We start from the raw sequence: 133,421 nt of genomic DNA, 5'->3' as shown, positions 1-133,421 counted from the left end.
GTTTTCAAATCATTGTAGTGGAGAAAATAAGGTAGCCTACAATATTTGCCTCTGAGATGTAGTGGAGTAGAAGTAAGAGTACTGAAATTTGGAAATACTCCAGCCAAGTAAAAAATACCTCAAAATTGTACTTAAGTACAGTAGGCTACTTGGGTACATGTATAAGTTACTTTACACCACTGGGAGCAATTCATACAATTCTGTGGAATGCACCATCTGCTGGTGAGCACTGAAAACAGACAATTTCCTATGACATTTCACCTTTTTCTACACATAAACAATCAAGGTTAAAATATGATGTTTATATAGGCTACCAAATTCATCCTCATCGAAATAGTTTATAGCAGAATTTAGAGCATAAGAAATATTTTTGGCATTTGTAGAAGAGCAGGGCTAAATGCCATAAACTTTTTTCAGACAGTAGGCTAGCCTATCAGAATCAATATGTGTGTGTGTCATGTGTAGACAAGCTTCACCAAAGAAAGCAGATGGATAAAAACGGTAAAAAACGGCCAAGACATAGACAAAATAGGCAATGAGACGAAAAATCAATATGATTATAATAAATAAAACCTTCCCTACATAGTAAACAACAGTGGTGGAAAACGTACTCAAATGTTTTACTTAAGTAAAAGTATCAATAGGCCTACTGCAATGTAGAAAGTAAAAGTCTGGAATGAAAATTGTACTTGAGTAAATTTAAAATTTAAATTACAAAAGTATAAGAATTTACTTAAAGTACCAAAAGTATAAAGTACTCATTGTGCAGAACGTCCCGTTTCACAAGGTATCTTATAAATGTGTTAACATCTTTTGAAAATAGCAGATCTACAAGCTCACAATACTTGAGTAAATGTACTTAGTTACTTTTCACAACTGTAAACGACCCATATTCTGTTTGGCTTGTCAGCCCCCAAACATGACATGACGTGTGACGGTGTGTGATAATCATAAGGGCGGTGACGGTGACAGAGAAAGTTTTCACAGAATATTGCATCATTCATAATGAAGCCAACAATAACTTGTAAGTAACGGCCTGGTCTCTGCATATCTGCTGTTTTGAAGTTCGGTCCTCAGTGCAGGCCAACAGGTGAGTTCCCTATACTTTTATTTAATTGTGGGCTATAGACAGTGGTGGAAAAATTACTCAATTTATAATTGTAATGTAATTAGTCATAACTTTAAGGTTACAGCTAAAGGTGGGTCTGGTTTTAATTAGTCTACTTCACTGCTGGGTAGGTTATAACCTATAATAGTACATGATCATTCATCACTTTTGGAAAGTACTTTGGGTCAGCTGCTGTTGTTTTTAAATGTGCTATATGAATTAATTTGACTTGACTTGACTTGACTTAATGTAGCCTCTGTTTTGAATAAATGATCTGTAAAAATCTGTAAAGTAACTGGTAAAGCTGTCAAATCATTGTAGTAAAGTAAAAAGTACAATATTTGCCTCTGAGATGTATAGGCTAGTGCAGTAGAACCTAGGCTATAAAGTATCGAAACAGGCAAAAAAGTATCTACCTCGAAATTGTACTTGAGTAAAGTACTTGAGCCAATGTACCTAGTTACTTTCTAACATTAATTAATTATGAATTCATTTATTGTCGTTTATTTTTATTCTGTTAATGCAATAAACAACAGGAAATTATGTCGAATAGCCTGTAGGCTACTGTATGTTGTCCTATTTTATTTTAATTTAATGTAGGCCTATAGGTTATACAGTAATGTACATCTCATGAAGAGGACTATTCAAAATATTTACCCAAACAAACAAAAAACGTGTTTGACCTACTTTCAGTGTTAAAGACCTCTGGACAAGACTCTTGTCACAAGAGGATCTTGACATACCAACTTGTAGATATCCCAACCCACAAGAATAAACCACAGATCCTCACAATGGTCTTATCTGCTGACCGCAGAGCATCGTGAGAGAGGTCTGATATATTGTGTGGGCCTATGTTTACTCACACAAACTTTAAGTGCACATCAGGTCAACCAGTTTATTGTTTTGTCAGATCCTAGATCTGTAGGCTAGAACTCTGAAAAGTCTAGCTATAACTTTTAATGGTGCAGCCAATTAGGGGAGAGAAAATACTACTTTTGCGGTTTGCTAATCAAAAGAATGTGATGCGTTGTTCTTTAGAGCAGTATAGTTCCCAAACTTTTTAGACGTTTGCCCCGTACCCAAACTAGGGAAAATAGCATATAAGCTCACAATGCAATGCAGCACTGTGAGCTTGTAGATCGGTTATTTTCACTATGTTAAACATTGTTTTCTAATTTATAGAATTTCTTAGATTTGTTTTTATTTATTTTTGTATTTGTGAAATTCTTTTGAAAAATCGCTGAATTTTCTTTAAAATGTATTGTAATTTTTTTTTAATGTTTTGACATTTACTCGTGACGTGACCCATAAAAATTGGTCCGAGACCCAAAGATGGGTCCCGACACAATGTTTGGGAACAAGTGCTTTAGAGCTCTATTTGATAGACTGTGTAGAAAGCTGCTGCTTAATCAGCGTCATGACGTCTTCGTCGGAATCGCACTTCAGCACCTGCAGAGCATGGACAGCGTGCTGCCTGCAGCGTCAAGATTAGACGCAGCAACCTGCCGCGCCCATTAGGACACATCTTCTGCTGCTCTGTATTAAAACCAGTGGTGGAAGAAGTACTCACATTTTTTTACTTAAGTAAAATAAGTATCCATACTGCAATGTAGACATACACTGTTACAAGTAAAAGTCATAGGCTAATTCAAAATTGAATTGAGTAAAAGTACAAAAGTATTGGTATCAAAATGTAAAAGTGGCAAAAAAAATGTAACAAAAGTAGAAAGTAGCCTACTCATTATGCAGAAGGTCCCATTTCAAAAGTTTTCAATTTTGAAAATAGCAGATCTACAATCTCACAATGCATTGCGTGCTAGCTCAGGCATTGTGCGCTTGTAGATCGGCTATTTTCAAATGGCCGAAATGTACATAGGTTGAAGTGATTAATTTATGTTTTGTAATAATAATCAAAATCTACAAAGTAACTATACTAAATTGTCAAATAATTGTAGTGGAGTAAAAAGTACAATATTTGTCTCTGACATGTAGTGGAGTAGAAGTAAAAGTACTGAAAATTGGAAATACTCCAGTAAAGTAAAAACATACCTCAATATTGTGCTTAAGTACAGTACTTGAGTAAATGTACTTAGTTACTTTACAACACCGATTAAAACGTTTGCATTTAAGTTATAAGTAGCCTACCAAACGTTTACAAGAAACATGGTGTTATTATTTGTATTGATAATTAAAGACCATGTTGACCACTTAAACCCCCAGGGGTCTATAGGCCAACTTGGTCCCCTCCTTTTTCCTTCTACACCAAATCTTTTCACCAAAAATTGCCAATCTACAAACTCAATGCTTTGTGAGCTTGTAGTTCTGCTACTTTCCTCAAATGTTCCCCCCATAGGGACACTTCATGTGTTTGAATTATTCCGTTGAATGTCTGTGTTGTCCGAGAACTATTGTTTTTTTCTTGAAAATGCTTGAGGCAAACTGTACATCCCCAAATGTCTGTACTATGGCAGTGCTCTTTCTCATGTAAATATGCTGAAGACAGTCAGCAACACAACCTTTAAAGATTCATGAAAGCAACTTGATCTTCTTGCTCACTCAGAGTTGGAACAGCTGTCGCATTATGGCTGCGTTTCTACATCACTGCCCCTTCCTGAAGTCGGCCCCTAAGCCGGCGTTGAGGAAAACGGGGGCCGCCTTGCTCTCCTTCGCTGAGCGGTGCCCCCTCATCGCTCGGCAGATCACGGTCAGCAGCGCCCCTTCCATGGAGAATCGGAATGGCGTCTCGTCCCGCAGTCCTCGAAACCCCCTGCCCCCGGCGGTGGACCAAAAGAGGCAGTTTGCCCAGTCGGCGGCTCAGGTGGCCGTGTCCGTGTCAAAGGAATGTCCCTTTGTCTCCTCCCAGATTGGGTTGGTCCGGGCCAGTCCTGAAGTGCAGGAGGACTTGACAGGGGAGCCCAACACAGGTACACAACAACTCACAAAACAAACAAATCATCTCCGTAGCCTATACTGTACATCACTTCCACTGTGCTGCCTGCAGTCAGTGCTCAATCACACAATAAAATCCTCAGTGTTTATATAACTCAGAGAGTTAGTACATTTGTGCATTCTCTGAGTTAAATTAACACTAAGGATTTTACTGTGCACTTTTGCAGGTCAAACTGGTCGACTAGATCAGAAGGAGGCAACATGTCATTGACATGACCAAATAATTGTTACTACAAGCACAAATATACATTACAGACAAAATGACACAATTAGGACCTTTATTGGTCTTCTCTCCTCAATCACAGGTCTGATGAGCTCTCTGTTGAAGGAAATTAAGAGTTCCGTCCTCCCATCCTCATTAGCTGCAACCAACACTGTGACCCACCTACTCAAAGACAGCATGGGTGAGATGCTATTGGATGAAACCAGCAGATGCCCACTTCTCCTTTTGACCATAATTTACTCATTTGCTGAGCATGTACTATATGCTCTTCAGGAATGACACCCTGCTTCACATTCACTTACAGACACTTGTAGTTGAGTGCCTCTCAGTAAACCTCTGGCTGTGCCATTGAGCTGTGTCGTCAGAGCAATTAAACATGCCCTGCTTACGGTCATGTCGATGGTTGTGGTTGAAAGAGAGAACAAGTCTCATTCAGGATCCAAATCCTCCTAGTATGGATTAAACTTGTGATATAACTTGAATATCATGTTTCTGCCTCTACAGTGGGCCCCAGTTTTGACTACGACAATTTCTTTGACAAGAAAATCGTTGAGAAGAAGAGCGACCACACATATCGTATCTTCAAGACCGTGAACCGCAGTGCTGAGATCTTCCCATTCGCAGAGGATTACTCTTCCTCTGGGAGGCAGGGCACCCCGGTGTCTGTCTGGTGCAGCAATGATTATCTTGGGATGAGTCGGCATCCACAGGTCATCAAGGGAATAAGGTAGAAAATAACAGTTAAAAAAGACCAATAGCCTTAATTAATTTAGCCAATGAACTTGTTTGACTAGACTATGAGAAATGTATATAAACATAAAATCTATCTACTACACATTATGCCTAATTCTGTTACTTTCTATGTTGATATTATTTGTTCAAAGTAGCACATTTCTGAATAAGACAATTCAGTGGTGACCTTGTCCATTAGAAAAGTTAAAACATTATTTTAACTTTAAAAAAGTTAAAGCAGCACCCCTTCCATGGAGTACTTTTATGTTAAGTATGGAATCTGATTTACAGGAGTTTCAGAATGATTAAGGCTCGAGTCCTGTAAGGCTTCATGATTACTTATTAAATAATCAGTAATCTTCACTCGTAGTCAAGTGCCTCTCAGTACAACCCCTGGCTGTGCCATTGAGCTGTATCATCAGAACAATTTAACCCTGCTTAAGGTCATGGGACTAACAAGTGCAGATAAAAGTTTTATCTGCGCTTGTTAGTATTTCCTTTAACCTTTATCTTTCCCCCCCTTTTTTGTCTTGAATTTACTCGTTCAGAGATGCCCTGGAAAAACACGGTGCAGGGGCTGGTGGCACCAGGAACATCTCAGGCACCAGTAACTTCCATGTGGCCCTTGAGGAGGAATTGGCCCAGCTCCACCAGAAAGGTGCAGCCCTGGTCTTCTCCTCTTGCTTTGTGGCCAATGACTCCACTCTCTTCACTCTGGCCAAGATGCTCCCAGGTAAACGGTGACCTTTATATCTGAGTCTGAGACAGAGTTCATAAATATTAATATGTAAATTATTATAGTAGAAAGAAAAACATCCTTCAGGAGTTTGTCCCCATCCGACCTGAAAGCACCTCCATACGCCCACCCCATCCCCCATTCCACAACAATCGCCCAGCCCCCCTGACATGATTTTGTGAGTCATACTGCCATATGCTGCCCTTTCACGTGCTGTGCAGGCAGAGGTTAGGATTTTAGATTCATGAGGGAATATCTGAGACCGTGTTTGTGGGAATGAGACCTGCTCTATTGACCTGCTATGCTCACTGTGACATACAGGGTGTGAGATCTACTCGGATGCAGGGAACCACGCTTCAATGATTCAGGGCATCAGGAATAGTGGAGCCAAGCGTTTCATCTTTCGCCACAATGACAGCAGACACCTGGAGGAGCTGCTGAGACGCTCTGACCCCAAGACTCCCAAAATAGTTGCGTTTGAGACAGTACACTCCATGGATGGTTAGTATTATTATGAACCTGAAGGTATTTGTTAAGAATATAGTGCCAAAGCGCTTGAGTGGCGCAGTGGTAAAGTCCCTGCCCACCACCACAGAGGTTGTGGGTTTAAATCCACCGTGGTGCATCCGGCTTTGTTCGGCATCTATACTAACACAATTGGCCCGTGTTAGGGGGGAGGGAAGCTGGGCGGGGAAGGTGATATTGGTCATTGCATGTAATCCTACAGGCTGGGGTGGCACCTGTCAGTGGGGAGTGTTGGGTGGGGAGTAGGACGAAGGCTCTACGTCCTCCTGGTGGTTGCTCCTCGCTGGCTGGTGAGTCAGTAGGATACGACAGCAGTGCCAACACAGAATTGTGTGCGGGGAGGGATCAATTGGCATAACAACTACATTGGGGAGAAAAAGAGGGTAAAGATAATTGGCTACTTTAAATTTTAAAAAAATCATGCAGATGGAGTTGTGTAGGTGTGTATCTATGTACATACATGTACTGTATATAGGTGTAGTGTGTGTGTGTGTGTGTGTGTGTGTGTGTGTGTGTGTGTGTGTGTGTGTGTGTGTGTGTGTGTGTGTGTGTGTGTGTGTGTGTGTGTGTGTGTGTGTGTGTGTGTGCGTGCGCAAGCATATACATAGATATTTATTTATTACATGTTCTGCCTTTGTTCACTCCTGGTTAGTTAGTCAATTAAATTAATAGTTTAAAATACATAAAGGTGCGTAGACTGTTTGCCAGTAAACTGTAATGCTACTGCTGCCAGATGCTGCTACTGCATGTGTCATAATCTGTTTTGGAAAGTGGCATTCGATTGGATGTCCTCGGGTCTGTGGAGGATGCATCAAATCTCTGTGTGTTTGGGGGGGGGGGCACCCTGATTTGTCAAAACAACCCATCGGCTTTACTGATTAGCTGAGCTTTGCGTCACGTTTGTGCCACTTAGCCAATATGTGGCAGTATGTGCAATGGAACAAATAGTGCAAGACCTGTGCACATCATGGTTGAAGGAAGAGGCAGCGAGCGAAAGTGGCGGTGCAAAGCAAAACATGCTGACAAAGGGTACAACAAGTACATCAGATAACAGGAGTATTGCACAACCGGTGTCTGGTGGAGCGTGTATTTCCGACTTGCATCGTTCCCTACTTGCATCGTTCCCCCGAGTAGGCCTTAGGGGGTTTAAATGAATGACTATGTCTGGTGTTAGCCACGATGATATTATCAGGACAATGGTATGTTTTTAAGCTATTCCAGTATGTCAAGTTCATGTAAATGCAAACGTGTGTGTGTTTGTATGTGTGCGTGCGTGCGCTTGTCTCTATGCCCAAATATTGAGATGCCTCATGCCACAGTATTAATACATACATGATTGACGTCAAAGACTGGCCTCCAAGTAATCTGATAATGGGTACTGCACTTAGCTCTCTGATAACGTACTAAGTACTCTGACAACGTGCACTGTAGTCTTCCCAAATGCTAAAAGGACAGTTCAAACCATGACCAAATTGGGCTTCATTCTTTTCACATGCTGAAGCCCATGTGTCCTCTCCACCAACTTACTGACATTCGCAGCATCATTTACATTCTAATTTTACTTGCTGGGGCTTTCAGGTGCCATATGCCCTTTAGAGGAGCTGTGCGATGTGGCTCACCGTTACGGTGCCCTGACGTTTGTGGATGAGGTGCATGCTGTGGGGCTGTACGGCGCACACGGAGCTGGAGTGGGCGAGAGGGATGGCATCATGCACAAGATCGACATCGTCTCTGGGACCTTAGGTGAGTAATTTGTGAGGACCAGCATAAACCTGTTGTTTCATCTCATTCTTAACACCCACTCCTGCTCAACGTTGAGAGCTGGTTGACAGGATAGGGGGTTCTGTGATCCCAGAATTCCCTATTGAGATTTCACAGGCCTGTTTCAACCAACATTTCAATGGCAGTGCCCACGTGATAACCCCAATGATTTACCTATTCCCAATGATACCAGCATTGCACCAGAGATATGGTAATTGCATTAGAATTAGATTATGTGCATAACTAAATTGCCTGTCATCTCCTTGCTGAAAATAAATAGAACTGATTCCTGGGCAACATTCCATGGAAATCCCTTGCTAATAGAATGGCATTTCATTATTATTTGCCCTTTTGTTTCAATGGTACAAACATGCATATAGGCAGGGCGAGGCAAACGGCGTCATAGATTAACTCAAGCCAAGTTCTGCTCTCCTCTTTACCCAGTCTCAATTTAAAGCCAAATGACACTAACTGACGCTGTCATGTGGCCAACATCAGGGCAGTGTTAACTCTTACCATCAATGACGCTGCCATGATGTCAGCTCACCGAGGGTATGAGAGCAGCTAGCTCTTATCAGAGGAAACACAGCAGCTATCAGCTGCATGCCCCGCTCTACTCCCATGCTGGCTGTAGTGATAAAACATAGAGAGCCTCTACACTAGTGGTTCTCAACCTTTTCAGGCCGTGACCCCCGAAAATAATCATATTATGCGAACTGGGGAGTTGAGGCTCTACATGATTTAGTTTGACTCTGTTCCACAGATAAATATTGTGAAAATAGCTGATCTACAAGCTCACAACGCCTTGCGTTGCGAGGCGTTGTGAGCTTGTAGATTGGCTATTTTCTTCTATCTTCTATCTGTCTTTCTTATATTATTTGACAATCTGGCCAATGTTTGACCAGTTGAGTTTTTATAGTATAGTTTGTTGAATTTTTTAGCTATTAAAAAGGTCTTAAAAGTTCCCTAAATTGTCACTTCACTGTCATCTGGGGACCACCCCCCCAAAAAAATTATGTGGAGACCCGCCTGGGGGTCCCGACCCACAGGTTGAGAACCACTGCTCTACAATGTACATGGTTTCAAGTTAGCTGTGAGGTGCAGTCTCGACATCCCTGGTCAATTACGCTGCGAAGTGCGAAGAATCATTTAATATTGGATTGCAGCCATCAGGTTTGACGTACACAAGGTGCAAATAATAGGCCTAATAATAATTGAATGACCTTATTTTCCTCTTCTCTCTGCTCCAGGCAAAGCGTTTGGCTGTGTGGGAGGGTACGTTGCCAGCAGCGCAGCCCTGGTGGACACGGTGCGTTCCTACGCAGCCGGCTTCATCTTCACCACCTCTCTGCCCCCCATGGTCCTAGCCGGGGCTCTGGAGTCTGTCAGGGTCCTCAGGAGCCCGGAGGGCCAGGGGCTGCGCAGGTCCCATCAGAGGAATGTCAAATACATGAGACAGCTGTTAATGGACAAGGGACTGCCTGTGGTCAACTGTCCCAGCCACATCATACCTATACGGGTACGATATACTCTTTACAAAAATGTAATCATAGGAGAACCATTATTGGTGATCTTTAAAAGGTGCTATATAGCACCACAACCATCCCAAAGAACCACTGAAGAACCACTGGAGCACCAATTGTTTTTTGAGTGTATGCTAGCATTATTATGTCACTGAAAACTCTTTATCTTACTATGCCTGTCTTTTATAGGTCAGAGTAATAACATCCCTTGCCATAACCTGTGCAATGATTTAAAGGGCAAACTCAATATATCACATTTCAGTAGTGTCAGAAATGTACCACATTACACTCCCACCATTATCACATTACCATTTCTGAGCTGATACTATATGAGGGTATACATGGCAGTTAATCATCGTCACAAGTCACATTGCTACTTCATACATGGCTACGACTCGCTTTAATCTTAAAATGATCTCAGATTAAATATATAGCATTTGTGTATTATTCAATGGGTAGTGAACAGCAACAACACAAGATTAAATAACCAAATGTTACCGTTCAATGACCATTCTCTAGGTGGGCGATGCTGAGCTCAACTCCAAGGTGTGTGACATCCTCCTGGAAAGGCACAACATCTACGTCCAAGCCATCAATTATCCCACTGTGGCCCGCGGTGAGGAGCTGCTCCGCCTGGCCCCCTCCCCTCACCACAACCCAACCATGATGGAATACTTTGTGGGTGAGTGGGTGACCTCTGTCAAGGGATCTTTTCATAGAAATGAAATTAGGGTTGTTCTGGTAGAAATCCAATTAAGTTAAGTATAGGGGGACAGTGGCAGGTGCAAATGATTTATACCGCTCTGTTCTCTGTGCTATTGGCCCCATGGCATCCATTTGTCACCACGTACGGCGGGAACTATCTGTCTATCCACCCGTTCATCTATCTTTGATATATTGTATTCTATTATTCTTCATCACTAAAATATTCATTCTTGTTTTGGATTGTTATTTACAGACAAACTGGTGGAGGTGTGGCAGGAGGCGGGGCTCCCGCTCAACAACCCTGCCACGGCTTCCTGCACCTTCTGTGACCGCCCGCTGCACTTTGACCTCATGAGTGAATGGGAGAAGTCCTACTTTGGCAACATGGAGCCGCAATACATCACTATGTATGCATGAGACTATATTAAAACACCACATACACTAATTACATACTAACATATCTAATTACAACATTAACAAATGTTATTACACTCGATGTCATTATTGACTGTGAACAATATTCTTCAGGTACATTCACAAGTGCTAAAATGTGCATAAAAAAGCATTTGCGTGTTTCTATTATGTGTCAGCTTTCCCGGATATTATGCATTTTCGATTCCAGTATTATCTTGAGATATTATTTGTCTTTGAATAAGTAGTTGCCAAATCGTATTGTGTTTGCTGTAATAAATTTGATTAAATATGATTATTTTAGTCAAAAGTGTTCCTCCTCTATTTTAATGGCATAAAACCTGCACACGGGCACTTTTTTATTTCTATTGTATAAGGATGATAGTTTCTATTTTATTAAATCATGCTATTTATTGTCATGTGATACAACTGGACATCCATGTTGTATAACACAATGCTTGTCTCATTTTTGTAAAAATTTCATTCAAGCTCAATAAAAAAAAGATCTACTAACTGATCTTTGAATGGAGAATGAGTTATTGCAGCAAATAGTTTATTACCGTACATACGTTTTAATAAAAATAAAAATGAAATTAAGATGTTGGACATCTCTATCGATCAGAACACTACTACAATATTTATGCGACAGATCTGTGATAGACAATACTGTTAGTATTTGAACTTGGAAGACATAATATTAAGCGACATAGATCATAGGTATAGAGACCATCATAGGTTTAACCACTTTCAACCTGGTGTCTCTATTTTGGGTATGTTATAGGTGAACATTTTCAAAATACAAATTCAATATTTCTCTACTTTTTTCAAAATGTGTTATACGATGAAGTATTAAGGGCACAACTTATGACCTCTACTGTATGTAATTTCCTTGCTCTTCCTTTTGTGTCATTCGTTATTGTTCTGTTCGATAAAGAAACAAATCCACAAAAAGACATCTTAAAAAAAGAACCCTTAAAAATATGCTCTTTGAGACTTTGGGTAGATTTCTCCATCAGCTCCTCATCAACAGAGTGATATTTGTATAGGCACTGATATGGTTACTGTACATTAGGCAAGGCTGGAGATCTTTCTTTTGGATATCCGTAACACTAGTTCACATTGCAGGGGCTGGCAACTTCACGTTTGACCCTTGACCTGAGTCTGCGCAGCTCTGCGTTGTCGCTGTCCACCGCCAAGCCACTCTCAATCAGCGCCCAGGCTTTACTGAGCTGCTGCTCTCCATACTGCTGCAGGGCCCCTCTTAGGAAGCATTCAGCCAGGCGCAGCCGTCCTATACCAGCCTCCACACACTGGATGGCTTGGCCCCTGTGCAGATCCAGGGCCTTGGTAAAGTCCTCCAGAGCCGGGCCCTCTCTGGAGCACATCACCAGACTGCGGCCTCGCCGACACAGATCCTCAGTCCAGACCTGGGGGTCATCTGAGCAGCTGGAGTCAGAACCACCGTGGTTCTTCTGAATGACTCGGTCCAGGTCAGTGATGGCACGTTCATGTAAGCCCAGCTGGGCAAAGCAGGCAGCACGTTGGCGGAGGTATTGGAGTCTGTGGTTGCCCATGGCTTGCACTGCCACAGTCAGGAGGCTGACGGCCTGATCCCAATGACCATTTGATGACACAGTGCTGGCCTCTTGAGCTGCTGCCTATGATTACACGGTTAGATATGTATTGTATAATAAAGATTCAAGATATACAGTACAGTACCTATATATTTGGCATATAAATGATTGCGTCCACTTGGTTTAAAAATACTTGTGGTGTGGCGTAACAAATATAAGTGAGGTCTCTTCGCTACTCTTGTGCTGAATCTCAGCTTCATTATGTCTAACAGGTGTCAGAGAGACTTCCAGTTGAGCAAAAAATAAAATGGCTCACAAAGATGGAAACAGTGCAGTACTGTACTGTACATGTTTGTTTTTTTTTACCATGAAAAATATTAGCAGCCCGCCGGTTATTACCATTTTAATACATCATATTAGCTGTCCAATAATGTACCATGGCTCCACCCTACTTTTACTGTACCTGTGCCACTCGCTTCCGGTGACTGAGAGGGATCAGGGTCAGCAGGAAGTCCAAATTGGAAGGGTCTTTCTCAGCCAGTTTGCTGAGCTTGTGGGCCGCCCCACGGTAGTTCTGCTGCCAGGAGTCCACCACCCCCACCCTGGCCTGGGCCACCGCCTCCCTGGGCTCCTGGCCAAACACCTGACTGAGGTGAGCCCCTGCTGCCTTCACCTCACCTGGAGCAAATAGAAAGTATTAGCAGGAATCCATTATGAATTCAAACGTGGTGCGGCCGTCACGGGAAAACAAAACAAGGGGCTTATGATTCCATCTCACCAGTAATTAAACAAAATGGAAACAAAAAGACGTTACAATTACAGTAAATTCCAACAACAAGAACCCTCTAAAACAATTCTCCAAACACTTCTCCAAAGTACACAAAGGCTAAATAATAGATAAAGGATCTTGCTTAGAATACTAGGTACAATTTTTGGCACAGCTCCTCTTTCACCTTTGGCTAAGAGTGTGTCCACATAGAGGAGATGCCATCTGGGGTCTCTGCAGTCTGTCCTCATTAGGGCTCCGCCAATCAGGAAAGCGTCTCTGAGCTGCTCTTCCTGGCAGGGGACGGCCTTAGCGGCCAGTATCGCTGACAGGTTGCTCCGGCAGTGCTGCTGCAGCCAGTCACACACAAGTTTCCGTGCCTTATCCTTGAGTGACAGGATGTCTTTGATGACTACATCGGAGCTTATCTGAAGTGCCGCCAAGAGATCCTGAGTGCATTCCTGTGACAAACAGAGAAGTTTTTCACGATTTTCACGTTTCAATGTAACATGCACCAGCTGTCCAATCCGGTGCACCGTCTGCTTAAAACAACTTTATTGACACGGTCAACCAATTGGTGACAATGACACCAGGATCAATATCAATGGATGAGTAGAGAGACCACCTCCAACCATATTTTAAAATAAGTCCCAGCATGTAGTTTTAAGTCAAGATTGAAATTAAGATGTATTTACATCTAATTGTCTTCTTTACAAGATTTTAAATCTGTAAAGTCTTGCATGCAAAATACAGTATGTTTAAAATCAGAGCATTTAATTTCTTTCCCAAAAAATGTTTATCAAACAAATTGATGTATATCAATAAGGCAATTTTCAAGCGTAAGCGCAATTTCATAATGGCATAATATGCTACTGTGCCTTCTGTTGGTTCAGCATGAGATGTGTGAAGCCTCTCCCACAGAGAGCCTGTACATGGTTTGGGTTCTCCTTAAGAGCGGCACTGAAATCAAACATGGCTGTCTTTCGCTGACCCAGTAAGGCATAACACCTTGCTCTCTCCACCAAGCTGTCTGCTGCCCCACCACCTACAGTAAAACACAAAACAAATGATACTAATTATTTCTCCAACAAACAACCAATAAGTCTTAAGGCCCGTCCACATCAATGTAACTCCTTGCAACTCCTTGCAATTGCAACTAATTACAACCATTATCCCCAAATGGCAGTTGCAAGGAGTTGCATTGGTGTGGACCGGCCTTTACAAACTGTCATGAAAGAAAGAACACAACATTTTTGTAAAAAAAATAAGTGACAAGGAATGAATAACAAACATCAAGGTCTCATTAAGCAAAACAAAAATGTATTCACCAGATGCCATGATGGCGATAGAAAGATAGGCCACAGCCTCCCTGAGGTTGACCTCATCTTTCGTGGCCTCCAGGATGCGTTTGGAGGCAGAGTGGCAGTGGCCTTGCAGCAGTGCCCTGTCCTTCTGATGTGCCACTGCCAACAGGGGGCGCAAGCAGCTGGTGTCACCACACTGGATGAGCTTTTTAAGCAGCTGGGAGGAAACAGGAATTAAACCATGATGCCTTTGACTCTAAACACTGTTTGTTAAGAGGATGAACACATTTAATAAGCTGGCAATACAAAGATCTGTCACAAAGCATACGTTTAGGCTAAACAGACATTACTGTCTATAAGCTGAACGGTTTAGCTTATAGACAGTATATGTCCGCAGTGTTAACTTATCCATATATAAATCCAACTACAAATGTAAGGGTCCATTTCGTTATGTTCAGTACACAATTGAGTTAACCACGTAGAATCCTTATTCTGGGCATGTCATAGTAGACAAACAGCAAAAATAGACAAACATTTGGGGGACATAGCACATGTGCGACGTGTTGTGAGCTTGTACATCGACTATTTTCAGCGGAGAGATTTGGTGTAGAGTAGACTGTGTAGACTAGAGGATAAAAAGGAGGTGACAATGTATAGAGCCCGGTCAACAAAGTATATAGAGTTTAAGTGGTTAGCACCTATATTGACATGCCCAAAATAGGGACGCTAGGTTGAAAGTGTTTAGCACTCAGGATTTTAACTGCCATGCTTCTGTACAATCAAATAAATCCCTCCCGCACACCCACCTGATTAGCATCATAAAGGAATCCTCTGTGCAGTTGCAGCAAGGCGAGGCGTGCCAGTATTGGGGCCCTTGGGCTGGCAGATCCAAGGGCCAGGAGTAGCCTATAGGCCTCCTCCACACGGCTCAGCTGGTAAAGGGCATCAGCTGCCAGGATCTGAGGCCCATCAGCACTGGGCTGAAGCTCCATTAGCAGAACAGCGAGGGAGTGAACCCCACTGGGGGTCCTGATGTACACAGAGAGAGAGAAAAAACATCAAGGAACGTTGTTTCATTCATTATGGAATATTTGTTCCTTATTCACTTCCTAATCATTTTTTTGTTAAGTTAAAATTATGATTATAGCAGAATTTAGTTTGTGAAATGTAATTTAGACATCTTTAGGGTCTTTAATATGTTTATGTTTATGTTTATCACACACTATAAAATGTCATTTGTAAAAACACAACCTACAAAAAGTACAAACAATTCCGTAGATATTAAGTGAGGTCAATGACGTGATGAACTGAGAGTGAAAAAAAGCCAGAGACTAAAAACATGTGCTGTACCCTGCTCTGTGTTTGTCTCTTTTCATTGGAGCCTGTGGCTGATCTCTCTGCTGCTGCTCTTGGGATTGTTCACCAAGACTGGAGCTGGAACAGGAGCTCTTCTCTCCAGTCCCTTCCAGCATGACTCTGCCCTGCTCCTGCAGCACCGTAAGCAGCAGACCCCGGCAGTTCCAAGGCACCAGGCAGCGTACTGTGAGTGCAGTGTCCTGGGACTGCAGTCGGCTGGCTGTTATGTAGTCTAGAGCCGTGAGGTAGTGACGGCCTCCAAGCATGCGGATGAGCCCTCTGCCACAAAGCGCCCGCACGCAGCTGGAGGGATGTGGGGCGCTGTGCTCCATCACCGCCTGGAAGTCCTCCATAGCTCCATCATGGTTGTCGGAGAGAAGACGCGCGTAGCCACGAAGCACCTGCACATTTTGATAGATTTTTCATATTTTTGCAGATGCTCTGTTTCAGAGATGTAGAAAGACAGCAATATAGAAACCTCTTGAATTATGTGTGTGTGTGTGTGTGTGTGTGTGTGTGTGTGTGTGTGTGTGTGTGTGTGTGTGTGTGTGTGTGTGTGTGTGTGTGTGTGTGTGTGTGTGTGTGTGTGTGTGTGTGTGTGTGTGGTAATGCAATCCTACATTTATCATGTAAGAGACAAGGCAGGTAATAAATGGAGGGCCAGAAACATTTTCTCCTTAGACTAATGCATACATCAAGTCACCTGTACTGTGTTCTGGTAGCTCTGGTGCCCTGGGGCAGCAGCTAGCTGGCTACAGATGGACAGGGCCTCCCTGTGCTCCCCTCTGAGCAGGAGACAGTCAGCCAGGCGAACTCGCAGCTCTCTGCCTCCCCCATCGGGTTCCAAGTGACACAGCGTCCTCAACTGGGCGATCACAGGATCCAGGAGTTCCACTCCTTCAGTGGACCGGAGATCTGGACGAACCAACACCCTCTCCCTGTAGGCGGACAGGCCCCTCTCCGCCTGCTGGCGAAGGTGGCTACGGGCGGCTATCCCTGTGCCATGGTCCACGAAGAGCTTCTGGAAATACAGTCGTGCAGTGGCGGGGTGGATTTCAAACGCCTCTCCCAAATCCCTGCATGCCTCTGCGCCTCGCCCACCAGCTGAGAAATGGGCTGCAGCTCTGCTGGTCAAAAGACGTGCTCTGTTCTCTGGTGGCAACTCCTGGGCTGCCTTGTCTTTGCTTACACCTGTCTGCAGAGCATTGTATGCCTCTGCACTCTCCCCAAACCGGCCTGTCAAAAACAAATACGCCGCTGTAAGTTCTTGTACTTCTTTAGACCCAGGGGAGACAACTGACAGAAACTCAAGTAATTCCATTGAAGCTTCTGGGTCTAACTCATCCTCACATGTTCTAAACTCTGATTCCACATCAGATGTTAAAGCTGATGAACACTTTAGTGATATTTTATCTGAGAAGGCCCTCGCTATTTTGGGTAGGTGCTGAGCTTGTCTGTTCTTGACCAGTGTCACCGTTTCAGATTTGTTTTTCCGGTAAGCTTGGAGGTAAAGTCTCAGCCCCTTGTTGCTGTGTGGCTCAGAGAACAAGCAGGCCAGGGCACGGGTGAGCTCCAACACCAAACGCGTGGAACCGTCTGGATGAGGGCTCCTCTTCCCTTCAAGGAGAGCCGCACAGCGAGCGAAAATCTCCTCGCAGCCCTGACCACCACTCTGAAGGAGAGATTCCATCTTGAAAATGGTGGCCGATATGTTGTTGGGGCTGAGCGTGGATAGAAACACAGCCGCCAGGCCTTTATTAAGACCTTTCTCCAAGCCCTGGTCCTCCCCATTACCGTCAAGCCAGGACTCCAGAGTGGAGGTCACCCTGGCCAGGTCGCACTCCTCCAGGGCTCGCATGTGAGACACAGTGGAGGCGGCGTGAGTCCTGAAGGCAGAGGTGTAGAGGGATGTCGCCCTTCCCAGCTCTCCAGCATTAAGGCATTTGTCACCGTCCCTGCACAGCTCAGAAACCTTGGCCACAGGTCGACCTGTCATGTTCAGGCAGCTCTGTTCACCATGGGTTCATAATATGGGACCTATAAAAGAAGAAATAGAAGAAAAAAAGTTGAGATAAAAATATAGTATCCTTTTTATGCTTGATGGAAAACAGTAAATATAGTAGGGCCCTATTTGATTGTCTTGATAAGCACCTTGACCGCAATTGTGACTGACTGCACTTTTCTGCACCTTTTCTTTTTGATTAAAAAGAGCCTACCATGTGCAAATGTTATAGCGAAACCTGGCACTCTTTAAGTCTACTCCACAATAAGTTTGTCCTAGGCTATACAGCCAATACCAACGTCCATACCAATGGTGTAAAGTAACTAAGTACATTTACTCAAATAGTGTACTTAAGTACAATTTTGAGGGATTTTTACTTTACTGGAGTATTTCCTAATTTCAATACTTTTACTTCTACTCCACTGCATCTCAGAGGCAAATACTGTACTTTTGCTCCACTAAAATTATTTGAAAACTTTACTGGTAACTTTGCAGATGTCAATTATTATATTAGGCTATAAAACATACATTTTGTGCCTTTTATTTACACATAGACTAATTGAAAATAGCCAATATATAAGCTCACAACGCATTAGATCGAAACATTTTAATACTTAATTTACTTTGTCTCAAGTATATTTTGATGCCAATACTTTTGTACTTTTACTCAAGTAATATTTTGAACACAGGCCTTTTACTTGTAACAGAGTATTTTTTATTGTGGTGCTACTTTTACTTAAGTAAAATATCTAATCTGAGTAGGCCTACTTCTTCCACCACTGTCCACATCTCTGGACAGTGTATGTCATCCACTCACCTGCTCCAGTTTCTGTTGTGCATCCCGTTGCCAAGTAGAGCAGTTGTTGCCCGATAATAATTAAGTTGATAAAAAAAAGTTACATTTTGTAGCTTGGATTTCAGCCTCGAGACAATTAACCGTGACCAATGGCAGTTTTCCTAACGTATTCATCCTCTGCTATCGAAATTCCTGAGACAGACTCGGAACACAAAACCATGGTCCCATTTGTGTAACTCAATAGCCCTCCTCCTCAGCTTGGAGGAACAACGATCAACTCCGGTCACACAGACATACAGGCATATAACAAAACTATGCAAACGTTTAACAGATGGTGCAGAATAGCATGAAAACGCAACAAAACCTCACATTCCTGCGTTCTCTCTTTGTTTAAATAGTTGTAACGGACTTACTATGAGTGTGAGAACTGTGTTGTTCTCGGGCGCATGGGTCCCGTTGCCATGGGAAACCATTAAAGCTCGAGTCCGAGAGGAGCACTCTGAATCACTGTAGGCTACGCCAGTGGTTCTCAACCTGTGGGTCGGGACCCCCTCCGCATGATTATGATTTTAAATGGGGGGGGGGGGGGTCCTCATATTACAGTGCAGTGACAATTTAAGGACTTTTAAGGCCTTTTTAATACCTCAAAAAAGGAAAAGAAAAATACCTGCAAAATTACTGCATCAAATGAATCAACAAACTATACTATAAAAACTGGTAAAACATTGGCCAGATTGTAAAATAATATAGGAAAGACGGAAACATTTTGAAAATAGCCGATCTAAGCCCACAATGTCTCGCAATATTTTCACAATATGTAGGCCTATCTGTGGAACAGCTCTGGTCCATAGCCTTGAAGGAGAACTCTTTCAAGGCTATATGGACCAGAGCTAGAACCGAGACAAACTAAAATAAAAAAAAATGTAATGCATCAGCTCACAACTCCTACAATTCTAAGTCCTTGTCATGGTGGGGTCCCCAGTTCAAATATATTTTGGGGGTTGGTGGCCTGAAAAGGTTGAGAACCACTGGGCCACGCTAAGGTTCATAAGTGAGAGCTGTGGACAACGTTCTTAGTGACAAAGCAGAACATTTGCAATTCATGAGATCAGATCAGCCTAATCCGACTTGAGAGCGAAAACCAGCCAAACTCTATCATTTATCTGACCAATGTGTTTGGGAAGAGCTGCAATCTTTTTAGCCAACACTCCCATCTTGTGGTAGTGAGTTTTATCACTCATGATCATGACGATATGTCGTTAAATTACAGGATAGGCAGGGTTATCGTACCAAAACATAGAGGCATGTAGCACATTATTAACAAGAGAAGAAGACATGTCGGTTTCCACCTTTGTCTGGTATTATTTGTATAAAATGTTTATAAACGACATTGCATATATAAAAACATTTGAAATCATGTAAACATTTACTTACTATCAATATAAACCTCTCAAAGTGAGATACTCATAACATCACAACAGTGAATTACTAAAGTAATAAATACTGTACTGCAACCACCTCTTTGTGATCTACCAAGTGATCAGATTGGGCTATTGAGGTGATCAACTGAATTGATCAAAAAACAAGCATTATTAATCATCATTATTTCATGTGCAAAAACTCTCCCCTCAAAATCAGAATGTATCATACCTTACCTTATCTATTATTCATATTAAATGATTGACTCATTATTTGAGTTTTATTATTAAACTATTGACTGACTCTTAAGCTTGTATGATTCTAATCTAGCAGCCTAATACATTAAAAGACAGAAGGTTTTCACTGTCTCGCACTGGGTGATCCCTCCCTGCAGTACTAACAGAACCAGAGCTGAGTCAAATCCATATCTGTACATCACAATCATAGGGGAATACATGAGTTAATATGTGACATATACTGTACATACCACGTATATAACTACGTGAGTGGGTGACACATTCATCCTGTAGTGCAGTTTCTTGATGTCAGAAGAGATACAGGAAGTGGAAGACTGCAGTGATATTAGGTTGCTAAAACGTCAAGTACATTCAGAGGGCACTGGGTGAAAGGTTAACAAAATGCTATGGTTCCTGCGGTCCTCAAATATGTCATGACTTGTTAATTGTTTGATAAATATTTGGGACCCTGCAGTGTGATATGCTGTCCTGAGGCCCTGAATTCCACGCTGACCCCACGAGTGTATTGAAATGTGTTATCCATGCTACTTCAGGCTGACTTATGGAGACAAAGAAATATCTCTTATTCTAAATCAAATTACCCAGAGAAACTCTGATCGGCCTCCATACCGTTTACAGTAATTCAATGCCTCTTTTTCATAATACCATACTTTTGCCCATGGACGGTGTTGAGCAGACTTCAGTCTGTTTAGTCTGTCATACAAACACAGCTGATATTACCGACATATGAACTATGACTTTGATTTTACTATATGATGAACCATAGCATCTCTATGGGCATGTCATAATAGCCAAACGTGCGGCAAAAATAGCAGGTCTACAAGCTCACAATGCATCTCAATGCGCAGCGCTGTGAGCTTGTAAATTGTAGCTATTTTTGGCAAAGACATTTGGTATAGAGGGAAAAAGGAGGGGACCAATATAGACCTGAGTGGGGGACCCTGATCATTGAAGTATATAGGAGCTACATTTTCACCATGTGCCTTTGAGTAAGGCACATGGATGCATTTCAATCCATAGGACCACAATGGATGGATTTGTGTTATCCTTTTAGCATTATCGTAAAGTCGTACCGCTGTACTTTTTACAAACTGTTAATAAAGTATTCAATCAATCCATCCATTGTGAAACTGGTAATTTGGCATATTCACATAAGTTATTCACATATTAACAAAACAAAAGGCCACTACCACTTCCCCCCGACCACATTCATATTATATACTTTACTAGTGTCCAGTGTCCACCATAATATAGTCTAAGTCAATAGGTCTTGTATGTATGGCATCTCCATTAGTCAGTCACTGGTCATTTCTAGTGACACATTGTCACGGTCACTTCCAGGCAGTTGACAGTACTATCAGGGGCGTAGCACCAAATTCTGGGCCCTGGGGACAAAGATTCACTGTGGGCCCCCTTATGATTTTTTTTCTTTAAAAAATAAATAAAATACCTTTTTTAGGCCCCCCTCACCTGGGGCCCTAGTAACTCAGTCCCACGTATACCCCCCCCCCCCATGTGATGCCCCTGGCCCCTGAGTACTATTATGGTTCTACAGAACTGAACAGTAATTGAAAGTGAAACCTCAAGTCCTACACAGACCTGTTAATACAGCTAAAGGTGTCAAACCATGGACTGGTCTGCAGTTGAACCATGACATCAGTGTTTGATGGATCCAAGATGATCCATTCAGACTTGGTTCACTGCAGTGCTGCCCTGTTCTGCCAAACATCCACAAGCTTCAGCCTGCTGTTAGTCTCCCATTGTAGGTTCTCCAGGCTCTCCTGCAGTTGTTGAGCACAGCCGGCTAGGTCCATGTAGTGCAGGGCAGAGTAGACATCATCCAGAATTGCAGAAGGGCTGTGGCTCCATAGTGTCAGCATCTGGTACTGCTTCTCGAGGGAGCCCATGCAGTGGCTAACCTCAAGTTCCACTCTCTCCAGCTGCCGGTCTGCCACCGAGAGGAGCCGCAAGAACTCCTTCCATCTACGTAAGGGAACCACCTTTATGATGGCATAGAGTACTGCTGCAGGCCAGCAGGCCGCCTGCCTGTCCTGTCTAGGGGCTAAGAGCACAGAATAACAAACAGTGATGAAAGAGTTTAGAGTGTTAAAAATGTAGGATAAAACATACTGTAGTTGTGGTTGAACAGAAAGTTAAGAAAGTTAAGAAAATCTGCATATGTGACAGGGCAGACAACCATTTTCCACAAAGAAAAATATTACCAGTTCTGTGGTTTCTTTGCCTACTAGACAACTGACAACTAGATTTTTTGGGTGAGATGTTTATGCCCACTGCATTTTTCCCCTTCTACTTACGTCAGTAAGTGTGAAAGTTCCCCCATTTCTTTTTACATAAACTTCAAGCCCCACCAAGTGGTGGTGGCCCTTTAAATGTTCTACTATCACAGGGATTATTGTTTTGCACAGTGAGTAGTCTTTTGTTTTTAAGGACACAGGGTGGTGATGCTAGTAATAATACAATCACAAATCTGTATTCCAATATCCAAAAGTTGGAATGGGAAGCACAGCCCAAGGTTCAACTGCTCTTGTCGCTTTGGCAGTTAGAATTATTGTATCAGTCTCTTACTCCGACTGGGAGGGATTCTTGCTCACTCATCAGTACAGAACTCCTTCAGTTATGTGATATTTGAGGGCTTTCTTGCATTTTCTGCACACAGTATTAAGATCTAGGCTTTGACTTGGTCGTTCTATAAGCCTGCATTCCTTCTTTTCGTTCTTTTTCAGCCATTCGTTTGTGGATTTGCTTGTATGATTTTAGTCATTGTCATGTTGAAAGGTCCACTTATGATTCAGCTTAAGCTTTTTGACAAATGGCCCCACATTGTCCTCAAAGAATTAATGGATTACTCTTGGCAAGCTGTCCAGATCCTGAAGTAGTACAAACTCATAATGCTCCCACCATGTTTTACAGTTGGTTTACAGTTTTGTTCAGACATTTTAAGACTTTTGTCAAACTTGATACCTGCTGGCATTGACCAAATACCTCAATCTTTAATCAGTGCACACCCTGTCCTCCTAGGTGCTGCTGTTATTCACCTGACCCAAGTGTTTTCTGCATTTGTATTCACACTGATGAAGGCCGGATGGCCTAAAAGGTTTTGTTGTCTGTAACGGCATATGTTACAAACAGTTGCAAACGGATTCTTTCTGAGTGCAACCCTCTTTTTTCATTAATGTTAACAGTTTACTAGGTCTAGGACAACACTCCAGACGGTCAGAGCGCAGTGGATTACAAACACATTACATACACTTTGACATTGACTGAGGCCAGAGTTGCCTGTAGATTCCTTGATAATACTCTGTTGTTCTTAGAGAATTCTCGACTAAGCATCTTCCGTCAACTTTTGGGCTGAACTTGGGCGGCCTGGCAAGATTTTCAGTGGTCTTATTGCGACCGTAGGTCGCACTTACTACAGAAAGCTGCTCCAGGTGTCCGTCCGTCACTCCGTCACTCCGTCACACACGTCACACTTTTGCCCTGCTCATATCTCCGCACCCATTGCCCCGATCCATGCCACATTTTGCACACACACTCCTTACCTGCCAAACTACACCCTCCAAGGACCCCCGGAGCTCCAGGGACCCCCAGCTGCCTCGGGGACCCCCAAGTGTAAAAAATGAGCACATGTGGACAAATTACCAAATGACCACCCCAACGGGGCTGCTCACGGGGCATTCCCGGGGACCACCCACTCCTGGTGCTCCAGAACGGATGCAAAAGTGGTGGCGCCCCCAGTGGAGGACCCCCTGCCACTGCAGCTCACATAAAATCAATCTCCCACTGTGCTCCCCACAACAAAATCTGTGCCAGTCGTATTTCTCAGCATTCACTCTGTTACCCATTTGCAACAGCTACACATTACACGTTTTCTGCCCACATAAACGCCACCATGTCACAGCTAACCCCACATTTAGACCACCAAACAAAACTATCCATTGCCCACACAACTAGGAACCAATCGCCGTTACAGCCCTCTTCTGTATACATGTGACCCGTCCCGATTAGGGAGTCTTACTGGTAATAAAAGATGTTGTGGACAGTGGGTTACAAATTGAAGATGACTTTAAACGCCCTCCCAGACACATACTGTAGGCATCAACCATCTTTCTTCTAAGGGACACTGCAAGCGCATTTTGCGCACTTTGGTGCATAATGTTACAGGTCAACAGCAACTAAACCAGATTTATATGAGGCAGGAAGTCCATATTACATTCTCTAATGATGCTCTAATCATTTGCACCTGTTTGGTGCACCTGCTTTCACTTGTGATAGGATTGATAGGATGAAGGTGTTCAGAATGTATATCCTCTTTCTACATATGGGAAATATATTTTTCTCTTCATTATTGTTGGATAAGTCGGATTTTCCACTGTCATTTTTTTTATTATAAAATCTTTAACAGTCAATTATTTTTGAAATGAGGTTATAACTTATGGAAAGTTTTCAAGAGCTGTACTTACTTTTTCCACAGACCTGCATATAAGATGCAGTAGATAGAGCCAGATCTAAATCTGCATGTTTTCACCATGAACTGTGCACACTTTGACTAAAAATTGATCTTATCTGACACTGATGACAATGTCTATGGAATTCAACCAGAAAGATGCAGCCCTGTGCAGGGTTACAGGGCCCCACAAACAGACAAAGACACTTGCTCATCACTATCTGATCTGCCATTTCCTCTGAATCTCAGCAGCAGGCAGATGCTCATGAGTGAAGGCATCCAGTTTCCCTGTTTCCACCTCCACACAAGACATGAAGCATGCTGACTGAGCTGACCTGAAAAGGGCCTTGATTCTGGAAAAACACAGGAGCATGCAATAGGATGCTCTACTGCAACAAATAAATGTTCAAGGGCTGCTGTGACACTTTGAAGCATATTCATTTAACCTTAAACAGGCATTGAAGCACTGTTAGCATTTCTTTTTGGGGAGCAGTTATTCCTTTATTTAGATGGGATAGAGTAGAAAGTCAGGAGGCTGAGGGTACATGGCTTCACCCACCAGAGCACCCCGGTATTGTTAGTATTTGTTATGAAAATAATGGGTACGAGTAGCCAACAGCAAATACCTAGCTTACTTGCTTTTAGTGCCCATTGTTTTGAAAGAGAAAGCCGAGTGCAAGCTTGCTAATTAAACTCATTTTTTATCAGGAAATATAATGGAAGTTCTTAAAGCTACCTAAACTGTAAGCAGGGCTGTAGGGCCTGTCAGATTTGATGCACTATGTGATGTATCATGCAATATTGTGCAGATGCTGTTTTACATTGCTGGTTATAAAATCATAATAGCTAAAAGCTCAAATGCTAAACTTCCACTAAACACAACTGCTCGATTACAGGCATTATGGTGTAAAATCATACATCCATCCATTACACCCAGTCAGCCATAAACTAGTGGCAAAGTTGTAGTAACACATCATATAATAAAACTCACCTCTGCACTGTGGGTCTGGCAGTAGAGCACTAGTAAGAGGATTCTCAGGTTTATCATCATGACAGATTATCATCGAAGGTCCATCCCATATCTTAAGTGTCTTTTAATGGAGATGAGAAAAATACAACAGCAAAGTTGTCAGACGTCTTAATTGCCAACGCAAATCACCACTAAATTGTTGTGATCCTCTGTTGTAGTTAACATTACATTTACTGTACATTGCACAGGTGTGATTTAGGCACATCTCCACTGCTCTTTTACCATAAGCCTGATTTATACATAGTTGCGCAACGTCAATGTCTCCCACCAAAGACGCGTTGCAGCACGACAGAGCTTGTAGATCTGCTATATTCGGTGCAAGATACGATGCACAACCAAGTATAAATCAGGCTTTAGTTAGTTAAGTTAGTTTGCCTGCTTTCTCATATCAATACTTATCTTGAGTGGACCCGTAGAAGAGAGGGCAGATTACAAACCTGTGTGTCCTGGCTGCTGGACAGCTGCTGCTGCTGCTGTTCTGTTAGAATGAATTAACAAGCAAATGTTCTAAAAAGCATCCTGCTTGAAATTGTTAACCACTTAAATCCATTTTGACCTGAGTTCCCCAGGGGTCTATTCTAGGCCCACTCCTGTTTTCGCTTTACACTAAATATCTTTGCAGAGAATAGCCAAAAATAGCCAATCTACTAGCTCACACCACGTCACACGTACGGTAGATCTACTATCTTCGCTGGAATGTTCACCCCAGGATAGGGACCTTAGGATTCATCTGGTTACAGCCAGCCCGGAGAGCATGGACACGCTGTGAGCTTGTGTATCAGCTATTTTGGAATAGCCAATGCTTAAAATGAAAATCTAAAATGACACAGATGCTAACACTTTAATGGGTTAATTGTCAAAGTTAAACTTCAAAATCCTCATTATTTATGGTTACATTTGAAAATCAATAGTACCTGCTGTGACCTTTACAATTTGGCTGCTTGAGCTACAGTAGGCTACATAAATATGTGGTAAGTGTACAGCATAATAAACTGGATATTGGGTCATTGGCTTGACATTGCATTTGAATCTCTCGAGAACGCACTGAATCGCTGAGTGTCTACAAAATATATTAATAGTTTTACTCCAGAGTTAAATAATATCTACCATTTGAAACAAACTGGCACCGCAAACAATGATGGTGGCATGATAGTGTAATTAATGGCACTAAAGTTATCATGAAACATTTGCTCATCAATCAGTTTCAAGGATGGAAACAACTGCCTTTTCCATTTTTGACCTACCTGTCACTGAAACAGTGACAGGTAGATTTCAGGTAGCAACAAAATGCATGTTTTATGATATGTAACCTTTATCTCTCTGTTACCATTGATTTTGGGATCCTTGATGGGAAACTCCAATGCCTTTTCAGGGCTGTAGTAGAATCGGCGTCTGATGACGAAACTGAAGCTGACCAGCAACAGAACAGCCACCAAAACCACTGAGATGAAGGACACTAACACTTGAGGGTCTACTGTGAAGGACATGAGGAGAGGAAAGCAGCATCACCAGCAATGTTCATCACCACAGAATAAATAAGACCATAATGACACTTCAAATACCAAACGACTCATCTTGACAATGAAGATAAATTGTTAAATGAACTCAATAGGAACTGACAGGTAGACGCTGGGGCCAGTGGTGACACTTTGGGATTTGACGTACTCGTCTTCAACGTGGTCAGAGGTGAAGTCATTGTAGTTGTAGTAGTAGTAGTAGTAGTAGTTGACGGACAAGTCTTGGGACATCTTTTCGGTTTTTGACAGGGATCTGTGTAACTGAAAACCAACCATGTAAAGATTAACATAATAATAGAATTTCCAGATATATTCCTACCGTTATATGTTGCCAATGTCGCTAGCTTAGAAGTTTCAGCAAAACTCCTGTGATTCTTCATGGTAAACAACAGGCTAGTGTCTTATGTTTGGTTGCACACTGGGACTCTGCATTGACAGATAAGGGCCCGAAATATAAAATAACACCATAGTGCTCTAATGCACTGGTTCTCAACCTTTTAGGGCAGCGACCCCCCAAAATAATCATATTTGAACTGGGGACCCTCCCACCCTGACAAGCACTTGGAATCGTAGGAATTGAGGCATTCAATTTTGTTTGACTTGGTTCCACAGATAAGTACTGTGAAAATAGCCATTGAATGCGAGGCGTTGTGAGCTTGTAGATCGGCAATTTTATTATATTTTTTGCCTCTTTCTTATATTATTTGACAATTTGACCAATGTTTCACCAGTTTTTATAGTTTTTTGATTGCTTTTGATGCAACAATGGTACAAAATAATTTATAAAATTGTCACTTCATGGTCATCTGGAGACCCCCCCCCCCCCAAAAAAAAAAGAAAAGTCATGTGGTGACCCCCCTGGGGATCCTGACCCACAGGTTGAGAACCACTGCTCTCATGAACTTGGTCTTTGTCTGCCACTGGCTGGGAAATACTGCTTTACGTGTTAAAGCACGTGCGTCGTGCTATGGTGTGTGGGTAGAGGTGAGCTTTGAAGAAACCACAAAATCTGAGAATCTAAGACACGCATGACAGGAAGTTTGGAAGGCAGCAACACATATCTGAGAACTCTCCTCCACTCTTGACAGGAAAACAACAACCTCTGACCTCATTGCATGCTAATAAGGTGCCTGTTGGCCAGCCAATAACTGGAACTTCCTTAGAATACCTCCTCAACATCAGAAAAGGTGCATTTTGAACAACATGTTGAGTCATTTAAGAGACACCAAGTGAAACTTGAGAATCAAAGTTTTGAGGATCAAAAGAGTTGCGTTTTTTTACGTTTAACTTTTAAACCATTCAATGCAACCAACTGTTGCTTAATCTAAAGTCCATTGACATTCATGGTGTGTGGTCTTGGATTATTAGGCGTCTCAAAATGGTTTGATTCTTGGCTGTATCTCATGGAATCACATACCTTTTGCAGGACCGATCGAATTTGCAAAACAGATCATGTTTTGTTTCAGAGGAAAGGACATATCCCTCATCGGCATTGCAGGCACATACTGTGTTGTTTTTGTAGGAACAGGCCTCTAGCGTCTTTTGCCCACCTGTGGACAAACCAAAAACAGTTCGTTTGGCATTATTAATATCATAAAGCTACTGCCTCAAAAACTATATTTGACATTTGAGCAAGAAAGTGATACTTACCCCTTACAGAACATATGGTACATTTCTCACATTTGTCATGCGTGTTAGCTCGGTCTGTGAATGTGGAACCATTAGCACATATTTGGCATCTGTACATGTCAGTACCTTTACAGTTTCCTGCATTGTAATAACCTGGAAAACAGTGGAAACATGATTAAATCTAGAAGCTGATCTAGAATGCAATGGTTCAGAATTACACACCTGTCGATTCCCAGCAACGTTTTCTATAGAGTTGTCTTGGGCAGAACAGTTATTGACAGCAAGAAGAACTGGAAGAGCAGTCCAGATTCAATAACGCATGCATACAGACAGACCGGTTGCATAAACTACCTTAAAAGGTTATAAACTCTATGTTCTGAAAATAATCATTGATATATAAGAGTTTGATACAAGATAAACAAGCAAAATTGGAGGTAATGACATAAACACATGAGCAGACAAAATTGAAACTGGAACACTACAAATTGAAGCTGATAACTGGGTTCCCTCTCCTGAATGGATGAAATTGCTGCCCTGAAAACGTATTTTCTGTTTACTAAAGAACCAGAGAGACGCACGAGGAGACCTCTGTTACTGAAAAAAGAAAGAAAAGTGCTTTAACTTTTTAAGAAAATACATATTCAGCACCATTCTCCTTTTATTCACTACATCTGTTATTTTCTAACATGTTTGATATGTATCTGGATGAAGTCATTGTAGTTGTAGTAGTAGTAGTAGTAGTAGTTGACGGACAAGTCTTGGGACATCTTTTCGGTTTTTGACAGGGATCTGTGTAACTGAAAACCAACCATGTAAAGATTAACATAATAATAGAATTTCCAGATATATTCCTACCGTTATATGTTGCCAATGTCGCTAGCTTAGAAGTTTCAGCAAAACTCCTGTGATTCTTCATGGTAAACAACAGGCTAGTGTCTTATGTTTGGTTGCACACTGGGACTCTGCATTGACAGATAAGGGCCCGAAATATAAAATAACACCATAGTGCTCTAATGCACTGGTTCTCAACCTTTTAGGGCAGCGACCCCCCAAAATAATCATATTTGAACTGGGGACCCTCCCACCCTGACAAGCACTTGGAATCGTAGGAATTGAGGCATTCAATTTTGTTTGACTTGGTTCCACAGATAAGTACTGTGAAAATAGCCATTGAATGCGAGGCGTTGTGACCGGTTGCATAAACTACCTTAAAAGGTTATAAACTCTATGTTCTGAAAATAATCATTGATATATAAGAGTTTGATACAAGATAAACAAGCAAAATTGGAGGTAATGACATAAACACATGAGCAGACAAAATTGAAACTGGAACACTACAAATTGAAGCTGATAACTGGGTTCCCTCTCCTGAATGGATGAAATTGCTGCCCTGAAAACGTATTTTCTGTTTACTAAAGAACCAGAGAGACGCACGAGGAGACCTCTGTTACTGAAAAAAAGAAAGAAAAGTGCTTTAACTTTTTAAGAAAATACATATTCAGCACCATTCTCCTTTTATTCACTACATCTGTTTGATATGTATCTGGATGATCACTACTGTCTGAGTGAGATGGCACAGCGGGATTTGCTCTGCGACCGAGAGAAAGAGAGTCTACAAGGAGTGTCATAGTGTCCAGTCGGGTTTCACTATCCCAAAAATGCATCTTGGTATCTCTTCCTCCTCTTCAATCACTCTAGATTAATCCATTGTCTTATGTTTCACACATTATTTCATTTCTAAGAGACTGGTATAGGACCCTTAAAAGGTTCTGAGGAACATAATTACTAAGGGAATCATTAACAGTGCCTCTAAGTGATATCTTTTCGTTAAAACAAAACGTTTATTGTTAAAGCACCAGTTTGACCATTTTCAACCTATCTTCATCTATTAGGTCCTCACTAATGCTCAAGTTCGTACCACCGTGCCTACCAGTGACATCCTCGGTAGGCAGGTTTGGTCATTTCAAACACAAGATTTCAAACGTTTTTCAATGGCTTCTATTTCAGCATGGTAACATTCCAAGAAGAGAAAGCCTGTAGTTTTTATTAGCTTGGACTCCCCATCGATGATGTCATTTTGGTATAATTGGTACCAAGTATATGATGATACAGTGCTCATTTAAGAAGTTAAAGCTCTATCTTCTGTGTGCTGTATTGTGCTATCATGGCTATAGAGTGTTTGTTCAGTAACAGGGGTCTTCCCATCTCTCCAGCTCTTTAGTAAACAGAAAATACAATTTCAGGTGGGATATCAATTTCAACCATTCAGGAGAAAGAACCTATTTGTAAGCTTCAATTATGTAGTGTTCAATCCAATTCTCATTTTTTGTTTCAACACTTTCAATGTTTGCATCCTTCGCTCCATCCTCTTCCACCATCATTAGACTGGATCAAGTGCAAAACAACTGCTGGCTAAATAAGAAACATCCAATGGAATCTTTTTTCCCGATTGGAAGATCTAGTCTTCATAAATGACCTTTACTTGCTCTCGTATAGACAGTGAAAGAACATCTACAAGTAAAGATTGACAGACTCAAGGAAATGCATGGCAAACATGCCTCAACATCACCAAGATCGAAGTGATATCAGCCAGAACTACCTCCCATACGTCAACCACCGTAAATGGTGATTCACTAGAGGAAGTTCTTACTTCAAAGTTTCATCAGCCATAACTGAGCACAAAAACATCACGTATACACTTTGAAAAGCTTGTGTTACATATGGATGACTCTCAGACAAAAGGAGAGGAGCGCACACCAAAATTGAACAGGTGCTGACCACGGTAAATACAAAGTTATGGATGACTACATAACATGGGGGGCGGCCATAGCTGAGTGGTTACTGAGCCCACCTGGGGAGCCTGAGGCCCTGGTTGTCCCAGGTATGATTCCAGGCCAGCAATGTGTTGATCCCTGAGCAAGACTCTTAAACCCTAATTGCTCCCTGAGCGCCTGTTCCCCCGAGCGAATGGCTGCTCACTGCTCCTAGTTGTTATAGGATGGGTAAATGCAGAGGATGAATTTCCCGTATGTGCATACAGTATATACACATATACAGTGACAAAAAAACACCCCAAGGAGTGGGGACTATTCTATTCTATTCTAACATCTGGAGGTCAAATCGGTCTAGCTGTTTGGCAAGTGCTGGTGAGTGACAAAGAGGGATGGGAGTAGAAGTAAGTAAGATCAACTCAACATAATGGAATCCTCAGAAATATCTGCTGTGTGTTCTTAACAAACAAGATCTCACATTAAGAACTCTTCAGGAAAACTTTATGCCAAAGTTTGATCACTGAAGGCGTCACTTGCACTGACTCGAAGCGACAAGATAAGTTCTGGCCAAACGTCTACCGTTACTCTGAGATGGACAACACCTGCTGCAAAATACCGATCAAAGTGCAGGGAGGGACATTATCAACGCCACAGGATGAAGAGAAAGTAAAGTAGGCCTACTAAGTATGCATTCAAATAAATCCCTCAACACAGCAATATATCCTACGAGTCTACAACTGAAAACAAATTCCACTGACAGTTTTCAGCAACACAAACTAAATAAATGATAACGCCATGTTTTAGCTTACCTTTTGGACATTCCTTACAACATGTATCACGTTTTTTCAGTATTTCAACCTCTGTGCAACTCTGTCCAGTGTAAAGGAAGCCCAATAAGAGTGGCCAAACCTGAGAGAAAGGAAAAGGCTGGATTTAGTCCTCTGAGACTGGCCCCATGTACAACACCTCAAAAGAAGAGTTTATACATAATATCTTGTGAAGAAACTATAATCAAGACGAAGCTGAGGTCAATTTCCTTTATTGTTAACTTATAATTAAACATTTTATGAATTCTCCCTATTTTTATTGTTATTATTTTGTATTATATGGTATACTCCTTTATCATTACCTACGTATTGGCTGTCAGTGTTTACTTATAGTATAGTCAAGCACATGGTATTGCATTAATGTATGAAATGTGCTGTATGAAAGTCAGTCAATCAACTGATTGACTGACTGAAGTGAATCATCCAGCAGGCAACATGAAGGCTATCTTTACTTCATATATAACTTTCCAATATTTCATTTGAAACAAGTTGTCAAAGATTTTGATGTGCATTCACTGAGATTTTTATACAAAAGCCAAGTACAGAAAACATACAAAAATAAATGTACATTTCTGCATAATCTCTAATGAAAACATTGATAATATTATAGAAATATTAAAGCTGCAATCTGTAAATGTTATCAATCAATCAAACTGTATTTATAGAGCACGTTTAAAACAACCAAAGATTGACCAAAGTGCTTCACAGAGTGAAAAGAAACATATTGTTATATCTTATGAGCTTCAGGTTGTAATTACTTGCCAACCAGTAAAAACACATAGATAATATAAAGTGGATTACTTACCAACACCAGGCACCTCATTTTCAAAGGAATATGCCTTAAAATAAAGTTAAACAGTAAACCGGACAGCCTGTGTCTCTCATTTGAAATGATTAATATTTATAAATGAATCTAAAGAAGAGTTTAGACCAAATGTGACACAGACTGTGATCAAATACAAACGAAACCTGTGTTTATGTTGTGACTGTCACTTCTTTGGCACTTGAGCAGAACTGATTGTAAAGAAACAGGAAACAAACTCTCAGAAATACCCCACAGAGTGACAGACAGTGCTATTGGTGGTTACACAGAATAATGCTACTGTAGGTTTACGTCAGCAGACACGTTTGTACGGCTGCTTCCTAGAATCCCATTGCACCTCACTAACAGTAATAAAGATTAGATTTATTCTGTTATTCCGTGATTGATTGATTGATTGAATACTTTATTTAGAAAGACATGGTAAAAGTACAATTCACAATACAAGGTCCTCTAAACTGGATCGCTCATAAAAGCACTTGGCTTATTTAAAATGAGATCCCCGTGCACTCAAATCATGATGACATTTAAGAAGACATACAAATATACACTACTATGCAGAACATCATACAATCAGCTTACAGGTTACTGGTATGAAAAACAGGAGTGGGAGGAGGAGTGGAGGGGGGGGGGGGACCTTACATTTGACCTTACATTTAGGACCCTTAAAATAATTAGTAAATAATTACTAAGGACCTTCTATTTTAAATATCTTAAATAGGCTGTATTTCCCTTTACACTAACTATATAGATATTCTTTATGAATAAATATACTTTTGTAAAACTTGGGGAAAAGTTTAACATTTTGAATTGTCTCCATCTCTCCTCCTCTCTCTCTCTCTCACACACACACACACACACACACACACACACACACACACACACACACACACACACACACACACACACACACACACACACACACACACACACACACACACACACACACACACACACTCTCTCTCTCTCTCTCTCTCTCTCTCTCTTTCTCAATTTCTCTCTCTCTGCACCTTAATAATTATTGTTATTATAGATATGGCCAAAATGACACATTTGACCACACGTTAATATCATGGGGAAAATACCAAATAACTAAATTAATAGTGAACAAGATGTTTATAACGCAAACACAGTTTTGACTGAGCACTGCAGCTGTGTAGGTAGGCTATAATAACAACAGGACATGGGGTTCGTCTGTTAAACTATCACCACCAGTTCTTCTCAGCAAGCAACACAGTTTATAGTAAACAATAGCCGCAGTATATAGTATATACACAGTATAAAAAAGTGGACATTTTAAAGGAAGAAAAAAAAATCCATTCAGAAAGGCTTAAAAAAAGCCCCCACACGCGGTTACAGTGGTTTGCGCATGTTTCTGTACATTTCTTTTCTTCTTTTTTTTTTACATACAGTAGGCTAGCCTACACTCAATGTAAATTCCTGTATCGTCAGGAGGTGAAATCCCCGTGGCGTCTAGGCTACTCTGTAACTTTACAGAGTGTGAGTGTGACCGCAGTGCGTTTCCAGCCAGTGGTGGAAAAAGTACTTTCATTTTTTACTTAAAGTAAAAGTATAATTCTGCATTGTAGAAATACTCTGTTACAAGTAAAAGTCCGGAATTAAAAATGTGCTTGAGTAGAAGTACAAAGGTATCGGTATCAAAATGTACTTAAAGTACCAAAAGTAGAAAGTACTCATTATGCATAATGTTAATGTCCCACTTTTCAAATGAAATGTAGGCTATACAAATATTTTGAAAATAGCAGCTACAAGCTCACAATGCGTTGCAACGCATTGTGAGTTTGTAGATCTGATATTTTCAAATTGCCGACATTTATATATAGGGTTGAAGTGGTTAATGTATGTTTTGTAATAATAATCAAAATCTGCAAAGTATAAAGCTTTCAAATAATTGCACTGGAGTAAAAGTAGGCTACAATATTTGCCTCTGAGATGTAATGGAGTAGAAGTAAAAGTACTGAAATTGTAAATACTCCAGTAAAGTAAAAAAAAAAAAAAAAACTAAACAATGTACTTAAGTACAGTACTTGAGTAAATATACTTAGTTACTTTCCACCACTGACGTATCTACCCAGAAGTTAGCCCTGGTCCAGAGCGTTAGTTAGTTCTCTCTAACGCCCTGCTAGGCGCGCTGCTCTGCTCATAGACCGAAAATTCCACTGCCGTGCGAGGTCTCCGTCTTTAGTAAAAAATAAACAAAACTACTTTGCTACTCACCAAAACAAAGGCTGTTTTGTTTTTTTGAAAGTCTATTAACCAGGGTGGGAAGCCTCTCAGGACCCCTCCTTCTTTGTATAATACAATTTTTGGGCAGAAAATAAAATATGTCCGCCAGACGGAAAATATTGTATTTACTCCACTGCGCCCTCTACAGATTTGGTCAATATAAATGACCATTAACCAGATCTGTAGAGGGCGCAGTGGAGTAAATAAAATAATTTCCGGACATATATTATTTTCTGCCCAGAAGTGTATTATGCAGAGAAGGTGGGGTCCTGAGAGGTTCCCACCCTGGATAATAGACTTTCAGCAAAACAAAATAGCCTTTGTTTCGATGAGTAGTAAAATGGTTTTGTTTATTTTGACTAAATATGGAGACCTCGCACGGCAGCGGAATGTTCGGTCTATGAGTCTACCAGGGTGCTTGGCAGTTAGAGAGAACTCACTACCGCTCTGGACCAGGGCTAGTTTCTACCCAGAAGTGAACAAAGCGACCCGGAAGCGCTGGTCCGGATTGGAGGCACAGACAGGCAGCCACAGAGAACATCAACCTTTTATAATAATAGCCTAGATCTGTTCTCTATCTGCGATCAGGACATAACCAGGTATTTGTGCACGTCTTCCCAACGTCTTTATAAGTGTGCATATGGCAAAAAACCGTCGTGATACGCGTGAATCGTGCAGAAAAAAAGACTATACCACTTGGGCTTTTTGATTCGTCAAAAAGTTGCAGAATGTTTAAAAAAAAAAACAACAACAACAAACAAACAAAAAAAGTGGCATTTTTGGTCAAGATGGTCCGTATTCCGTGTCAGGCGGTGTGATGCCCTTTTTTACGCGGACGATGCTGTTCTTTTTTTATCCGTATGTTTTGTTTTAGATCGAGGCAGGCAGACTAGACAGCATCTTCGCTAGTTGTGTTTCCGTGCTATATTGTGCAGGGCATGGTTGTTGTAGGAAGTGTCTTTTTTTTTAAAGAAGAGGTTGGGGAGGCCGGGCTATTCAAACCTGCAATGATCGCCGTAAACAATCATTCATGCCTTTGCTATGACACGATCATAAACACACCTTTGTGTGTCCGCGTCGGATCGGCCTCGTTTTTTCCCCCTAGACAACATGTCAATGTTCCTAAAAATTTGGGGTCTGCAGCAGAATATGGCGTCCCGCCTTATAAAAATAAGGCTGCCATTTTTGTTTCTTCTCTTTTGTCTGGAAATGTTTTTTAACAAAACTGTCTCAGACAGACTGTCTGGGTCGCGTATTTTAGGGAGGATCAAGGGCCGCGGCGCTAAAACAGACGATCAGTGAATATCACACATGTTCACTATAGCGGTTCACGTCTTGCAAGTTGAAATGATGAAGTTTCCTACGTATGGAAGTCCATAGATCCAAAAATTAAATTTAAAAAAATACCACAATGAAATAAATACAATCCACAACGAAATTCATAAAAAAGCAATGATATAAAATACAATTGTATATTTTAATTATTTAATAGTATTTTTTATTTATATAATTGTTTTTTATTTATTTCATTGTGGATTTTATTTATTTCATTGTGCTATTTATTTTTTTGATTTTTGGACCTATGGACTTCCATACCTACGATATACATGTATTTTTTTTAATCGCAACAGAGCGACCTATACACTTATTTTTTCACGAATTCCATATTCATCAGACAAAGGGAATGGTTGCCTATCATTACATATTCAGACGCCAAAACCGCCTTTGCGGAATATTTAAGACTATAGATTGTATTAACCTTTTTTATGAATGTGCCTGTCAAAATGTCATTTGCGCATGTCATTTAGATAATGGACGAATGTTAAAGGTGACAATACAGTATGAAGCTTGATCGTGGCTGGAGGAGTGAGCCTGTATTATTCTGTAATAATAATGGCATAACAATAATAATAGCCTAATAATGTGCTGAACTGCATGGTCACATGAACCAACCATCTTCCTCAAATAATAGCAGTGATTGTTATTTTATTATTACAGGAATATCCTCATTATGACATAGTTATTTGTTACTATTTTAAAGTGATATACAAATTAAATCCTGTGTGATTATAGTGCACATATAAAATGTAGCTATATAATAATAATTTACATGCTGTACTTTATCTCACGTCTGAAATGGTGCAAACAAGTTGCCAAGTGGTCAAACCCCAGGACTCTTAATATTATCCAGAATACATAATATTAAACCTTACTTTCTATTGCTATGCATTATAGTGAAGATGATGTTGGATTGAGAACTTGGTGCAAGCCTTCTTGCTTACAGTCTTGTGCGATTGAACATAAATAAGGTATTAGACATCCACTATGGTTAATAATGGTACCCTGGCCAATGTGTAATAACATTAGTTAAAATGTAGGCTTTCATAGTAGGGCTGAACAATATATTGTTTCAGCATTGACATTGCAATGAACACATACACACCGAATTGTATCATTGCAAAGGATAGCTAAATGAAATTGGGTCAGTCACTCACATTGTACTAAAACACTAAAATCAGTACATTGAGTCCATCTGATAAATAACAATCAGTCAATCATCAATATCCTTTATATAGTGCCAAATCATAAGTTATTTCAAGAAGCTTTACATGTAGAGCAGGTTGGGAGTGACCACACACAACTACAGAGACCCAACATGCCCTCATGAGTAAGCACTTGGCAACAGTGGCAAGGAATGACTCACCTGATTTAACAATTTCTTGGTAACTGGGATGTAATGACTTCTTGGTAACTGGTTTTACAAACGAAATATATACATATTGACGTGTATTTGCGGAAATCACACAATTCCTGCTTTTCACATTTGACCAAATATGGAGTTCCACACACCAACTTTGCACAGGGATTAGACTCTGTCTTGTTTATATTGCAAAAAAATAAATATCGTCAATCATTCAGCACTATTTCACACAATTACTTCATAATGTTTCATGTTAAAATATGAGCGATAACACAGATTATTTTAATCTCAGGATGGCAGAGCCACGATTCAACAACCCCTACTTTTGGCCACCACCTCCCTCTATGCCGGGCCAGGTAAGAAGCCTGAGTTATCCTTAGCATTTATTTTCTGTGACATTGCCATTTTCCACTGCCATTTGTGTCCATGTGTGAATGTCTTTTGAGCCGTTCAGCAGGAATCCCTGACCGAAACAGTGAATCTTTCAATGTTTTTTCTCCCCCATTTCAAATGGAGAATTTCTTGCTGTTCTCGTCTCACGGATGCAAACCTGAGACCTTGTATAGATGTCGTGATCAAGTCAATGCTTGGAAGGCATGAATGACATTCACACATGGTGACTGTTTTCTGTTGAGCATGAACCATTAAACCTTTCAGCTGGATAACCTGGTGCTCATTAACAAGATCAAGGAGCAGCTGATGGCTGAGAAGATCCGACCCCTACATCTGCAGCCTACCTCCACACCCTCCCAACAGCCATTGCTGGTGTCCTCCTCGCCCTCGGATGGCTCCGCACATCACGGTATGTCTGTGCCCCAGAAGCAGCAGCAGGTGCAAAGCCACCACCCTTCTCAGCCTCAGGGCTCTGGCCAGCCAGACATCGCCCTACACGCTCGCCCCACCTCCAGCTCTGGACAAGGTACAGTCTGATGTCCATTGCTTGGTCTGGCACTGGTTCCCAAGTCTAAATTAGTTACAAGTAAATTGCTAGAGTTAAAGCCAGTTGTACTACATTACGTGGGCTTGAAGCCTTTGATATTGCCCATACTCACATTACGCTGTGTGTTTTGCCTGGTGGTGGTCCACAGGACCACTGTGACTCTGTGACACCTGTCAATCTCAAAGACACCTGACTTGAGGGCAAAAATAAATTAATAATAATCACCGCCGCTGCTACAACTTCATCCTAGGGGAAACACAGAGCCCAGGTTCAACCTTGTTGCATTGCAATCATATCATATATGTTCTGTCAGGATATTTACCTTCATTATCAATAATGTTAAGTAAGAACTCGCTAAGCAATAATGATATTGCAAATGAAAAAATAAATATGATATTGAAAATAAAATAATCAAAATCAAGCAATCAACAACACACATATGAGGTGACATGATCGTCACTTCACAGTATTGTAAAGCCATGATTGCAGTCTTCATTTTGACCTTCATCCTTAGAGTTGGAAATAATACAGTACCGATATAGAGACAGGTGTTGTAAAATGTTTCTTTAATTTTGAAACTTTATTATGTATTGATTAAACTGTCCTCACCTCACAACCTCTCAGATGGAAATATGGATGACAAGTCGACGGTTAAGGCGAAGGGACTGTGGGAAGACTGGCATTTGAGACAGATGGCAGAACAAGCTGGCAGAATCAACCATCGCTCAGGTAAAGTAGTCACGTCGCTGTTCTGTGTGTGAATGAGAGAACACCGATGCCCATGTTCACGATTTTGGAGAGTCGAGCCTACCGATGACATATTTTATCAAAAAGTGCAAAATCAATTCTAATCAACTTGAACATTCTACAAGCTCACAACACGCCACAACACACTTGTGAGCTTGTAGATCTGCTATTTTTGACAACTTTAAAATGTTTGCTTTAATGCCCAAAATAGGGACACCTGGTAAAAATCTGGACACATCAGCTGTATTATTGCAGAAAAGTCAAATAATGGCTGATATGTTGGTCTGGTTCTAATTCAGATTCAGGGCCTTGGTGGTGTTGGTGCAGATGGTTGTTTTTTTTACTTACGCAGCAACATTACATACTGACAGACACATCTAGGACATGGACAACAGGGCTTAACATACAAAACAAGGGGACATTGCAACACATACTAAAAATAGTGCACATAACGTAAGTCTCCAAATATATATTCAGCATTCACTCTGCATGCAGCGTTGCACTGAGTAGCTACAGAGGAGTTATGTGAATGTATGCTACACAATTGCACTTAATTGTGCATGTAGGATCATGCTAGCAGTTAACAAGTTCACATTTCGTGTGTCTTCTCTCTTCCTCGGTTAACCGCTTAAACCCTATACTGTATGGTTGACCGGAGTCTCAGGGCTCTATATTAGTTTCTGTTTTCTGTTATTGTGGGGGAAGGCTTTCACTGGAAAAAGCAGATCGACAAGCAACGCGTTGTGAACTTGTCGATCTGATACTTTCTGCGATGCTGGGGTTTAAGTGGTTTAACAAACAGACCACCAGCGCTAACGGGAGGGCAAAAACTGTAAAAAAAAACAACGCCCCCTTCTGTGACGCACGCAGAACTGCCTCTCACATGAGCGGACTGCCTTAAATAACTCCCAAAACCTCTGTAATACCAGATGGCTCCATGGCATGCAACGTTAAGCATTAGACTTCCAAACTTGGCGCCTCAGGATCGAATCCCTCTCCCGGCGCTGTCTATTTATATTATCTAAGTTGCGGCGCAAATTATTTTATGAGGATTAAGGTTTGGTTTAGGCATAGATTTTGCGAGGCGAGGCGGACCACTCGGCCCACATAGTGAGAACAGCCACTAATATTAAAGGTAGGAAGTAGTTAGGCAAAAAACTGTTACAACGACGGAGGCATGATGTCTCAAGCGAGACTTGAGCAACGAGACTACGAGAGGCACCGCCGTGCCGAACGCTGCGAAGTCCGTTTGAGCCAACTCAACGCCGTTCGAGTTATGTACCGATAGGGACAGAATAGTACATTGCCCCCCCCCCCCCCCCCTTGAAGCTTGCATCTCTCTTATCTGTATCCGTCCTGTGTGTCCTACTGTGGTCCCACTATGACAACTATGTATCTATCTGTGGGCATTATGATTAGTTACTGGATAAAACATCACGTAGATTGTAATAAAGGGTGTTGTGGAGAAATCAACAGAATGTGCATATATTCAGATTATATACAATGTGTACACCCCCCCCCCCCACACACACACACACACACACACACACACACACACACACACACACACACACACACACACACACACACACACACACACACACACACACACACACACACACACACACACACACACACACACACACACACACACACACACACACACACACACACCTAACTAAGCCAGTTTAGGGTGTATGCAGGTCTAAAGTCAGGTGACTTAACATTAACAGATCAATGTGCAGTACTTACTGTGGTTCTGATCCCATCGCTACAGGTTTGGCCCCTTCGTCCCGGCAAGAAAACCACAGCACCTCAGAGGCACTGACCCCAACCACTCCAACCTCCAGCAGTCAGAACCGGCTGTGTGGAGCCCCACCGGTCAACATCATCTCTGGACTGGCCAACGGCCCCGGGATGGAGCATATGAAGATTGGGGGCCTGGCAGGTCTCCTAGGGCCCCCACCTAAGGCCCCCCGGGGACGCAAGAAGATCAAGGCTGAGAATCCTACAGGTCCACTGTTGGTGGTGCCCTATCCCCTCCTATCTGACCAAGGCTGTATCACTGTTGCACCCAAAGAAGGAAAAACCTACAGGTTGGGACACTGGAAGTTACTTTGTGTTATGCAGATAATTAAATCTTGATCAGGTCATTGTCCCACAGAAAGCATTTATAATACTGTATAGGTTAATATTGTATTATAATCACTATTACAGTTTTAGTGGTAGTCTTTAATAACACTCAAGCATTTATTGTCCTCTTCTGTCCACTAGATGCAAAGTGTGTCCACTCACCTTCTTCTCCAAGTCAGAAATGCAAATGCACTCCAAGTCTCACACGGAGGCCAAGCCCCACAAGTGTCCCCACTGCTCCAAGTCATTCGCCAATGCTTCCTATCTGGCCCAGCACCTGCGCATCCACCTTGGAATCAAGCCCTATCACTGCTCCTATTGCGAGAACTCCTTCCGCCAGCTGTCACATCTGCAGCAGCACACCAGGTCAGTTCAGACCACTCATCTATAATGCACTTGATTATGTAATCATGTGAAGTTTCCGCTTAGTATTCCTCGCAGATCCCAAAATAATAATTCGCATACATTTTAATTAGGTGTGCTTTACCGCCATTATTGGCATGACAGTGATGTGGTCAGGCACGAGGCGCTTGCAGCAAGTTTCGCAAACATAACTTAAGTGGCAATAATGAAGCTAAAGCCTTGAGTGTAATATCGCGATTATATGACAGTTACCATCTAAATAAAACATAATCAAAATGTATTTATATTGTGGCCCGACAATATAAATACATTTTATTAATTACAATTTGCCCTCAAAATAACCTTTTTGCAAGTGTTACCTCTGTTATGCTGGAAATACATGAGGTCTGATAGAGGCAATAACTAGTCCCTGTTTACTCAGCCAGTCCAGACCCATTGAGCTGGCTCTGTGCCAGACAACTTATCCCAAATGGAATCAATACAACACACAGATAGAGAAATACAACTTCACTGGTTAGCTCAATCACATTGTAAATAAGATATTCTGTGAAAAGTAAAAACAATTTAATGACAGATATTTAGCTACTTCGTCTGTGCACTTCACATGTAAACTGCTAGCACTAGCCGCCTAGCCTAGCGCAGCAGCGCTGTGTCATAGAGACACCGTCTCACCAGCACAGCTGATGAGGATGATTTTACATCAAAGCTGTACAGTGGTGCAGTAATATTTAAATTGTGATTATGCCATTCTTTGAGAATGGTTAGGCATGCCATGCTTATTTGAGCACAGCTGGATAGCCATTTCAACCTATTTATTGAACCTATTGTTGGTCGGAATGATGTTATTTTTAAATGAGTTAATAACCACTTACATTAGCTAAACAACTATCAGCTTGGTAGCTAACCTGGATTTTTTGCTACAGATGAATCAGTAAGGGCGTGTTCACAATGTCTGCCTTAAAAAAAATAGGCACCACCTGTGCCTGTTAAGATAGATTAAAACCGATGGGAAATTACCAAAGGCCACTGCATAGCGCAAAAAGGTGACCGCCTTTTAAAGGCACTGCGGTCAGTACTTCTGTTTTAGACGAGCGAGCGGAGCTCTTTCCAAAGTTGAAAATAGTTTTTTGAGAAATCCACATATGATGTGGGCTGTTTTTTATCAACTGACCATCACAATACATTGTGACTGCTCTGCTGTCTCAAAGTGCATGGCTAAAATAAGACAAGCTTTGTCCAGATGTAACTCCTGGACGAGGTTATGATATGCACCGTAAATGGTGCATTAATATAGCGCCTTTATCCAAGGCGCTATATAAATGCACTTGTAATGTAATGATTGTGCATTATATTCACACATTCATACACCGGAGGAAACCATGCAAGGCACCAACCTGCTCATCGGGAGCAATTAAGGGTTCAGCGTCTTGCTCAAGGGGGAGCCTGGGATCGAACTGGGAACCTTCTAGTTCCCAAGCGGCCGATCTACCTCCTGAGCCACTGCCGCTCCATACCACTGTCAGCTGCAGAGGACGTTGTGCACCCATCTCCTCTGCCTCAAACAAATTCAAAGCTAGTGCAATTTTAAGTGCAATAATCTTCTCGTTATTCTACATGGCCTGGTATAGGCACGCTTATTAGGCTAAATACCAATGAATGCAGAATTGCTAGTTGATGGTCTCTCTTGAAACAAAATCCACATTGCACCCCGTGCTCTAGGTGTTGTTTCTTGGACAGGTGGACAGTGTGAATGAATTTGTGAATACATTCCAGTTACAAAATATTGTAAAGTATCCATTCCATTCATATACTGTAGGAGGAATGCACTGGATTCTAGTTTTTGAACAATCCAACGTCCTTCATGTCCCCCTCCTTCTGCCACAGAATCCACACTGGTGATAGGCCTTATAAATGTGCCCATCCTGGATGTGAAAAGGCATTTACCCAACTCTCTAACCTCCAGGTGAGTAACATTACATACATTAACATGGCAATGGTAAGAAAACATCAGATATTACCTCTAAGGCATGTTCTGTACAAGAGGCTAGGCCATCAGTGTTTATGAGGGATAGGCCATCATGTACTGTAGGAGTGACAACAGATGGAAAGAATGTAACTTTTGACACCCTTTATACAGGAAGCAGAATGGCAAGGTGATGAATATAAGGGAAGATCAGTCAGAAGAAGGGAAAAAAACGTTTAAAAAAAATGTTGTCAAATATCATGGGAACCATTCTCCCAACAATCTGTCCTGACTTGTCTGACTTGTAGAGACCATTGTTGTCTTTCCCTCTCTGCTCCACCCAGTCTGTCTGTTCTCTGCAAGAATCTAATTAATATACAAACTTAAAAAATATACAGTAGAGTTTGTTGCATCTTTTTTTTGTTTTTTACACATTGCAAGAAAATAACTGATGTTTTTTCCTCCCATCTCCTTGGGCTTTCCATTACAGTCTCACCAGAGGCAGCACAACAAAGACAAGCCGTACAAATGTCCTAACTGCTACCGTGCCTACTCAGATTCAGCATCACTGCAGATCCATTTGTCAGCGCACGCCATCAAAAATGCCAAGGCCTACTGCTGTAGTATGTGTGGCAGAGCATACACCTCAGTGAGTACACCCCAAATTACCTAGAACGTTTGACTAGTCCTATCTGCCTGGAGTCGAATTGTCAATGTTAAAATGTTTACGCGTTTTGTTTCGTCACTCCCAAGAACTAGCACTGACTCCAGATGTTTTTACTTACTTTTGGAGACTGCAGTTGGTGAGAGAATTTGTCATCCAGCTGCATTTCTCAAATACATACTCGCCACATTGAACATACAGTAACTTATATAATTTACCCTATTCATTGGGGACCACTTCTCATTTCAGCATATACTTAAGCCCTCTTTCAAAAATAGCTGATCTACAAGCTCAGCTTGTACATTATATTCTATTTTTGAACAAACATTGAAGCCAGGTTGAAAGTGGTTAAGAACTTACCTCAATTATGCTTAAAAAAAACTGCTTTGCCAGTTGCAAAGCCTTTTTACTTTCTCCTCCAAAACACCAAAAGACAGTGCACACTACATTCTCCTGCTGTTTCTGTTATTTCTGAAAATACCTTCAATAGACCCCCTCCCCTTTTTGCTCCAGAAGGCCTCAGAGCTTCAATCAACCTTTTGATGTCAAGTCGTTTATTGGCCGGGGGTTGGGGGCAGTATGTTTGTATACTGAATAGTTGGTGAATTTGAAATTGTAGAAATAGTATTGAAAATTGTACCGTTTGTCCGGGTAGATGGAATATGATATATATACTGTATTACATAACGAGTAGGCACAAACGATGTTGAGACAAAACATTTCGTTTTATGACCTCTGTTACTGTCAAGGTCTGGTGAAATATATTTTTTATAACCTGTACCTGTTTGAATTCTTTCTTTCCACAGGAGACATACCTTATGAAGCACATGTCCAAACATACCGTGGTGGAGCACCTAGTGAACCATCAGTCACCTCAGAGGACGGAGTCCCCCAACATCCCCATACGCATCTCCCTCATCTGAGTTCCCCCAGTCACTACACACACACACAGCAGCACAGTAGGTTGGATTTATTAGTCATGTGAGGCTGGCTTTTAGGGGCCCTGCGCACACGGTCACCTACATAAAGCCTACATTAGCATATGACAGCTGACATAAGCATTCAGTGCTAATTACAGCATCCAGACGTCCCCCCCTCTCGTTCCATTTTGACACGTCCCTGTCAAGATGAGCACAGACAGTGCGTTTTTATGAATGTAACGATGCAGCTTGACATTGCCCAGAGGATACAATGGCTAGGAATGTCTTACGTCAGATCTAATAAGCACTTTCGTAGGCGTCATGTACACTGCCGGATGCATTGGCCCTTAAATTGAAAGGTTATCTCATTTTGTTTTTATTTTCTTATTTTTTTATTCCATGAAATGGTTTCCCAAAATGTGCCAGATGAAATTTGCTCTCAAAAGGAATTGAGAAAGTAAAAAAAAAAGAGAAAATATTTTGTGGGTGTATTCTGGAGACATCCAAAGATAATCTTAAAGCACTTTTAGGCCTTGTGGTTTTGGCTCAAATTGTTTTAATCTTGTCAGATGGCGTCAAAAAGGCATTACTTGAGGCAGCTAAAAGTATTTGTGTCGAAATGAAAGTTGTGTTGTTTGTTTTGGTTACCTTTTCTATTCTATACCTTTTTATTTGTAATTAAAAAAAGAATATTCAAATATACGTTTACAGGGTCGTAAAAATCTAAATTGGTAGAAAGGCAATCGGAGCAATGTGGATGACAATTCAATTATATGATTGTATTCAGATGTATTTTGGCATTTAGGAGGTAAAAATAGAGAAAAAGGTTACTATTTCCCCAAATGTTTCATCCGCCACATTCAATGGCAACGTTTGTGATCATTACATTATGATCCATCACTGCTATGTAGTTACCTTCTATTTTCCAATTGTTTTCCTCATGTCTAGTGCCATATGAACCATATTCAGGTTTTTTGTTTTGTGAGAAAGAAATATTAGAAGTCGTATTTGCTTTCACTATTTTGTTCAGTTAAGCTATGGACATTGTTTGTAAGCATTAGAAACATACTGTTGCTAATTGATGTATCTACTTAACGCTTAAGACTTTGGCTCGTGATATTCATTTTTTAAATCAATTCAAGCTGACATGAAATCTCAGTTAAATGGGAAAAATATATTTAAAAAGTAAACCATTGGACCAAAATGTGAAGTTGTTACAGCTATTTTGACCCAATATATATACGTATATATAAATAGTATTTTTACCTTCATATAAACATATTAACAAGCTTTACCCATTTAAAGTGAACTTCCATATAAGTCCTACTCCATGGGCCTATATGACAAGTTAACATGGAGTCGATGCTTATGCTTCGCTAGTATTTCTTTTGTTTATTTTAGTATTCTTTTCATTGTACACAGTATTGGTTTGATGTATTTTTTACTGTAACTTTAACCTCTGAATGGTACAAATAGAGGTACCCTGTATTCTTCAGGGTACTTAACGAAAAGGTGCTACGGCTCGACGTATGTCTGAGGTGGAACTGAGAATAATGTAAAATACATATACAGTATATAGTATGTTTTCAAAAGAAGAAAAGACAAAACAAAAAAAAAACTATTACTCAAGCCACTGGCCTGAAAACAGTCATTTAACACAAACAACAGACCCTGCCTCTTCAACTTAATCTCTCTCTTTCTCTCTCTCTCACCCTTGAGATTGCGGAGAAAAATGTACATGTTGCTGTAAGGTAAATCATGTTAATCATTTATAGTTCCTATTTTAAGTTTTCATAAACCGTTCCTTTCTATTCGGGTTTTGTAAAAGATGTTTATCTATGAACTTACTGTAATGATTTTAGTCTATCTGTACGTTAATAATATTCACCTTTTATATCGGTTATTTACATATAAGCCTTAACTGTTCTACCATGCAAACGACCATTCTATTTCCATTACTTGTTGTGTTCTGCAGTATTCCGTCTTGTAAACATTTTTACTTTATTTTTTTCCTTTCGCATGGACTACCCAAGCTGTAAACTGTATGATAACTGTTTAACCCATGTTCTCTATGAAAAAGATAATTGCGTAGATTTATTACACTTTTTCCTGTCTTGCATTGTGGTTTCATATACAAGTTTCTAGATAACTAAATATGCACAGCCAAGACTGAAAAGTAAAACTAAGAACATCAATGTTTAAAAAGGAAAAAAAAGCTTTGTATCTTTACCTTGTTTAATAAACAGACTGTTATAAACTCACTCATTGCTTGGCAGCATTTTGTATCGGGCTGCTTTAGTACAGGACACATACCAAACATTGTTTTATTCATGTGAATTAAAAAAAGATGGTGCAGGATTGTGAATTAATTCTCTTTATTTATGAAAATATTTTGGATTACAAAATGTATTTACATGGTTCACCAAGAGCCAAGTTATTGCCTGTGAGAGTATGTCATCTTAAGCATACCACATCACAAGTAAGTTTTTTTGTTAAGATGGTATTCACTCAGGGCGTTTAGCAGTAAGACAAAGTTAAAACACTTCATCATTTCAGGCACGTTGAAGACTAAGTGGACAACAATTACCACAGTGTACAAGCTGGAGATTTCTAGCCGTAAAAGGAAACAAAGCTAGACATGACTTCAACATTAATTTCTTAGTGGTATAAAATATGTGCTTATTAAATCCTATCCCAAAATCTATAACTTTTATTTGTCAACTGATTGCTCTTCACAGTTAAAATAGTATCTCATATAAAAGTCTCGTCTCCATTTTATCGCGCTTTAGCAAAGTATCTTGGCATTGAGTTTCACTATGACCAGTTACAAAAACAGGCATACAAGTAGATCCACCATAGCCTGGGAACCCTAAAAATAGAAATTCCTTTCCTGTATCCTCCTTTTTACTGGCAACTTGAAGTTACAAAGAATAGCTAAACTGAAGTCAGCATTTCACACAGCTGTAAATACTCGACTAGCTATAGCAGAATATTAATAAGATACATCTCTACATTACAGACAAAATTCAGAAAATGAACCAATACATTTAGTATTTACCACATTTATACAGTATTGTTATTCTGTAAATATGAAACACTTGTAAACTCTTAAGTGCTGACAATATGGTTATAATGACCAATGAGATAACCAACCAAAATTATAAACAAACAATTTCATCCCATAGGCAACTTTGTTTAAAACAATTGCCAATAAGTACCAAAGCAGTTCTTTCCTTTTTGTAAACCAAGTCACAAATGTACCTTTTATAAAGTGCTTATTTTAAATCAGTCTGATTGTGTCTACCTGACATTAGCTGAGCACTAGTGTGAGGTCTACCATTATCTTACTTTACCTATCACACCACAACCAAGCTGTATGGTCCAGAGTTAGGACTTGCTTTGGCATCTGGAGGCAAACACCATTTGGACAAATCCAAGGTAAACACGCAGATTATTAGTGCCACAACTTTTGCTTCAAAAGTTAAGTAAGCAATAATGCACAACGAGGTGTCCCGATATAGTGGAAAATAACGGATGAGTTGGAGTTCCCTTCGCCAAGTCCGTTTTATTTGTAACCACTTGCTACTTCAACAAACAGCTGCTACAGTTTGTTGTTATGGTTACAATAATTACTCTTTAATATCAAATGCACTGCTTTTGGAATGGTGATTAAAATGTTGACTGGGACTGTGTTTAAGAGTCGCAATATTGGGCATTTATGTGACAGCCAATCAGAAATAAATATTGTTCATGTCCATGATATATTACTCGTTATAAAAATCACGCAATCTGAATGGTTGATACTATAGGTGTGGTATAATTACTATATGCCATACAGTTCTGTATCACTCCAAGAACTAAGAAAGAAAAAAAAGATAAGAAAGAAAACGTACTGTGCGATCACTTAGCGACTTTGTCACTAGGTGTCGCTAAACTGCTGTGTTACTGTTGCCTTTCAGGCAGCTTGTTCAAGATTTCTTTGTTACATCTTGTGTACAGGTAGACTGGTAACCCCCCCCCCCCCCCCCTTCCGGAAATGTCATTAGCATTTGAATACAAATGAGATTTCGGAGGGGGGGTTTACCAGGCTAGTGTACAGGTACATAAGAGTACTTTCTGTACTTAACAATATCAGGAGCTTCCATGCAGTTATAGCAGATTGCAACCACCTTGTTTGTGCAGGCAGTCAGGGATTACTTTCTTGTATAACACATTTGTGTAATGAAATTGTTATTAACTGTTTTAATTGGGACATGTCTATCATTTTCATGGTTCCATATTTGGTAACCATTTTATAAAACGACTCACTCCAGCAGGCCATGGTATATTATCATATCACAACTAAGGGGCTTCTCAAACAACGCCCCTTTGGTACGATAATGACAATATACTATGCCCTGTCATGAGTTATTACTTAAGTAACAAGCTCCAAATTCCATCGTTTAGTCTAAAAGAACGAGTCATACAGAACACATTTGACTGAATGCACACAGGCTTGCTTTTAGCAAATTATCCTCTTCACTGTGTTCACTTAAGTACCAACCCAAAGCATAACCCTGGAAGACAACAAAGTATCACCAAGCCAAATAAGGGAATGAACATAATAAAATGCCACTAGAGTTGCAAATAGCACTTGCAAAATGAATACCTGAGCATAAATGAAGTGGAAGTCCCTTTCTGAAAATACTCTTTTACAAGGGATAATTAAATAATACAAATACATGTTGAATTCCTTTCACATGAGACTCGCCCATGCCACAGCGAAAGCAATGTTGTTCAGCAAAACACAATTATAATGGAAGTAGGCGATGCTAGTGTATGTGTTTGATACTGTATGGTATAGCACTTTGGCTTGAGCTCAATCCTTAGTTGAAATACCTCCACTTTGTACTATGAATTGGATTAGTTTAGACGGCGGACTGGATAAGACACTGGATGTTAAACTTTTAGGGTCACATGGTATTGAGGGTTTGCACTTTGAATCAGACCGAGGGCAAAGTTCTGAACCCAGTGATGGTACGCCATTGTAACTCATGTAACAGATGGCTATCACAAGCTCTGGGCTCCTACACTAAAGTAACCCTTTCATACCTTGTCAATCCCCACGCTGGGGCTCTCCTCTGGGTCTTTGCTTTCTGGAGGAACCACAGGGGAGGTGAGATTCAGGTACCCCAGCTCAGAGGTCTGGGATTGGGGGTTGGAGAAAGAATTCCGGGTGCCCTCCACCACACTCTCGCCCACCTTCATCCGACAGATGGCGTCCAGGATACCCAGCGGGTCGCACGTGCCCGGCGTCAGACTGCTGAAAAAAACAGGGCAGGTGCAGAAAGTTTTGAGAAATGAAAAGAGAAATGCCCAAATGGAGCTGATTACAATCTATCTACTATGCTGTGATGGAAATACAGACGGTATAAACAAATTCTTCAATTGAAAATAAACTATCCTACCTTACAGTAGATGTATGCAGGACATTATCCACAGGAAGTCCTTCAGATGGAAACATTTTCTTGACATCCTGCCAGGAAAACGATTGAAGCCTTACACATCGAACACGTCAAAAATATTTCCTTTACAAGGGAATTGGGTCACCCGGTTCACATTATTTTACACCCATTCCCTTACCTTCCAAATGGAGATGGAGTGACTGATTCCACCATGCACCATTTCCAAGCAAACTGCTAACAGTTATCTTCCCTGTGGTAACTCCGTAGGTTAAAACTCAAGGCTTTACAATGGCTTTATTCCAGTGTATTGGTCTGTGCATTAAGCTATTGAAAAGTACTTGGTATACAATATAGTTGATTGAACTTCAGGCAGTAGATAACTGGTTAACTAACTGGTTGTGCCTTTACAGTGCTAAATGTAAAAGTGTATTCAATATACTTTTCCATAGCTTAAAATACTAGAATAAAGCCACTGTAAAGTGTTACCAAATTCCCCAATACATACATTTTACATGCTACTTCTTAGACACCACTGTAAATAGGGCTGTGTACTGCTACCTCAAGGCTGTAGTATGATTGGGTGTTCCTCAGGGCACGTTCCAGGCAGCTGACTTGATTGGACAGCTTCAGGGTTCTGTCCTGTAGTTGTCTGTTCTCCATCTCCAACACGTTGACTCTGGAATAGAATAACGTTCATGCTCCGACTCAATCAATTAGTCCCATGTGATAAGATGTTAAGTCTTTATTGGGCCTGAGAACATTGATGAAATAATGGGCAACTAGTTCTGTCCAGCAATTCTAGGATTACCTATATGGATCACCTGATTTCAATACACTTTCGATCCCTCATACACTCAAATGTTTCACTCTGTCTCCTCAGAGATATTTACTACGAGTATCCCCTTAAAGTGCAAACATATTAGGGCACCAGGGGCTAAATCGCTTATTGTGCCTCCCACATAACGGTCCAGCGTTCAATGCCCATCTTATGGCCTGTGTGTAGCATTTGTCCCTGCCCTAAGCCCCCACTTTCTGTCTTTGTACACTGTCTAGTTTCAGTTAAGCTGAAATACCTAAAAACTAGCCAGGTGGTTAACAAGTGCAGAACAAATCCAAATAATAAAATAAAATAAAATTGTTTCAGATCGATCAGAGCCTCATTGACTTCCATTTATGAAAAATGTGTGGAGGTACTTCTGTGGCCTACTGGCAGTGTGAACACAACGTTTGGTCGTAAAAACAAGATGATCCGTGGAGCTGGTACCTGAGCTGAATGGTGGAGGCGGTCCTCATGCCATTGCTGCCTATCTCCTCTGCATCACTCATGTTTCTCAGCAGCTCCCTCTTCTCCACCAACAACCTCTCATTATCCTCCGTCACCGTGTGGATCCACTCCTTCTCCTGCATGCCACCAGGGAGAGCGAGATGAAGAGAAAAGGAGACAAAAGTGTGAGAAACAAAGTGGCAGCAGTAGGACATTTTACGAGGGGAGTCCCTCTGACAGGATGGCGTCTGACCTTGTGCGATAGGCTAGAGGCCAGTGCAAGGTCGTTCTCCAGTTTCTGGATGATGCGGTCTCTCTGGGCCGTGGCCTTCAGAAACACCTGCTTGGCCTGACGTAACTTCGTCTTGTGCTGTGACTGCTTCTCGTTGTACTTCCTGGTGGGGAAAAGTATAGCAGAACGTGCATGAGCCTGAGCAAATGGCACATGGAATGTACAAAAACATCTCTAAAATAAACACAAAGACAGTCGAACATCCTTTGACCTTTGGAACTGAGTGACTCAAAAGAATAAACAAAAAAGCAACCTGTGCATTACATGCATGTATGCATGGATTAAAGCTAAATAAAATCTCACGACTGAAAATGTTTGTCAAACTGTGAAAGGAGCTGTTTCCTAACCAATTAACACAATATGTAAATTGATGATGTTTTAGTAATTGTTCCTGTTGTTCTACATTCACCAGGTGAAGACATCACAGATTGAGGCTTTAACCATTGCTTTTATATGATATATATTATTATATATTAAGACTTTATGGAAGATGCTTAATCTGAACATATTGCTAGTTTAACCACTTAAAATAATAACCGAAAACTATGCCTAAACCTAATAGAATAATTTGCAATCGATATTAGGTTAGATAGAACAACAACAGCGGGAGAGGGATTCAATCCCGGGGCGCAGGGATTGTAAGTCTAATGCTTTACATTGCACGCCAAGGAAGCATGTGGTAATGTAGGGGTTTGGGAGTTATTTAAAGCGATCCGCTCATGTGAGGCGCAGTTTCGCGTGCGTCACAGAAGGGGGCGTTGCCAAATTACTACGATCGGGGAGGAAAAACCACACGCTGTTTTACCTGATGTGTGTGTCCAGCTGCAGGAGCACCTGTTGCATCTCTCCCTGCAGTCTGTCACACTCTTGCTGACTGGAAGCCACCTCCTCCTGCAGCCTGTGACACGTCTTCTGGCTGTCCCTCTGCTGTGTACACAATACAGACCTCAATCCAGTGTGAAGGCATATATAAGCAGGGGCAATCATTTAATTCTGGACATTATGTGGAAACAAGTGTCGATGACAAGGCATTTACAGTAGCTGATGGCATAGAGCAGTGGTTTTCAAACATTTTCATGCCAAGGACCCCCAAATTGATATGTATTTGGCTGCGGACCCTCATCTGAAAACGTTTTGTGCCAGGGACCACCAGAAGAGCAAACAAATTAAATCAACATTTTTCAAACATGTTCAAATAATTCTCAAAAATAGATGTACAAGCACACAGATGTGCGGCACAAAGTTAAAAAAAGGCAAACCTAAGAGAGAGAGACAGAAAAGAACATTGGACAGAGTATGCAGCCCGTGCACTGTACTGTAACTGGAAATACAAATACAATAAAATAATAACGTGATGACTTAAAATATATATTTTTCATTTTTTATCAACCAGATTTTTTTGGTTTTTTTTTATCTTGCTTGGGGCATCAGCTTTTAATAGACATCTCTAGTCTGCTACAGTATTCTGCTGTCAACATGCTGATAGCTGATACCACTCTGTTTGCCTAATGTCTCGTGAAAGAGCCCTTGGCACACCTCAGGCAAGATAGGAGATATCAAGTGAACCAACCCTCACCTCTTCTCTGGCCTTGCTGTGCTCAGCCTCCAGTACGGCCAGTCGGGTGTCAAGCTGCTGGGCCCGGTGGCTGAGCTCAGAGTTTGTTCTGATCAGGTTGGCCTCCTTCAGCCTCAGGGAGCGCACCTGCTGCTGCAGCTCCTCCTCACGCTGTTGTAGGAGCTTCCTGGGAGGAGAGATAGAGGGAGGGAGGGAGGGAGGGAGGGTGGGTGGACGGACAGATACACAGTAAAATATTGTAACAGTGTTAATGTAACAAATGGATAAATTAACAGAGGATCTTACTGGTTCTTGGTTTACCAATGATCTTAAGTGACAATTTCAATGCATTTAATGTATTACCTTGTGTTTTCTTACTGTATGTCGCTCTGGATTAAGAGCGTCTGCTAAATGCCTAAATTGTCAATTGTAAATTGTACTGTGTGATTAAAAGGGAGCCACACAAGTCTGTGTCTAGTGAGAGTGTTTAATGCACGTTAATGAACGTGTTGTGAGCTTGTAGATCTACTATTTTCAAAGAATATTGACAAATCTTGACAAACGCATATCAAAATTGGGGTCCTTGACATTAAAATGTTTGGTTTAATAAACAACTTGAGGGAGTGTTGGATTCTTAAATCTGTAAATGAAACCCACCACATGGACGTAAACTAACCCAACAATGATATTGTAAGTCTCCACCGGCCTGTAGACTAACAGGCATACAGTATGTGCCAAAGACGAATCTCTATTCACAGTAACAGCTTCTTTCTCTCTTTTTCTTCAATGGAAAGGTTGGGCTGTGGCACGTTCAATAGCACTGAGCACATACCGTGTTTTAACCCTTGTAGCACAGAGAACTAGCAATTAAAAATGGTTTTGAGCCTCAACAAAAGAGCGCTTTGCTTTAAAGAGGCTTCTAGTAGTCGCTTAGCAACCTATAAGAGCCTAGATCTGTTTAGCACTACTAGCTAATAGAGAGGTACGGCACCTTGTGGACACAGGGCGTAAGGACGGTGCCAGTACTAGAGAACAGTGCAATAGCAATAACATGCAAATATTTTCATACATTGACCATTATAAAAACATATTTACTCATTTCAAAATGTCATGTATGGTCATTTCGCATGATAATTAACATTCAGGCTGAATGGAGTGGCTTTCTGAGTGAACAGAGAATGTTTAGGTGGACATTTTAGAGAGAGAGGCCCTCCGGCAGGTACTGAGCTGAGAAGGGTGCCAGTGCTGGAGTCACTTAGCAATCATAAGAACAACTCTTCCTATGTGCTTCCGTTTAGTTTAGTGTAGCTACTAGCTAGCTTAAGAAAAGGAAAAGAGAAAAGAGAGAAGCCCAATGAGCACAGAGACTATGAAGTGAGGAGACAGTTTTGGAGTGTGTTGAGACCTGGTGATGTGCTCCTCCTGTTGTTTAGCTCTCAGGGCTGATAGGGTGTCAGAGAGGTCCCTGCTGTCCCTCTCTAGGCGGCTGTTCTCACCGGCCCGAGCCTCCTCCATACGCAGCTGGTGCTGAGCAGCCTTTAGTTGCTGCTGAAAGTCCAGCACCTGTCACATGGGGAAAACAGCACCATGGAAGAATTCACTTGAGTCCATCTTTCCCCTTTATTGTTGCGTTTCATTTCAACCCTGTCTGCAATCAAATTGATGTTCGCTTGTGGGACATTAAGATATGAATTGACCTCAGTCATATAAAGCACTAGTAGGAGGAAAGATTCTTCCAACAAGCTCACTTAACGATTACACTAAAGCTGCTCAGTGTGTGTATGGAGCATGTTGTATTAGGAACAACTGTTGAATGAAAAAGAAAAAGGAAACTGCTTGACAGAACACTTTTGACAAAAAATCTGTTTCTGTCTGGTGATTTGCTTGGCAAAAAGCAGGCTTACGGGACTCCAGGGCCACTAAGCCAAAATCTTAACCTTTTTGTCAGCTGCGATGAGACGCGCCCTCTCGGCCTGCAGCTCCTCCTGCAGGCTGGTGGTGGCATTGCGGCTGGAGGAGTTGCGTGCCAGCTCCAGCTCCAGCTCTCTAATCTTGTGCTGCTGACGCTCGATGTCGGTCGTCTTGCCGTGGACGTTCTGCTCCATCTGGACCAGTTTGGTCTGGGCCTGTTTCAGCTCTGCACATAGCTGGGGGAACCACATCACCATGATACTTTCATGTCAGAGTGCACTAGGCGTAAATGTTTTCACAGTGGAGGTTTGTTATTTTGTGGAACGAAAGCCATTATGTGTATAGCACAGTTAAAAATTATTTAGACATAAATAAATAAAAATCTAATATATTAGTATCATCCATTTTTGTGTATATTGCTTAAATGCTTTATCTTGGGCTGGTTGAACCTAAGGTAATACTGAAAACATTTATCCAAGCCAATTATTTCTCAGAGCTTGTTGATTCATTAATGGCACTCTATGATAATGCTAAAGTCACATGCAGACTGTGCTGTTTATACATGTATACTACTATTTCACCATTCTATCTGGTTTTCTAATTTTGTGCGGCCTCTGTCTATAATTCTGCCGCCGGCTGTATTTCATGTGAACTGTATGTATGACAATAAACACCTTCAACCATTTCATGAGGGTCGGCTGTGAATCAATTGTAACCTTGAGTTTTTCCTGGTCCAGCAGAGCGTTGTGCCTCTTCAGGTCCAGGTTCTTCTCCCTCTCATAGCGCAGCTCTCTCTCTGCCGAGGTGAACAGGCTCTGGGCCCTCTGCAGGTCCTGCTTCAGCTGCTTGGCCTCCTCACCCTTCTGGACCAGCACACAGTTCTGGGACTGTAGAGAGACAACGGGAAGGAGGGATCGTACGACGTGTTGTGAGCTTGTAGATAGCCTATTGTCGGTGCATGACATGCTTCCATAGAAGACATGCCCCACATCTATAGAATCCAAATGACTGAAATCAGTCGTGGGGGTTGAGAACTTTAATCTATGAGAGCACATACAGTAGAATCTACAGTACCCTTACTGCATATACAATGTAGATGAATGAAGAACAAGCACATGGTTCCAACCATCACATTAAAGTCCTCAATCAAGGTCCAACATCAACTATATGATGCCTGATTTATACTTAGTTGTGAATCAGTGAGGTGCGCCGAAAACATCAGATCTACAAGCTCACAACGCCGGCCCATCGGCTATTTTCGCATGCGACTTAAGTATAAATCACCTCAAAGAAATTCTGTTGGTTTAGTGCAGCAAAGATCTGTACATAAATTAGACTAGAAAATGTGCTCCTCGGAGCACAGGTCTCCGCCAGTACTGTTCCTGATTAATCCTGTCTTACCTATTTATATTACATATTGTCACGTGTCACTTGACCAATGTTAGCTTGGCTGATGGAAGCTCACTTCAAAAAATATAAATGATTTTTTGAAGTGATACACCTATTTATAGGTTTTTATTTCGTCCAGCGTCTCGCTAGCCAATCAAAAGCATTGGTGACAACATATTGTCACGTGTCACGTGAAGCTTGACCAATGTTAGCTTGGCTGAGACGGACGGACACACGGAAGGACAGGAACGAAAACATACTCTCCACCTCTGGCGGAGACGACAATAATAATCTGTCAGGAACAGCTTGGTATTGACTGGAAGGCGTCTTGAGGTTTGATTACAGTAAATATGACTCCATATCAGAGCCTAAATAGATGAGCTGACCTTGGTGTGTGCCTGGGCTTCGTAGACCTGGGCCTGCAGGGCTAGCTGATGCTGAGAGGCCAGCTGCCTCTGCTCGTCCAGGGTGGCCTGAAGACCACTTAGTTCCCGCTTCACAGCCGATATCTATGAACACAACAGACATTTTCTAATATAACTACACACATATTAACCACTTTCAACCTGGCATCGGCAAAGAGATTTGGAGTTGAGGAACAAGGAGCAGATTCAGTATAAGACCCCTGGGGGACTCCGTTGGATAAAGTATAGGGTTTAAGAGGTTTAATCTATGCTATCCAGGTACCTGATCATGGCCCTTATCCACAGTCCTCCCCCCTGGACTAGGACTAGACTCTGTGTGAGCTGTGTGTTCTGGCTCTGGCTCCATGCTGCCGCCATATGTCTTCTCTTGTCTGGAGGAGAGGAGCTCCTGCTGAAGCTGGAGCTGCTCCCTGAGGTGGTGCGCCTCCAGGCCCAAACGGTCCCTCTCCCCCTCCGCAGCAAGCTTCTCCTGCACCCTGGAGCTCAGCTGGGTCTGCAGCTCGCTGCTCTGAAGCCGCTCGGCAGCCAATTCATCCCTACGAGGCCCGGGTATGCATGTGTGTAGATGTGAGTGAAACAAACATGACCGATAGATTTAGAATCTGGAATATATAACAATGTTAACCCTGGGCACACCTTCAACATTTATTAAAAAATCTTCTTTCTTTCTTTCCTTTTTCTAAAATAGAGAAAATAGCAGATCTGCATCTTCACAGATCAGCTATTTTTCCTATTTGACATGCGACAAAATATATAGGCCTTAAGTGGTTAATAAGTGTAATTGAAAGAAATCAGTGACCAAGTGTAGGACTAAAATCATTGTTTAGGTTTACAAACTGTATGACAAGTGTTCCATATCCTTTTATATCATTTTGTCTGAAAAACAAGCCACTTTTGGCAATGGCACGTTATTGGCAGGTATTATTTACTGACAGGGGCCATTGTGGGGGAAATGTTGGTCAAGTAACAACTTTTGAAGCTGTGTGGTTACTACTTTTCTACTAGGCTACTGGGTTTCCCCTTACACTAATTTCAACCCACAAATCCCGAAAAAGGCTGACACATAACAGTAAGACAAACATTATTTGTGTTAAAATGACAAAATCGGTACATTGTCAAAGGATAGTCTAGTAGTAAGCAACTAGAGGCATAATAGTGATAATGGTGAGAAGGAGATTTCATGTAGAAACAAAACATAATAGTGATAATGGTGACAAGGAGGAGACCTCATGTAGGAACAAAACATAATAGTGATAATGGTGAGGAGGAGACTTCATGTAGGAACAAAACATAATAGTGATAATGGTGAGAAGGAGGAGACTTCATGTAGGATGGCAGCATTTTCTGTTAGTGCTCCATCTGCTTGGAATGAGCTCCAGAAGTCCCTAAAAATGTGATCACTGCCTTCCTTGGGTCAATATAGGGCAATGGTTTCCAACACTTTTGTTCCAGACTGTAACTGCTTCAATTAATTCTCTGATGTATCTGTTTTAGTTCTTGAAAACATTTTTGAGTATTCTCTGTCTGCTGATTATTTAATATATTTAATATTGATGTATATCTCTGTTGATGTTATTGTTGCATCTCGGCTACATTGAAAATGAGGGCTTGCCCCTCAACTGTATTCCGAGAAATAAAGGTTATGATGATGATGATGATGATGATGAGGAACAAAACATAATAGTAACCTCAGTGTGTTGTGTTCTGACTGGAGGCTGGTGAGTTCAGCACTCAGCTTATCAGCCTGCTGTTGGAGCTGGTTCACCCGCAGCCTGCTCTCCTGCAGGTCCTCGTGTGCCCGGCCACTGTCCTTCTGACGCTCTAACTCGCTCTGCAGCCGGCTCTGGCCGCGCTCCAACTGGGCCACCTGAAAAGAGAGAGAGAGAGAGAGATGGAGAGGGAGACAGATAGAGAGAATGAAAGGTAGAGTGAAGAAGACAGGGGAGAATTTGGTTATGTTAAAAAGAGCAACGTTTTTATTTGATTGATTATTTTTTCAGATGGTTCTCTCCTCAATCAGAGGCAACTGATTTGTAGCTTTACGCTACAAATCATTGCCCTTGTCAGAGCCATAGTCAAAGAAATCCAAATGTTGGACCACACACTCTACAGCCATCTTAGTGTTGTCCCAGACAAAATGTCGAAGCATAAATGTGGCTAATCTGTTTGTCGTACGCATCTCGGGGCATTTACTGTGATGAGGTCAAGGACAGCCATCTACAAGCCGATCCATGCCGTCATTATAAAGTGTCATTGTAAAAAAATGTCAGTAAAGTTGGACTCTTTATGAGTAGTCCTATATGAAGATAATCAATGCAAGACCGTTATACACAGACTGTACTGTACGTGTGTCAGGTAGACTCAATTCATCTCATACAGTCTGAAAAGGTGGATCACAAATTTACCCTTTTCCCATCACATTGTGTGACATATAAATTAATGTATAAGATAGCTAAAATCATCTAGCGTGCAAGCATCTTTACAAGAAAAGCAGCTTTGCGGCTCAAGAAGTCAAGAAACGCTAATTAACCAACCTTTTCCTCCAGAATTGCCTTTTCTCCCTTAACTTGTGTGAGACTTTTGATGAGAGTTTTCCCTTGTTGACATTCAGTCTGAAGGCCGTTGACCTCCATTCTCAGCTTCTTCAGCTCTCTCTCACCTATCTGCAAGGCCTAAGGTAAGTAGGATAATAAGGAAATACGTATGTGAATTATAACCAAACAGCAAATGTGTGTTCTTCAGAACCTATAACAATAACAATCAGCGTCTGTCAATCACAGGGCCCTAAGCGCAGACACTGATTGGCTCTTCCAATTTTTGGTTTCTGCAAAACACGCACCCAGCGGTTGGGGCCAGACCGTCTGCAGAAGACACATGATCACGCGACCGGGATGGTTTACCAGGCTACTATGTATTGTTCCCATGTATTGTGACTGTGAGCCACCCCTACAGATAGGACGCGGTGCTCACCACTACGCTACAGAAGTCGAGAAAGCAGCTTTGGGCATGTTGTTATACCCATGCAGTATACAAACAGTAACTGACATACAGTATAGACATATGAACATTGTTCAAGTGGCCACAAAGTTAACAAGCAGAGGATTAAGGACTGGATACGTTTTCACAGTAGAGAAGAAAATAGGTAGCCATTCTAGTTTGCTCGAAATGGTGAGGTATTGTAACTTGTAGAAGTTGTGGAGATGTTTACCTCATTAAGTATTTATTGGTGTAAATACAAATGCCATTTTAGTCACGTGACTTATTTCCACTGCGTTTAAACTCGATATGCCCACTTTGTCACTTTGTTGCAAACCTGTTTCAACAGGAGAGCTGTCCAGATCAAAGACATATAGGTTTATCATATAGGTTGGAGAAATGAAAAGCTGACAAAATGATTTTATCCTACGTTTTTCACACTTCGTGCCTACTTGACATCTCATTATTGTTGGACTGGCAGGGAACTCACCCTCAAACTTGAGGGCTGTGTGTTTTGGAGTAAACGCTGACTAAATTACAGTTGTTTTGATTTCCATAGTAATTTTGTTCTAGCAGCAGTGTTTTCGCTTTGGTGGCACACAACACAGACTTGGAAAACTGGACAAAAATGGTGTCACCTCTTTGTCCTTTTTGAGGGCGGCCTGGGCAGCGCTGAGGTCCACCTCAAGCTGTTTCCTCCAGTCTTTCTCCTCAGTGAGGCGAGCCTCTAGCAGAGCCAATCTCTCCTGGTTACTGCCTCTCAGCTGTTACCCACAAAACATTACAGCACAGTCAGAGGTCACAAGTTCACAATGTAAAACTTTGTCCAGGACCTAAGATTTCATTGGATGTATGAATCATAGAAAATGTATCATATGACTATTTCTTTACGTAGTTAAATGAAATTACACAAGTGAGTCAGTTTCAAGAATTCTATTTGTGCCTACATAACTTCTTGTGGGTGAGAAGTGTTTTCTCTGTAATTGTATGCAGCTATGGCAGTTCAGGGATGATTTTAGTTGTTTTGCTCTACATTCAGCCCTATTTTGGTCCTGGTTATACTGCCATTGCAGTTTGCAGTAAACATTTTCTGTCACAGTTAGCTTTTTTCTTTATCATAATAATCGTATTAATTCTAACTGATAATATAGAACCCTTTTTGAGGTAGCAACACAATTTCAATCACCTAAGGAATTACATAAATCTTTTTGTACATTCTTTCCTTTATTCGGAGAGACAGGAAGCTGAGGGCAGAGAGAGGGAAATACATGATAGCTGGATTGTGATGAGCGTTTTATTGTTTTGGGTCCACATCCATTCCTGTTTAAGTGCAATTTGTGGTAGTTTTCTGTGTTGTTTTGACAGCGAATTTACCACTTTAACCCTGGCGTCCCTGTTCTGGGCGTTTCACAATAGGCAAAGATATTTGGTGTAGTAGAGGGGAAAAAGGAGTGTACCAAGTATAGACCCCAGAAGGACCCAGGTCAACAAGTTTACAGTATATGGTTTAAGTGGTTAATTGTAAACAGAAGGACACCACAATTCCTTGTCTTTTATGAAGAAATATGGTCAGGTTCTGTACTTCTCTAGTCCTGGAATTATAGAGTTCCAGTGCTGCTTTAAGAACACAGAGGTTGAAAGTTAAAATTAACCTGTTGTAATAAGGATTCAGTCTCTTTGCCTCCATCTCCATCCTTCAGCAGCTTGTCCTGGACACCCTGCTTCTTCAGTTCTACCTCCAGGCTTTTGATCTGTAGGACCAGCACATAATAATTAGTCAAGTCAATAGAGAGCTAACATTCCCAGACATACTTTAAAGCCTGGTTTCAGACTGTATTAGCATACAGTCTGGTATGGTAGAATGGTATTCTAGTCGAGGACTTGAGCTTATTAGCTTCTCAGAAACCAACGCCTTTGTTGTAAAAGCATTAATGGGATTTGAGAGAGATAGATATTTTTCCCTTTGTCATTTTTGCCTGCTGACAAGTGCACTGATGAGTAATTTATTTGACTCACTCTCTCTCAAACGCTCTATTCTGAAAGGATTCATTTAATCCGAGATCGTCCTGTAATTTGAATTATTACCTATTACTCATTTGAATGTACTGTACAGTAATGGGAACCTGCCATGTTGGACATTTTCACCCGACTAGACAGTAAAAATTCTGGAATGAATTACGTTTTTGAGGTTCTCTGGTAATACTAGTCCTGGATAAATAAACAAATTAGAAAAGTGTGCTCCTCGGAGCAGGCATTCAGGATACACTCAACCATAATGAATCAAACTGCTATTATTCACATCTCTCATACAGAGACCTTCTGTGATGTTATGTTAGTACTGCTCCTCACCCTCCTGTGCAGTCCCTCCACCTCCCCCTCATGGCGTTGCCTGTCCTCTTTGCTGGCATTCTGGGCTTCGCCCAGCAGGGACTCCAACTCCTCGTTCCTCTCCACCAGCTCCTCCTGCTCGACGCGCTCCCTCTGGAGTCGCCGCTGCATCTCTCGCACCTGCACCAGGCCGTCCTCCCTCGCCTCGCGGCACCTGGCCCATAGACAGTAGGGCAGAGAGGTCGGAGAGCAGAGGTATGGAGATATAGAAGACAGCAGAAGTCAGAACGGACGGGGGACATACGAACTGAATGAGATCGCATTCGACAAGGAGGTTGTTTCAGGGTTTCATATTAAATATGAATCCTAAAGGACAACTTCGTTTTTTTACAACCAAGGTTTATGTTTTATGTTTTAATTGTAATTAAAGTAAATAAAAGATGAGTGTTAAAACATTTATTGCTTTCTATAGTTTTAGCAATTTTCACGATCTTTTTTTACAGTGGGCGGGGGCATTCTGTCCGGTGGCTAAATATGTATTTTTTTTACACAATAAACAGTGTTTTCTTTATTATCACATCTGGCCATCAAAGACCACAGGACCTTTCTTATTGTGTGAAAAAGACATATTTAGCCACCGGACAGAATGCCACTGGACAGAATCCCACTGTAAAAAAAGATCGCGAAAATTGCTAAAACTATAGAAAGCAGTAAATGAAAAAAAAAATAACACTCATCTTTTATTTACTTTAATTACAAGTTAAAATATAAACCTTGGTTGTAAAAAAAACAAAGTTGTCCTTTAAGATATTAATTTATCCTGCACGTCAACCTATTAAATGACTATATATTAATATATACATTTTACATATTAATATATAGTCGTTTAATAGGTTGACAGGCAGGACATTTACAGCCTTCATTAAAGATGCTGTAAGACAGTGGTTTGGGAAAAAAAGTCAGAACAGATGGCGATGATGCCACGGTACCGTTTATGGATGTCACCCTTGTCTTCAGCTGAGGAGGAAGTCAGGTCGCTTTGAGGCTCATCCCCACTAGTCTTGTCCTTTTTAACCTTGTCTTTGACTACGGGGTCTTGGTCTAGGCCATTCTTTGCCATCTGGATGCATTGGGGGGAAAAAGTGCATTTGCTAAAATACAATCATAAATAATGGTAACTTTAGAGGTTTAGATTTATTTAGGAATAATGTATCAACTGCTAACCGTCTCTTGGAGATTTTTTTTTTCAGAGTCCAAGGTCCGTACCCTCTCTCTCAGAGCTCTGATCTCTGCATCTAGTCTCTCGTTGCGTTCTCTGGCTCTCTGCAGCTCCACCATATCTGGGAAGGAAAAAAAACATTAAAAAGCAGGACTAGTGACTTGGTGCAGTTTTGTCTGATTTTGCATGGTCATTTTCATACCTCAATGAACAAAGTGATGCATGTAATTCTGCACATTCCTAAAGAAATTACGATGCTTACATCTAAAAATAAACGTGGATGTCAGCACCCAGGCAGGAGGAAACCTGCCACATATTTTCTAGCCATACCCACGCCCGTCGAAATCGGTCTGCATTTTCCTTGAATGGCTTTTTAATGTAATAACATTATGCCATACAATTTTAACCATACAGTATCCTTGGCTGATGTGAGTGTGTCTGAAGTAAGCCCAATGGTCTCCTTTTTTTTATAGCGTGCCACATTTAAAATGGTAGAAACCAACTACATTCTTAGAATACACAAACGCCTCCAATTAATGGCTTGTAACAAAGTGGCGAGTAGAAACACAAACTTACCAACCACACCCAGCATTTATTTATCATCTTTTGGCTGGAGGCTGATGTTAATTCCCTACCCTCAGGTTTTAAGTTGAAGCCCATAAAGTCTCTCTCACCACAGTGCTTCAGTTTGTCCACTTCTTTCCTCAGGTTTTCAACCTCTTGGCCCGTTCTCTCCAGGTCAGCTCCTTAGATTAGCAATAAGTTTTCAATTCAGGCCACGGCTTTCAACATGATTCATAAAGAATGATATTAAGAGATCTAAAGCTTTCAGATGGAGTCCATTTTGAATATATCTTGATAGGCTAATGTTCATGTACACATTAGTAATTACACATACAATTATTTTTAAATAGCGCAATAGGCTTAAGTGGTCAAACATTGAATATGCTCAGGACCTCTGCAAAAGATCTTTCTTTAGACGATCAATAAAATAAGTGAACATTTTAAATGCACCGACTGATTTTGAAACGTACCACTGAGTATCACATCATTGTTGTTTCTGGCGCCGTCCAGCTCATTGGTCAGCCTGCGGATGTCCTGGTGGGCCATGGCCAGCCTCCGAGAGGCCTCCTCCAGGTCACGCTCCAGCCTCTGGCGTTCCCCTCGCTCCCTTGACACCTCCTCATTGTGAACCTGATGGAAAAGAGGAAGGAAAGTGGCAGAGGTTGGGTACGGCAGGAGGAGGCACTTGACTTGTTTAACCACTTAATCCCTGTATAGTTTGTTGACTGGAGTCCCCCAGGGGTCTATACTAGGCCCCCTCATTTTCCCCCTCTACACCAAATATCTTTGCCGAAAATAGCCGATCTACAAGCCCACAACACGTTGCGTGGCTTTTTCTATGACAATAATGTACGTATAGTATACTGTATTTTACCGTACATAATGCAGTCCTTATGTGGAGGGTTAGGCGAGATGATTGTTCTGTAAACTGGGTGTCTGGCACTACTTTCCAAGTACCAGTATGCTGCTACCTGCCGACCCCTTTCTGTAATTCTTGAATCTTAATTTGCATACTTATGACTGCTATTAGTATCTATTGGTTGCTACTCTTGGCTGTATCTCCTCTTTTCTGTATCTGCCCTGTTTTGTCTTACTATATTCTGCCTTTGGCAGTTGAATTTCCTCAGCAGGATCAGTTAAGTATATGTATACACCCATCTATCATTGTGAGCTTGTAGATCTGCTATTTTCGTCCCCAAATAGGGATGCTAGGGCTCAAGTGGTTAGTCTTGTACGTGGTTGGCACATCTGGTTAAATGTGTTGATTTAAGAGACATGCGTTACCGGGGCAAGGAGCTGTCATCACTGAGGGTCTGGAGAAGGAGATTTAGGAAAATGAGAGGGAGAAGAAACCACATTCCCATTGCCGAGCATTGGTATACACCTGAGAGAAGGATTAAATGCAGCAAACGATGGACATGCTCTTGCCAGTAACATGCTGACGATTTCCATTCCTCACATCCACCCTTATCATGCATTAATTAAATTTCCCATGTCCCAATTTACAAACCCGTTAGTGAAACAGGTGCTGTAGTTCAGTAGTGGTACGGACATCACAATGGTCATACTGGCTTCAGAAGACCTACTCAGTGTGAGTGTGTAAAGACTGGTAGTAATGCATCAAAACAAGCCACACAAACCAGTGGCATCAGTGTTAGTGGTTTGTATATAGCTGTATGGTGGAGAACATACGGGGGCACCACTGTGTTTGTTCTGAGCAGACCTGCGTGGACCAAACAGCTTCTTCCATGGACTCTGACATGAAGACTGCTGAGAAGAGAGACAGGCTGCTGTACAACATGTCAACTTGCTTTTTTTTTACAACCCTCTCAATGCACCAAGAAGACTACCATTATCACACACACACACACACACACACACACACACACACACACACACACACACACACACACACACACACACACACACACACACACACACAGTTTTTGCAGGTATCAAACCTGTGACTTTAGGGTTACAGTACAGTCCAACAACTGTTGACCTAATGGCCATTTAAGAATGATTGCTTCAAATGAAATGTGGTTTGCTCCTGTTGACATTATGAGGTGACAGTGAAACGGCCCCAGGTCTGCATCCAAACCAAAGTGAAACAGTCCTGTCCTGATCCTTATCTACACCATGGGTTCCCAAACTTTTCAGCCCGCGACCCCAAAATAAGGCGGAAATTGACTCGCGACCCCACCTAAACCTGGAGGTCATTTATAAACATAAACGTGCACGTTCGGTGCGCATTTGTAATGTATTAAAATGGTAAAATTTACCATTTGTGATCATTTTAGATGGTATTTCATCCATTCTGTTGAATTTAAAGTAAAAAACAAACAAACATTTTTTTTTTTTTTTTTTTTTTTTTAATGACCCAAAATTATTTCGCGACCCCACGTCAGTCTCCCGTGACCCCAAGTGGGGTCGCGACCCCTACTTTGGGAACCCCTGATCTACACCACCAGGGTTCAAATGGAGTCTCCTCACCTTAGTCATGCTATCTTTGGTCTGCAGCATATCCTCCCTCTGCTGCCGTAGCTCGTCTCCCAGCGTGTGATGGACATGCTCCAGCTCCGCCTGTCAACATGGTATAATAATAAAAGAGACAAATTCATCTCTGACTTTATAGCATCCCTGCAGATAAAAGAGAGAGCAAGATGTGACTTTTTACTAAAATCTGCACTTGGTCTATTTCGGATTTTCAAAACAAATGTGTGTCGTTTATACTGTACGTATAAGTATTCGACGCCTCTGTGTCATTTTAGTTGTTGCTGTATATATTGCAACACTATGTTTAAAAATCACACCTGTGTGAAGGTAGCGGCGCCTTTGATACATTTTCGTGAAGCTTGACCAATCACTTTGTTGACGTGTCTGACCAATCAGAACGTTGACGCAAAAGCCAGGTATAGAGGGCTAATATCCGCTCTATACCTAAAGGTATAGAGCGGCTAGCGCCGCTAAAAATACATTGAATAAAGATTTGACGTTTTTCAGAAAACTTAAGTCAGGATTTAGAAGGCGTTTTTAGAATTGGCCTTAGGTCTACCAAAGAGTTAAAGACAATGTCAGATTGTAGTTTAGGGTAACGTCATGACATTTAAACTCCCGAATGTCAATAAGCAGACTGTTTCGAAATGGACTTGTATGGTTCTTCATTTGAAGTGGTTTCATGATATCTACGGGGTTTCCTGACAGTCAGACTCCGACAGGGATCAGTCAGTCTGGTACCTGCAGATGAACCTCCCTCAGGTTGCCCGTGAGGCTCTGGCTGTCCAGCCTCCTCTCAGCAGCCTCCAGCCTCTCCAGGAGCGTAGCCCTCTCCACCAGCAGGTATGCCACCTGCTCACTGGGGCCACTCAGGCCCATCTCTCCAAGACCCTCCTGGGCCAACAGCTCCACCAGCTCCTTGCCCTGGCCCTCTGCAGATAGAGTGTCAGGGATTAGGCTCCACATGTACCTTCTTGGATCTGGATCAAGGTCCATATATCCACATATACTCTTTTGGATCAAAATAATATCGACGGGGCACACTATACAGTAGCTCTGACTCTTATACCGTATGTCTTACAACTGGTTGTTTGTGAAGTTGGTGATTTTCAAATTGTCACAGTGTACAAGTTATTACATGTCACTCAGGACATGAACGAAAGCTGAAATCCTGAAATGTAAACAAAGCAAAATGACAAATATTATTTTCCGTTCTGTCGACAGTGACACAGACTTTGCAAAATTCCAGTTTTTAACAGCAATGTAGAAGAATCTATGGTATCTGAAAATCCTGTGTCCAAAATAATTCAACACAAAGTAGTGTAGTAGTGGTTAATTAGTGCTTCACTGTCATAGACTGAATTACAATTTACAGAGTCAATATCATTAAAAAGCCTATACTTACTGTAGGCTTCAGTATCTATTCTGAAGCCTGTATAGGCTCAACCATACAGTTTCATATCGGTATTAGGGCTGTCGATTCTCTCATAAAATCATATTCAAATTCTAATCAATTAAAACTATGACAATTTGAAAACATATGAATCCTAATAATTATTTTGGTAATGAATACATTCCATACAGGAAAAGTGCAGCATCAAGCAGATGGTGCCGCTCTGTGACCAGCATCAGCTGAGGGAACAAAGCCACGCCACATTCATTTAATTATATATTTTCCCATATAAAATATTCATTGGCAGTTAGTACATGAACAAAAGAAGTCGGGATCTGATTCTGCATTTATCATGAATAAAAAATAACACGATCAAAACAAAGTCCTCCTGACACACCCTATCTATTAGCTGCTCTGCAGTATAACACTGTAACAATGTGTTTAGAAAAGATTGTTAATACAGTCATAGCTGAACCAGTTCTACGTTTGCTTCTTCTATGATAGAAAACCAACAGTTCTACTGGAGGCAACGATGTTGAGAATTCATTCAACATTTGAGCCTGTCAGTCACGTCATCTCTCTTTTAAAACAAGTGTTGTTAATAACAACAACATCCAAAGCTACAGTATGTTCCAGCCACTGCTGGATCGATCATAACTGCAGCAGTGGCATCAACAGGCACCATGACCGGCACAAGCCGATTGCATTCTTAATGGAGCTCCCTGAGTCATCCACTGGTATCGGCTAGAGCAAGCTACATTATTATAATTATTATAACTAGTACATACACGGTGAAGTGCGCAGGCGAAAGTACAAACGTGGGGTTATTGCGTGTCCCGAATTTTGGTCTCACCACATTTTGGTCTCAGAGGTTTGTGGAATTATAGTATTTATTGTTCATTACATAGTAGATACTACATCAGCCACATCACAATAAATTAACAATTATTTAAAATTATTATTATTATTATCAATATCAAGACAAAAGTGGCAATTTTTTTCTAATCTAATTTGTATCTTTAGATTTGATCTAACAGCACTAGTACTGTAGGCCGGGCAAGAAGAACTGATCACAATGAGTTTAGGTTTATTTAATCTTTTCTGCGTTTCTTTATCCCTGTGGCTGTGTTTTACACAAATATCACTGCAGAACCTAGAGGATGACTGAAACCAAGAGGCTCACTGAACGTCATTTGCATAAAACATGCAATTGGACAAAGCACTGACACCATTGCGCCAAGTAATTTACATGCAAGGACACGGTTGGAAAAGCACCAAGCATAATTTGCATGCAAGCATGTCATTGGACAAGTACTGACCATACATCTGCATCTAGTGTCCCATGAGTGAGTGAGTGAATTAGTGAATGAATGAATGAATGAGTGACTAACAAACTAACAAACATTTGTCACATGGTGGTATCCATGGGGGAGGCATTAGCATTATGTAGTACAGTATGTGTAGTAATGAGTTTTGATAAATAAGATGGATAGGAGAGTGTTGTAATCATTGAGTATGTGGCTGTTGTAGGTAGTGCATCCTGTTTTGTGGTTCAGTAGGAGGATAAACGTAGTGTTTTCTGTGGTTGCACACTCACCTTGCTGCAGTTTGATCTGTTGGAGCTCAAGGCGCAGCTGCTCATTGTCCCTCTCATATTCAGCAGTCAGCGCCTCGCGCTCCTCCAGCAGTCCGCGGATATGCTCCACATAGCTCTCCACCTGAGAACATACACAGTAATTATGACTTTGACTTCTCACACCATGTTCTCCCTTTCATATTTTTTTCTTTTCCGAATTTATTTTATTGTGATGAAAAAGTTATGCATTGATTGTATACCATGTGATATTAATGTAGTTTATTTGAGTAAAAGCACTATATACAAATAAAATGCATTAGTATTATTTGTATAACAAAACAAATAAGAAAATACAAAAATGAGAGAGAGAGAGAGAGAGAGAGAGAGAGAGAGAGAGAGAGAGAGAGAGAGAGAGAGAGAGAGAGAGAGAGAGAGAGAGAGAGAGAGAGAGAGAGAGAGAGAGAGAGAGAGAGAGAGAGAGAGAGAGAGAGAGAGAGAGAGAGAGAGAGAGAGAGAGAGAGAGAGAGAGAGAGAGAGAGAGAGAGAGAGAGAGAGAGAGAGAGAGAGAGAGAGAGAGAGAGAGAGAGAGAGAGAGAGAGAGAGAGAGAGAGAGAGAATAGTACAAAATAAAGACTAAAATGGCCAAATTAACATCAACTAGAACTCGGTACAGTGCAGTACCTCTGCCAACTCAATTGCCAACATCCCCTGGATTGATTGTGACCTTATCCTTGACTGTGACCTTGATCATTCACCCTTTTGACCCAAAGGTTAAGCAGACTGTCTGCTTAACCCTACTGATCGTTCCCACTAAGTTTAATGAAATCCATTCATTCGTTCAATTTATTTTGCTAACAGCACTTGAAATTCATTTTGAAATCCAAAGTTGTCAAATGCCATTCTCCAAGGTGGTGGGCAAGTACTTTGCCTCTGCTACACCTGGATGCGCTCATCAGCAGGTTCACTAATACAGTATACAGACGTATTCAAAGGCATAATACGGCCTTTCTCATCATCTCACCTCTTTCATCTCACTGGCCTGTTGGGTGCGTACAGTCTGCAGCTCCTGACTGGCTGCGTCACGGTCTTTCTCACTGCAAACCAGCTGATGCCACAGGTGCCGCTGGCGCTCCTCAACACTGGCCCCTGGAGGCAGGCCATCCTCCTGCAAACGCGCGGCAATCTGGTCCTGCTCCGTCCGCACCTTGGGGACCAAGAATTGGTGCTGACTCTCAATGTGTTGCATCACATGTTGAATTGATCGGTACAATGTTTTATTATGAGAGCTGCACAATAAAGGCTACAGTGTTTAGAGAGAACACTTTCCTGGAAAGGCTTCAATTACATATATCTATGGCTGTCACGATCATGACATTTTAGTTGATGATTAATTGTCATACAAATCGATTGATTTAATTGTGTTTTTGACATTGAACATTGGAACAGACAGTATAAATTGTAAGCTTTTCTAAACCAAGATTGCACAGGGCAGGTACGATAAATAACTTGAATGTACAAAGAAATGACTGACAATGGCTGGTACAGCACCAATAATCAAAATAAATAATGTACTATGGCAAAAATAGTCCATAGTGCATTAATAATAATGGCCAGAAATGAGGCCAAAAATTCATAATTTTATACTTTCAAAATGTGACAGGCCTACATACATCACATATTATTGCTTTATTACTATTATGAGTGTTTTGATGTGTCCAACTGTGGAACAGAAACAGGCCACAGAGAGTTCTCTTATTTCATCTAGCAGTGAGTTTAGAGCATCCAAGCTGTCACTTTCAGTGTGATCAAAAGATTCAATGTTAAATTTGAGTGCAAGCTGCAAAATTATCTATTGTTGTTGTGACACGTGGCAGGAGGAGAACACAACTCAGGGGTCCTGCGTACGCTAAACACCTGTCATTGAATTCAATAGTGTAATTTGCAGATCCTGTAACTTGAGAGGGCCCCTCTCATTCAATGATTACACTAGCTATGGAGGTAGACACCATCCCAGCATGCTGCGTATTGTCTCCACATGCTAGGCAACAGCATCAGGTCTCACATGCCTGGTGTACTTAAACATCAGACCAAAACTGTCAACTGTGTGATGATTACACATGAAGCATTCAAATAATTCTAACATCCACTCCAGCAAGTAACCAATCATTTTCATTTGTTTGGCTGGTGAAATAGTGAAACTGATTCACACATTTCTGAATCCAACACTCTTCCCTCTTCACTGCCTCCCTCAAAGCCCACCTTTTCTTTTGCCTACCCTGTCTAACTCAAACCAAATCTCCATTTCGGCTTCTTAGTCTTAGCTTAATGTTTTTAGCCTATTAACATTTTTTTCTTGCTCCTAATAAAGTTGTTTATATGTATTATTATTATTATTTTAACAACAGGTGCTGTAATCAACGTACGTAAATCATACAAACTAGGCTAAAGCTGCACATGAGCAATCTGGCACTGAGCCTGTTAAAACTGGCTGACATGATAAACAAATAAATGAATGATTACCGGCATTACCTCTTCATTATCCATGGCCATGCATCAGGAAGTTGCATCGGTAAGTGATGAACTTTTACCTCGACAGCCAGGACAATAATGTCAAGCAGCAATCCAGCCTACATTTTGTCCAGTAAACATGTTAAAGGTTCCCAAAATGTTGTCCAATAAGAAGATGCTCAAAACGCAGACTGCTCAGTATGTCTGTTGTGTGACATTGTCTTCTTCTCTTGCTTCCCCTGTAAAAGATGAGACCTTAAGTTAGAGCCATGATGATGTGCAAGCAAGTTAGGAGTAGGACCTGTAGTTACAAATGACTTTCTAAGGTTGAAGATCAGGGTTGCTACCTCGGCTTAGCTAGAAAGTGTCACATGCCATAACCTCAGGTGTGTCACATTACATCACCTAAGGCTATGCAAAGCTTTAAGCTGATTAGCTATGTTTTATCGGCTGTATATTATCATGACTTGTTTAAGCTAGGCAGGGGACAACGTAGGCTATGTAGTATACTATGCACATACTCCAGAGTGCATAGCAGTGTCTTTGTTTTAAAATAACATGACTTGTGTTTGAGTGATTTAAATATGACACATTTAAATATGACACAATCTGTCTTCCTAGCAGTGATGGAAAAAGTAAAACATTTTTTTACTTAAGTAGAATTATCAATGCTGCAATGTAGAAATACACTGTTACAAGTAAAACTATGGTATTCAAAGTTTACTTGATTAAAAGTACAAAAGTATTGGCATCAAAATATACTAAAGTACCACAAAAAAAAAGTACTCATTACATGGAATGTCCCATTTCACAACTTTTCAAATGTATAAATGTATAAAAATCCATTGAAAATAGCAGATATAAGCTCACAACGCGTCGCTTCAAATAGCCGGAGTGTATATATAGGGCTGAAGTGGTTAATGTACTGTATGTTTTGTAATATTAATCAAAATCTCTAGAGAGTAACTAGTTACTTAAGTTTTCAAATAATTGTGGTGGAGTAAAAGTATATTTGAAATACTCCAGTAAAGTAAAAAATACCTCAAATTTGTACTTAAGTACAGTACTTGAGTACATGTAATTAGTTACTTTCCACCACTGCTCACTAGGTAACACAGCTAACCACTTTCTTCCATCAGTAGTGAGTTAATATTGGGATGGATCCAGTGAAGTGAAGTGAACCAAAATGTCTGGGTGCCCCTCCCAACCACCATGCAGGCATTTGTATTCCTTTTAATAATGTACTTTTGTACATTATGTAATCCTCATTTTGAACATTTTGTAATCCTTAATAATGTACCAAAATGTCTGACGAGGAGGAGCAAGTTAGGCTTTTTTTCTCCCAAGCACCACAGGCATTTGCATTCCTTTTCTGCAAAGCTAGCCGAAAACAGAGAATAAAGTGGATGGATGTGTTCATATCATCCATCGTGTCTCTCATGGCAAACCTGCAAACCCACAACCTTCAGCTAAACCGTTAGTTAGAAGTTTATCCCCAAAGTTGACTGAGTTGAGGCTCAGCTAATAAGGCTAACTCGCTACCGTTAGCTGCCCTAGCACCCAGTTGGCAACGAACGACACCAACAGGGAGTTTTTCTATCAACCTCTCCGTGTTGTTACTTACACAGCGTGCTAGCATACGGCTAAAATATACTTTAAGCTGAGCTTAAGTTTTACACACCTTTCCAATACTGGTAGCGACAACAAAACACCAGGTGCAGCAGAAGACAGACAGACAGGCGTGGCGGAGTGGATTGGCTTCTACCCGGCGCCTAGGCAACGGACCGTACCATTCAGCGGATGGATGGGGGTAACGGGACGATCCATTCTAGTGCAACTGACGCAATGACCCCTGCTGCCTGATCTATGGTTGGAGTAATTCGTGGGGGGAAACATCAATTTGTTTTCCTCTGTCCAATTACAAATCATCAGTGGTGGAAAAAGTACTCAATACAATACTTTTACTTTAGTAAAAGTATCAATTCTGCAATGTATTAAGTAAAAGTATCAATTCTGCAATGTAGAAATACGTTGTTATTGTTACATGTAAAAGTCCAGAATTCTAAATGTACTTGCTAAAAAGTACAAACGTATTGGCATCAAAATTCACTTGAAACACCAAAAATAGAAAGTACTCATTATGCAGAATGTCCCATTTAGTTTCAAATGTCCCAAATGTATACAAATCTTTTGAAAATAGCAGTGAGCTTGCAGATTTCGCCTATTTTCAAATGGCAGAAATGTATACAGGGTTGAAGTAACGTATGTTTTGTAATAATCTAAATCTACAAAGTAACTAGTAACTAAAGTTTTCAAATAATTGTAGTGAAGTAAAAGTACAATATTTTCCTCTGAAGTGTAGTGGAGAAGAAGTAAAAGTACTGAAAACTGGAAATACTCCAGTAAGTAAAAATACCTAAAATTTTGACTTAAGTACAGTACTTGAGTGTACTTAGTTACTTTACATCACTGCAAATCATTCTATGATGAACACTTAACTGCATGACTTATGTGAATATTCCCTTGACATCCCTAAGGATAATAAGTCAATTTTTCCTCTCTGCTTTAAAGCAGCCACCCATGTGGTGACACATGTACTTTAATTTATGGATGATAGAGGTGAAAGTTGACCCCTTTTGCCACACTAAAGTTGTCAAACTGCTGGCAGTTTGATAATTTAGTGAAAAGTCACCTACATAGGCCTGCTCTAAAGCTTTCAAGAGAGGACTAAAAACTTTGCTTTTTAATAAAGCATAGCTACTGTATCTGTCAAAAGTATAAAACACAAAAAAAAGCTTATCTCCATGGCAGTCCTTTGAGTGTAAACTTATAGGAAACAAACTGAGTGCCATGTTTTTGTTTTTGTTGTTGTTGTTGTTGTTGATGTTATTTGGGGGGTAGCAGATACAGACAAATAAAATCAATAATAATAATATAATGTAATTTTCTTTTATCTTTTGAAATAAGAATACATCTTTTTTTTATTTAGGAACCAAAAGAAAAATGTTTTACTCGTGAGTGACCCACAAATGGGTCCCAACCCGCTGTTTTCTGAGGTTGTAGATCGGCTATTTTCACTACTTCTTAAAGTTTTTTTACATTTATGGATTTTCTTTCATTTTGCAGGCTATTTATTTGTGAAATTATTTAAAAACAATGTTTGATTATTACGTTAATGAAATGTATATATATAGGCCTATAGCCTATACAGTATATCTATACTTTTGAAATAAGAATACATATCTTTCATTCACAGCAAAGAGTTACTCACGACCCACAAATGGGTCCCAACCAGTCATTAAGAACAAGACTTATTCACAGCCCTAACGGCCTACATTCCATTCTCACTCACATCATCCCCTGGCCTGCAGTAAGAAAAAAATGAAAAATTAAGCTATACAGTAGCTGCATGTTTATTTTTCATATGATTCACAACACAGATGGATGAGGAGTGGCAGCATGGTCATTATAGGTACCAGAGTTCCCTCTAAATGGACTGTTTACAGTAAGGATCTTTTCATGTGGTCGAGCCACTCATTCCACTGCCCATGGGTGGGTCTGGCTTTGACTCTTTTTTGGACCGTGATCCAGGGAGTGTGAAGCATAATTTACGCTCCACCGTACGACGGTGTTGCGTGCCTAAAATAGCCGATCTACAAGCTCACAGCGCGTTGCTGATGTGACACGCTGTGAGCTTGTAGATCGGCTATTTCTGGTGAGCGACACACACTGCCATACGACAGAGTATAGATCAGGCTTTAAGGGAGAGCAAAAAGGGAGCTCTGTTCAACCAAAAGGAAATGGGCGTTTAGAGTTTCTTTTTAGGAACTCTTACATTCCTCCCACTGGAAACTGTGGATGGCGTGGGTGAAAAAAAAATAGAGGAGGTGTGGCTCCCCAAGAAATGAGAGGACCACTGAGAGGGGCGTAATATTGAGGAGTTGTGAGGCAAGCTGGTGAGGTCAGATTAAGAAGAACAAGATCTAAAACCAAGGTGAGTGGACATTTGATTTACTAATAGGGTTTCTATGAATATAATGTAACTTGGATATTGATAACTCCTTTCATTGTATTCCATAATCAAGGAATAGTACTCATAGTAATCAGAACTAGTACTGTAATGATTTTGTTGCATCTGGTCCACGCTTGGGAAATCCCTGGCATTCAAAATAGTGTCGATAGAAGATAAGTATGATCATAACATGAATCAAAGCAATATATTTCTGAACTTTAAACTTTGTGACAATGATTGCGCACTATGGAACAGTACTTGAAATTCCTGCCATAATAGGGTTAGGGTTGGGTCATTATTTTGAAACAGTTTAGTCTGATTCTTCTTGGGCAATTTCCAATGAATTATTATTTTTCATTCACTTTTCACTGTGATGGCTGATGGGTGTAATCTATGGTACAGTAATGATATAATTTGACAATCATGGAGTACTCATGCCCACCCACTTGGACCTCTCCTTCAGATAAAGATCTACAGACACCCATCCATTTGGACTTTTCCTTAAGATAAAGATCCATAGATAATTTCATCCTGTCCCTTTTTTCCTCTGTCTCTCTCGTCTTCTCTTTTTGTCTGATTTCTTTTCAACAACTTTGGGCTACAATTACACTTATTACAGATGCAGCTGGGTCTTCATTTCATTTAATTTTTGAAACAACCATGTAAAAGCACATAATTTCCTTTATACTTGAAGTCTGAAGAGTTTACAAGTGGAGCTGCTTTAATGAACACCAGGTGTAGGTTCAAAAACATGCTGTTTATTCCGAGCCATGAAAAAGAACCCCAAAACACCACCCTTCAGAAGTTTATTGAGGTTAATTGAGTAAATATTTTGACACCATTTTGATTTCAATGAACCTCACCCACTTACTCTAATACAGGTTCACTGTACTATGTTAACACATGGGCCAGTCAAAGAGTAGTTTAAAAAAAAAGAAGTTCATTGGCACTCTGTTTTGGAACGGGTCTTACGTAACACAGAGTATTCTTTGTCTTGCTGCTCACATTTTCCATTTGGGGTTTAAAAGGAAAACAGGAAGGTACCATAACACAAGTGTGGCAGTAACAAATGTGCTAAATTAAAATGATCATATAATGAATAATGATGCCTTTTCACGCTGTTCCCATGCGTATGCTGGGCACATGATGTTTTTGACAGGTTGAAAATGGCATACTTGCTGATGTTTGTTACCCTCCTGCATCTCATCACCCTGGCTATGCTCTTCATTGCCACCATGGAGAAGGTAGAAATCAATTTGATGTCATGATTAATACTAATTCACCTTCATCAAATTAGTCAATAATTATAAAGTAATACAATTATGCATATTTTGGTCTGTCTGTCTGTCTGTCTGTCTGTCTGTCTGTCCAGTCCTGGTGGGTTTGGGACGGCCTGGAGAACTCAGACCTGTGGTACAACTGCAGGTTCGACAATGACACTGGAACCTGGTTGTGTGCTTCCTCCCAAGAAACTGGTAAGGAACCATTTTATTGACCTCCTGATCAAGCCAGGGGCTTCATCATCCATTCAGGGCTGTGGAGTATATGTGGTTCCTTGATACCCTGTTGTCCCATTAGTCTGCAGTTAAACTGGGTTGAATCATTTATGTACTACTTACCACATTTTGACAAACATTTTGCCGCTGGGCGCTACAACAAATGAATGAATACAACTGGCCAGTTGTATTCATTCATTCATGTAAGGGCGCAGGGCCAACTCAGTTTGATCAGAGCAACTGTTCAGCATGGAGCTGAACTGGGAAGAATAGCGCGTTCCTCCACGCGCATTATGCCCTCCCGGTGAAATTCATCACTGTCAGGTGAAAAGAAGCAGCTGACGACTCCATGTATATTGGAGGAGACATGTGGTTGTCAACTACACCCTTCCCAAGACCAGCAGTAGGGGTTGGCAGTGACAGGGACTAAGCCAACATGGGGTAAAATTACAATGACTAAATAGGAGAAAATAAATAATAATAATAATAAAGGGGGAAAGGGAGACATTTGTTAATCCCGTGGGGAAACTCAGCTTCAGCTTCACCCAGCTGATGGCTGCTCGGATGGTCATGATAAGCACTCTGGGGGGAAAGTTAAGGGGTTAAGTGCTTTGAGACACATAGACCAGGGTCAGCAAGAGACGAACTGGTGACCTTCCGCTTACCAGATGGACTCTCTACCCACTAAGCTATGGCCACCCCAGTAATAATAATAATACTATTTTGCCAACAAACATGGTACGGATGTTGCGTTAACCTTGGGTCAAAGCTAATGGAAAAGCACATAATTCATGTGCAGATGTTTATTTTGTTATTTCGTTTTTTACTTTTCTTCATTGCAATTTCAAAACCCACGATAATCCACCTCAACAACTAAATAAATGCATAGGGTAATTGACAGTATTGGTCTATACCTGACTGTGTGGTGCATGACGTTCTTGTTCCTCCCTCAGAGTGGCTTCAGGCAATCCAGGTCCTGATGGTTCTGTCGCTGGTCTTCTCCTCTGTGTCGTTCCTGGTGTTCCTGGGACAGCTGTTCACCATGTCCAAGGGTGGCCTCTTCTACTTTACAGGCTTGTGTCAAGTCTTTGCAGGTAATGATAAGAAAACAGGAGCCAAACAAAGCACCAATTTAGCCTAACCCTTACATCTCAGAGGCAAATATTGTACTTTTTACTCCACTACAATTATTTGATATCCTTATTTACTAGTTACTTTGCAGATTTGGATTATTAAGACAAAACATACATTAACGAACTAAGCCCTATTTTGTATTTCAGCTATTTGAAAATAGATGATCTACAAGCTCACAACGCTCTGTGACGCATTGTGAGCTTGTAGATCTGCTATTTTCAAAAGATGTTTTATGCCTTTTGAAACCAGAATTGGGACTTTCTGCACAATGAGTGTACTTAAAGTTTTGGTACTTTAAGTACAATTTGATTCCAATACTTATGTACTTTTACTCAAGTAAAATGGGAATTCAGAACTTTTACTTGTAACATAGTATTTCTATATGTGGCATTGGCACTTTTAAGTTAAAAATGTGAGTACTTCATCCACCACTGCACTCTTGCCTTACAGAACGAGGTGGAATATGTGTTCATGGTGAATTACATCTAAATGCTGTTTGTAGATTATGGAGTATTGTCCTGATGCTTATACATTTGTTTTATGAAAGGCATTATGTTCACCATCCTTACTGTCTGTTCAGGTCTAACAGCGTTTGCTGCAGCTCTCATCTACACGTTACACCACAAAGAGATACTTGAGATCTCCAAAGAAAGGCTTTCAGGACATTTTGGCTACTGCTTCATCCTGGCCTGGGTTTGTGTGCCTCTGCTGCTGTGTAGTGGGGTCATGTACATCCATCTGCGAAAGAAACAGTAACAGCATGGAAGAGGAGGATTACTGGGACAGCTAGTGTTTGAACAAAAACTAAATGATATGGCTGTTTTTCATATTGCATATTGCTGCGATAGCAGCAGGCTACATCTGAACGATTTGACACATACTGTAGGTATGCTGTTAATGGTGCCTCTGTTGATTGTTCAGGCTTTGACAAACGTATGTATACATGTTTTTTTAATAATACAAGAAAATACAGGCATATATACCTTATGTAGCAGCCTTTTAAGTCCCAACGTAGAATGCAATGGCTGATTATCCTATTTAAAAAATAGTATTTATTCATGTTGAAAAATTAAGACCAAGGAGTGCCAAAGGAGTATTATGTACGTTTTCTTTCCTCATTCTCTTTTTCTGACAAGGTTTAGATTTAAATGGCACTAGAGTTGCTTTGACTTATCTTTAGTAAAGTTTTAAAATATATTTTTGTACCTATCGCTCATGTAATGTCTAATATCTAGTGCCTCCAAAATATCTCAATAAAAATGTCACAGGAATAAACTGAATTCTTGCCTTCATTCTACAGGTTGGTCGGTAGCCTTCCGAAACTGTTTGAATTGTCATGCTTTTTACAAATGTTATTGTGAATACCTGGTGTTGTTAATGAAAATGTATCCTAATTATCCAAATGTCTGAATCTAATTACAGAGGAAGTTGTCATAAAATACAGTGTTTGGCAGCGGTGTAAAGTAACTAAGAACATTTACTCAAGGACCACTTAAGTACAATTTTGAGGTATTTTTGTTACTTTACTTGGAGTATTTCCAATTTTCAGTACTTCAACTTCTACTCCACTACATCTCGGAGGCAAATATTATACTTTTTCTCCACTACAATTATTTGAAAACTTTAGTTACTGTAGATTTTGATTATTATTACAAAACATACATTACCCACTTCAGCCCTGTACATTTCGGCCATTTGAAAATAGCCAAACTACAAGCACTGGTGTTTGGTTCGTAGATTGAACGGAAGTTCAAAGATTATGATCGCCATGACAACTGAAAGGTACCTCTGAGTTTGCCATAAACAGAAAGCTCTGTTGTTAGACTGGTGGTTGTAGCTAACATTACATACCTGTGGCTGTGAGGGCAGAAATTAGTACAAAAGTGTGAGTTTAGTCGTGGAAATGCCTAGTAAACATCAAGCTTCAGGGGAGATATCCACAATAAATCCTCTTGCAAACGCTAAAGGTGTAAAAAGGTTATGTGAAGTTTGTCAAAAACCAGCACACCTGCAATGCACCAAGTGTCGTGTCACATTCTACTGGTGAGTTCTGTGTTGTTGTGTTGTTGTTGTTGTTGTTGTTGTTGTTGTTGTTGTTGTTGTTGTTGTTGTTGTTGTTGTTGTTGTTGTTGTTGTTGTTGTTGTTGTTGTTGTTGTTGTTGTTGTTGTTGTTGATGATGATGATAATGATGAACTATAACAACTATTTGACGAAGTTGTATTGCTCATAAATGAGCTGTTGAAATGTCTATAGTTTGAACACTAGGTGGCATCATTGCTCACAAGACTTTACAACACTGGTGGAACGTTTTGGCATGAGAACCTGCATGTGAAAATGTGGCAGAGGGAGACGAACAGCTGGAAATTAACTTACCACAAAGGAGGGTTCTTTTTTTCTTCTTCTTTTTTTTTTTTTGCACATGTGACTGTCAGCGAATTGTGAAAGAACAGCCTGTTTGTTATATCACAAAATGGGGCAACAATTAAGTAGAACTTATAAATCTCTGAGACACAGACATCAAAGTAGGAAACTTGCTGTGCGACACTGGAGTCATGAAGAGTTCTACTGCATTTGGTGACAGGCTTTGCTCATGTCTGGGTTTACAGGGGATGAGCCACTAAAGCCATTCTCTTATTAGAGGGGAGCTTACAACAACCAACTTCTATCCCCCCAGCTCTCCAACCTTGTGTTTGTTATTTTTCTTTTTTCTTTTTTTTCTTTTTTAGAGTCAATGGTGTCTTTCCAAGACTCTCGAATGCGTTTCATGTGACGCGCATTTCATGAATCAATGGAACATTGTACACACCCCTCAAGTATGCTGCAAAAAACAAAGGATGAGGGAAAGGGAAAACATGTGGGAGGAGCTGTCTGTATATATGTCTATACAGCATGAGAGAGAGAGAGAGAGCATTATACACAGAGCAGAAAATATGAATCAGCAACTTTGTGGGAAAGACAAATTAAAAAAGGAACATAGGCTTACATTTCTGCATGATTAATCATCTGTAACGCCATTGGGCAAAGCAGTTGGCTGACTAATTTCACAGTAGGTCTTCACAGGGTTGAGCTGTAGGGGGTACGGGGGGGTACGTACCCTTAGTTCTGACACTGTGGGAGCTGGGGGCGCGCGTGCACGCACCGTCAGCGGCGGTCTTTAACGCCTTAAAGTTTAAAAACAATAGCCTCTGAAGGTTCGCGCCGTCAGTGGCGAGCCGTTCTCAATAGCGTCTACCTGGCTGCTTTGCATAACATTAGGCTACTCGAGAAAAGACACGGACTTGAATTGAATGTGTTACATTCCTCTCACAATGACAGACAACATCTCTGCACTGCAAGGTGTGAAGGGGATCGCTTAGCAGAGGACCCAGTTCTCTGAGACAAGACAAAGACAAGTTGTCTGATTATTTTAAGTAGGCCTACTTATGTGTGGGTGAGTCTATGTAAAGGGCTTTTATATAAAATTAAAAGGAAAATAAAATAATTAATTTGAAACAAAAAAAACAACAAATTAACAATGCAACAATACAAAAAAATAATAATACACATGATTACATTAATAATCACATGTTGAATACAGTATTTCAACTAGCACTGAGCTGAGTGGCTATGTGCGCGCACGTGCGCGCGCGTGACGTCATAAAATACAGTACCCTTAGTTCAAAAATCCACAGCTCACCACTGGGTCTTCACCTGTGTGTGTGTGTGTGTGTGTGTGTGTGTGTGTGTGTTTAGCATTAGTTAGGGAAAGTTAGACAAATGTGTGACCAATCTGCTAAATAAATGTTTACCAATACTGTAGCTTTCTTCACAAATGTGTTCATAAAAGTGTCTACAACGAACTCTGGGAAACTTTGCGGGAGCCAATCAATATGAAAGAAGCCATTGGCCTAATTGGCCAGCACAAGTTCACCGCCCACCTACTCATCTTCACAGTGAGTGGTGACCTGCTATGCACAGACAAGACCGGCTCATGACCATACTCAAGGAGCTGCCCAACCAGGAAAGGACTAGTGATGACTTTGGCAATGCTGATCAGCAACCACAAAATGCTACCAGTGATGGTTGTCCCCTGTAAACTAAGGCAGAATGGCAGTGGTATATGGAATTGGAAAGCCATCATGGGTCATGTGCCCAGTAGGCTGACCACTGCACAGCCACACTGGACAGCAAGTCCAAAGAGTATAGGAAGATCCACGTAGTGTATGACTATATGAGTATGACTATGACAATCTCCCATCTTTACTCAAGGAGGCCACACGGAAGAGATTCCAGGGTGGCAAGCCTCCGACGTGTGCAACATGACACACCATTGAGGAAAGTTTCACCAAAACAGTTCCTGCCAAACAGCATCAAAGATGAGCTGACGTCTATCTCGCCAAGGAGGCCACACGGAAGAGATTATAGGTTGGCAAGCCTCCAACTACTTACCATGTGGAAAATTACACACCTTTGGGTAAAGTACAACAAAACAGTTCCTGTCAAACAGCATCAAAGATGCACCAAGAAAGCCCTCCAACTCTTTCAAGGGAAACCCAAAGCTTTCATAGTCACTTCAAGGCAGGATATCCACTCAAACTCTATGGATGTACAAAATCTCCATAGCTCGCACAAGTAGTAGTACGCCTTGTCGAGCCCTGTGGCCCATAGGGCAGCGTGAGTCAGCTTGATGTACAAGTACATCCCCCAGCCATGATGTACAAGTACACCCCCTGGACATGACGCAAGTACTGTATGTCTTTGGTATGACCCGGCCAGGAAATTTAACCCTGACCTCCCAATCTCTGGGCGGACACTCTGACCACAAGGCCACTGAGCTGGTAGCTTGCACAAAGAGGCTGGATAATCCTGAACTGCACAGCGTGGATGCTGTCTGAAGAGGGGCAACAAATCTCTGGATTGAGTTCACTAACACTGACACAATGTATTTTTTCTTGCAACCCGATGGTACCATCAACTACGCAAGCACACCTACAGTATGTACTTCATCATCGGGAACAAGAAACAGATAATCAATAGTGCATGCACTTGGTAAGGGGATGGCTGCAGCCTTACAAGGGTTCTTAGTCCATACCAAAGAAATCGGATTCAAGACAATGCTCATTGGACCATAGAGACCATCTTGTGTTCTGTATAGCCCACTGCATTTATGCGCCAAGTATAAATTCCTTGTATGTGCCCCATGCAGGACCAAGTGGGAGGGGGAGAGGAAAGGACAGAAGGGTGCCAATGTTCATACTTGAATGCAGCGTACAGTAGGCCTGTACTGCCTTGTGTTTCTATTTTCCCCTTTAGTGACACAGAGCACCAGCGTGTTGACTGGGTGGGGATCCATGAGCGGATCTGTCAGCTGCTTGTTCCCATTCGCACCCCGCCACCCTTCTATTCCCTACTGAGTGATCGTGACGTCCGCCGCGCCCAAACACTGCTCCAACAGGTGATGAGTTACTGTATGTGGACGTCCCAGGGGACATAACACGGATGGTTGACTGGGTGCACTCACAATGCTGTTAGTCAGAGTCCTACCTCACAGCCTATTCAACTAACACTCATAGCTGTGACACGTTTGCAAATATGCATACAAATAAATATACCACCAAGTCATATACCATTGACAAAAGTCATGAGAGGAAACTCCACAGAGGCTTTATAAAGGATCTAAATCATTTGCAACATATTGCCATGTTTACATGTACAGCTAAATCTAGGCAGATCTCTGCACTTTTCTTTTTTTTACCACTGCTGAAATCAATGTTTCCCCTATAATATTTTTTATTTTTGTACAGGGTTGGAGAAAAGGCTCTATTGGCCCACTGTCTGGCCCAGTCACGTTGCCTTTTCCATATCAATTGCCAGCTCTATGTTTGGATGTTTATAGTGATATAAAGACTTTAAAAAATATTGTCTGTTTTTCTACAACAAATGTATCTTTGCCACAAAGATTGGTTAAGCTTTCTGCATCCATTCAAACCCAGATGGACCCTCAGCTGGCTTATAGGATCAAATTCCACCATTGGTTTCCACCTCAGATTTCCAAATGATCTACATAGAAAAAGCAGCGGGGACTGTCCCACTGTCTTTTTTGCAAAAGAAACGCATCTGGTGTTTCCCAGGAGCAGCTGATAGAGATCTCCAGGGAGGTGGCCCAGAGCAACCTTTCTGAGGGAAAGTATCAGGAGGCTCTGCCGGCTGCCCAACTCTCCCTGCGGTGTGCCATGGACGTCTATGGTCCTAGCGCCGTCCAGCTGGTCCCTGCCTACCTGCTGCTGGGTGAAGCCCACGTGGGTGAGGAGGACATTTATTACTGATATTCCATATCAACAATAATTCTAGAGTTTGGTTTTGTCTTGAGGTGCTGATCAGATTGATCCCTTTCCCTGTGGCATGCAAAGAATGTGTAATGCATAGTTCTGTGCATTTGTGCTCGTTTGTGTGTGCAGGCCTGCATGTGTGCTTGTTTATTGTATGCCTCAGTCTGCATGTGTGATCTGTGCAAAAAATATATCCAGGTCTAGGCAGTCTACCCCAGGCAGAGGAGCACTTATCCCAGGCAGAGTGGACAGTGATGAAGAACCCAGACTGCGGCCAGGCAGTCCGCCATCAGCTGCACAGGAACCTGGGTCGGCTCTACACTGCCAAAGGGAACCTGGAGGCCGCCCTGCTCAGCTTCGCCAATGATGTCTGTATCTTTGCTGCCAGCATGCCAATGATTTTGGCAACATACTGTCAAGTCAATGAAACATTTAACATCTGTGCTGAGCTTTGACTTGTTATTATGTTTAGTGATGGGTTTTGTCACTGATTGTAATAAGTTATATTTGTATCCTGTGACGCCAATACAATTTGTATTCCTGTTTGATTATTGATTTATTATTAATCTCGTTTCAGTTTTATTCTCATGTGATTGTATTCTGAATTGGTTCACATTGTTACGAATATGGCTTACATTTGATTACATTTGTACCCAGTGGGTTAGAAATCCTTTTAGAACTCTGCATTTAGTTCTCCCACTTTAAGTTACTTGTCAGTCTCCTGCAACCTTCTGAGGCAAATCACTACTTGCCTCTGATTTCAGCTTCATTCCTTTTATTATACCTTACATCATTGCATCTGTGGTATCAAACGTACTAAATGGCATTTATTGGCAATTCTTTATTCTCTCACCAAGAGAATAAAGCTGATTCCAAGTCTGCTTTTGTGTTAAGGTGTACTATGCAAGTGAAGAATACGGTCTGCATAGCACTGTCACCTGCAGCGGCTACTTTCTCATGGCAAACGTGTTTGTGAAACAGGGGAAGATGCCCATTGCTCATTCCTTATACTCTGAGGTATTTTATATTTATATTTTGGCTTTATTGGAATTTATGCCTTCTATTGTGCTTTTTATGCCTTCTGTTAAAAAAAACTCTTATGTCTTTTAATGCACTTTGAATTACCTTTATGTGACACATGCTAAACATATAAACATGCCTTGCCTGCCTCCCTGACTGATGATGAAATACCCAACTTAGTATGACCTGAGTGGGCAGAAATGTCAATAATGTTTACACCCCTGATCCAAGGTAGGTGGAGTCACTTGCTTGCTTTCCAGCCCTCAAAGTGTCATTTCTAATTGGGTGAACCCAAGATTGAGACAACATAAGGCACAGCAGGCACTGCAGAGAAAGACCTTTACTTTAACACTGTAACTGGATAGTGGGCGCTCTATTTAATTCGTCTTTGTACCTCGATTTGTCTTCGCATTCTAGGTGGCAAGTACATGGCATTCTCATCAGACCAAGCAGTTTGAGAGGCACACTGATGATGCCCAAAAATCCATTGTGTCATTTGAAGCTCCTCTTGGTAAGTGCTGTTTTGAATAGAATAGAATAGAATAGAATAGAATAGAATAGAAACGTTCTTGTCCACATAAATGGACCATGGCTTTACTACATATAACATGATTAAAGAACAAACAAGATGCAATAGAATATCAAATAAACACTAGAAGATCTGAGGAAAATATTTACTGCATGAATGAAACTCAGCATATTAAAATGCTATTGTACTTTGATGTGTTTATGACTGCAACATCTGTTACTATCCTTTATAAACCATCAAATTGTATATTAAAACTTTATTGGCAGCTGGAGAATGCATGAATGCTGTATATTTAAAGATTTTATGGAATTCCTCGATGTATTTAAAGGGCCCAATACCTTGTGTTACACGACATGTTACACGATGAACACAAATTCTGTGTTCATCATGGGTCTATATTGAGCTCCCATAGGCTCTTCAAGTGGTATTTTTGAAATCAGGTTAAGGAATAGAATACAATCGGAAACATATGGGAATTGGCCATACATATGTTTTGATTTTATAAACACCCACTTGTGATTACTGTAGATAAAAAAAATAAAACAATATGGAATGTCTGGGAAACTACATTAGTAGGCCTACATAAGAAATCAGAGGTCTATGCCATGTGGTATGAAACATGAAGTGGTAGTTGGCAGCCCTGCTATATTTCTCAACTCACTGCATGTGTCAGCCTGATTATTTAATCACTTAAACCATAAATATATACGTGGCGTACCAGAGGGCTCTATGCTATAGGTCTGCTCCTTTTTTCAAGCTGAACTGCATGATGCGTGATGCCCCCACCGCTCCAGCTGTCAATATAACGCGCCTACAAGGGAGGGCTGTGTTGTTGTCATCATAAATGGACGTTGCACGACATGACACTTCAGAGGAATTTACGTCCCACTTCTCCAAACAAAATGTCCTCCTTTCCTCTCTCCTCTTGAGAGTATGTTTTGCCCCCTGTCCGTCCTTCCGTGTGTCCGTCCGTCCGTCCGTCCTTCTGCCTGTGACCAGCTAATCTCCGCCACCGTTGGCCCGGTCGCTGTGAAACTGCGCACACACACTCCCTGGATGCCACGGCAGAACCTTTGCCCCACATTTTTCGGATCAACCTGTCATAGCGCCACCATGAGGCCGACTTTTACAAAACATTTTTTTTACACACCTGAGGTGTGTGTTGTACCTTGTGATATTAACTATGTACAGTTTGTACACTTCTCTGGGGCATGACGGGATCTGTTTACTGTATGGATTGTACGTATACTTGTCTAAAAAGCCTGTAGCACTTGCCCTAGCCATTGGCCTGTTATAGCTCCACCAGCAGGTCTAATTTAGCAAACCACATTTTTGGAACAAAATGCCTCAAATCATGAATGCAGTGTCCGATTGCCGTGAAAGGCCTAAGAAGAAATGGCACCCTTTTCACATTGACCTATTATAGCGCCACCAGGAGGCCATAATAACCTACCTGACCTGGCGGAAACTTGTGCTCCGAGGAGCACTTTTTCTAGTTTCTGATGATTCCTCAGTAGGAGGGACTAACATGCAAGGAAAGAATGCAAGTGTAGGAAATGAGGATTTAATTTAAGGGCCTGAGATGCACCTTAGGTGCTTAAGGATCCACCTTAGCTGAGCAAATTGCACTTTTATTGCGCCATTCTGCCACTGAAGCTCTGTTAGATGATGTCAGCATCTCTCCCTCCAGCCCAGAGAGCATGGAGCTCCATTGGCGTATCACTGAAAATAGGGTCAGCGATACTATATTTAGCCATGTTAGCCTACTGCGCTGTCTTAACACCAGCAGTCATGGCGGCTGACTTAAGGAGCATCACTGACATGTCTCTGGGTCTCCTCTGTCTGCATCATTATTACTGTCTCCAGTAGCAACTGGAGACAGTAATAGGATAGGATAGTAGTAGGATGTGATACTAGCCAGTTAGCCTCCATACAATTTACCCAAGCTTCTTAATCAGCCGCTGAGGTGTGTGACCTGGTTGAGCTGATATTAGTTAGCACGTCATCTCACTCTTAGTTCCCGTGTCCTCTTGCTTTGTGTTTACGGGTTGCAACAGTGACCATCATGTGACCATCCAATGACCATCCTGGAAAAAAATAAATAAAGGGTGTATGAATAAATATTATTTTGTTTATGGAAATTCTCAGGTGTACATGCCTATCTGTCGTGTGCCTTTGTTATGTTTCCGTTTTATTGGACCCCTCTTAGACAAGGCCCAGCAGGCTGAGGTGGACCACATGCTCACAACCATACTGGATGCTGGAGAGAAGGACTTCAGGCAGGACACAGCACAGACTGCCCTGGTAGCCCATTGCCTGGCCATGCTCTGGTACCTAGGAGGAGACCGCCTGAAGGTGAGGGCACCACAAAGAGATCACTTGGAATACTGTTTTATATATACTGGTGTGTGTGTGTGTGTGTGTGTGTGTGTGTGTGTGCGTGTGTGCGTGTGTGCGTGTGTGCGTGTGTGCGTGTGTGCGTTTGCATTGTGAAGATTGCCGCTTCAATGTTGACACCGTGACACATTTTCCACATTCCCCCCACGTGCACAATCCTACTACGCTGCGTCGTCTCGAGGCAGAATTAGCTGTAATTACTAAAGCCTTAAAGAGTATCACACTGGATTGTCGGGTAGTAGGATTTGTCAGGGAGTTGATCCTATCGTCTCTCTGTCCTGACTTCACTCACCGGTTTCATGACAGTACATGTCAAGAATTATATATGGCTTATCACACACTATGTTGGAGGTAAATTGAGTGTGCTGCATTTCAGTGGTGGCTTGACTGACGTCTCAGAAACAGCAACAAATTACGTGAATACTACTGCAGGCCTGTATCAAACATGTGATTGTGACAGACTTAAAACCCTGTCCGGGTCTTCTGAGTTTAGCAGGTCAGAGAGGGGAGGGGGAAGGGATAAACCAGATAAACCATGATACACTCTCAACATGTATTTAATATCCATTCAAGACTTTTGGTCAAATCTTTTCACCAGTTCCTGTCTGTATTTATACATCCCGTCTTGTAGTTTAGTTTTGTTTATTTACCATTCATAGGCCAGTTCCTCCATTTCCCACACTACACTAGTGGCTCAATGCCAGGATGTAGTTGGACTTGGCTGAGTGCTGATCTGCATGTGTGCGTGTGCGCTTGTGTTTGTGTGCATGCATGTGTGTGTGCGTGTGTGTGTCTGTGTACATTGTCATCGTGCCCTTTGCTGTCCTGGCCGCGTATAATGTTGCAAATGTATGAAGTGAGGAGAGCTGCTATACCACAGATCAGACATTTAATGCAAAAGACAACCTTTTAAGGGGTGCATTTTCACCTGCCAAAGGCCCATGGGCATGATGTTCATGCTCTCTAATAGCATTTATTTGCATTCTAGTCAAATTCACAGATTGCCTAGTGTCAGCAGTTTGGGGTATCATCTATCATGCCATTTCCTGTTTCTCTGATTTACTGTCCTAAAGAAAACAAAACACTCCAGCCACTCCAGCTAGCTGTGGAATAATAGAGAAACACTGTATGCGCAGGAGAACAACATTGGGGGGTAAAATTATGCATCCTAAGTTAAAGGTGCTGAAAGTGATTGTTTTGGGTTATTTTTGTAATAAGTGCTAAATAACTCTATAATTCCCATAGTAATCATTGCTATAGTGTGTTTGTTCAGTAAAAGGGGTCTCCCCACTGTCTCTCCGGCTATTTATAAACAGAAAATACATTTTCAGGTCGGCATACTAATTTTATCCAATCAGGAGTGAGAACTCATACAGATACAGGATAAACAATTAAATTGGAAGTGATGAGACAAAAAAAAGAGCAGACAAAATTGGAACTGGAACGCTATAAAAATTAAGGTGATAAATGGGTTCTTTCTCCTGATTGGATGAAATTGGTGTCCCACCTGAAAATGTATTATCTGTTTACTAAAGGGCTAAAGAGATAGGGAGGCCCATGTTACTGAACAATACTTTATAATTACTAAGTATAATTACTTTTTTATTCTTTTATTTTTTTAACCAAAAATAAATAAATAGTCACTTACAGCACCTGATTTATGCCTCAACTGAAAACTCTTTCTGCTGAAAATAAGGCCAAGCGAGGCCAGAACCATTGAGGGCTGAGATGCTTTTTTGATTGCTTAATCATAATAATAAGTCCCCTGCTATCGGTAAATGTCTCCAGAAATCACATTACATTTTTACACTAGAGTTGTTACACTAGGACTAGGTTGTCAAGATTATTACAATTACAATTTTGCTATTTAGCAGACACTCTTATCCAGGGCCACTTACAAACCAGAGCAGAGCATGAACCCTAGTCAACAAACAACCAGGTAAATAGTTTCTTAAGTAGAGTGCAAAGAGAATAATAGTGCCTCTAAAGAAATTAGGATATTAGGTAAACATCAGGCCTAGCATCTGTCTAAACAAGCTGTAACATTCTTAACATTTTGATCAAGAAAAACGAATACAAGCAACTATATTTATCCAACATTATCCAACATCATTCTCCGATCCACATTATCTTTCGCACATCCAGTGTAAAGGACCATGGGGTAGCCAGCCAGCCAGCCAGTCATCTGAAGTGATCAGGAGTGAGAGTGTCAGTGAGACCCACTGGGATACACGGCCCCAATTCACAATATTATATAAGTGAGCTTTACTCCGCCCAAACAGTATAACAGCTGTAGCCTGTTTGTTTATTTCCATTTTTTTGTGTCAGGCCCTGGATTTTGGCAGCAGGGCCCTGCAGTTGAGCAAGCTAGACCCAAACCACAACCTGACAGAGCCTATTCAGGACCTGCTGCAGCTTGTACTGAGAGAACCCACACACCCCAATAACGGCACAGGCTGACCGGCCTGCCCTGCCCATCTACCCAGTTCCCTGTCACAGTACATGTACCAGACTGTGCCCTCCTCTGTGGTCTCTCACATTGCTGCCCCATGGTTAACCACTTTCAACCTGGCTGACGTCCTTCTTCTGGGCATGTTATTTTAGGCGAAAATGGTCCAAGAATGTCAAGCATTTCAAAACGTAAAAATAGCTGATTTACAAGCTCACAATGTGACACGTCGTGAGCTTGTAGATTGGCTACTTTCGCTATTGGTCCTACAATGAATAGGGCTTAAGTGGTTAATTAACATTGGGGAATAACATCATGAAATCAGCGTCCACTAGACATGTAATGTAATGTATTGTGCATGCAAATAAAAAGAATTACAAGCAGGCATGTTTCCACCTTTTTTGAATGACTTTATTTTTGATCTAAAAAAAAAAAAAAGAAAAAAAAAGAGGGATATATATATGTACATCATTTTGCACATTGGTGAACTAAAACTGATTTGGGAATTTTGCAACACACTGTCAAAATGATAAATCAATTTTCTTCACATTGTGGTCTAGCACGACTCATAACTGTGTAGTCCAGAGCCACTTATCACTTCAGGTGTGTAATCAATTATCATGTGGTGATAAATAGTGATGGACAAAGTGAATTTGTCTCTATTCTAACCAACAGAGAAGCTGCATCAATGCATTGGGGCATAAACCTTTTTTTTTTTCTTTTCTTTTTTTTCTTTTATCCATCATTGGTATTGATACTGCAAACCTGGAGGAAGGAAACAGAGGAAAGGAACCTAATGATCGCTTTCAAATCCTACATATTATATACAAATTCTGAAACAGTTTAAAAAAAAATATTTATATCAAAACAAAGAATCAATGTTAAATTCATCTCATTACTAGTATTATTAGTACTGAATTATACAACAAAATGCTTGTTTTTGGCATTGAGATTCATTTTCTAGGTGTTGAGAGGCAGTGAAACGTGGAAACACGTGCACAGTATTTCCACATATTCCCTTTTAAATATTTGAGCCAAATATACATTAGCAGCAATTCAGAAATAAATAGTAACCTTTTGCGTTGTGTAGTTGTACACAATGATCAGTCTGGAGTATTCCATACCTGCACAGCTAAATCCTCTGTGTAAGTTTTAAACCAGAGTGTAAAAATGGACACCTATTGATACGTTTTTACACTCTTTTTTTTACACGCTTTTGCTGTGCGTGCTCCAGGCAGGCCAAACACATCTCGAGCTAATGACATCTTATATCCACGGCCAACGAGGACCACTTCATGACTTAACTGCTGTGTCCACTGGGCACCTCTCACTTTGTTCTTCGTTCTAAAATAGAGGTGCGTTTGGAAAGCACCAGTCATAGCTGCTACATAGCTGCTATAATGACTAACTGAAAGACCACTTGAAACGCCACGCTCTCATTAAAAGTGGAAACAATTTTAACTTGCGGTGCTTTTTGAGTGCTAAAACAAAGGGCAGTGTTGGGAACACTTCAGCAGCTCATTAAACCAGTGGAGAGAACAAGAGGTTACTAGTGGACACACAACAGTACCTTCCTGGTGTTTTCTTTTTCCCATGTAATTTAGTAGGTGGCATCCCTGCTCTTGTCAATATCTCCCATGCCTTGTCTCTCCTTTGAAATGGCCACCGATCTGAGAAGACCAGACAGACAGAGCCCAAGCCTCAACCAAACTGAGCGATGTGCTTGGTTACCTTTGAGGAAATACACATCTTCTCAGATCAATGCTCACAAAAGGACACCAGACAATGAAAAGGCATTTTCTTAGTTGTTAGGGCACAATTGTTCTGAACCTGCTCAGTAACATTGGCCTGGCTTGATGTGCTTATGGATGAAGTGGCTGAATGGTTTCAAACAATGCATCATGTTCAGAGAAGAAAAAAATCGTCATCTCTCCTATGGCTGGTTTTTATGGTCTAAAGAGGATATGTCATCTTTGATTTACATGTATCTACAAAACAATGAATGTGGAATGACAGCGTTTAATACAAAGACAAAAACTTGGAAAAAAGGGTGACGACTCCAAATAGGAGGTGGTCACCCCATAGGACCTTTCATAAAGCAGGGTGACCTGTAAGCCCCATAACAATACTTCCGGGCAACCGTATCAGCAGAGCAGATAGAAGCACCGTTAGGGGGCTATAGGTTACCTGTTGGTAATCAGGGCATGTCAAGTACTGTATGGGGACACATGGGGGGATTTCACAGCTTTTCTTTTTCAATGTTTTTTTTTCTTTTACTTTTGTATATATGTATAGATATACAGTAAATATTATGCTGGACAACATCACAGTACTGTGTAAATGGTGTTAAATCTCTGAGTGGAGACACTGCGATTAACTTGACAGCTTTCGGGAGAAAAAAAAGTCACCTTTTCATTGTCTTGTCTTATCTGCCATGTTTAGACTTGGCATCCGCGTGATTACTGCCCTCAAGCCCCTGTTAGATTCCAGACAGTTAGTAAAACCTCCCCACATGAAAAAGGGGTATAGGGGGTCAACCTTCACAGCGGTCTCACTTTATTGAGACAATATTAGTGCACACAACTTTTTTTTCTTTTCTTTGAGAAAAAAAAAGAAAAACATAAATTAGAAAAAAAAAAAAAAAATGATGTAAAAACAAGCAAGGAAAAAGTGCCTGTTAACCTTCATCATACACTGCACCTTGTTATAGCTTACAACCTCTTTTCCCCCCATTGTTGTTTGGGGCAGTGTATCTGCTGTCTGTCGATAAGCATCATTTTACAGGCAGATCCCTTGGATGGATATATATCACATGCATCTTCTTTTTTAATGGGGTGGGAGGAAAGGGAGATCCAGGCTGCTTCCCTGAATTTTGCAAGAGTCAACAAGTTTACAAAGACACATTCTGAGGCAAAACAGGATTTGCTTGTGCTTTGGATCAAACTGTGAATGGTTTTGAAGACGAATGGCAGTTACCCCAGAGCCTGTGTTGATAGGTGTAGTGGAAGGTGGACCGGTAGGTGAACTACTACGGTAATCCCCAGAAACATTGTTTTTTTTCCCATTCAAGGAATGAGAAAGTAACATTCTATTCAAGCAGACTGAAAAAAATATATCCTTTTGCATTATTTTTATTTGTACATCATGCTGACATAGTTTGGAGGTTGCCTCGCTTTGTTAAAAAAAAGAAAAAATAACATTAAATTGTCATCAGCAAATAGAATGACTGAGAAATCACATCTAGCCAAATCCAGAAGCTCCAGCACCAAATTTCGGTTGAAACTTGATTTTTTTCCTCCTTGTTTTTCTGTTTTATTTTCTCCAACATTGCAGTATCGTACAAACCAATTTGTACACAATAGCTTAACCAAAATGTTAACATTGGCAGTTGTTTTAGCCCTTCCAGTTTCATCAGCTGGAATTCTAGTTAGAAATAAAGCTAATCCTACTACCTTAATATTTACAAAACAAAATACACAAACTACCTATCTCCTAGATATACTATATAAAGGGAGGGAAAGCCTGGCACATCATGGCCCATCTGAAACCACAAGTATCCTGGTGTTGATATGTATGTTTGGGTTTCTGTTGTTTCATACTATGGCAGTGAGAAGTCATCTGTTTTGAGGTATATTATGCTTGCCGGTGTAGACTCAGCTTTCACACTCCATGTCACGTTTCCCAAATACGTAATCTGAGCAGAAAAATGCATCTGTTCATCATAAAGTGCTATATTTTAAATGAAGTTAAAAAAATAAAAATAAATAGCAGACCGACTGAACTGCTATTGTTCTTGTAAAAAAAAAGAAAGAAAAAAAAACCTGGTAAAGTTACTAAGAGCCATCTAAAAGCATAAGTTTAAAAAAGTATTTAATTTAATCTCCCAAGGGTGTAACATTTCTAGAAGCCCTAACCTCTGTGCTTAAAGGGAAATACACCCCTAAGCAAAATTCATATTTTGAATTCCTATGATCTTCAATAATTTATTGAATTTTTGTGTACATGAACAAGTCTAGCCCAAGAGCTAACCTGTGAGTTAAACAGCACCTTTTGGATCGGCTCCATTGACAAGGAATCAAGTGAGAATTTTACAAAAAAACGTTCCGTGGACGGAACGGTAACCTGGGTGATATGGCAGTATGTTTAAATATGTGATTGTTTGAGCGTGACAGCTCAAACAAACAACAATAGGTCCACAACGATATGCTTTAACTCACTGTCAATGTAGCACTGCATTTTTTACTTTAGGCAGAGTTGTTCATGATCACAATTATTAACTGAATTACCCAAGATCACAAGCAATGAATTCAGTTTTAGAGAGGATTACAACGGACTGTACATAATATCACCACTGCGAGGGCAGTGAGTTCCACCTCAGTTCCAGTTTTGCCCTCTCTCCCCATCCTTCACTATGTCCCTTCCAACAAGGACTATTGCTACATTTGAAATGACAGTACACTGTACCTAGCCCTCGGACTGCATCCCTGTCCCATGGAGATAACCACTTGCAAAAAACACTTCATCTCATCTCCCCAATTCACCAAGCATGGCTATAGTCTCCATGAACAATCCCCTTTAGTGAAAACCTACCCATATCACTCTCCTACACACACCTTTATGGAGTGCATTCAGCATGAGAACCTACATTGGCTCTTGAGTTCTTACAATGGGGTAAGCCCGCCCCTTCAAAAACAGATCTACTATTAGTAATGATAAAGATAATAGTAATAATACTCTTCCTAAACTCACCCTCCACAATTTTGCAAAATGAAAACTAGCTTTGTCCAGTTTGGCTAGGAGCTTGCATTCTACATCCCTCTCCCCTGTCACTACGCTGCAGATTAAGCTATGTTTTTGGAGTGTGAGGTTTGGTTTGCAGTTGGGAATAAAAAGTGGGAAGAGAGCAGGGTCAGGGGAGCAGCCTCAGATCTCTCTGTTTATGGAGGGAGTTAGTATGAGAAGACTCATGTCAGTTCGTATCTGTCTGTAGGTCCGTTTTTTTTTTCCGATGGTTGTGGCATTGTACAGTACATGTGTGTGCGGAGGGGTTCCATTTGTTCAGCTCATGTGTTTTCTTCTTCTTCGCACTTAATATCTTGCCTGTGTTGTTTTATGGTAGTGGGTTACTTGGGTATTAGTAAAAGGAATGTCTGTCGCCATGTGTAGGGGTGATATGCGTGTGTGGGATTCTACGACGTGTGTGTATGTGTGTGTGTGTGTGTGTGTGTGTGTGTGCACGCGTGGTGCCGCTGTTCAGCTCACTCAGTCAATAACTTGATCTCGTTGGCGAGGAGGGTGTTGAAGTTGTAGGCGGCGTCAGGGAGGCAGGGGAGCCCAGATAGGTCGGGCAGAGAGGGGGCCATGACCTCGCGTGGGGAGGACTGCGAGGGCTCGGCCAGCTCCGGGTCACTCTCGCTGGAGGTGGAGCCCACGCTCATGTTGCACACAGCCTCGGGCAGCGAGCCTCCACCAATGCCGGCGGGCACGGGGCACACCTCGGGCTCGCTGCTGGTCTCGCTGGTGGTCTCACTGGTGCTGGACACCACAGAGAGCAGGGACATTTTGCGGGTGAGGCGGCTGGGCAGCAGCGATAGGGCATAGTCGGCCACGATGCCCGCTACGTCCATGCCACAGGCCTGGTCGAAGGCAATGAAGCCCACGTTGGCGTTGGCCTCGCACACCACGAAGGAGCCATCATTGAGCTGCAGCAGGTCAATGCCACACACGTCCATGCCCAGGATGTTGGACACCTGTGTGGCCAGCTGCTTGGCCTCCTCGCTCAGTGAGCACATCATACCAACACCACCTAAACAAACCACGGAGAACAGGGGCACAAACGTTAGTCACAGTGTTGTGTAGCTGATTCTGTGTCTATAAAAGCATGTCAAAAAATCCTTTCCACTCAGGTCCTTTAATAATAAATTGCATATTGGCATTGGCAGCCAAGAGTGAGCGCCTATGAATATTCATGACACAACAAGCCATGTCATGATGACACATGACAACATTTTCATGCACCAACAATTTCTGGCATTGAATCCAATGACCATCAGATTGAAAGATCCAACCGGAAACACTGGTAATGTCACAGCACATGACACCTGTTACATAAAAGCAGAACGCACTGGTGAGTGTTGGCCCCAATATGTCGCAGTGGATTACTGCCTCAAATAGCCTGAAAACTGCACACGCCTCCTCAATGTTAGTTCAGCTTGTCATCAACAGGATTGCAGTATCCATTTAATGTCTCAGGGTTTATTAGGGATACGTTTCAATTCAGTTGTCTTTGCCATATTGTCATATTGTTTTTGAAAACACAAGAAAACTGTTCTGTTTTTGTTTCCAAATACTGTGCTGTTCTGAATTATATTATGTAAGAAATGTTACTTTCTATCAATTGCTTTAGGTTTTTTTTTCTTCTCCCCAATTTAGGTGTTGCGATTCCCCCGATGTTTGTATAGTCCAGGTCTGACTAAGCTGTAGGAGTCGCTAGTGCAGCAACACTGCACACACACGCCCTGTCCAACACCTGTCTCCACAGTGGGGGGAACTTTACCCCTGTGCCACCCGGAAGCCCTATCAAAAATGTTCTTGATTAATTATATATGTGTATATGACACTGATGCAGTCTTTCCAAACAATTTTCTTTATCACTTACACCCATCAATTGCAGCCCCATTTATGCCTTGAATTAAAATGTGATCTGTATCTAGATAACTTACCTGCATAATTATGAAAAAATGGAGTAAAAGCCCACAGCACGCGGAATTACATGATATGAATTACGGGTTAAGTCATGACGTTTTAGGAATAGGGGACCAAGGGGTTATTTTCACATCATATGATTTTCATTTGGCCTCTGTAATTGTTCCAACCGATTCATAATCCTATATTAAAACTAGAGGTTCAGCCTCACATATAGTCGCGTTGACGATCTGACTGATATGCCCATATATGGAGACCTCTGTATCTGTCAGTCCCTTTTTTTTAAATATATTTTTGGGGGCTTTTTCTGTCTTTATTGATAGGAAAATAGGCTGACAGGAAATGGGGAGAGAGATGGGGGGGTGATACACAGCAAAGGTCTTCGGGATCGTTCCTTATATGGCTATAACCATATAAGGAGTTCTCAATGCAGCTACGCCCAAATATGGAGTGTGTTGTCTAACCTCAATGTGTCGTCATGGCATCAGCCACAAACAAATCTGTCAGCTCCATATATGGGCATATACTGATGACATCAGCGATCTCCATATATGGGCATAAAAGGGATAGAATACACAGAGATCTGGTTGTCCAGAGCCACAGAGCCGACCGCTATGCCCACATATGGTTATGTGCATACTGTATATGGGACCGACGACTTCAAATTCGGCAAGAGCAGCGGCAAGGACTCGAGGGAGTGTGGCGTTCGAGTAGTTTGGATATCCAGTTGTCCAGAACCGCCGGTCCAACCAATATTCCCATATATGGGCATTCCAATATATAGTCATATACTGATGACATCAGGGATCTCCAAGGACAGATACAAATATCTCCATACAGTATATGGGCATAAAAGGGACACAAGTAATCAGAAACAGATATCTCTATACATGGGCACAAAAGGGACACAGACAGACGGGTCCAACGGGAACTCTGTCAAAGCCCCTGACACTATGACTCAGACATATTGGTCTGATTGGCAGTGCGAAGTGGGTGTTCTGGCCCGAACCTCTAGTTTCTGTAAAATGTCTAATCAAAATGGAATGGAATGGAATTAGCCAGACAGGGTATTTTACAATGTTTAATTCTAAAATGCTTAATACATCATTCCATTCCCTTCAGGAGGACAAACATTTTTCAAAACATACAGCCCCCCCCCTCCAAATAAACATCTTCTGTTTCACAGCTACCTACCCAGGGAGCAGTTGCTCTGCATGCGGCCGTCAGTGGAGCAGCGCAGCATGGAGCCGATAACGCGGCCGCCTATCAGCACCACGCGCACGTCTCGCCCGTGAGACTCCTTGACGTACTCCTGAAACAGGTATGGGGCGTCGTGGCGGATCAGGTGGCACAGGTCTGCCAAGTGGTGCTTGTCCCTGGCCAGGAACACGGCCTTACCTGGAGAAGTAATCATAATATGTAGATTCTGCTTATTTTACAAACACTTAACCCATTAAGACCTGAGGCCGATTCTAAAAATGTCTTCTAAATCCTAACATTTTTCTGAAAGACTTGCTTATATAAATATATATTCAAAGAATAACATTTTCACGATTAAAGAAAATGTGCAGATCTACATCATAGCGTGGCACGAAGTGACACGCTATGAGCTTGTATATCTGCTATTTTTAAATTGCCAAAGTATAAAATAATGGTTAAAGTGGTTAAAATGATTGTGATGCGATATTAACTACTTTTGCTGGGGAGCACCATTTATATTTGCTGAAGCCACCAGCCAGGCCAGTAAACTTTCATTTCACATTTCATTTCAAATATTTCACAAATGTTGTGTAAAAAAACAACAATAAACCAAGCTATGTTCTGGCCCTCAAATGACCTCAACTGTCTGAAGTTTTATTAAAAAAAAATCACCTGACACCTAGCTGTGTATGCTGACAAAGGCGCCCACTGAGATAACCATGTAATTTCCCATCAGTTCCCATTCCTTCACAGAACAGAACAACTCATATTCTCTGGGGGCACAGAATGCCTCTTGCTGTGTTAATTAGCACTGCTCGGCTCTGGCTACTAGGTGTCATGTCCCCTGACCCTCGTTAAGGAACACCATGTGAGTGCATTACTGTACGTGTGTCTGTGAGTGCACGCATTTGTACACGGGTTAATACACAATAACATGATGAGGCTAGCTGTCTTCTTGACTGGTCAGTGGTCACATCATGAATGGAGCAGCAGCCATAACATGACACCTTGGGGCTCCACGGGGATAATATGAGCAAGGAACTGAATGCAAGTGCCGTCCATTGAGGTAGAGACGGGCCCTTTGACCATGGCATATGTCACTCTGAAAAATCACTCTAGGAAATATTGCAGTAGTATAAGCCAACCACTACTTGGCAAAAGAACAACGGTCAATACTAGTCATTGCTATTTGAAGCCTGTCTAATTGTGCCAAGATGTAAACACAAGAGCAAGTTCCTTTAGTTGGAAGGCTAATCACTAGCTGAACTCTAGCCAATGGTAACGGTCAACCACAGTGAGGAGGAAAACAATCCCACCAATCTCCATAAAAAGGGGTCAAGTTAGTATTTGACCAACGGCTGCTTTCCTTAACAATGCCTTGTGATGACGGCCATGGCTAGCCAAAGTCCATTGTTAGCCCCTCCACACAATGGCAGAACCGGCGGAGTCCATGACTGAATAGAAAAGGCTTCATGGGTCAGCAGACCCCCAGTCAATCTCCAGGAAATGTGACATCAGCAATGGCAAGGCTCTGGCTTCCCAGGATAGCCCAACGTGAATGGGGGGAGCCGAAAATAACAAAACTAGGTCAATTAGTATTAGCGAATGAAAAAAAAGATTATCCTAGCAGCTGAAACTGAAGTGCGAGGCTGTACAGTAATAAAGCGCGCTAAGCCTCTAATGCTGATGTGCTGTGTTTGTGTGCTTGTTGCAACACTACCGTCCTAATCATTTAACACCCCGCTGAAGAATTCCCTATGAGGACGGCCCGGGACTGTGGTGCCGTGTGCAGAGGGTTAGAGAGGCTTTGGCACTTTTCTTTGTGTGCTTTCTCTTTTCTTGACGTGTGGTGTGGTGCAGTGAGCAGTGAGGAGTGGAGCTACTGTAGATGGACTGGTAGACGGTCTCACCTCTGTGGCCACGTGCATTCTTCACCACCACTGGGTAGCCCAGTGGCTCCGCTTCGTCAATCATCTTACGGAAGTTCTCATGGCCTCCTGTGAAATGTGTGCACATACACATACGCACAACACGGGTGCACACACACACACATACATACGTACACAAATCCCACAAATATACACACACAAAATGTACACGCATACATACATAGTACATACACACAGACAGACATAGACAGACAAAAATACATTAGGAATTGCCTCAATTCGATTCCACGTATCACACATCCCAGCTGACTGAACTGAGGGGGGGGGGGATAATATATATGGTTTGTTACTATGGAAACAGTGCTAACTGAAAACAGCAAGACGATGGAGAGAGGGAACTGGTTTTGGATGAAGATGGCTGCTAGAATGCTCATCCTGGGCTTTATAGTTAGAAGCCTGCTGATTCATGTGATTGCCACTCGTCTGCTGGTAGAGGTCATGTTTAATTTGAAACAGATGACCACCTCTGCCATCAGTTCACCACAGCAGCAGCAGTTGTATAGCAACAGATTTGTTTTGGCCTCGGGTTTTGTTGTGGCCCGACAGAATATCGGAAAAATGGTCTGTTCGCGTAGCGTTGCAATGTCGTAAGAAGAATTAAGAGAATTAATAACGTTCTATCTGCCCCCAGAGAGAGAGTTGGTTAGGGACTGCCTCTCTCTCTTTCTCACACACCCCTGTCTTTCCCTACCTCTCCCTCCCTCCCTCCCTCTCTCCCTCCCTCCATCTCTCTCTCTCTCTCACTCTCCTCCTCTCTGTATTTGTCTGTCTGGACTTCTCAGGCGTCCAACCAGATGTGAGATGACCCCTGCCACATGACTTCTCGAAGAAGCACACGTCCACAAGAGCTTTTGAGCGAGGGAGAGAGGGAGAAGGCGGAGAGAGCGAGAGAGAAAGAGAGCACAGAAAAAATGACAGAGCCTGGTCACGTCATGAGCTGCTGTGTGTGTGTGAGTATGTGTGTGTGTTTTTTGTGCGCGCATATGTTTGTGTGTGTGGAGGGATGTGGGGAGCAGGAGGGAGAGGGAGGCTATCTTTTATTTTCAAACCCATGAGAGGGGGACAGAGGGAGGGGAGGGCCCCTGTTACATAAGCGCTTCTGCCGCTCTGCATGCGCAGCCTGGCCTAGTGTGCACTATGAAGAGACGGGTGGAATTTAGGGCAAATCCTCCCCTCCCTCGTCATCTCTCTCTCTCTCTCTCATGCCTCCCCTTTCTTTTCTGTTGCCACTGACACCACGTCACTGGACTGAGCAGTTGTTTTGTCTTTTAAAAAAGGGGGGAAAAACAGCCAAACAAGTAGTGTTTGTGGTTTGGTTAACCCTAACCCGGGGTTGGGGGCGGGGGGTGTTCATTTGCTTTCACACCTTCAGTTCCAATCCATTTCAACCAAAGCTGGTCAGAACTACGCATCTTCAGAGAGCTGTGCTGATGGATCAGTGGCTAAATACTGTTATAATGATAAGGATTGAATGTTTTTAGGGAACATGTGACAAATCTGCCATGTTCTCCATCTCTCTCTCGGTCCCTCTCTCTCTGTTTTGATAAGCCGTACAGGATAAATGATTGGCTAGCTTGGCTGTTGGCTTGTTAATTTGTCATGTCATAAGAGTATGCAGGCTCAAGGGATATGATGTAACCAGTGTGGCTGATAAAATCCAAACTGTCATTGAGGACCACACGTAAAAAATAAAAATAAAAACAATGACAAACACACATTACACACAACACTGAAAGCAGATAAACACATAACATTGTTGTGAAACATGATCACTGTTGCTGAATGCGTCAAGTTTGACACAACAGACTCTCATTCTTAGCATACACAAATACTGGTATTGGTAAGAAAGGCAACAAAGGATGGATCAATCTTAAGTCAGTTAGCCTACTTAACTTGGAGGTAATTAGAAACCCAAATTTATATTTCATTGTACAACTGGGTCGCCCACCGAAACTCAACCAAACTGATTTTTGTTTTTAGATGGGAGAGTGCAGAGAGACAGGAAATCAAATCAAAGAGGACAGACATGTGAGACAAGACCGGGGGTCCTTCTCACTCAGTACTTTTAACAGCTCCTCACTCCTCCTCGCTCCAGTCATGACCGAGGTGTCAATCGAATTCCACCTTCTTGAAGGACTGACGTCTCAATTCATAATTTGCTTGTCGAGGAGCCGAGGAGAGAGGAGCCTCCCAGAGGAGCTTGGACAGGGGTGCAATGCTCACTGGACGGCCTTGCACGCCGTGCCGGAACTTATTTGACCAGGAGCACACGCAGGCACACGCATAGATTTAAAACTACTTTAAATTCGCACCTCAACAAAGTTTTCAAAGGCTCCCGACTCACACCGAGCGAATTAACATAGGAATAAGCCTAGATGCACATCAATTGTCCATTGTGTGACTTGCAGTGTAGGTGTTAAGCGTCACGTCATTGAAATAGAGTGCAAGAACATAGCAAATGAGCATTGCATGCCTGAGCTTGGAGCAAGGACACAGGTGGATCCTTTGCGGAATTTGTTTGTCAGAACAAGTATGAACTGAAATCTGCTTAGTTATTGGATACTGCAGCCGATCATCTCCTTCGGTCAGGGGTCTTCAACATTTTTCAGGCCAAGGATCCCTTAGCTGAGAGAGAGATGAAGCAGGGACCACCCCACTACATATTGTATAAAATTGTGTTGCAGATTCAACTTTTTCATAGATTTAATAGATAGTTTCATAGATTTGTTTGACAGCACTGTCATCAGTGTATGTTGGATTCATGTTAATGTGTATTTTCAGACATTTAACCACTTGAACCCTTAATACTTAGTAAACTTGACAATTGACTCTGTAATTGGTCTGCTCTTTCATCCCTCTACACCAAAGAGGGATGACATTTTAGCGATAAATTGCCATAAATAGCCGATCTACAAGCTCAGAGTTTGTAGATCTGCTATTTTTGGCTAGAATTCTCCTCAGAATAGCGATGCGAGTAATTCACTTAAAAAGAAATCCTATCACACAAAGATTTGGCGGACTCTGAGGACCCCCTAGGGGTCCCGTCGGACCCCCTGTTGAAGACCCCTGCCTTAGGTTATGGGATCTATGGGATCCTGGTACAATTTACTGTGGAATCCCCACACTCCAGTCTGATGAAGTTCATTGACTGTGGTCTGACACAATACAGAGTGAAAGTGTCCAACTTGATTAAGTTTTAAGAGAGATGATGAAATTCACTATATCTCTGAAAAACAGTCATTTGGCAGTTTAGTTAGTTGTGGCAAGTTTTACTTCCTAGACTGCAGGTTTGCTGTATTTCAAAACTGTTAATATCTTTTACAAATAAAATCAAAATGTGCTCCCACTCTGTATTCTCATATGGGGATTCTCAACCCCCTCTGTTCCATTTTATAAATTGCACCCTCATTATAAACATTTCAGTGTGTGAAATACACTTGTAAATTCAATAATTGATTGTGTGTTGGGTAGACCTATGGGATACTGCACGTCAAACCGTTTTATTAAGTGACGGACAAGTAACCTTACATATATCGAAACCAATAAAATGATTAATTAGTGTAGCAAAAAATACAGCAACCATGATATCACGTTATCTGTGCAAAATAGAACGAAACAATACGATACAGAACAATCTGTTACAAGGCCAGTGACAGGTGATCCAGCTATGTAATACATCATAAGTAAATGTTGCTTTAAAATGACGGTTCGATTTGACAAATCGATTCCTCCGTCCTCGCATCTCGTCCTTACAACATTACATGGGAGGAGCTAAGACGCAAGGAAGAGACGTAAGTGAGGAACGCAAGGATGGAAAAAGAAGTATTGAGTAGAACCCTGGGCATAGACCACCGAAGTCCTGACGTCACTCGTTCATCCCCAGGTTCGTAAAGTAATTTCGCTATGGAGAATAACATTGGGTCATCATAGAATCGTCTCATATAAGAATTGTGGTCCAAAAATAAACAAACTGTCTCGGCATAATTGTCAGGGAGGAGGCTCTGTATCGTTTATGATAGTCAGTCACTTATATTTGATACAGTCTGTTTCTGGCGAAAATGTAACTAATTCGGCGGAAGTAACATTATCGTTTTCTCACCGTCAGTTGATGCTTCATATCCATAAGAGTAAAACCGCCGGGGTCACTTGTTTATTTTTGGAACACAGTTCTTATTTGACGCGATATTAAAGACGTCTATGGGATTCAGAATGGGGGTGGAAAACCGCGAACCAGGTAGACAAACCAAGGATGTGTAAATTACGTCAGACTTCGGTGGTCTATTGAATTTGAATTTGAATTCAGCTCCTCACAACTAAGAAGAAGCACATGGTCTGTGGACTAACTGGCTGAGCCACCAGGCACCCCCAAAACTCAACTGAATATGAAGTGACAAACACGACGCTTTGCGCTTTTCACTAGAAAATCAGCTACTTTCGGGGAGCAACACAGTCGTATATCAAAGTGTAAATGATGCTTAAACCTGGGGGTAGAACCACTCCATCATTGATAGGGTATTTTGTAATTGGGTAGCATTCCATATTGAAAACAAAAAACATGTGACAGGTGTTTGTCTTACCGTAGGAGTAAGTGTCAGGGAGAGGCACCCCGTGTCCGGCCAGCTCCTGGAAGGTCCAGAACTTGTTGACACAGTTGAGGATGGCCTGAGGCCGGTTCACCAACCGACAGCCCATCTTCTCTAGGTGGCGCAGTACGGTGATGTCGCTGTCCGACTGCACCCAGGGCGTGGGCACCCGCACCACCGCCACCTGCGGGTAGGCCGTCACCACCTCCTGCTCCACCCGTAGACCTGATGGTGGGGATGATGAGGGGTGTGGAGGGAGGCAGACGGAAGATAAAGGGAGCAAAAGGAAGAGGTGATTAAGATTAAAAGCCTTTAATTGCCGGTGTGTCGTGCAGATGCTGGTGGGAGAGGAATGATGAATAGAAAGGAAGGTGTACAGTGCCTGTGGAGCATGACACCTTCAGTCTCTGATGTGTCTCATTTTCTTGTCTTTGTTTAGAATTTGTAGGAACAAAATGTAACTGATTGATTGATTGATTGATCGCTAATAGGGGTGTGCCGATATATCGTCCCACGATATATCGCGATACGTTTTCGTGACGATATGTATCGTTTTGGGGGAAAAAAATATCGTTTTGAAAAAAAAAAATATATATATATATATATTATTTTTATTTTTATTTTTTTACAATCATTATAATCAGGCATGCAAACAGCCCCGAGGTGAAAAGGGTGACAACATGTTGGGTTTTTTTCGGGTCAGATGTCACACTATTGCCCTATTTGGATTCAAAACGGCTATTGTAGCTGAAAAGCTACAAGTTTGCATGTCTGAATAATGCAAAAACAGAATTATTTGTTTGCATTTGCTTTTTTTCTCCCCCATATTTTTTCATAATAAAAAAAGTGCGTATCGTATCGTATCGAAATCGTATCGAAGTTGTGAGCCAAATATCGTATCGTATCGTTTGGTGAAATTAGTGTATAGGCACACCCCTAATCGCTAACCTAAAACTACTTTCACATCACATGTTAATAGGAAACATATGCGGTTTGGTTGATGCCTTTATCCATAGCATCTAACAACAGCACTAATGGTTACATAGCATTGACCATTTGAAAGTTACCAACTCTGACTGGGATTTCTTTTTTAAGGGCCAGCATTCCTCTATCTATTTCCAAGAGTAGCTTTCTTTGATGGTGTAATGTCCCATATCCCTACAGCATGAAGTGTTGAACTGAAATACTGCTAGTCTGCTACAGACTAACTGTTCTTCATTGAAGGATGCTGGTTGACTTAGTTTGCACACTGTTCTGTCTTGTAAATTGTCGTGTTTCGTGTGGCGCCTTAACAGGAACCAATTCCTGTATGTCCTACGTACTCGCAATAAAGTGATTCGGAGTTCTGTATGCAGCCTGTTGCCAGAGAAGTTGGCACTGGCTGTGCCACAGGGACCTGCCCTGTGGCACAGCCAGTGCCAACTCCTCTGGCTGCATGGGCCAAGGCTCTGCCTCTCCGAGTCACAAAACAAGATCTCTGGTAATGTACTTACAGCGAACTAAACAGTACTTTGTCTCAATGTAGGCCAGTGGGATACAGAGACACCCCAGGGAGATGCAATTACTTTAGTCACACATTAACACAACAGGGAGGGCAGTGTCACTCAAAAGTGTATGTGTGTGTGTCTATACAGTATATATATATATAAAGAAGAGGACATGCAAAAACTAAAGAGCAGTTGGACAAAAAAAAAGAAAACATTTTACAGTGTGCATTGATGGGAAAATATAATTTAGTGTAAAACATTCAATGTATCAATCACTTAATGGAATGGCCAAGAGTCTGTCAGTCTGCTAATACATCATCTGCACCCACATCATAACAATGGGTCTGTGCACACTGCACAGCATCTCAGGCCAATAATGGTAGACCATGGCATGGAAACAAGGAAAACACGATGATATAGTTAAGGGATCCAACAAAGTCATGAAAACATAGAAAGAATCTGCAAGTCTTGTTTTCCTATTGACCAAATTATGTGGTAAATCTAAAAATGTAACCAGACACTTCAGTGTGATAACTGGATGTGATTGTGTACAACAACAAAAAACAAGCCAGGGTCTAATAATGGTGTGGCTCCCTGTGGATATATATTTCCTTGGTGAGAGAATGAAGAATTGCAACTTAATGTCTTTAGTACATTTGTTTGATACAACAGATGACAATAATGTAATGAAAAGATTATATGGAAATTAAAGAGTGTGTTAAAAATGGGTTAACCCCATGGATGCAAATGTAATCAGACGACCCTGATGCAGTAGGCTAAGCAGTTCTCCTTTCCCAGTAAACACTAATGTAGCTGGCTCCTTCTTATCTTCCTTGTTTACGTTCCCTGCTAGGGCATCCCATTCAGATAGAATCATAACAACGTGTAGTTATAATAGAAATAATTCAGAATCCAGTCATACAGTATAAAGTAATACTCAAATAAGAGGAATAATGAATGAATAATAGTAAATCAATAATTATATAGGAATATAAATTGAATTTCCATTAGAGATGTTATATTGATAAGGTCAGTCTTGTCAAAATAGGAAGGGACGGTGAGTTGATGTATCTGAGATTATGAATTCACTAAATGTGAAAAACATTCACACCAAAAGATATATATTCGCAATAAGTGAAAAATTATCAAAGATTGACTTGGCCTACTGGCAGCATGCACAAGAAATTTGGCACCGACTACTCCAGTGGTGCGCGAGAACAGCGCCACACAGACAGACACACAGGCAGACACACAGGCAGACAGACCCTCTTCTAGACAGCTCGCCCGCTAGGAGCCACGGCTTTTAAAAAAAACGATGGCTGGTTACCTGCCAACTAGACCAATGGCATACCCACATACCAGCTTGTGGCTGCTGTTAATCCCCCCCCCCCAAAAGTGATAACAAAAAGACCTAGAGATATATACAGTAGATGGAGAGGGGAACACTGCATTCTAAACAGGGAGCTAGCCTGACAGCTCACCAGGAGAGACAGATGGGGTGGTGATGGAACCCGAGGAGAGAGAGAGAGAGAGAGAGAGAGATATAGAGACAGAGAGAGAGAGAGAGAGAGAGAGAAGGGGGTAATATATGGAGGGGAGGGGGTTGGAGAGAGGGATGCTGGCTGTCACTGACGCAGCACTTCAGCTCCACCGTGACCTTCTTTCCAGCCATCTTAAGATCTCCACGCTCAAAACAGCGACAGTACCGACAGCCCTGGTCGCCGGGGGTCATGAGGAGCTTGATGGCCGATGCATATGGAATGAGGAGAGACGGGAAGCTGCTGACGTTCACCGCTCTACTCTCACACTCTATCAGAAAGCCGCCTGTGGGTGGGGTGCGGCATTTTCTTGTTAGACCGAGCATGCGGTTGCACCATTATTATGGCTAACAAATTATAATACTGTAATACCATTCATTTTGCCAGAAGCATGTGATCATGACTTGCGAACGCGATGTTTCGGCCGAGATGGTTTGGCGGAACAACATTGCCACAAAATAACAAAAATGTGTTCGGTATAGCTGACATGCCCCTAATGGTGGAAACTCTAACTGCTATTCTATCATACACAATGCATTATAAAAGTTGTCTTTGTGCACATTCATATAAAAAAAGGGAACAGAAGAGCACGTACAAATGTCAGGTATGTGTGGTGAGAGGAGGAGAAGAGAATGGGGGGGGGGTGGGGGGGGGGGGAGTGGGAAGAGTGCAGCATGTCTGTGAAGGCACGGAGCGACAGCCCTGCCTGCCACCCTTCCCTCCCGTGCTCCTCTTCCTTTCCTCTGCCTCTCCCCTTTCAATCACTGTATTCAATCAGTAAGATTCACTGTCCAGTGTCCTCTCTCGGCTCCGTTGAGAGGACGCGGCACACAGCTACAATTGTGTAGGCTTATTGAGTGATCAGCAAGCGGCGCTGCGGTGGGAAGTGTCAGAAGGGAGGGGCGGATCCACAGGCTTTTTGACAGACAGTATTCAGTGTCCACGGTGCGGTGCTTGTCGCCGTTTCCAAGGGAACCAAACACAAGCCAATGGGAGCCCTGGTGGATGAATTAGCCCTATTCATTTGTTCCGGGTGTTGGCTTGCACACTGTACTGCCTGTCATGTGACCATTTCAAAACATTCAGAGAAACACTCATGACCGATCCAGTCTGTGCGGCGAACAAAAGGCGAGCCAGGGGCTTTGGTGTGATAATGTACAGATTTAGTGTGACTGTCTGGCAAAGCCGTTTCACCATTAGAAGTATTATTATTATTGTTTGCTGCATATTGTTCTGCACTGCAGTCTAGTCGCTTTTTTTATTTGTGAATCTTATATCTTCTCAAAAGCACTGTGTAATGCTCTGTTAAAAAACAAACTTTCTATGTACATACTTATGGCTATTCCTGGTTAGATTTGTCTTATTTTCACAAGGACACCAGTGGTTCTCAAAGTGGGGTCCGGAGACCTCCAGGGTCCTTGGAGGGGGGGGGGTTAGTTAATATAGCATCACAATCATTTTAACCACTTTATCCATTTATACGTTGGCTATTCAAAATTGCAGATCTACAAGCTGTAATCTTTACTTTTACAAAAATATATATCGAACAGGTTTGGAAAATATTGAATAATTTTGATAATTCTTTAATATAAATCTTCTCTTCTGGGGGGTCCCTGACAAAACCTTTTCAGATAGGGGTCCATGGCCAAATACATATTAATTTGGGGGTCCCTGACACGAAACCCCTGCTTTAGACCCTCACAGGTCAAAGAACAAAGAGTGTTTAGTACAGTATACATATCGTCGCTGTCCAGTGGAAACCCTGTATGTCCAAAACTGAAAACGGAAAAAAAGAAGCTGTGTAACAGTGGATCCAATGTAGTTATTCTTTAGTCAATATATTATATATATTTATAAAACCCGCAGAGAGACTTAATGACAACCTGGCATCCCTATTTTGGGCAAGTCATTATACGAGAAGATCGAATTCAGAATAAAAAAACAAAAATGGAAAATAGCAGATCTACTAACTCACGAGTTGCGATGCAAGGCATTTGAGCTTGTGGATTTGCCATTTTCCCTACTTTAGCGCGACACTGTCATACGACAAAGAATAAAAGGGGGCATTCATTTATGAAAAAACATAAAAAATGATTAAATATGGAGATACAAGGTTTCTGCCCGACAGCAACGTGTGTTATTCTCATTCCACCTGACAGGGCTAACCAGCTACATAACTGCTGAGTGCAGGGGAGTCCTGCTCCACTTTAACATACTGTGCATTCCAGATCGTGACATCACAGTGCTGGTGTTGCTGCTGCCGACACATCCTTTGCCAACATTTGGTGGGTTATGCCAACCTTGGATGGCATCTCAGTCTGGGCTATCCTGGGAGGGTAACAGCCAGCGTACTATTCCCTCTGGGGCCAAGGCTGGGTTGGGCCAATAATAGTCTTTTTTTTTTACAGTGATCTGTCATCAGTTGGCAGGCACATGTATCCTAAACACAACTATAAATGATGGGAGACACAAACATGCTGTACGCTTGCTCTGTCAAAACAGGAATCTTGACCGTTCTGTTCTGTAAAGTGGCAGCGGTGGCCTAGTGGTTAGAGGGGCGGCCTTGATACCGGAAGGTCCCTAGTTCGATTCCCCAATTCATCACAACAATCATGAATCACCGCTGAATAGCCCTTGAGCAAGGCTTCCATGCAGGGTCCGGCTGGAAACAAGTTTCGTACTTAGTCCGACACCCTGGGTAAACAACGAACTTTGCTTTGCTTTGCTTTGCTTCACTGGCTGGCACCAACCCAACATTCACCAGCCACTTCCACTATCTTACCAGCCATCTAGACGTTTAGAATAGGAATATAATGTACATTAATGCAACTGGGTGCCGCATGGGAAACGTTCCAGCCCACCATCACGGACACCCGGGTTTGAATCCGCGGCAGTGCATCCAGCTTGGCCGGGCGCTCCATTAATCACGATTGGCCTGTTCAGGCGGGGAGGGCGATCTCTGACGCTGCGCTAGCTACAGGTTGGTCAGGGCACCTGTTGGTCAGCAGGGAGCAGAAGTGGGGAGGGTGGCATGTTCCTCTGCATGCGTTACATCCTCTCGGTGAAATTCCTCACTGTTAGTTGAACAGAAGTGGCTGGTGAGTTCATGGTATCGGAGGAAACACGTGTTCATCTAAACCCCCCCCCCCGCCCCATGACCAACTGTAGGGGTTAGCGGTGTGACAGGGACCACACACTGTCACCGCTGTGGGGAAATGTGGGGAATTGGCATAATGATTAAATTGGGAGAAATGGGGCAAAAGGAAAGAAACAAAAAATAGGAACATCAGCTGAGTGCTGTTTATGCTGAAGATAACCTCTCACCAATACAGAGCCTAACTATGCATGTGCGTACTACACACATGTAAATGCTCAAGCAGATGAGACCCCCGTGACCAAATAGGCATGGATTTCCTTTTGCAAGGCACATGTGAACACTGTTGGTATAAGGATAAGGATAATTCCTTTTAACAGGTCGTTCATGAAAGTCCTTGCGGTCTTGTTTCCAATGAGAACCTGTGAGCAATTAGGGGTTAAGAGTCTTGCTCAGGGACAAATTTCATTTCATCGACACATATGCTGGCCTGGTCTGGAATCGAACCTGGGGCAACCAGGGCCTCTGGCTCCCTAGGCGGACTCACTAACCACTCAGCTATGACACACATAAAAATGTAATTCAAGAATCTGCAAATAGGACACACCTATAATTGCACCAGCAGTGATTTTGAATGTATGACTGACTTAGGCTCTACATTTATACTGTGTAGAAGTACATACTTTATGTACGGTATGTTGCATTCTATACTCTTGGGAAGCCAGGGCATATCAGTCAGGGCCTCCCTTTCCCTGCTTGAGTAATTCAGAAATTCCTTCTTCTGTCAAGACGTGTGCAGTAATCATTATGTTTACTATATACAGTAATGTGTAACATAATCAAAATAATTGGATGGGCCACTAATATCACATAATAAAACCAAACAAAAAATGTCCATTCTTACACTTCACAGAAATGAAGAGAAATATGCAATCCTTTTATCGTGAGCTGTACGGGTAATCATCTCATACCGCTAAGTATGAAGTTAGAGGGATGCGGTTCCTATCTAGCAATCATACGTTGGATGCTTTAGTTTTGGGCTGATGCAACAATGAAAGAAAATTGCAGAGAGGGCAAATGCATGCGTGTGCTATGTCACATACAGTACAAGGCAGCCTCCCTTTGGTCAGTTTGTTTACATCCAGGTCTCTGGAAAATGACCATCAAATGGCAAAATGTAAATCATTAGCCAACAAAGGAGACATAAAAGGTGATGCTGAACCGGCGAGTGTGAACCCTGCAACCCTGACTGTCGCTCGCCTGGTCACACAACTGGCCATATTACCATTTACTGTATAGCTCCTCAACAAATTATTATTGTTCACAAATCTGTGGATATGCCAAAACTGATGATGGACATTATTACACTTATCTCTCTTTGGGTTTTTTAGTTTGTCTAGCCTCTTTGGGAAACATCATAAATGCAAATGTCCTCTTCCAGTCACATGACAGAACTCCACTGACTTGTGTATACATACTGTATATGGGTCGCTACAGAGGAATACGTCAATCTGGAACTACTGACACAAGTTACTTTGCTTATACCACAAGATAGAAAGACAACACAAGCTCATTTACATTACATTTACATTACATTTCAGACACTTGTCTGAAATGTCTCATCCAGGCTAGAGCCACCAGCATTAAATGCTATGGGTGCAACAGTTAATCAAACTAATAGATTTAATTGATTATTATTATTTAATAAAATAATCGATTAATAATCAATCCCAATTGCGGGCATGTCATTATTGGCGAAACGTTTCAAAAGATTTCAAAATGAGTGAAAATAGCCTGCGTTGAGCTTGTAGATCGGCTATTTTCACAATTTCTGCACAACACCAACGTTGTATGATGAAGTATAAAATAACGCTTAAGTGATTAGTCGATTTGTTGATATATTATTTGTTAAAAAGTATTCAATACAATAATTGCTAAAAAATAATCGATAATTGCAGCGCTATTAAATGCTATAAAAGAGTAAGCATGTCCCTGATCACATCTATCTAGGTGGCCTTGTTGGCCATACATGGACTTGAAAAAAAACATATTTGGAGTGGACTATGACTATATCTAATGTATTACCATTTCTCCGTAACGGTACTGACAAAATAACTGAGGATATACAATTAAACAAGTGACTCATTTCATTTGGAATTACATTTATAGCCTTGATAAAAAGCAGGGGTATGTTACAATCAATTTCCTTGCTAGTTTACCTCCAAAAATAACCCCTACTTTTGGAAGCTATGGACACATTTACAGCCATGCTTTAAGATATCAACTCGCCAATCACATGGACTTGTAAAAAATGGCTCATCAAATCAAAATGGAACGGAGACACGTCCACCCTATGGCTGCTGCTGCAAATACATTCATCCTATGCAGCTCACATGTTTGATTGATGGAATATTAACGAGCTGGGCACAGCTTAATGTGCCTGTGTTCTGTTCCAAGTGACACAGATATGTGACATGTATCATCCTCAGGTTAAAAGTGTGCCCACTGACACCCACCAGGAACATAAAAGAATCTGACAACGATTCATATCCTGTCTTGTGCTCATATGTTTCTCAGCACACATCATGGGATGTGAAATGCCAATAGCTAGGCATTATTAAGTGTGTTTGGCCTTTTGTTGTGTGAGAGAGTATCGTTAGGTAATTCAAACCCTTTTGGGTTGTGTGTCTGTGGCCAATTCTCATCTGCGGACATATAGTGAGCTCATTAACTTCTTTAGTGGAGAATGTGGGCCTCAGTCTATGATTGTGTGAACACTGAATCATGCACTACTCAAGCCTAATTTTAGACCAGAATACACATCCGCCGAAACCAAACATTTTGGCCAGTGGCTGTTAATCCATTCCCCAAATCAGTGTCCAGTGTCCACACATTCACAATTCTTCCTGATAAAAATGATAAGAATCTCAGAAACAGATATATTTACCAGACTACAAACATTTACCAGCATTTGGCTTATACTAATTTCCCCCTGTACATAGCAAATATCCAAGGATTGGATTTAGATTGTAGTTAGAACACAAACACACTCGACATTAGTTGTAAATCCATGAGAGATGTGCTGCTGCTGTGCTGAACAGAGCTGGAAGTCCAATCGCAGAATAGGAGAATAACTATAAAATACTTCACTTTTAGCCTATTTAATAGCACAGACATACAGTACATTAGAGATGTGCTGCTACTGTGCTGAACAGAGCTGGAAGTCCAATCGCAGAATAGGAGAATAACTATAAAATACTTCACTTTTAGCCTGTTTAATAGCACAGACATACAGTACATTAGAGGGTCCGCAAATCCTTAATTAATAAAAGAACTTTAGCACAGACACCTACGGATGGACAGGTGCATCAGAGAAGACCATGGGCCGACTAATAGAAGAAAGGACTCCTGCACACTGTATTCTTCACATTCAATAAAATAAAAAAGAATTATTGGGAACAGAAACAATGTTTCAAAAAGGACCTGATCCTTTCTTCTAAATTTAAAAAGTGCCTGCTTCAGTAATCGTCCTCCTAATTGGCTGATTGGCTGATGGTGAATGCGGTTGATTACGTCCTCTTTGCTGCATCGCTGTTTTTCATAGGCCTAAGGATCTGAACTTGGGGATAATATTGGCTAACAAGCCGGTGAGTGAAGAACAAAACCTGGAAACACATTCAGGATGCGAACTACGAGAAGCCAGAATTAAACGGATATTTCACTTTCAAATAAAATAAACATTAAAAAAAATATATGAAAAATAAATGAAAAAAGTAATGGAAATATCACGGCCCCCTCACGCATTAGAAGGACATTCTAATGCGTGAGGGGGCCGTGATTTTTCCATTGCTTTTTTCATTAATGTTTTATATATTTCTTTCATGTTTATTTTATTTGAAAGTGAAATATCCCTTTTAAATAAATGTATATAATAAATAAGCCATGGAAGCACACACGCTCACACCAATAGAGTACAATGATTAGAAACATGCTATGATGTGGCCTAAACAACACCATAACTTAAATTTAAACCAAATTATATTAATTATTTCGATACCAACTTACCCAGTCTCCTATACTACTACAGTACAATTTGTCTTAAAATTCAAGATGCAATTCTTTACACTATTTGCTCATGACGGGCAACCCATACTGCATTATATCCTCCATCTGACAAGTCAAAACCACGGCACAACAAAAATGTACTGAATTATTATTTTCTTAGTGATTATTCTATTGATTACTTCTTTGACTTTGAGTAATAATAAAATAATCAAGAAGAGTGTTTTTTAATTGATTAGTCAGATTAACTGTTGCAGGCCTACTTAAAGCCCTAAAAGGTATTTGGGACAGCCTTATTCTTAGACTTACTGCAAGAGAAGTTGCTAGTTAAATTAGATAGACACACACAATGGTACTTAGTGTGTAAATAGTTGATATCCAAGGTGTAAATTAAATATGGAGGATTCATAACTGGATATAACACACATTAATGTAAGGTGTAAATTGGCATCTGATAATCAGCTCTCCAGACACTCCACAGTTTCACTCAACAGTTGCCTCAAATAACACTTTAGAAGAAAAGTTAGAACTACACTAATACACGTGATAACCACAGTTATTCTTTTTAACTGCTGTCTTCAGTTTTCATGTGGTAAGCCTCCTGTGTGTTCAAACTGTCCACTGACTGTTAATCTGTAATGTCACAGCTAAGAACCATACCATTGACCATATATGTACATCCTGGTCCAGTCAGGATTAAATGCTGCCTGGATAGCCCACCAGCAATGCTCCATTTGTGTCACCTGTTATCCTAGATACTTGTCTACCTACCTGGATATGTAAGCCAGTGTTCTCTTTCACGCCCCTCTAGTATTATATTCCTCATACCCTGATGTCTTATAGGGAAATATGCAACAAAAAGCCAGTGTTATGTGTTATTCATGTACACAACAACTAATATGTTTGTCCTAGCTGGGACATGAGAACATTTTAAATTCTTAAACTGCTATCTATTCCCCTTTGGCTTAAACCGTATTGCTGGCTCTTGAACCCATGTTTGGACTTCTACAGAAAGTGATAGCACTGGGCAGAAGCTCTGGCAAACGTGGACTGGGAGGGAGGAAGATTTGAGCTTTCTTAATTTTGGAAGTCCTGTCCAATTTCACCGCTGCATAGCAATGCGACAGCCCCAACCACCCCCAACCCCACCCCCTCAGCCTCAGGCCAGACCAGCAGACTATACTGGCTATGTGTTAATTGAGACTTAACCATCTCCCAAGGAGTGACAATGGCCCCCCGACACTCCTCTAACAAATTCCATGTGAGTCTACTTGTTAAGCGTCCCTAGTATTATCACCAACACACCAAAGCTTCCTAAAACATAGTTTCATAACAACCCCACAAACAATGTTCTTTCTATAAAGCAGCATCCCAAACTGACAATGAAAACCTGGAGAGAGCTATTTACAATTTGGTCATGTAGCAGATGCTCCTATCCAGAGCAACTTGCAAAGTGCAAGGTGAAGTAAGACGTAAGTAATAGTGCAATGAACAAGTTTGTCAAACACTAGTGTAGGGTTATGTGATTGTGGAAGTGCTGAGACTACAATGATGTGCAACAAGGTATAGCTGAATAACAAACAACTATTGTTGTACCCACCCCTGGATTTGGGCCTATGTCTCCCAAATGAAACCATTACCAAACATCTACCACTCATCTACAGGAGAATCCTCCCATGAAGGTAGATATTAGGCTTCTGGGCTTCAGGCAGGACTACACTGCTGAGCATCTATGTAATAACACAGCATGCATCTATGAAGGTAACTGGAATAAGCAACATACCCGGTATCAATGCAATAACATAAGTTGTTACCTTATCTAGCTAGAAGTGCTGCAGACACAAAGCTAATCAGTGGCTGACAGCATCAAGGGATGGTAAGGATTATAATGGTATGCTGGCTATGGGGTTGAGGAAGTAGGTTGGAAATGACAAATGATACAAGTTGCATAAAAAATCACCCCCCCCAAAACCCACTAACACTACTGTACATCATCTATTGGATAGAAAACCATGCAGTAGAGTAGGCTATAATTGTGTATTGTAAGAGGCTAATAAGCACCAATGTTCTCATTACCATCAACAGTCAATGAATTGATTTTTTTAAATAATAGCCATTAACAAATAGCATCGTGGCTCATCTCGCGCCTGCCATGGTTAACTATTCATTGCACTTGCCTCCGCATCAAACAGCATGCATACTGTACTGCAGTGGTTCTCAACGTGGATTCCAGGGACTCTCTGGGTTCCTTTAGAGGGGTCTAAATTAACCCTCACAAGTCTGTAACTCTGACAGTATACAAATGGAACCGGGTCCATTTGGTTCCATTTGTACACTGTCAGAGTTAAGGGGAGAGGCTGAAATGTAAAGGTTTGAGAACCACATGCTGTACTGTACACTCAGTACTAAAGCCACTCAGTACTGACTGAATCTCCAGGCGGTCTAGCTGCTGGAAAGTGGGTTAGGCGGTCACCGTCACACTGCTAGCCCCACTCTCCCATCCGCTACACAGCAGCTACACAACAATACCGTTAGCAGCAGCTAGCATCTGATCTGTGGGCATCGCAGGTTGTACAATGTTTTAGAGACTCCCCTACACTACAACACACACAACAAACCCCTCCAATTTGGGGGGTTTGTTGTGTAGGGGAGTTTTCCAATGATCATGATGATGATTTTTAATGAATTCAGATGGATATACTTGCCCAGTTGCCCCTCGCTGATAGTCAGCACGATCTCATCCATGAGAAGAGAGCGGAATTCTACGTCCTCTTCGGCGCAGCGCTGTTTCAGCGCCCGGAGGATCTGGACTTGGGGATACTCCTGGTGGATACGCCGGTCAGTCACGAACCAAACCCGGGAACACATCTTTTATGGATGTGAAACTTTGGAGGGAGCAGAGTAGTAAGCAGCGGGGAAAGTAAATAAATAAAAATCACAGCTGTGTGGCGTGTGAGTGAGTGAGGGGGCGGTGGATCGTGTAGCGCAGGGATGGATGGATGCTGCTGATGATCACACAATGGAGTACAGCTAGATGAACAGGGTTCTGGTGCGGTTTACCCGCTAGAAGGACCGTAGCTAGCGCGTTCCGTTCGTCCGGCTGTTTTTTGCCTTCATCTGCAGTCCTTTCGAGATCCGTCCTCAGACTAACAGACTATTGATTACTTCGATGCCGGACTAAAACCTAGTCTCCCTCCCTATATACTAGGACTAAAAAACCCCAAGATGCTGCACTATTTGCCCGCGAAGGGCAAACAAAGCTCCCAGCTTCTTAGTACTGCGCTCTATTCTCCGCTCGGCCGGGTCGAGACCACCAGCATACACGCCACGAAATAGTGATATATAAAAAGTGGATCACAATGAAACCAAACCCCCCCCGTACGGCGGCCGTCCGTCCGTCCACTGTGGGCTCCGTTTGGCTGCTGTCCACGAGGTATCGGTGCTGAAAAGTGCACGCGAATTTTTTCCTTTTTTTTTTGCCCTGCGTTTTTTCCTCACCCGTTTCTACAACTCTCTACGTCTCCGCGTTCCCGTTTTGTCAACAGACCCTCCAATGATAATAGCGGCTCTGCAGCCGAGCGTCGACCAATTGCAACTTATAACGCCATGAAAACACTCGTGCGCCCTCCGCGTCTTCCAATGGCAAGGGAGAAGGTGTGGATGAACCGTGGGCCGGGCGAGCCAATGGCGACGGCTATAACGGATAGTTAGAGGGACGACCGGAGTTTTAATACATCATGGACACATATCCACGCCACGGCACGGACCGGAGAGCGCGCGGAAGCTGTGTGAGTGTGAATCAGTGCGTGAAATGATACTAGACCAAGATCCCATAGTCCAGAGGAACCGTCGCCCTGTGATTGGGTAGTTGTTGGTCGTCAGGGAAACAACAGAGGTAGCCTGTTTGTCTAGACAACAGTCATTCTCTGTAATATAATATATTTTAAGAGTTGACTTTTTCTTTACTCCAACGTTGACTCTGATGTATTAAAACTCTACTATTGACTGTATATCCAGTAGTTTACAAACAGTACCCCAATTATGTGGGGGGAAAAAAACTTGACATGATTTTTCCTTGACCAGAAATGTGGACAATGTCATCTCCTCGTATGCCAGGCAGCGGCTGCCTGCCTGACAACCAACTAGCCAATCGCAGCACGACCGCTCCGTTTAGAAGATGGGATCGTCGTCGTGGCTCTATCAATACACCAGCACGCGAGGAGGCGATGTGTCCGCACGGCACGCGAGTCCGCGCATTTTCCGAACCGGTTCAGACCGGGCGTTACTAGGAGGTTTGGCGAATACCTAGCCATGGATCACACGACGCTTGTCCGTCACGAGCGTCATGGCTGAACTTCAACCTGTTTTTTGCACTTTCTCCATTTACCACCCGACATCTACATAAACGTTCAGATTTCAAATATATAGTCCTTACCCCATGGCCACGGATGTAGCAATTCTACTCGGGCCTGCATAAGTACCCGTATCTTCCGTATTGTTCAATAAAAAGCATTTTAATCCGATCGGTGGCCATTTTCTCCATATGCTTTCAACTACGTGACGTGACCCTATTGGTTGGTAGGTGTAATGCACACTGATACATTATAACTCTATGAGAAAATGACCGCAGATCAGATTAAAATGCTTTTTATTGAACAATATGGAAGATACAGATACTTATACCCACCCGAAGTGAATTGTAACATCCGTTGCCATGGGGTCAGTACGTTATATTTGAAAGTTGAACGTTTATGTAGATGTACGGGCTGTAAATGGAGAAAGTGCAAAAACCAGGTTAAAGTTTCGTCATGACTGTCAAGATATGAGAGTCATGTTACAGGGCTAGTGAATACCGAACACCAACGCCTCTGTCTCCATGCCCAAGCGGCAGGAAATTTAACACTACCCAACAGACACATGAATAATGAGGCTGAAACTGACCAGTACAGTAGCCTGCTGTGTTCTGTTCTTTTCATTCGTTTGCTTTATTTAATTTATTCTGGCTGCTGTCCTATATTTATTTGCATTATTATGCTATAATATAGCCTGATGATGTTGGACTTGGGAGGTCCTTAAGATTAATGCAAAATAAATAAATAAACACACACACCCTTAGTGGTGGAAAAAGTACTAAAATGTTTTACTTAAGTAAAGGTATCAATACTGCCATGTAGAAATACTCTGTTACAAGTAAAAGACCGGAATTCTAAATGTACTTGAGTAAAAGTACAAAAGTATTGGTATCAAAATGTACTATTAAAGGTAAAAGTACTCCTTATGCAGAATGTCCCATTTCACGATGAAAATAGCAGATCTACAAGCTCACAATGCATGGCCTTGTGAGCTTGTAAATCTGCAATTTTTTAAAGTACAGTACTTGAGTAGATGTACTTAGTTACTTTACACCACTGCACACACCCTAGTGAGTGACCATCTGCTGTTCTTGGGCTTTTTTTTGTCACAGAGGCGGCATACTGTACCGCCTGCGAGAGGACATGCGTGGTGCGTGCGACTGTGCACTGACTAGAATGAATTGTGAAAGTAGGTTAGCCTATAGCCAACATTCTGACTGCTACATCAATCATAATAACTATGTTTATTTATTTATTCATTCATTCTGTAAAGGGTATAGGCATCATCATTGCACCCCCTGCGTCTTATCTTACAGACGAAAATATATACCTCTGCTCTGTAAAACGCATCGGAGATTTACAGTATGGTCTAGCCTACTATCTCTGAGACTGTGGAATTAAAGGGTTAAGTGGATCTGATGTGCCATTTCAGACACGTTTGCATCTTCATGGCCTAGCAGTAGCAGCACTCTGTGAGCAGCACATCCGTCCGTGTGCGGCAAGAAACTGGCAGTAACTAAGTACATTTACTCAAGTACAATGTAGTGGCAAACTAACCACAAATGATTGCCACTGAGGGATGGTGTGAAGCTTTTCCAGGCGCGTGGTGTTTAAAGTAAATCAGGTCTTCTCTTGAGTGCATTTAAGGATGTTTATTTAGATTGCAGGATGATATTTAGCAAAACAAAAGCCGGGTGTTTAACTGTAACTAAACAACTAACTGTGATAAGGAAATAAACAGAAAATAACTCAAAACAAACAAAAAACACGCACGGTTGAAAAACTGTGTGGCTTCCCTCTGGTCTGATTCCCAATCCCTAATGCTGTACACCTGTGACATCCCCATATAGTAGGCTGTACCCTGAAATTGGCTGAGTCCCCGCCTATGCCCAGGTCAATCAGTATAGAATCACAGCACCATCACAATATCAAAATACCTTCATATTCAAATATTAAAATCTATAAAATTGGCTGCAACATACAATTTTGAGGTATTTTAACTTTTACTGGAGTATTTGTCATTTTCAGTACTTTTGCTTCCACTCCACTACATCTCAGAGGCAAATATTATACTCCACTATTTGAAAACTGCAGTACTAGTTACTTTGTAGATTTGGATTATTATTACAAAACAAATATTAACCACTTCAGCTTTATACATTTAAGCCATTTGAAAATAGCCGATCTACAAGCTCACAATGCCTAATATTTTCTTTTCTTTTCTTTTTTTTTTTATACATTTGAAAACTTTTGAAATGGGACATTCTGGCATAATGAGTACTTTCTACTTTTGGTACTTTAAGTAGCCTACATTTTGATACCAATACTTTTGTACTTTTACTCAAGTACATTTTGTAATAGAGTACTTCTACATTGCATTATTTATACTTTTATTTAAGTAAAAGATGAGAGTACTTTTCCCACCACTGCAGAGAAACACTTGAGAAAATATGGACACAGCCAGGACACTTCTAGCCAGCCTGCCCTGAGCCCATCAGTCAGTCAGTGTCCATATTAGTGAACTATGTGCCAAGTCTCCAGACTGCTGTTGCATTGTTATGGTCGTGACCTCCGGCCACACATAGGGGTCGCTGCATTCAGTTTGCTTAAAGCGGGAGGGAGGGGGCCATGGAAATCGGGCGGGAGGGAGCTCGACATGCTGAAAAGTGAAAACACAATGGTGCTTACTATCAGTTTACAGTGGTTTAAAGCCTGTCTTTTGTTGTTTGAGTACCTCAATCCAAAGACTCGTGCAGATACTATCGACTGACAGATAATGGGAGTATCATCACTACACGACTGATTCCCAACCCTTCTTTTCAAACGCCTATGTGCATGCATTATTTGTCTATGGGCTAGTCAAAGCAGTATGAATATGAATTGAAAAACAGTGGTGAAAGAAGTACTCAGATATTTTTCCTTAAGTTTGATTGATTGATTGATTGATGTACTTTATTTAGTAAGACATGAGAACAGTACATGACAGTACATAACAGTACATGGAAGTACAAATTCGCAATACAAGGTCTACTAAACTGGATAGCTCAGTTAAGCACGTAGCTTGTTTAAGATGAGATCCCCACGCACACAAATCATGATGACATATAAGAGACAGACAGATATACACACTACTACAGAATGTCATACAATCAGTTTACAGGTTACTGGTATGAAGGGTGAGAAATATGTACAACAAAAGAAAGAGAGAGGGGGGGGGGGGTAGGTTAGGTTAGGACATGGGGTAGGTTAGGACTTGGACAGGGGCCATTTTTGAATTGCAGCCTCCTGAAGGTGTATCTTTAGGGCATTTTTGAAAGTGAGTAGGGTTTTACACTCCTTTACTCCTTTTGGTAGGGCATTCCACATTTTAGATGAATAGCATGAGAAAGAGTTCATTCCCTTTGTTGTGCCAAATCTGGGTTGAACATGGTTTGTGGAGCTGCCTCTGGTGTTATGATCATGGACTTGATTAACATTTTGGAAGTATTTTGACAAATACAGGGGGATCCCAATGTTGTGGTGTATCTTGAAGACCAGGCCCATAGCAAGTTGCTGTACTCTGTCCTCAACCCTAAGCCATCCAATCCTAGCAAAATGGGCATGGGTTAGATGGGTTTTGTAATTGAGGCCAAGAAGTAGCCTTACAAGTTTGTTTTGGGATGTTTGGAGCCTTGTTTTTAGGGCCTTGGAGGTGTTGTGATACCATGAAGTGCATGCATAATCATAATGACCTTGTATGAGGGCCCCTACAAGAATCTTCAGAGTATTCTTACTGACTTTACGAACAAGCCTCCACATCCTCCGTGTTATTTTGTGGACCTTTTTGATCGTCTTTTCAGCGTTTTTGTCACCTGAGAGGTTTGCCTCCAAGATGGAACCCAGGTATTTTTCCTCCTTTCTTGTGATAACATTTTCACCCATTTTGATCGTGAAACTCTCAGCCTTTCTAAGGTTAGGGTTGGACCCAAAGAGGATGGATTCAGTTTTACCCAGGTGTAATGAGAGTTTGTTGTCGGAGAGCCAGATGCAGATCTTGTTGAGTTCAGTGCTGAGAGTTTTCTCAACCTGCAGCCTGTCCCTGTCCGAGACCAGCAGAGCCGAGTCATCTGCGAACAGGAACAGTTTGCAGTCGCAAGCTGAAGACATATCATTCACATATATCAGGAACAGTAGTGGTCCTAGTATGCTTCCTTGAGGAACACCACAAGTCACTGGGAGGGGAGGGGACTGGGTGCCGTTTACTTCCACCACTTGCTCCCTCCCTTCCAGGTAGGATCTCATCCATTTCACCGACGTGTCATCAAAGCCTATTGCTTTGAGCTTATTGATCATAATTGGGTGATTAACGGTGTCAAAAGCCTTCTGGAGGTCCAGCATGACCATGCCGCAATATTTGCCCTTGTCGACATCTTGTTTGATAGAGTCGTTCAAATAGAGAAGGCATGTGTCAGTGGAGGGGTTTGTTCTGAAACCAGATTGGAATTCGTAAATTATATTTTTTTCGGTATAGCAATACCGCAATATAAAAATACCCTTTTACAAGTAAAAGGAATGTGTTCAGAATGTTAGTTGAGTAAAGGTACAAAAGTATTGGCATCAAAACATACTTAAGTACCAAAAGTAAAAGTACTAAACTGTTTGAAAAGAGCATATCAGCTATTTTTAAATAGCCTTTGTATAAAACAGGGCTAATGGGGTTAATGTATGTTTTATATTATAATGATTTATATCTACAAAATAACTTGTAACTAACTTTTTCAAATAATTGTAGTGGAGTAAAAGTACAATATTTGCCTCAGAGATGTAGTGGAGTAGAACTAAGAGTACTGAAAACTGGAAATACCTCAAAATTGTACTTAAGTACAGCACTTGAGTAAATGTACTTAGTTACTTTCCACCACTATTGAAAATAACCTATCAATTACGTGGACAATATTGCCACTTTGCCATCTGTATGCTGTTGTGCTTGCCAGTGTTGCCAAATCGTGTGAGAGGAACAAGCAACCAGGTCTATGAAAACAAGGCCATATGAGCACGTCCCTGGCTGACCTGGCACAAAATAATTTCAGATGGGGGGAGGGGGATTTTTTTTTTATGGGGTCCTTGCCATGAAAATGTTTGAGAACCACTGGTTTCAACAGCAAAACAAGCTAAGTGCTTAATGAGCTATCCAGTTTAGTAGACCTTGTATTGTGAATTTGTACTTCCATGTACTGTTATGTACTGCCATCTACTGTTCTCAAATAAGCCCAAAGTCGATTATAATAAGCGGACATGGCAACACTGGTGCTTGACTGCCAGAGGGGGCTGACGCTGGAAGAAAAGCCAGACACATGACTCCACCATGATTCAGACTTAGGTCTAGAGAGTCCTCTAGTGGTTAGTTGAGAGAATGCAAGAGGTTACTAAAAAGATTATTGTAAGTTATTTTTACCTGGTCATTTTTAGTTATTTTTTTTAAATACATTAATAATTGCAGTAATTTAGATTAACTTTGGACGTGAATTCAAAATCTACATTACTATAATGAATTCATTTAACTGTGTATACAAATGATCCTTATTATTAGTCTTGTTTATCGTGGAGTATATCAGTTTAGTTAAGACTATTATTATGGGGAATTCAGTCATAGTCGATAACACAGTCGGTTACTACTAACTACACCTAAACTTCACTTATCCATAGCTGGTAAGCCCATACAACAGGTGGACACCGCTAAATTGCAGGGCATTGTCCTTGACAGTCAACTGTGGACTGAGCATATAAATACTTGGGTAGAGGTATTGCAGTCGAGAAAGTGCATCTGAAGTACATTCTGACATCCTGGGTCAAGTTAGTAAATCATTAATTTTGTGTCACTTATTGTTGAACGGTATGGTCATCTACATCTGAAACAAATCTTGCTAAATTACAGTTTGCACAAAACAGGGCTGCTAGACTTGTTCTGTGCTGTATTGAAAAGATGCACTCCAGCCATGGCTCACTATTGAGTAAAGGATTTCCTCAAGCATGGCCACATTCTTCTGTTGTGTTATTAACTCAAAGATGCCCTTGTTTTTGTTTGACCAGATAGATTATTGTAATGATACACATACCATACTCACAATATAAGATATGCTGTTAATGGTCATATCGTTGTACCTAGTTAGAAGAAACGAAAAAAGCAGAAATTTATAGAGCCATATTTATTGGAATAATGTACCACTTGACATTCGTCTAATAAAAAATAAATCAGCCTTTAAGAAAAAGTGCAGAGGTATTTACTGGAATGCAGATGACATAGTTGAAGGAATAACTTTAGGCTAAATTAATTTGTATAAGTTATTTCGTACCAGTGTTTATGTTTTAATCTGTTTTATATTGATATTGATGTAGCTCTGATGTGAATTAATGCTGTTTAATCTGTTTTAATATTGCTATTGATGTAACTGTAATGTGAATTAATGCAATTTAATGTTGTAGTTTAAAAAATAAAGTGATTCGTAATATGTTTTGATTGCCATGGCTACGGGGATCCTTTTCAAATATACAAATAAACAAAGCCCCAAACACAATCAAAAAGAGTTGATGTAGAACACAATTTATTCGTAAAAGTCTCTCTCATATTCCCCCTAAATTACCTAATTATGTTTGATGAGTTTGGATGAAGTTTTAGATTTGTCTATAAGAGCAACATTCATCACAAAATAATTATACATATTACACATAATATACAATATCTCAATGAATCACAGCTTATACTTCACCCATTGGTGCTCTGATGAAAGAAAGAAAGAAAGAAAGAAAGAAAGAAAGAAAGAAAGAAAGAAAGAAAGAAAGAAAGAAAGAAAGAAAGAAAGAAAGAAAGAAAGAAAGAAAGAAAGAAGAAATAAAAATAATTAATTAATTAAAGCAGCACTATGTTACTTCTTAAACAATTATAGCATATTATGTCCCACAAAATTATAAAGTTACATGTTTAAGCAATAACAATCATCCTTCCATAATTGTATATGACTCAGGGGGTCCCTGCTAGGGTGCTATACTATGTATAGGGGGTTTCATCCTGGCATTTGCCTAGGCGCCGAGGCAGAACTGCCAGTCAAAGCAAAAACTGGCCAATAACAGCGCGTCCCGACCTCGCCAGACGTTGGCTTGGCTGCCATGTTATTTGTGTCCAACGTAGTGCTGCTTTAATGAATTAATGAATGGGTGAATTAATTTATGAATTAATGCATCTCAAAGAACTTTGAAAGAACTCCAGTAGTAGTAGCAGCCTATCCTTCCATTGTAAGGACTGCAAACATCCAGATGGGTGCAGTATAGAGTTGCAAAACTTGCAGATCAATCTGTCCTAGCATTAATACACTGGAGTCTCATGGCACCGGAGGTAAAAGTCATATATTTTGGTTAAAACATGTAAACATTTTGTAAAATGTTAAAGCTCTATATTCTTATTATAGCAATTCTTGCTATAGAGTGTTTGTTCAATAACAGCGGTCACTCCTGCTCTTTAGTAAACATAAAATACATTTTCAGATGGGTTGCCACATTTAGCCAATCAGGAAAGAGTTACACATTTATCAGCTTAATTTTCACTTGTTTATCCTCTATCCTGTTTGAGTTCTCTCTACTGATTGGCTGAAATTGGTATCCTGACCTGAAAATGTATTTTCTGTTTACTTAAGAGCTGGGGAGATCCTGAACAAACACTATATTCTATAGCAATGATTACGATCAGATTCAGAATGTATAGTTATTTAACACTTATTTGAACAAAAAACATCACTTAGCCAATGCACCTTTAAGTGGAGGTGCATTTATGTGCTGACAAATCTCACAGTTCCAAACAGGATTCTATTCTCCCCAAAAGGTTACCTACTCATATGAAGTGATTTGTGTGCCAGTTTGGTGGAACCACCATCATTAGTATGGAAAACATAAACATATGTTTTACAGACTGGAGTCTTTACATTTTAGACATATTGGATGAACTTCAAATAATAATGCCCCCCCCCCCCCCCCCCCCCCAACTGGATATAACATTTATGGAAAGTAGGCTCATTATTTCTGACATTTGTATATGCTCTGATCATGTCTTTAATCAATTTGGAGCTTTTCAGAAACACAAAGAATAAGACAAGCAAAACAAACATCTGAGAACTGTTGTTTGCAGGTGGCTTGAGATAAAACTCAAGTGTGTTGACATGCAAATTGCAACTCAAAACACCCAGCTGGCTTATGGCCAATATTGGTATGTTTGTCATTGACTTTTTTCAGTGTCTGAAAAGTCAATTTACATTTTCCCTCACTTAATTACATCTAAACAGACTTCTGCCAGCTTTCACACTATACAGTATTCAACAATGTTGAATTAATTACACTATCATCATTAGAATTGTCTTATTTGCAGCCTCCACTCAGTGCAGCCTCCACTCAATGGCCAGTTCATTCTTGTAAAAGAGACCCACGTCTCAATGCCTTTACTGGTTAAATGATGATGATAACAATAATAATAATAATAAATAATAATAATAATAATTGTTTTCATACTTCTGGAGAGATTCTCCTGGCTTCATATTCGAATTATGCTGAATTGGCTGCAGGATTAGCTTCCCTGGCATTTAAGCACTTGCCAAGCAAAAATTGAATCTTTCTTCAATCAATCAATAAAAGTATTTATAATGTATGAGCAATCTCACAGACTAAAAAACAGGAACAATTTTCAACAAAAAGGGACAAGACAATAAAAAGACAAAAACAAATGACTTAAATAAATAAACAGTAGTACAGAACAAAAGCCTTCTATAGGAGTAAGAAACCAGGGTAACAGGCATCATCTTGAGACACCCTCAGAGGTTAATATAACAAAAAACAAGTTTCACCCACTGTAGAACATTGAGTATCTTTCCACACACAAACTTCCAAAAAATATATACCTTACTTATAAATAAATAATATAATGAGAAAACCAGACCACATGGAGTTCTCAAAAATCTAACCTGAATACTTTATAGCTTCATTAAAGGGGTCTGTCTGTACATATAGCATATACTTACCAGCAGGTAACACTCTCAAGACATTCTAGCAGCTCAATCATGGCAGGCCACTCAGTAGCATGCCACACGGACCTTCCGTCAGACCACTGGATCCCATGAAGTAATAAGTTAATCTCTCAATACTGTAGGTTTAGACTTTTTCTATCATACATGTAATGTTAACTAACTTCATCTGTAGCATTATACAGGTTTGAACTTGCATTGACTGTTTCATGTCTGTCTCCACTCCTTCCTCTCCACATTGGTTGAACTGCAGCATGATAAGTGAGACTTTTTTAGCTCCCCCAAAACTGTCATATTCATGGCCTATGTCCCAGGACTGGTGGAAAAGGTTAGAACTGAAAAGCACAAAATAAAAATAAAAGCAAACAAAATAGACAGGCAATAAAGCAGCAAATGTTCAGGTTTAGAAGCCTAAAGGCCTAAAGATTATTTTGTTGATGAATAGGCCCAGGCCTACTACACAGGATTCAACTGCATGTTCTGACTGTTGTTGGTGGTATCTTACTGACGGAAACAATCAAATGTCAGTGTGCATTGTTGTCATGACAAAATATCTGTTTCTATTGCCCCAAATCTTTGTAATCTCAGTAAAGTACAAATCTGCTCCTGTCTACCATATGAAGTATGGCTCTAGTATCAATTAATTTGAAAAGAAAACATGTCTTCTGTCCTATTGATTAAAATGTGAACATGGGCTGTAGACAGTTGCCATGCTGCCACCTGGTGAGTGCCATGGTGCTCAGGTTGTATCTTAAAAGCATATCAGTCTATGAGAGGTTGGAGGCTCAAATGTCTCTATAAATAGATCACAATTGATTTATATATCAAGCTTTTCAACTAAACCAGGGTTGGTCTAGAAATGAAAAGCATGTTGCGTAAGGGAGGAACGATTCAACTAGAAGTAGGTAGTTTCTGAAAAAAAAAACTTGATTTGCTGGTGTAACAAAACTCCATACAAAGTGTCAAGACACATGCCTCTGAGTGCATCTATGCACCAAAATCTGTCCCAAGATATTCAGAAAGGGGTGTTTTGGTACAGTTATATGCACTGGTAACAGACAGCAGATTTATGCTGTCTGTAAATATAAGCTGTGTAAGCATTTTAGCCCCCCCTTCGTTTTGTGGCAGGCAAGTGTTCCAGATTTTAAGTGCCTGAGCATTTTACCATTGCAGTTCTTATATCCTACTATTTGCCCCCCATGGGAAAAGTGATGGTGCTGTCAGATATCTCTATCGAATATAAAATTGTAATAATGATTTATCATTGTGTGGTGGAAATGTATTTTTCACCACACACAATTAATAATAATAATTAATAATGAAATTCTCACCATAAAAAAATATGATGTATTATTATTATTACATTTATTATTATCATTATTATTATTATTATTATTATTATTATTATTATTATTATTATTATTATTATTATTATTATTATTATTATTATTATTATTATTATTATTATTATTATACAGCATGTATAAGGACGATTTAAGATGTCTCAGGAAAATCCAATTAATGAAATAATAAATGAATCAATAAATGAAATTGGGAACTATAGTTAAGTGGATTTGATTTCATTCTCTCTCTCTCTCTCTCTCTCTCTCTCTCTCTCTCTCTCTCTCTCTCTCTCTCTCTCTCTCTCTCTCTCCCCCCTCTCTCTCTTTGTGGTGCATGGATTTGTCTTCAACGTGCTCCGGCTGGCATTGGAAGTAGTTCCGGTGGTTTGGGTTTAGCAGGCGGACGGACGGGGTAGCGATCAGACCGGGGATCCTATCCTTGTTGTCGAGCCGAGCGCAGAGAGCGAATAGCGGGTCAAGTCTGCTCATCATGACAGTCAAATGACCACTGGCACCGGTCAATCTGACGCCTGTAGAGCACGGTGCATGCGACCGAGTGACAGCGGCTCAACCTCCCAGTTAAGCTTTGTCTTCGAGGGACATTTATATAGGCTTCTGGAACCGCTGTTTCTGTGAAGAAGGAGGAGAAAAAAAGAAAAAAAGAAAAAAATTGAGCCGGCACATAAACACCTTCCCGGGGTAAGTAAGTATAGTCTTATTGCTGAATGACAGTGGTCAGAGCTCCAGATAAAAAAACACGTCTTTCAGGGAGAGAGAACATTAGGTTAAAAGCTTGGGGTTGAGTTGAGTTAATGACAGGCCATGTCAAATTCCCTGCCTGTCATAGTATATGCATTATATTCAGCGTTTGTAGTGTTGTATTTCCAATATATCTATGACATGTCAACTTCCATGACTTTGTATTCATAGTCGTGTGGGTCACATTCAGTCAGGGGGGCTATATAGCAATATGCTGTTTGATAAAATGATACGTATGAGATGCAAAAATTGAACTCACGAAATATGCGTGTACGAATAGCACACCCGCTAAAAAAAGCACTTTTAAATGTGATTATAAACTGTCGATGTCGTATTAAACAAAACAAAACATAAAAAATGGCCAAAGAGGGAATGTGTCCATCATCAACTGCCTTGTGTCCTCGTTGTTAGCAATGTCATTGTATTCTATTCTATTCTATCAGGTGGAGATGAGGCTACTGTAGCCTACACTATGTAGAATGATGACTCAGTAACAAAGTTTTCTAAAACCATAAGAACAGCTGGATATCCTTCTTGCTCATTTAAAGTAGATTTCAATGACATTCGGGGAAAGGAATTATCTCTTGAATTGATGTGCTATGGGAGATTTACATAATTTACAACATCAAGTACTGCATACATAGGTATGATGTACACTACAGTATTAGCAGCCTACCTGTGTGACTTACTCATGACATCAAGTTTAATCTGAGTTGTGTGTTGTTTTGTGGAATGAAT

At 41.2% G+C, this 133,421-nt stretch overlaps 8 protein-coding genes across 16 annotated transcripts in view; 5 read left to right on the top strand and 3 right to left on the bottom strand.

The window, feature by feature from the left end:
- The first annotated feature begins 963 nt into the window (after nucleotides 1-963).
- Nucleotides 964-11,190, top strand: LOC311053184 (5-aminolevulinate synthase, erythroid-specific, mitochondrial-like). Of its 2 annotated transcripts, XM_084068634.1 has the most exons (10): nucleotides 964-1,090; nucleotides 3,669-4,032; nucleotides 4,363-4,461; nucleotides 4,785-5,007; nucleotides 5,561-5,745; nucleotides 6,070-6,249; nucleotides 7,852-8,016; nucleotides 9,285-9,553; nucleotides 10,077-10,239; nucleotides 10,516-11,190. In XM_084068634.1, exons 2-10 carry the CDS (start codon nucleotides 3,690-3,692, stop codon nucleotides 10,677-10,679), a joined length of 1,791 nt encoding a protein of 596 aa, XP_083924760.1. In that variant the 5' UTR covers nucleotides 964-1,090; nucleotides 3,669-3,689; the 3' UTR covers nucleotides 10,680-11,190. The 2 variants fall into 2 exon arrangements, with proteins under 2 accessions (XP_083924760.1, XP_083924761.1); XM_084068635.1 differs by lacking the exon at nucleotides 4,363-4,461.
- A 10,514-nt stretch (nucleotides 11,191-21,704) lies between these two features.
- Nucleotides 21,705-27,392, bottom strand: LOC311052965 (tumor necrosis factor receptor superfamily member 25). Its single transcript, XM_084068286.1, has 5 exons — nucleotides 27,263-27,392; nucleotides 26,970-27,116; nucleotides 26,080-26,120; nucleotides 25,604-25,703; nucleotides 21,705-22,209 (listed from the first exon to the last, which is right to left on the bottom strand). The coding sequence occupies exons 1-5, from the start codon at nucleotides 27,336-27,338 to the stop codon at nucleotides 21,845-21,847; spliced, it is 729 nt and encodes a 242-aa protein (XP_083924412.1). The 5' UTR covers nucleotides 27,339-27,392; the 3' UTR covers nucleotides 21,705-21,844.
- An 8,461-nt stretch (nucleotides 27,393-35,853) lies between these two features.
- Nucleotides 35,854-48,145, top strand: znf362b (zinc finger protein 362b). Of its 3 annotated transcripts, none has more exons than XM_084069330.1 (9): nucleotides 35,854-36,052; nucleotides 38,447-38,510; nucleotides 38,812-38,956; nucleotides 39,719-39,823; nucleotides 41,619-41,937; nucleotides 42,116-42,340; nucleotides 44,222-44,300; nucleotides 44,791-44,949; nucleotides 45,771-48,145. In XM_084069330.1, exons 2-9 carry the CDS (start codon nucleotides 38,448-38,450, stop codon nucleotides 45,885-45,887), a joined length of 1,212 nt encoding a protein of 403 aa, XP_083925456.1. In that variant the 5' UTR covers nucleotides 35,854-36,052; nucleotide 38,447; the 3' UTR covers nucleotides 45,888-48,145. The 3 variants fall into 3 exon arrangements, with proteins under 3 accessions (XP_083925456.1, XP_083925455.1, XP_083925454.1); XM_084069329.1 differs by having other exon boundaries at nucleotides 35,855-36,052; nucleotides 38,839-39,073; XM_084069328.1 differs by having other exon boundaries at nucleotides 35,856-36,052; nucleotides 38,812-39,073.
- A 97-nt stretch (nucleotides 48,146-48,242) lies between these two features.
- On the bottom strand, nucleotides 48,243-74,989 carry ccdc30 (coiled-coil domain containing 30). 5 transcript variants are annotated; one of them, XM_084069324.1, is made up of 28 exons: nucleotides 74,906-74,989; nucleotides 73,237-73,463; nucleotides 71,738-71,920; nucleotides 70,738-70,858; nucleotides 68,489-68,679; nucleotides 67,745-67,834; nucleotides 66,944-67,021; nucleotides 65,722-65,881; nucleotides 65,362-65,433; nucleotides 64,693-64,808; nucleotides 64,458-64,588; nucleotides 63,490-63,682; nucleotides 62,793-62,891; nucleotides 61,779-61,904; nucleotides 60,699-60,836; nucleotides 59,853-60,031; nucleotides 58,427-58,700; nucleotides 58,126-58,248; nucleotides 57,025-57,237; nucleotides 56,377-56,586; nucleotides 55,845-56,002; nucleotides 54,461-54,626; nucleotides 53,690-53,811; nucleotides 52,846-52,987; nucleotides 52,593-52,729; nucleotides 51,884-52,004; nucleotides 51,332-51,399; nucleotides 48,243-51,183 (listed from the first exon to the last, which is right to left on the bottom strand). In XM_084069324.1, exons 2-28 carry the CDS (start codon nucleotides 73,264-73,266, stop codon nucleotides 50,970-50,972), a joined length of 3,855 nt encoding a protein of 1,284 aa, XP_083925450.1. In that variant the 5' UTR covers nucleotides 73,267-73,463; nucleotides 74,906-74,989; the 3' UTR covers nucleotides 48,243-50,969. The 5 variants fall into 5 exon arrangements, with proteins under 5 accessions (XP_083925450.1, XP_083925449.1, XP_083925451.1 ...); XM_084069323.1 differs by having other exon boundaries at nucleotides 48,243-51,186; nucleotides 51,887-52,004; XM_084069325.1 differs by having other exon boundaries at nucleotides 51,887-52,004.
- Nucleotides 74,990-77,042: 2,053 nt separating this feature from the next.
- Nucleotides 77,043-81,146, top strand: emp3b (epithelial membrane protein 3b (MAM blood group)). The gene is made up of 5 exons (XM_084068486.1): nucleotides 77,043-77,218; nucleotides 78,396-78,480; nucleotides 78,609-78,711; nucleotides 79,686-79,826; nucleotides 80,447-81,146. Exons 2-5 carry the CDS (start codon nucleotides 78,403-78,405, stop codon nucleotides 80,620-80,622), a joined length of 498 nt encoding a protein of 165 aa, XP_083924612.1. The 5' UTR covers nucleotides 77,043-77,218; nucleotides 78,396-78,402; the 3' UTR covers nucleotides 80,623-81,146.
- A 623-nt stretch (nucleotides 81,147-81,769) lies between these two features.
- Nucleotides 81,770-92,628, top strand: zmynd12 (zinc finger, MYND-type containing 12; the record flags this gene model as incomplete). The annotated part of the gene is made up of 8 exons (XM_084070061.1): nucleotides 81,770-81,909; nucleotides 85,160-85,301; nucleotides 85,978-86,149; nucleotides 86,374-86,543; nucleotides 87,070-87,192; nucleotides 87,613-87,706; nucleotides 89,934-90,079; nucleotides 92,450-92,628. 8 exons carry the CDS (start codon nucleotides 81,770-81,772, stop codon nucleotides 92,579-92,581), a joined length of 1,119 nt encoding a protein of 372 aa, XP_083926187.1. The 3' UTR covers nucleotides 92,582-92,628.
- Nucleotides 92,629-92,991: 363 nt separating this feature from the next.
- Nucleotides 92,992-120,894, bottom strand: rimkla (ribosomal modification protein rimK-like family member A). The gene is made up of 5 exons (XM_084069915.1): nucleotides 119,894-120,894; nucleotides 107,002-107,232; nucleotides 102,386-102,472; nucleotides 100,470-100,673; nucleotides 92,992-98,376 (listed from the first exon to the last, which is right to left on the bottom strand). Exons 1-5 carry the CDS (start codon nucleotides 120,054-120,056, stop codon nucleotides 97,829-97,831), a joined length of 1,233 nt encoding a protein of 410 aa, XP_083926041.1. The 5' UTR covers nucleotides 120,057-120,894; the 3' UTR covers nucleotides 92,992-97,828.
- An 11,440-nt stretch (nucleotides 120,895-132,334) lies between these two features.
- The window catches only part of LOC311053723 (forkhead box protein J3-like), a 66,652-nt gene continuing 65,565 nt past the window's right edge, over nucleotides 132,335-133,421 (top strand). For both annotated transcript variants that reach the window (XM_084069392.1, XM_084069391.1), the window contains exon 1: nucleotides 132,335-132,623. The gene's annotated coding sequence lies outside the window, so the exon portion shown is untranslated. The remainder of the gene's footprint in view (nucleotides 132,624-133,421) is intronic.

This window comes from Gymnoscopelus microlampas (genome assembly GCF_963454915.1).
Source record: "Gymnoscopelus microlampas genome assembly, chromosome: 10".
NCBI lineage: Eukaryota > Metazoa > Chordata > Actinopteri > Myctophiformes > Myctophidae > Gymnoscopelus > Gymnoscopelus microlampas.
Note: the sequence above shows the minus strand (reverse complement) of the source record. Positions and strands in the feature narration are given on the sequence as shown.

Excerpts from the sequence above, each read along its gene's own strand:
- LOC311053184 (XM_084068634.1), top strand. The coding sequence starts at position 3,690 with ATGGCTGCGTTTCTACATCACTGCCCCTTCCTGAAGTCGGCCCCTAAG. Across the intron at positions 4,033-4,362 it reads GACAGGGGAGCCCAACACAG|GTCTGATGAGCTCTCTGTTG; the intron begins GTACACAACAAC and ends CCTCAATCACAG. Across the intron at positions 6,250-7,851 it reads GACAGTACACTCCATGGATG|GTGCCATATGCCCTTTAGAG; the intron begins GTTAGTATTATT and ends TGGGGCTTTCAG.
- LOC311052965 (XM_084068286.1), bottom strand. The coding sequence starts at position 27,338 with ATGACTTCACCTCTGACCACGTTGAAGACGAGTACGTCAAATCCCAAA. Across the intron at positions 27,117-27,262 it reads ACTGGCCCCAGCGTCTACCT|TAGACCCTCAAGTGTTAGTG; the intron begins GTCAGTTCCTAT and ends TGTCCTTCACAG. Across the intron at positions 25,704-26,079 it reads CCAGCAGCCAGGACACACAG|ACACTTAAGATATGGGATGG; the intron begins GTTTGTAATCTG and ends CTCCATTAAAAG.
- znf362b (XM_084069328.1), top strand. The coding sequence starts at position 38,448 with ATGGCAGAGCCACGATTCAACAACCCCTACTTTTGGCCACCACCTCCC. Across the intron at positions 39,074-39,718 it reads CACCTCCAGCTCTGGACAAG|ATGGAAATATGGATGACAAG; the intron begins GTACAGTCTGAT and ends ACAACCTCTCAG. Across the intron at positions 39,824-41,618 it reads CAGAATCAACCATCGCTCAG|GTTTGGCCCCTTCGTCCCGG; the intron begins GTAAAGTAGTCA and ends CCATCGCTACAG.
- ccdc30 (XM_084069324.1), bottom strand. The coding sequence starts at position 73,266 with ATGGCCATGGATAATGAAGAGGTAATGCCG. Across the intron at positions 67,022-67,744 it reads CCAAAGATAGCATGACTAAG|CAGTCTTCATGTCAGAGTCC; the intron begins GTGAGGAGACTC and ends CTCTCTTCTCAG. Across the intron at positions 52,005-52,592 it reads GCCTCCACCATTCAGCTCAG|AGTCAACGTGTTGGAGATGG; the intron begins GTACCAGCTCCA and ends ATTCTATTCCAG.
- emp3b (XM_084068486.1), top strand. The coding sequence starts at position 78,403 with ATGGCATACTTGCTGATGTTTGTTACCCTCCTGCATCTCATCACCCTG. Across the intron at positions 78,481-78,608 it reads TCATTGCCACCATGGAGAAG|TCCTGGTGGGTTTGGGACGG; the intron begins GTAGAAATCAAT and ends CTGTCTGTCCAG. Across the intron at positions 78,712-79,685 it reads TGCTTCCTCCCAAGAAACTG|AGTGGCTTCAGGCAATCCAG; the intron begins GTAAGGAACCAT and ends TTCCTCCCTCAG.
- rimkla (XM_084069915.1), bottom strand. The coding sequence starts at position 120,056 with ATGTGTTCCCGGGTTTGGTTCGTGACTGACCGGCGTATCCACCAGGAG. Across the intron at positions 107,233-119,893 it reads TATCAGCGAGGGGCAACTGG|GTCTACGGGTGGAGCAGGAG; the intron begins GCAAGTATATCC and ends CCCCACCATCAG. Across the intron at positions 102,473-107,001 it reads CCCTGACACTTACTCCTACG|GAGGCCATGAGAACTTCCGT; the intron begins GTAAGACAAACA and ends CACATTTCACAG.